At 41.5% G+C, this 116277-nt stretch overlaps 2 protein-coding genes and 1 long non-coding RNA gene across 8 annotated transcripts; 1 reads left to right on the forward strand and 2 right to left on the reverse strand.

Moving 5' to 3' along the window:
• Window positions 1-8070: 8070 nt before the first annotated feature.
• Window positions 8071-11942, forward strand: LOC310766723. Its single transcript, XR_014550388.1, has 2 exons — window positions 8071-11118; window positions 11484-11942. It is a non-coding gene; the product is annotated as an uncharacterized lncRNA (long non-coding RNA).
• Window positions 11943-12307: 365 nt separating this feature from the next.
• Window positions 12308-68406, reverse strand: FBLN5 (fibulin 5). 5 transcript variants are annotated; one of them, XM_083616636.1, is made up of 14 exons: window positions 68072-68406; window positions 66163-66424; window positions 63606-63679; window positions 60612-60666; window positions 54416-54466; window positions 50858-50909; window positions 46867-47115; window positions 23286-23408; window positions 20872-20988; window positions 19397-19516; window positions 16536-16655; window positions 14948-15074; window positions 12906-13098; window positions 12308-12814 (listed from the first exon to the last, which is right to left on the reverse strand). In XM_083616636.1, the coding sequence occupies exons 3-14, from the start codon at window positions 63620-63622 to the stop codon at window positions 12653-12655; spliced, it is 1386 nt and encodes a 461-aa protein (XP_083472762.1). In that variant the 5' UTR covers window positions 63623-63679; window positions 66163-66424; window positions 68072-68406; the 3' UTR covers window positions 12308-12652. The 5 variants fall into 5 exon arrangements, with proteins under 5 accessions (XP_083472762.1, XP_083472763.1, XP_083472760.1 ...); XM_083616637.1 differs by lacking the exon at window positions 66163-66424; XM_083616634.1 differs by lacking the exons at window positions 66163-66424; window positions 68072-68406 and having other exon boundaries at window positions 63606-64373.
• An 8760-nt stretch (window positions 68407-77166) lies between these two features.
• Window positions 77167-114707, reverse strand: TRIP11 (thyroid hormone receptor interactor 11). 2 transcript variants are annotated; one of them, XM_083609357.1, is made up of 20 exons: window positions 114217-114707; window positions 110925-111001; window positions 110661-110771; window positions 109225-109503; window positions 107654-107722; window positions 107098-107263; window positions 103911-104252; window positions 103317-103357; window positions 102359-102565; window positions 98834-101887; window positions 98142-98282; window positions 97647-97840; window positions 95176-95339; window positions 94871-94974; window positions 94103-94202; window positions 83494-83575; window positions 81871-81985; window positions 81297-81422; window positions 80885-81029; window positions 77167-79455 (listed from the first exon to the last, which is right to left on the reverse strand). In XM_083609357.1, exons 1-20 carry the CDS (start codon window positions 114359-114361, stop codon window positions 79235-79237), a joined length of 5883 nt encoding a protein of 1960 aa, XP_083465483.1. In that variant the 5' UTR covers window positions 114362-114707; the 3' UTR covers window positions 77167-79234. The 2 variants fall into 2 exon arrangements, with proteins under 2 accessions (XP_083465483.1, XP_083465484.1); XM_083609358.1 differs by having other exon boundaries at window positions 103911-105877; window positions 106649-107263; window positions 114217-114648.
• Window positions 114708-116277: the final 1570 nt, after the last annotated feature.

Below are 116277 nucleotides of genomic sequence, written 5' to 3' on the forward strand. Positions count from 1 at the left end.
GCTGTGGTCGACACAGTCAAAGGCTTTTGCATAGTCAATGAAGCAGAAGTAGATGTCTTTCTGGAACTCTCTAGCTTTCTCCATAATCCAGCGCATGTTTGCAATTTGGTCTCTGGTTCCTCTGCCTCTTCTAAATCCAGCTTGCACTTCTGGGAGTTCTCGGTCCACATACTGCTTAAGCCTGTCTTGTAGAATTTTAAGCATAACCTTGATAATGTGTGAAATGAGTGCAATTGTGCGGTAGTTGGAGCATTCTTTGGCACTGCCCTTCTTTGGGATTGGGATGTAGACTGATCTTCTTCAATCCTCTGGCCACTGCTGAGTTTTCCAAACTTGCTGGCATATTGAGTGTAGCACCTTAACAGCATCATCTTTTAAAATTTTAAATAGTTCAGCTGGAATACCATCACTTCCACTGGCCTTGTTATTTGCAGTGCTTTCTAAGGCCCATTTGACTTCACTCTCCAGGATGTCTGGTTCAAGGTCAGCAATCACACTGCCTGGGGTGTACGAGACATCCATATCTTTCTGGTATAATTCCTCTGTGTATTCTTGCCACCTCTTCTTGATGTCTTCTGCTCCTGTTAGGTCCTTACCACTTTTGTCCTTTATTATGGTAATCTTTGTACGAAATGTTCCTTTCATATTTCCGATTTTCTTGAACAGATCTCTGGTTCTTCCCATTCTGTTGTTTTCCTCTATTTCTTTGCATTGCTCGTTTAAGAAGGCCTTCTTGTCTCTCCTTGCTATTCTTTGGAAATCTGCATTCAATTTCCTGTATCTTTCACTATCTCCCTCGCATTTTGCTTGCCTTCTCTCCCCCGCTATTTGTAAGGCCTCGTTGGACAGCCACTTTGCTTTCTTGCATTTCTTTTTCATTGGGATGGTTTTAGTTGCTGCCTCCTGTATAATGTTGCGAGCCTCCACCCATAGTTCTTCAGGCACTCTGTCCAGCAAATCTAAATCCTTAAACCTGTTCCTCACTTCCACTGCGTATTCATAAGGGATTTGGTTTAGATTGTATCTTACCGGCCCAGTGGTTTTTCCTACTTTCTTCAGTTTAAGCTTGAATTTTGCTATAAGAAGCTGATGATCTGAGCCACAGTCAGCTCCAGGTCTTCTTTTTGCTGACTGTATAGAGCTTCTCCATCTTTGGCTGCAGAGAATATAATCAATCTGATTTCGATGTTGCCCATCTGGTGATGTCCATGTGTAGAGTCGTCTCTTGTGTTGTTGGAAAAGCGTGTTTGTGATGACCAGCTTGTTCTCTTGACAGAACTCTATTAGCCTTTGCCCTGCTTCGTTTTGATCTCCAAGGCCAAACTTGCCAGTTGTTCCTTTTATCTCTTTATTCCCTACTTTAGCATTCCAATCCCCTATAATGAGAAGAACATCCTTCTTTGGTGTCACTTCTATAAGGTCTTGTAAGTCTTCATAGAATTGGTCAATTTCAGTTTCTTCAGCACCAGTAGTTGGTGCATAAACTTGGATTACTGTGATGTTAAAAGGTCTGCCTTGGATTCGTATCGAGATCATTCTATCATTTTTGAGATTGCATCCCAGTACAGCTTTCGCCACTCTTTTGTTGACTATGAGGGCCACTCCATTTCTTTTACGGGTTTCTTGCCCACAGTAGTAGATATGATAGTCATCCGAACTGAATTCGCCCATTCCCGTCCATTTCAGTTCACTGATTCCCAGGATGTCAATATTTATTCTTGCCATCTCATTTTTTACCACATCCAACTTACCCAGATTCATGGTTCTTACATTCCAGGTTCCTATGCAATATTTTTCTTTACAGCATTGGACTTTCCTTTCGCTTCCATGCATATCCGCAACTGAGCGTCCTTTTGGCTTTGGCCCAGCCACTTCATCAGCTCTGGATCTACTTGTACTTGTCCTCCGCTCTTCCCCAGTAGCATGTTGGACGCCTTCCGACCTGAGGGGCTCATCTTCCAGCGTCATAACTTTTATATGCCTGTTGTCTTTGTCCATGGAGTTTTCTTGGCAGGGATACTGGAGTGGCTTGCCGGTTCCTCCTCCAGGTGGATCACATTTGGTCAAAACTCTCCACTATGACCTGTCCATCTTGGGTGCCCTGCTCGGCATAGTTCATAGCTTCTCTGAGTTATTCAAGCCCCTTCGCCACGGCAAGGCAGTGATCCATGAAGGGGAAATGCACACTAGCAACATGCTATAAAACAACTAGAAGCAACAGACAACATGGCAAACTCTCTTACCTTTTAGCCTTTGACTCAGCATAATCGTATTGTTTGTATGCTTAACGCACCACAAGTTTAGAAGGAAGACAGGGAGCCAATGAATTCCAGGGCCTATTGATGGTGAATCCAAGTGTGGAAATGTTTGTCTCAGAATAATAACAACAGGGAAATGGTGTATGGGTGGGGTGGGGATGGACTCCTGTTCAAGGACCGCTTTTGTTTTCCTTCATGTTAGACTTCAATACCCAGAAATGTGTGTGGGCTGCAGCCCAGCTATAGCTGCAGGCAACTTGCTGTATATAGCTGATGAGTGTTGGCGTAGCCCTGAATAAGTTTGGCAGCCAACCAGTTCATTAGGACCATCAGGATACGAAGGTGCATTCTGATGCCTACATTGAATTGACTACATGTGTGGAGATCTGCATCTGTTTGCAGATCCTCTTGGCTGACATAAGGACAATCCATAGCTGTTCTCTTTCTGTTCTCTTAGGTCTTGTCAGGTACTTGTTTTTGATGTTCTTGTCTCCCCTTGAAATTTGCCTTCTGGTATGTTCCACCAAACATGATGTACTCTTTCTTGCAAAACCAAACAAACAGAAACTGTCCCAGAGGAAAGGAGGGGGAAACTATTGGCGCATTACACTACCAATTTTGGAGGTATTAAATGCTGGAGTTCTTCAGCAGTAGCCACAATTTCCGTTTGAGGAGTGTGCGTGCAAGTCACCACTTGGATGAAAATTGTGATGCCAGAATAATTATGCCCTAATCTGCTCTGAATTCTATCTATTCCTAATAGTTTGCCTGCTCCCTATCTGTACAGACTTGCTGTTGGCATCCGTCTGTCTTGGGAGACCATGGAGGAGTGCACCTTTGGGGGTGAAATCAACCTGTTGGAAGGTAGTCCTGCCTAAATGCATCTCCCCGACCCCTGACCTCTCTAAAACAATTTCCAAAGAACTTAGTGAGCTCCTGACAATAAGATAGTTTCATAGATTTGGTGCAGACATCTCCCTCTACTTGCAGAAGGTTCCTTCCATTCAAAGATGGGACTCTGTTGTGTGCTGAAGGGTGAGCTGTTGTTTTTTGGCAATCCTCTCTGCCACATACACCATCTCCTCCCATGCTGTTCCATAGGGTTATTCAACCCTCCAGAGCAGATTTGGGGGAACGGCCATAGGGATGGGGTGAGACAGGGGTGCAGGGGAAAAGGGATGAGCTGTACATTTTCCTCCTCTCCCTTTCTACCTGGGGGTAGCATTCAACTGAAGATATGTCTGTATCCACCCTTATAATTTTTTGCCATAGGAACATAGGAAACTGCCTCATACTGAGTCAGTCTGTGGCTTTACACGAATGAGCAAATGTGCGGGCTCCCAAAGAAGGGATTGTGGCCACTTTCCCCCTCCCCAGTCAACCTGCTGGTGCTGCACTGCCAAACGGGACTCTGTACAAGCTCTGGCAATCAGCTTCAACATGCTGGGTATGGCATGGCTGCACCCATACAAAAAATGTAAGCAAAAATATGTCACCAGGACTGTCAGACTTGGACTGTGGGGAAGATAAGGATCTGGCACCTTGGCCAGATGAAGTTCCTGTCCTCTGATCCAGACAAACTACAAGCTCCAACCAAGGCTTGTCCATGGCTTAGTGCAGCAGAACTACCAGGAAGGAGCAAAGCAGTCACAATCTCCTCTCTGGGAGCCTTAAAGGAGGACTGGCCCCATGTGTCTTGCTGCATTTCTCAGTAGTAGTGCTTTATTGCAGAATGCTTTATGGCAGCACAACTAGAGCTGAAGCGGGTTTGCAGCACTTTTGCAGCACTCGAGTAGTTCAAGTTGCAGCATTTTAATTTACAACAATCAACATTTTTGGCCACGATCTTTCAGATAGTTTAAAGGAACAACAACAAATGAATAAGTTACCTGTTGAGCACAGAAGGATCTAGTTTATTTATACTATTCTCAAAACAGAATAGTATACTGTAGATAGTTGCAAAATTTAGAATTGTTAGAACCCAGTACTAAGAATTTGTCAAAAATGTACAACTTGCTGCTGAAATGGAATACACAAGACGAAACGGTTAAATCAGCTATGATTAAATGGGCTCAGGACATTGGTCATAATATTTTGTTTGCTGATTGGGAAAAGTTGTGGACCACCAGGATGAAATTTACGGCATGTAATGCTCTAAGAGAAAACATTATGAAAATGATATATAGGTGGTACACAACCCCAGTCAAGCTTGCAAAGATTTACCACTTGCCTGATAATAAATGTTGGAAATGTAAAGAAAAGGAGGGTACATTCTTTCACCTTTGGTGGACGTGCCCGAAGATTAAGGCATTCTGGGAAATGATCTATAATGAACTTAAAAAGGTATTTAAATATACTTTCCCTAAGAAACCAGAGGCCTTTCTCTTGGGCATTGTCGGACAGGGGGTGTTAAAGATGGATATAACCTTCTTTTTGTACGCTACAACAGCAGCTAGAATACTTATTGCGAAGCACTGGAAGACACAAGAACTACCCACACTGGAAGAATGGCAGATGAAGGTGATAGACTACATGGGCCTGGCAGAAATGACGAGCAGAATCCGAAACCAGGGAAGAGAAGCAGCGCAAGAAGAATGGAAAAAGTTTAAGGACTATTTAAAGAAATATTATAAAATTAACGAAAGTTAGAATGATGTTGGACTGGAAAGTAAACGGTTACTATTAGCAAGGGTTAAGACAAGGAGAATAAGGAAGATTAGATTAAATTAAAATTAAAATAAAGGAAGATTTGCTGAGTAATTGATAAGAATTTGGAATACAGAAAAGGGAGGCATGAGGAAGTCGGGGAAGAAAGGTATAAGAAATTAAGATATGAAATGGTACATGTTTTTTTTTTGTTTTGTTTTCGTTTTTGTCTGTTTATGTATTTGTTATATGTCTGTTATTGTTATAAAAACCTTGAATAAAAAATTATCAGAAAAAAAAGATAGTTGCAAAATTTATTCAGTTTGCAGAATTCAGTGTTTCGCTCTTCTGCGAAATTTTGAATTGTAATACAGCAAACTGTAAAAACCCTCAAACATAAAAATGAAGCTAAAGATATGATTGTTTTAAAATAACAGCAATAACTTAGCATTTGCATCATACATTAAGAGTATTCAAGGCCCACGTACATTGTCTCAGTAATTCTCCCAGCAACCCCGCAAGGCAGATCAGTATCATTCCCCACATTGCAAAAAAACTTGTCTAAGTCTACAGTTGCCAGGCAAGTTAATGGCAGAGGTGAAATCTGAATGGAAGATTTTCTGATTCACAGCTCAGCCTCTTAGCCACTACACCAGTTTACAGATTAACTACTTTCACCGAAGTTTAAAAGCACATTAAACATTCATGGAGCCTTTGATAACCATACCTATTTATAGAGCTGAAACTGACTTTACAGGTTTATCACCAGAGGCATTCAACTTTCAACCTTTTTTTGCCATGAGAATAAGTCAGTCGTCATATGTCCTGGAGGAGGCTAGTTAGAACATCTGGTTCTGCATCTCCTTGTCTTTATTAAGGCACCTTTCGGCAAGGGCCCGCTTCTGAATTAATCTGTTTGGTGTGCAGTACAGGGAAGTTCTGTGAAACATGGGTGGCACTTGAATCTTGCAACAGAGATGTTCATTTGTATTTGAAATGGCTAAAGATCCTTATCAGCGCTGTGAATAGCTTGTCAAGTCTAATGTGTCCCAATGAATGTCATGTTGGCAGGACATGTGTTACCACAGTCACGCATAAGAGTTAGCTGGGGAGTGGTTAAAAAAAACACAACGTGACGTATGAGCTGGTTTTGTTTAGTAGTCTGTGTGATTAAGACTATACAACATTCCAAATTTACTCTAGTAAACCTTCACAGGGGAGCATTCCATTGGAAAAGAATTCAGTGGTGAATCTGTCATGCAGACAGACTGGATTTTTTTCTTCCAGTATTTAGTACTGTGAGATCCAAGAAATTATGGAATTTGCCATTTTCACAGCTGCCGCATACTGACTTGTCCTCTCCATCAAGTTATCCAGTATGACTCCTGCATTTCATATATGGCCAGTCTCTACAAACCTCTTTAGTGTAAATGAGAAATTAGGATCCCCATTCCCCTAATGTGCAACACTTTACACTTGTTTACATGGTATTAAATAATCAGAATGATAAAAAAAAATGCAATTGCCATTTTATTGCTCACCCAGTTTGAAGAAATCCTTGTGAAGCTCCTTGCCATCTCTTTTGCTTTAACGACCCTGAACAATTTGGTATCATCAGCAAACTTGGCTACCTCTTTACCCCATCTCTAGATTGGGGGGGAGGGGAGATTTCCAACTGGTGGGCCAGATCCTTAGGTTTGCCCCAAGCCCCATGGGTCATTCTCACAGGTGGACATCGGGGGACATAAGCTGACATACTGTATTTTTCCTTGCCTGTGCAGTTTGAAATCAAACCTTGTGGGCACAGGCACAGAGCTTTGCAAGTGCCAACAGTCGGCTGACTCTTGGTGCTTGCAGAGCACTGTGCCTTTGCAGGCATTGACAGTCACGGTGGGCTTGCAAAGATACAGAGCTTTGCAGATCCACTTTGGTCAGGGAGCCCGTTCTTTACCTGCCCAACACTGAGAAATGCTCAGCTTGGCTAAAATGGCCAAATGGGGAGACCTCAGAGGTTCCCCACTGCTGCTGTAGATAAATTGCTTAGCAAGTTTAAAGGCGCAGGTTACAATAGAAAAGGGGATATGGGTTTGCATAATATTTGTGCATGCTCATTTATGTGTATGGAATCATATTTAGAAATAATTATTATAATTTAAATAGAAATGCAATACATCTCCTACTGAGGAAGGCTGTGACTGGGTGATTTGCATACCTGCTTAACTTTTATTTAGGTGCTAATTGTTGATGAGCAACTTCAAGCCCAACGCTTTTCTTGGGGTTGTCTTTAAACCACACTTGGACCCAATAGCCCTTCAACTATTACTATTACAATTTATTGCCTGCCCTTCACCCTGTGGCCCCAGGGTGGGTTACAACAATTAAAACAAAGCATTAATGTTAAAACACAGTATTACATGATATTAAAAACACCTTAAAACAACTTAAAATTAGAAATACAAAGTCAACCCCCCTAAAAAAAAAATGGACCTCAAGTGCCCAAAGCCAGAGCAAACAGGTGTGACTTCAGCAATAGAGGACTATCCTCTGTAAAGGAGGCTACATGGCCATCCTATTTAAGACATAACATGTTTGAGAATGAGTGTGCTTGAGTCTTGGATGCAAACACACACACACACACACACACACACACACACACACACACCGCTTCAGGTACAAGGGGAAGATGAAAGCATTCACTTCTTGGTTTATACTAACTGCAGTTTTCTGTTGCACCCAAGCTGGGACTGTGGTTAAAATTTGTACTTATGGTTTTATTTATTCATTGTGGTGCAAGACAAACAATCCAGTCCTTAACTCCATAGTGACGTTGCTCACCCTGAGCTCCTCCACGTCTTTCCCCATCTACAGCCCGTGGCTCGACGGGGGGCCTCAGGAGTCAAATGTTATTGGGCCCTTTGCTCTTGAATTCTAAGTGAGCGGCAAGTATGCAGGGATGGTGGTGCTTCTATGCTCTCCAAGGATGTCTCTGCTGGCAGTTCTTCCCCTCCCTCCTCCTCCTATAATACCTCATAACTTGGCAGCTCCTCGTTCTGCTGTGATTCAATCCTGTCTCCCTCTTCTCTTGAAACTACTGGAGAAGGGGAGGGGGGAAGCAGAGGAGAAGGAGGGGGCGATTCCCGCCCTTCTCTTCAGTCCAGTCCCTGACATTGGCCAAGATAGGGGTGTTATATGTGTGTACTGGACTGGTGCTGGAAGCTGGAGACAGAGGCATGATTTGCTCTCTGCTGACCCAGAGCTGTAGCTTGGAGTTTCCCTGGAACTGTAATGAAGAAGCAAGATCTATTGGGGGTGTTAATGCTGTGAGCCCCCCACCCTGTCCTATGCTCAGGTTGTGTATATGTGTAATATATATCCTATATATTACCTATACATATAAAAAAAACCCAGTCTCCATTAACCTTCATTCCAAGGAAACTGAACCCTGGGTAAGTTCTGGAACACCCTGGAGTCTCTTGGAAACTGGGGTGCACAGAACAATACTAAGAAATGCTAAAGTAATAAACCCCTGTGCATTATTGTAACTTCATTTTTTTTTAAAAAAAAGTAATAATGTTCACATCAAAAAAATCACTTATAATTTTATTGGAATTTTTTTTTTTGTACAAACACTTTAAAGAACATTTCCACATTGGCATATTCAATGCTGTGTTCATTCACAATCTTTAAAAAATAATGCAAGAATTTTTAATTATTTTTTTAAAAAAAGCTCGGTTCAGATACAAATTAGTAAGGATTTGTGTATGAATCAGAAACACCAAAGACATGTAGCGTAAATTACATTATCCTCTTTGTGTTGGAAAGTAGTTACATTGCAGTATCAAATGATGACCATCTGGATTATGAAGATGTATGTGTTGTTGGTGAGAATGGATTGTATTGACCCAGATAGGGCCCATGATAGGGCAATGCTGGGGAAAGAGGTTCTGATAGGAACAGGCTTCTCAACAGCTACGGGTCACTAGGAATGGGGAACAGCCTCCATGTCACCGGTGCCTCAAGGTCACCTCTTTCCTTTGTTGCATGTAAGTGAATAATCACCATTTCACCCCTGTGTTGGATAAAGTGCTATACTTGGGGACACCATTGTGGCAAAAACCCATCTGAAAAATACTTTTAAGAAGACTTCAAGCTTGTTCATTGCAATATTCAAGCTAGAGTATTAAATCATGTTTGTGTTATGTACCTATGTTTTCTTGGTGTGCTGGTCCCATGAAATAATTGTCAGTCTGTTGAAATGGTATATTCTATGAAACCATATTTAATCATTTAATGTAGAGGTTATTGAGAGTCCCAACCTAGATATGCAAACCATATTTTCTTTGGATCCGCACAACGTTGCTTGTTTCACAGAAGAATTTGTGGAGCTTAAAACACTGAAATTTAAACATGGAGATTGATCCTCTAATATTAACATGTTGCACAGCCTATAAGTTAAGCACAACTAGGCCCAGAACACAACTTCTAATGGTTTTGGAATACCATTCCAAAAAACTAACCAAGCATATAGATTCATTATAATTGACTTGAATTTTAAAATTTTGAACAATTTAATGTTTTAAATTCCTGAACAATCTGTTCCTCTCTCAAAAACCTTTGTGAAAACTAAGCAAGATACAGTAATAATATTAATAAATTTCATGACTATCTATTGTTACACAGATCTGTTGAAATTATTTAGAAGTGCACACGTTACACTAATGGTGCTAGAAATCAACCCTTCAAACAATATTGGAAGAAGAAAACATGTTTTATGAAAAAAACTAGGAGCCACATTCACAGTTGTATCCTAAATATAATTGGTTTCATTTTTTGCTCCCATAAATATCTTCTTGCTGTACCTCGCTGGGATTTTAGAAGAGCATTATTGTGTACAACCACAATAATCCCAGGTGAGGCACAGGCAATATCTTCGTATCTTAAATTTCCTGGCCCTGGCTGTCTTAGCTGCTGAGCTACCTTTGAAATTCAGAGCAAATGTGCTATTTGGGATGTGCATTTAAGAGAGCAGACTAAGGCTGCAATCGTCACCCCACTTGCCTAGGAGTACTCTGTTGGATTTAATAGGACTTATTTCTGAATAGATGTGGTTAGGATTGCTCTGTTAAGTCTTGTGTAACTAGTTCACATTAGCTAAATCCTATGTCAGCTCAACCTTGGAAGCAATCTAACAGAAGCAGAAGAGAGTGAAATAGTTCACATCTTGAAATGGTTAAGAATCAAGAAATAAAAAGTTCCCCAAAGCAAATAAATGCCATGCAACATAAAAATGGATATTTGGGGCATAAGCCACTGTGTGTAGTTCATACAGAGCTACAGGTTCTCTTTCCCCAAAGGGAAATGCTCTATCCCAAATGGTCTACAGTTGCTGCTGGTAGTAGCAGTCCATGGCATCAGACAGACATATTTCCTAGTCTGGTACCTGAGATCCTTTAATTGGAGAGCTATGAACTGGACTGGGATCTTGTGTGCGCTTAGGATGAGCGAACCTGTCAATTTCTATTTCTCTCTGTTTCTCATTTTCCAGCCTTAAATTCAGTTCTCTACGTTTCCACATCAGCCTGTGACTTTTTAAATAAAAAATACTCACGAAAATTCATCAGCATTTTTGTGCCAATTTCTCCAAATATACACATTTTTGTATGCTGTCTTCCCTAATATACACATTTTTGCAAGACACTTCTTCCTAAAACAATGCATTTAAGCACGTCATTTTCACTAATATATGCATTTTTCAGCATACACTGCGTGGCTGGAGAAGAGAATCGCAAAATTCAGAGTTGTGTGAACTGCATTGCAAAATTTGGAGAAGTGAGAATTTAGAAAGATGGCTGTGCTTTAGTCAGCATATTGTTTCACTAGGTACAATTTTGCAAGTTTTGCTTTTAAATGTGAACTGAACGGAATTTCTCCCTCTGCCCCCACGTGTATGCATTTTACCACTGAACTGTGCCACAACCCTAGGTATTGCTTTCCCTACTAACAGAAGAGAACAAAGAAGCCTCTTCTTGGTGTTCAGAATGCAGACTGTTTCTCAGAGCTACTGAAATGTGACCTGCATGTGTTTGATTTCATAGCGCAGCTCCTTATCTATGGCAGACTGTCTTGTGATTATAAATCACAAGACTTATAAACGGAGCCCAAATTGTAAATGGAGAACCAGGCCCTGTATATTTTACAATAAATATTTTAAACAGTAGGGACGCGGGTGGCGCTGTGGGTTAAATCACAGAGCCTAGGACTTGCCAATCAGAAGGTTGGTGGTTCGAATCCCCGCAACGGGGTGAGCTCCCGTTGTTCGGTCCCTGCTCCTGCCAACCTAGCAGTTCGAAAGCACGTCAAAGTGCAAGTAGATAAATAGGTACCGCTCTGGCGGGAAGGTAAACGGCGTTTCCGTGCGCTGCTCTGGTTTGCCAGAAGCAGCTTAGTCATGCTGGCCACATGACCTGGAAGCTGTACGCTGGCTCCCTCGGCCAATAAAGCGAGATGAGCGCTGCAACCCTAGAGTCGGTCACGACGACCTAATGGTCAGGGGTCCCTTTACTTTTTTATTTTAAACAGTACTAGTGATCTTTCCATCAAAACCCAGTGCCTGGTAGTGGCTGGGATCCAAAAAGATGCAACTTGTGAACCCAGTGGCTTGAGCATGTCCAGTGGGATTTTTCAGATTTCAGCATCAAATGTCTATGGCATGTTACAAGCACATGGCCCTGGATAGTGGGGGAGCTCTTCAAGAAGCATATAGGAAACGGAGTCAGGCCACTGGTCTACCTGGCTGAACATCGTCAACGCCAGCCTTTCTCAACCTTAGGCCCCCAGATGTTCTTGAGCCACAACTCCCATCATCTATGATCACTGGCCATGCTGGCTAGGAATGATGGAAGTTGCAGTCCAAAAACAGCTGGGGACCCAAGGTTGAGAAAGGCTAGTCTACACTAACTGGCAATGACTCCAGGGTTTTAGACAGGGCAGAGGGTATCCTTAACGCTACCTTGAGATGCTGGGGATTAAACCTGGGACCCTTTGCTTGCAAAACAGATGCTCCATCACTGAGCCACTGTCCTTTCCTTCAGTTTTCTTGGCCATGTGTGACTACATGATTCTTCCCAACATTTTAAGGCAGAAAAGAACCCAGGCTGAAAAGAAGGATTTTTTTTATGGGGGGGGGAAGGAAGATGAATGAGGGGCAGTTTCTATAGAGATACATAACAGGGTCAGAACTGATGATTCCACAGACCTTTTTGAGAAGGCGGTTGGTGGTTCCCTGATTCCACAAGTGTTAGCGGAAGAAAAAAGAGCAGAACAGCAAAAGCCAGCATTTCCCACGGTTTCTCTGGTTATTCTGCTAAACAGCATTGCCAGGATAAAGGGGGAGAACTTCACAGTTTCTTAAGCTTATAATCAAATGTATAAAAAGTTTTGGAAAGCAAGACAAAAGATTCTTAACAGCACATGACCACTGCAGGAAAAACACCTATGGAATCCATTGGCAATGTAATGCTCAGGTGGTTTCAAACCATGAGGAGGAGGTCTGGCCCATCATTGTAATATGAGCCATTATGGCAACTTTTATTGCTGATTTCATGTTGAGTTATTAGACGCACTGACTCCTGAGAAGAAAGTTCTGGCAGAAAAGGGATAATGCCCTTTTCAGCTGGGTGTGTGTGTGTGTGTGTGTGTGTGTGTGTGTGTGTGTGTGTTTTACAAAATAAAGCAATTAAACTCTTGGTTTAGAAGGGATACTGCGATACATATATCCTCAGCCGAATGACGGAGCTTCCTCTGAAGTTGACGACAGTGTTAACAGTAATCATCTCCAGGTCCAAGAGAATGTCACGTGGCCCCTTCAGAGGACGGGTCATCACTAGAGTGGCACTGATAGGTCCAGTTTGCTGTGTGGAAGACACAAAGAGAGCTTGAGGTTTTAAACAGTATTCAAAAGAAGAAGAAGAAATCTGCCATGCAAGATCCTGTCCCACTTACACGCATGTAGAATTCTCTTCCCTCGTTTCCTGATTTTATCTGGAAGATGTAATAAGCACCAGGGTAGCGGGACGTTGCTTGCATTTGAAATATATCAGACGGCACAGTGCGCCCTGAAACATCCATGTCTCTGTACAAAATGGTAAATGGCTGGTCTCTGCATCCAGGATTTTCAGCTGGGCACATACAGTGACTGGAAGAACAGAAATTGTTACTATTAGTAGTATTGCCACCAAAAACAACGGAGAGTCATGCAGTACTCTGAAAATTAACACATTTATAATGGCATATGTTTTCCTGAATGAGTTATTCACACTACTAATTATTATTGCTGCTGTGTCTGACATTGAGCAAATTTCCAAAGAGAATTTGTTTTGTGTTGCTTAGCAAGAAAGGATATCTAGTATCTGAATGCATAGCACAACCTCTGCATCCTCAACTTCAGTTTTCTCTATAACCTGTTTTATAATCTACACCCTGCTGTGTTACAAGTGTTTATCAACAAATTTGTGAAGTCAATCACCTGTTAGATTAACCAGTTTATAACAGTTAAATCAATCCGTTTATTGACCGATATTCCACAGTTTACAAGACCTACATTAATATGTACATACCATTTATACTTGGGTTCTTAAACCTTAAATGCATTGTTTTGCATCAAGAGAGGCAAACAATGTACCGTCAACATCCTCTATGGAATAGACAGCTCAACTTTGAATGACTAATAAGACCTGCTCTTATTTCTTCATAAGCATACAGTATTTCTAGCTTAACTAGAAATACAGTTGAGTCTTTTGCCATCTAGTGGCCTGACAAGGGATTTTATATTTTATGCCCGTTACTGTTAAAAGAAGCTAAGAAGCAGTTCTTATAACATCGTCTTGGGGGCAGACAAGGCAATACACTGGCTCTGTTAAGGTCTGTTACCTTAAGTGCAGGCTTTGCCCACACAAATTGCAAGCAAGGGGGCCTGATGCAGAATGGGACCAATATTGCCTTTTCCCTGCTCATTGCATCTATCATCTGATGAGTGGGAAGGAGCAATCTGCATCTCCATCAGGGGCTAGGCAGAAATGATGGACTCAAGAGTGCAGATAGAAAAAGGACTAATGTGGGATCAAGGAGAAGCAGAACCTATTGCTGCTGAAAACTCTTGTGTGTAAACCACGCTGTGACTAAAACAAACTGGGAAAGGGACATCAGTTTTAGAACATCTGCTTTGCATGCAGAAGGTCCCAGATTAAATCCCTGGCATCTCCAGATATGGCTGGGAGACCCCAAAGAGCGGCTATCAGTAATTCAGAAGCAGCTCACTGGCTGGGGTGAAGATGCTCTGCTAGATTCCTGGCAGGTTGCTTGCTGTTGCTTGCTGGGAGGTGGCTGGTGTGGTGCAGATTCACTTGTAGGAGCACTGGAAGCCATGCCAACTTCCCTGTCACCTCACCTGTCCAGGTAAACAACCATAACCCACCAGTGTGAGAAAGCTAGTGCAGTGGCTGCACTCAACAAAGCACTTCTGCAGCAATGCCGACCTAGCTGGACCTATGGCCTGACTCTGCATAAAAGGCAGTTTCATATGTTTCTATGTAGAAGGGAGCGGACTTGAAGTGAGTCTGATGAGATATGTAGACTGAATAAAGAATGCCAGGAGGTCAGGGAAGGTCTACAACTCATTTCATCCTCACAAGGATTCTGCATATTGAATGTCTTATTATAGGAGGGGATACATGCCGTTAAGAGTTAGATTTTTATTTAAGCTAAGGGCCAGATACACAGCAATAGACCTGGGTTTGGCACTGAGTATGCACTCAACAATGAGCTACAGGTAGTTCTAGCTTCTTGATGAGCATAGCCATATGAAATCAATTTTTCCAGTTTTCTGTCAGTTGCATTCTCACTTCATGCATACACCTAAAGAGGAATCAGAGAAAGATCCCTAAAATCTGAATTGTGTAACGCAAAGCTAGCAGCAGAAAGTCCAAACAGCACATGCCTCTTGAAGAAGATAAATATCCTCCTATTTCTATGAGGATATTACTCACTTTTCACTGATCAGGATATAAGGCTCCTCACACCTTATTGGGTCTAGGCATTTGAATCCTCCTTGGACATTAAAACACGTTTGTTGCAAGGTACAAGTGTGGTTCCCAACGTCACATTCGTTAATATCTAAAATGCAAAAAATAGAAGTAAATATTGGTATATTTTAATAAGTGTTTTAACCCCATAGCACTTGTGGCACACAATACTATTTAACTAAAACACATCTGAAAGAGTCTTGCAAGATGCTACGCATGTATAATGTCCAGTAGGATGTACTGTAGTGTTTAGAGTGTTTTCAGGGACTGAATCTCCACCCACAAAGCTCACTAAGTGACTTTAGTCATATTTTCTCAGCCTAATCTATCTCACAGGGTTGTTCTGAGTGTGTGTGTGCGTGTGACATGTCTGAATGTACCCAAAGAAGAGGAGGACGAAGGAACAGCAAATAAATATTGGCTCAGCTTCTTGCAAATGTGAGATCATACAATTCACTGCGGATCATATCAAAACTCTCAAACCCTAAACACAGGGCAACAAAACAAGCACGTAATTAAAACTCATTGTGATGTCTCCTCAAGGAGTTATAGAATTATGAGATAAAGCTATGTTGGGTGGTGTGTGATCTAGCAAAAATTGAAGGGAATTAGGGGGTTTGACCAGGAGGTTTCATTATGGCCCCCAACTACCTTTTCTCCTTTAAGTGGGGCAACAGTGACCTAGCCATGTAATTCAACTGGCCATACTCCATATTTGTTTCCCCACCAATGTAATCAGTGTGCTGAAGGAGAATGTTGATGTGAGCTAAGGCACTGTGATGACTGGTTCATACTTGATAAGGCTTCTTCATAACTGCTTCATTCTGTGTTATCAAAGAAGCATATACGCAACTGTGTTGGAGAATTATTTTAGCATGAACCAGGATGTACCTGTGGGACCCAGCAACATCCTCTCTGACTGATGCTGCACTTTCCATTACATTATTTACACTGACTGACCGTTCACCATCTGGGCCTGTAACTCAGGCACAGTCGATTGTCTGGAGGACTTAAGCTAACTGCATTTCTGCACAGGTTGAGAGGAAAACTTGCTGAGCTTAACTCTTGCTATGTTGGATCCAGTGCAAACAACACTTTCCAATTATGCTTGGTAGAGGGGGGAATGCTATATACACCCAGAAGAACTGGTTGCTTGGTAAGGTATTTTAATGAGTTCACTGCTGTCCACAATACAGTAGTAAACAAGCATGTTTAGTATGGAGTCAACTCTCTCTATTAAGGTCATTGGGAGATTTGACGTTTTCTTCACAGTTGGAGCAGAAAAAACGGAATAGCATGGGACCTGTTATGTAATCCTTAACTGCACTGGAGAATGCTTGCTTAGGCCAAGAACCTTGTGAACTGTAATGACACCACACACATAGTTATGTGTTCAGCAGCATTGCACAATAGCTCCCAACATGCATTTCTAATTGCTTAGACCTTATGTTCATCCTTTGCTTCATTAACTATTATTTCGAGAAAAAGGTTAATGTTTTTTCTTGTGTTGGTTTTTTAATTAAAAAAAACCCAGCTGGCAAAATGTTCTTACCCTGGCATCGGATATCATCCAGAAGAACGTAGCCAGCAGGGCAGAAGCAGTAGTAACTACCTGGCTGGTTGACACATTCATGCTGACAAAGAAATTCCGAGAAGCTGCATTCATCCATATCTGTAAATTTGGGATTATGAAGAGTTAGCAGTTCATTAGTGATAGGTTCAGACCATTACTTGCCAATATGAGTAAGTGGTTCAACCTATGTTTCTCAACCCATTTTCTATAACACTAGTTTTATGGTGCTTACTGACCCTCTTAAGTTGCCCTTGAGTTTCATTGGAGGCCGCAACCATGGACCATCTCATGACCTGAATTCCACCTAAACAAACAGAGGGCAGCCCATCTCCCATCACCCTCACATCATATTCCCTGCCATATATCACTTCCTGAACCAGTCCTGTGCGGCAAGCCAAGCTGACTTTATCCACTATGTAGCTTATGAGACAAAGGAGCTCTCCACCTATGTACCATTCATGTTTTGTATGCCCACCCCTGCCACTCTGGGCCCACATTGGGAAGCTGCCTATCTAAAACTGTCCTTTCCTAGATAAGGTATTCTGATGCTGCCCTGCCCCTTGTAAAGCTGCTGGATTGTGTAAATTGTGTTATATAATCTACAGCCATTAACCAATTTTAGAATCATTACAGATGTGCCAGACTAGGCCAGCAAAGGGTTTCACAATACTAGGATGACTAAGCAAACTTCCAAAACGTTGATTGAAACCAGATTTGATTTGGTATATTTGGGGAGATGTGCACGAACTTTAGATTCAGAAGAAGCCCACAGGATTAAAGCAATTCCAACGCTGAGCCAAAGTGAAGAAAAGCCAAGCTGATTTATTCCCTTTTGACACTAATGGGAGAGGAGGTCAAAGGAATCTATGGGCAACACCAGCACTATTTTTGTACAGGACCTTGCAATTTTAGGTACAATAACAACACCAAACAAAATAATATTTGGGGATTTGGGTTTGACAACTACGATATCTAATCCCAGAACTGGCATGCTGTATCTCTTAGGGAAATCATCGGGTTTTGGGTTTTTCCTTCCTGTGATGTCTGCAAATAACAAATGCAGGCATATGGTGAAAAAAGGAGCATGTCTAGTAGCAATATGCCAAATTAAGAACTGATCCTCAAAAGTACCAAAATTAAGTGTTTAGCATGGAGTGTACTAATTCTTTAGCAAGTACATCATGATGTTGAAAAAGCTCTACTGTAGGCAGAAATACCAGCTCAAATGCTGTGTCTGGAGTACTGTTTTCCCTTTAAAATGAAATCTTGCCCAGATGAATTACCTAAGGCAGAAGAGGCCATGGTGGCTGGTGCTCACTGGACAGGTGAGGTGGATGGCAGAGAGGCCACCAGGAAGTGAAGCCAGAGCAAATGACAGGCAGATCCGACTTAAGTCTAGATTTGCCCCATCCTGCTCCCTACAAGAGGCAACCTTGGACTAAGGAGGAAGATGTTGACAGGCAGTGCCACTGCCTGGGTTAGGTGTAAGTAAGAAGGCAGGCAGGTGGGAACTGGATGGGGACAGAGTGAGGTCAGGGGGCAGTGCCCCGTTCTCCCTATTGAACCAGTCTCCACAGAAGGAAGGGGAACCTTTTTCAGCCCAGCAGCTGCATCCCTTCTAGGCATGGCCTAGGCAGAGGGAGTGTGACTTGGGGAGAGTTTTGAGGGTCAGTTGGAGAGGCCTGGAGGGCCACACTCATCCCCCTGGGCCTGAGTTTCCTCACCCCTAGCCAAAGAGGTCCCCTGTCTGCACAAACGGAGGGTGGTCTTCAGCTAGACTTAACTCAGAGCAGGCCCACTGAAATGAATGAACATGACTCAGCTAGGTACGTTAATTTCAATAGGTCTCCTCTGAGTAAGACCCACCCGAGTGTTCTTTTTACTGTAAGCCAGGCAGCGTTGCATCTACTTATGGTAAATGGGGGGGGGGAGAATTTTTCGGAGATGTGTTTTTCCCAGAGCTTGACTCATGTAACTAGGCACAGGAGACCATTTCAGAACACAAACAGGCTTAACTAATCATTTTCAAATTAAACCAAGTGTATAATAAGTGTTCCATAACTGAAACAAGTATGAAAGCACAAGAAACAGCCGTATAATCCTTGTTGCAGTCATATGCTTAAATTCATTGACTTCAGTGATTTAAGGTCACTGCCAACACACTTGGGGCAAGAACATGTGTACTGTAAATGCTTCTTTAGTTCACCTGCAGGAGGCCAAGCAAGGTGTAGTCTAAGGTTCTACAGTTAAGAGGCACTGATTCAACAAAATACATATACCCACACAATCCTGAGCACCTTTACTTGAGAGTATGCTCCATTGAAACCAATGGAAATAACTGCTCAGAGTCCTACATTTTGTGGGATTAGATGTTCCTGTTAATCCTTCCTAGTTTCATCACTCTAACCTTCCATGTATACTTGAAGGAGCATCTCCACTTCCCCTCACCCAGCCTGGATATGGAGGTCCACCTCCAAGGGACTTCTGGTGTTTCCCTCATTGTAAGAAGTGAAGTTACAGGGAACCAGGCAGAAGGCCTTGTCAGTAGTTGTGCCCTCCCTGTGGAACGCCCTCCCGTCAGATGTCACACAGATAAACAATCTTATGACTTTCCATAGACATCTGAACGCATCCCTGTTTCAGGAAGCTTTTAATGTTTGATGTTTCATTGTGTACCTTTATATTTTGTCGGAAGCCACCCAGAGTGGCTAAGGCACCCCAGTCAGATGGGTGGGGTACAATTTGTTGTTGCTGCTGTTCTTAAAACAATGTAAGTACATGTGGAAAAAACATTCTTTCCCTTAAAAGCCAAGATAATAATGCCCACAATTTTTACTTACCAGTACAACTAATACCATCAGCCTCTAATTCATAGCCAGGGTCACAGCGGCAAAGGAATGAGCCGTAGGTGTTGACACAGTTTTGCACACAAGGATTGTTGGTTGTACATTCATTCACATCTGTGGGAAAGCGGCATCAATCACTTTTTTCAAGGCTCTAGTTTATTTAAGGCTTACAGCAATGAAAAAGAACTTCTTAAAATTAAAACCTACTGAGATGATTTTGGCTACAAAAGAGAGAGAAAAGTAATTGGAGTATCTTCTTCCCTTGAGGCAGGGATGGGGACTTCCAGATGTTGTTTGACTACAACTCCCATTAGCCACAACCACCATAGCTTGTGGTCAGGAATGGTGGCAGCTGTAGCACAATTACGTGTGAAGGTCCATAAATTGCTCATCCCTTCCATGACATTGAACACACAGCCCACAGAAAAAATAAATAAAACATAGCTGATCTTTTGTCTCTGAGAGATGTTCTAAAGGTCATTTCTGGGAGATGTACAAATCACCACTTTAGAGAGAAAGCGGTGACAGATGTGTGAGTTAGTTGCTCATTCTCTTTGTGGAACTACTTTATGGCAAGTAAGAATTACTCCTAGTTTGCCCAAACTGTCTCTGTACATGAGGCCAGAGGGAGCTACTGTGCCAAGGGAACCACTATACTCAGTGGGCAACATGGGGTAGTACACATCGGACGCTGACATGCAAACAAAGCTACAGTGCTGGAAAAGTTCAATTTACCACTGTGACATCTTGAAAAGATTCTGCATAGTCTGTTTGGGTTCAGACCAATATGGGAAACAAAACTGAAGTGTATCCTGCAGGTGCTTCCTTGTTTATCTACAAGTTTTAAGACTCTGACTGCTTCAATCATAACAAAACCTGGCCAAAAGCAGCAGGATGAAACAAGGGGGAAAGGGCAATGGATGAAGGCGTGTCTGTGACTGTAACAAACTGTAGCCTTAACTCTTAAGATTACTTTTTATGGGCATGTTGCTAGGAGATTTCTCCCACCCCACACTCAGGACCAGAGAGCTTTGATGATTTTGCAGCTGAAGGAGAACAAGGACTTTCATAAAAGAAAATTGCAAGAACCACCATGCATTAAACTTCATAAATGTGTTTAAGGCTGTGGGTAAATTGATATTTTGCTTAGTGATCTGCATTGGCTGCCTGTTGCTGCTCCCAAGCCGAACTCATGGAAACCCTAAACAGCATGGGACCAGGCTACATAGCAGAATATCCCCCCTGCTGAAAGCCACATTGGACTTTGTGTCCCTCATAGGAGACTCTGCTGGCCATAACATAGCCAATGGATTGTCGTCTGAAAACACCATGGAAACAGGCCTTTTCAGTTGTTATACCAACCCTCTGGAATACCCTCCCAAAGAGATTCGGAAAGCTCTATCAGTTGAATGTTTTGCTTAAAAAGTACTGTGCTCTCTGGTCTTCTCTCTCTCATGCACAAACGGTACCTTGGCATGATCTTCCATCTTCATTCAAGATAAATCCTGGATTGCATGTACAGGAGTAGGAGCCTGGTACATTGGCACATAGCTGCTGACAGTAACCATAGCGACATTCATCTATGTCTGCAAAGAAAAATGTGAACAACAAACAAGACTATTAGTTGCACCTGTCACACAGTAAAATTTATAACCGCATGCACCCCGAACAACCATTTGCTAAGAGATCTCATTATTTCAGTGTGATCAAAGGTTGTATTGTTCAGGCCCATTACTTTGCACACAAAATCTTCTTTCATTGAACCCTGTAATCTCCCTTCGCCATTGGTCTGTCCATGCCTGCCTTGAGTCCACAGATGCTGTTGGATTACAACACCCATCATCTCTGACCATTGGCTAAACTGGCTGGAGATGATGTAGCCCAACATCTGGGGGTCTGAGTTTGAAGAACTGAAGATTATGCAACTCATTGAAGGCCAACTCATACCAACACTCTCCTCATGATGCCTTTTGCTTTTAGTCCAGATCACTGCATGCACGCACAGTGGTCAGAAACCCTGTATACCAGAAGCACAAACCATTTTTTTAATATACCATCATAAACCTTCTAATGGTGGGCTGAGCAAGCAAAATCTCTTGCATGGAACAAGCTGTACAAAAAAACGAGGCACTCGATTACATGAACTAGCACATTGGTTCTAATCTAAGCCTGTTCAACAGGGACTATGTTTGCTAATAGCTTCTAGCAGACTAGTGTGTTGTTGGAGATCAGTACAATTAATAAACATGGCAGCTGTAATATAGAAATAAAGCTGCTCACTGTTCATACACCGTCAAAAAATCTTTGGTCTTAATTTGTATTTCTCAAGCTCGTAATGTTCCAGTGTGGTATTAGAAAGAAGCAGAGCAGAAAATATCACACTGTGAGCACGTCTGCAAAAATTATGTTGCAACAGAGGAAGCTCGACAACTGAGCAGCGACTTTCCCCCAGCTGTAAAAAAAAAAAAAAAGTTACATTTAAAAGAACGCTGCACTGACTTGCATGGTAATCAAAATCTTTGCTGGTGTGAAAGCAGCAGCAGCACTGAGGCTTCTTCACCACCTCTGGACTCTGAGAATGGGCCAAAAGTGTCCTCCTTCAGAGGCAGCATTCAGAACAAAGTGGTCAGGAGAACAGCTGCAAGTCTACCAGATTGTTGTGCTGGCTAAAAACACTTTTTCATAATAATAATAATAATAATAATAATAATAATAATAATAATAATAGGAAGAAGCTTAAACAAATCTTAGTTTAAAAGGCATTTCCAGATCTTCAGTATGATATTATATTTCTTACCTGCCCTTCTCCGTGAGGTCCTAGGATGGGTTACAACAATTTAAAAATGCAATATCAAAATGTAGTGGGTAAAATGTTGGGATTTAGACTGGATAGACCAAGATTCCAAGGCCAGGAAATGAAAATGGCAAAATAAAGGCAAGTTTTATTACCATGCATGTAGGAAAAGGCCAATGACCAGATGGAACCTTACTCTAGTATCTCTAAAGAAAGAATGTGTTCAATTTCAGAAAATCTTTTCGTGAGTTGAAGGAACACAAATTCATAATGGCTGATAGCATGTGTTTTACATTTGGTTCACTTATTGAAAAGATGTCATACTGGAGCTCAAGGAATAGGAAGAAACATCAAAATGATGGTTTCTCAAACACCTTGTGCATCTGGCCAGCCCAAATGATACACTCACTTATGCTTTAGAGATATGATTGACTCATAGCAAACCCAATACTTTGTTTGGATGCAAGACACTGTTTGCTATGTAGGTAAAGGTAAAGGACCCCTGGACGGTTAAGTCCAATCAAAGGTGACTATGGGGTGCAGCACTCATCTCGCTTTCAGGCCGAGGTAGCCGGCATTTGGCCACAGACAGCTCTCCGGGTCATGTGACCAGCATAACTAAACCGCTACTGACGCACAGAGGACCGTGAGAGAAACCAGAGCACACAGAAACGCCATTTACCTTCCTGCCACAGCGGTACCTATTTATCTACTTGCACTGGTATGCTTTCAAACTGCTAGGTTGGCAGAAGCTGGGACAGAGCAGCAGGAACTCACCCCATTGCACAGATTCGAACTGCCGGCTTTCCGATTGGCAAGCCCAAGAGGCTCAGTGTTTCAGACCACAGTGCCACCCATGTCCCTTTGCTGAAATGTGTAGAGGTGTCTTGCATTAAAACATTGCATTGGGTCAGACATGATTGCTTAACACCTCATAGGACACTCTCCAAGATCTGCCATCCCTTTGAATAATAGCATCCTTAGTCCCCTTTATTTATGTGGTCTAGACATACATTTCCCCTCAATCCATCATGCAGAAATGACAAACTATTTTGTTTTAAAGACACTTCCTCCCAAAGTATTACATACCTAAACATTGGCCTTCTAAAAGCCAGTATCCTTCTGTGCAGGAGCAAGTATATCCTCCCTCAGTGTTGATGCAGATTTGGGTGGGGTTGCACTGGTGTGATTCAGACGCACATTCATCAACATCTGCAATTCAGAGAATAATCAAGCATTACATGATTATTCAGATACAAAAGCATTTGTCACAACTGCAGAGTCCCATTCCTATAATCAAATATATAAAAATCCATCTGAGAAAGCAAGGAAGAAGAATGCCAAATACATTTGGAGCAGTTTTAACCACAGTCTCTGAGGCACTGAAGAAAATTCAGTATTGTACTCTCTATGCCAAGGTACTGAGTGCAGGAGAATCATTGACAGTTCGTGAGAAACATGTCCGCCCAACAGATGCTCTGTCTCTTATAGGGCTGATTCAATGACAAAAGTTATTTCCAGTTTCTTTGATATCATGCTACATCTACTAGTTGCTTTCCTGGTAAATAACATTTCTGAACACAGACCAATTGGGAATTTGTAACCCGTAATAAAAATGCCTTCTTCAATCAGACCTTTTGTTTGCCTGATCTCCAGAGCACTAGGGCTGTATTCCTAAGCATACTTGCAGCATGATGTAGCAGGTTTCTTAGAAGTAAGTCCTCAGAGTTCAATGGGACTGACAGCACTGTCTTACACATGCCTACAAACAATTCCCATTGTGTTCAGCGGAGTTTACAGCCAGGTAACTGCTGAAACCTAAGGGTGCTTCCAGACTGTTCTTTTGTGGGTGGGATGGTACACTAGAAAATTCAGGTTTGGCAATTAGAGTGGATTTGGCACAACAAACTGCCTCCCCCCATTTGATACAGACACCACACAGAATAAATGCTCAATAAGATTACAATTAGGGATGAGGGAGAAATTTGATTCTGCTTACATTTAAGGGCAAATCCACTGAATTTTCAGAAAGCCACTCCCGACATACGGAGGGGGGGGTTGCGGGCTCACGCCCCATTCACACCCTCGCGGGGCTGGCTGCAGCCCTGCGGGACTTGGGGAATCCCGGGATTCATTAGCATTCAACATTCACTGCACCAGCCAATCGGCTGGCGCCGGGGGCGGGACTAGTAGGGGCCATTTAAGGTCGGGGCAGCCCATGCTCGCCCCTTTCTTTTCTTTCAGCAGCTGACTTCTGAGTTTAGCAGCACAGTTCTTCAACCAAGTAACATTTACAAAAATGCATACATTGGGGAAATGGGCATAAAATGCAAAAATGAGTGAGAATAACTTCAAAAAATGCATGAAATGAGAGAAAACTGATTGCAAAAAAAATTGTATATTAGGCAAAATTGCATCCTATGGGTAGAATTTAATGTTGCACTGTGGTGAATGATCCCTTAGTGCAAGCATTTCTGCTAGTCAGATGGAACCAGCTTCCCTCCTGCCACTGTATGCTGTTTTGGGGCTTCTTCTGACCTTCCAGAGTCAATTGGGAGGGGCACGTGGGCAGGGGAGAGGAAGAAACGCCCTATTGTGTTAGTAAGATTCATTGTGCTGGCTTCCACAAGCGTAACTCTTTTTTGAATGCCATTCAAAGATGTATATATTAGGAGATATTTGCATTATAATGTTGACAAATTTTCTTGAGGTCTTAAGGTTTTGCAAACTGATGTGGAAATGTGGAGAACTCAACCTAAGACTGGAAAAATGAGAAACCAAAATCGACACATTCATCCAGCCTTAATTTCACATCCTATACACTCGTTGGGGTCAAAACACGTTACTTCAAATGCCCTGCCTTTCTTCTCCCTTTTAAAACTAAAGGTAGCTTTGCACGTCCTGATCTGGATTAGGACTGCAATGCAGAAGGGGGGGGGGGTTAACACATTTCCTTTTGTTGCTTCCCTGCTGAAAATCCACCCCACACCCCCTGCAGTTTGCAGCAAATGGCAGTGCATAGCAAACTTTCTGTGGAGGGTGAATCTTCACTGGGGAAATTAATGTCACTTTCCTCCTTGGTGCAGGGACATGTTCTTTCCCCCCTTTTTTTCTTGTTCATGTTACTCCTTTAGATTCTCTAATCTTACCTAAATGGCTGACTGCTCCCATATAAACCTGCCCATTCACATCTATAATCTTTCAACATCCTTCTCTGAGTGCCCCTGCAAGGTTAGGACAACAAAACAGGGCCTCTTCTGTAATGGTGCCTTATTTGTGGAACCCCTTGCCTGCCTGGCACCCGCACTTTGGTGGTTTTGGGTGCCTGTCCAAAATGGTTTAATTCAGCTAAGCTTTGAGTGACAGACTGCTGGGGTCCCACGTGCAAACACTTATGTGTAACTCAAGATCTATACATACAAGTGCTCCAAGGACATTCTTTGGCACCTTTTTGTTCCTTGGAAACTTGCAAGCAAGAGCAAATGGAACAGAGGGCATTGTGCAAACATCACTTCCCCACTCTCTTGCACATTACGTTATATAAATATGGGAATAAACTGCTTAGTTTTGTGCAACTCACTGATTTCCTGCCAGGTCCTTTTGCTGTGAACACCACTGAAATATAAGGCAGAAACAATTCTTAACAAGTCTCTACTGCTTTTCACCTCCAGTGTCATTTAAAAGGACTAATGAACGGGCTGTGGTGAAGTGCCAATGGTGCTGCACACATAAGAACTGGTGAGCCAATTTCATCATTGGCGGTATGTAAGTCCTGCACAGGTAAGTTTCTTTTCCTTCTCCAGTATCACTCTAGAATCAGGCCTTACAGAATAGATCTTGAGTTACACGTAAGTGTTTGCATGTGGGACCCCAGCAGTGAATCTATGATCAGGAATAAGAGCTTCCAGAATCCAGTGGGATATAGAGAAGACGGTATAATCTCCTTTTGGAAATCACCCCACACCCCACCAAAGAACAAAAAGTTGACATCCTGACTTGGTCTCTGATAAAAAATCCTTGAAAATGGACATTTTAAGTCTCCCCTTGATAACTTTGTTTTTGCTAAGAATTTTGTCTTCTAAATTTCTGCCTACATCTCTTTGGCTACAACTGGAATCAACTGGTGTTTTTGTTTTGTTTTTTTGCAGGTGCTAAATTCATTCTCTTTTACATAGTCAGCCTTTCTGATATACTAAAATTGTCATCCCGCTTGCCATTAAAATATTAACCTGTGTCTTTCAATACTGTGCCTCATTTTAGCATGCAAATAGACATGATCCTGTCAGAGTTAAGGTATACACTTGGAAGTCACACTGATTTCAATTACAGAATTAAGCACATTAATATACAGTATGCAGTGTTTTTTTCCCTTTGAAAAGAAAACCACCATTTTATAGTTCAAATTGGGAAAAATAAATACAGTAAATGGACAAAAGTACAGTGGTACCTCGGGTTACATACGCTTCAGGTTACAGACTCCGCTAACCGAGAAATAGTGCTTCAGGTTAAGAACTTTGCTTCAGGATAAGAACAGAAATTGTGCTCCAGCGGCGCGGCAGCAGCAGGAGGCCCCATTAGCTAAAGTGGTGAGTCAGGTTAAGAACAGTTTCAGGTTGAAAACGGACCTCCGGAACGAATTAAGTTCTTAACCCGAGGTACCACTGTACAAAGTTTCACAAAATGTTTAGGGGTGCGCATACCCCTGCATCCCCCCAGAAAAAAAGGACTGAATATATGCATATCAATCTGTTGAACCTAAGAATTTGGACACTGAAATTTGCCTTTAAACAGGTGTTGAGAGAGTTGGTCTTGGATGGTTCCCAACCTATCAGGCTGTCCTTGAAAAAATAACACTGCCCAAACACAGCAGTGATTTGCATTTTGGCTGTGGTTTGTACTTTAGGAATGTAGCATTGTTAAGCACTCCTTCTTACCAAATGCAATTATCTTGAGAGGAAGGAGGGGGGACTCAGAGAAAATGTGTTATTTCACTGCAGAAAAATCTACAAGAAAGAACTTTATTTTGTCAGTGTCCCAAAATATAGTGGCAAAAGGGTTTTGAGAGAACTTCATATCAGATACGAGATTCTGAACCATTTTTAGAATCATCATTTTAAAGTAATATGAGCTACTTTTTCTTTTTCACCAAACATTATAAATTAAATAGGCAGATGAGAGCAAAACTTTAAAAACTGCCTCCTTAATGGGGGATCAAACTAATTTGTGGATAATATTAACCTAATCATGCATATTAGGAAGACTGTTGATTTTTTCCCCATTAGTAAGCTTCCCCAGGGGCACCTGGCAAACCACTGGAGACATAGATTACTAGACTGGATAGGTCCTTGGTTTGACCCAGCAAGGCTCTTATCATCATTATGTTCTATATATGTTGCTATACTTCTTTGGGAAACTTGGAGAAATGAGAAGAGGGGAACTGAGCTAGTAGATTTCGCCAAAGAGTGATTAGTTTACATTCCCACTAATGCGTGAACTTCTTGACGGTACAGTTGAACTGAGTCATTAATGCTTTCGCTCCAAGGCTTTTCGGAAGGCCAGCAAAATATTGGATGCAGCTGAGGGCGCTTCAAAATTGTTTCCACTGCTCTTAAAATCTTGCACCTCTCTTCATCCTTATGATGATGCTTTTTAAGGTTGCTTTGCTCTGCCGATCCATTATTCAGAGTTAAACCCTCAGATCACTGAAGCTTGTTTCAGAGGAATGAACTGTGTCAATGAAGCAAAGAAAACCACGCCGAGCATTTCACAACAGGAGCAAAAACATGGCTTGTTGGAGAATGTCACACAAAGCTTTCTGAGAATAAGAATCACAAATATGCTGATGACACACAGTGCTGCTTCTCCATTACATCTGCAGGTGTGGCAGTGGATGCGCTGGACCATTGTCTTGCCTCAGTGATGGACCGGATGAGTTCCAACAAACTGAAGCTAAATCCACACAAGACTGAGGCACGGTTAGTGGGTGGTTCCCTAGACTGGATGGATGGGAGGTTAAGTTTATCCTCCCTCTGAAGGAGGAGGTACATAACTTGAGGGTACTTCTGGATCCTTTGCTGTTGCTTGAGTTTCAGGTGGCCTCAGTGGCAAAGAGAGCCTTCCATCAGCTTTGGCTGCTGGCCCAGTTGTACCCCTGTCTGGACAAGGATAACATATTTCTGTTGTCTATGCTTTGGAAACCTCTAGGTTAGACTACTGCAACATGTTATATGTAGGGCTGCCTCTGAAGACGGTTCAGCCACTCCAGCAGGTGTTGGCTGGCATGGGGGAATTTCCACTACTTCTCGACAATTTCACCACTTCATCTCCATGACATTGTCACACTGGCCATGATTGGTGGGTACTGGCTGTGTTGCCACGGCCTCCGGGATGCTGCCATGTTATTATTGCTGTAGTTGATGTTTTTCAGCTGGATGTGTGTAGCATATAGTATGCACTGTGCTGGTGCATCAGAGTACGCCCTTAAAAAAAACACCCTTTAAAATCCTTAAACACTCAAGGGTACTCTAACCAACCACAGAAAAATACACACATTTTTTTTAAAAAGGGAGCTGCTTGAATTGATGTTCCTAACATGTTTCCATGGTATCTTTACTACAAGGGATTGTACATAAAGCTCCCTTCATGAGGAATCTGCTCTATGAAGTGGGGGTTTCAGTGACCTTAAGTAAACCAGTCTATTAAACTTACTGATAAACATATCATCAAAACACATTAACAACAATCCTAGCACCAGTTTCTATTTTTTTTTAAAGTGCCACAGCCCCATTATAATGTTTGTCCCTTTCTGCATCTTTTCCAGATCTGCAATATTCTTTTTGATAAGATTGGTTCTGAATACCAGTTGCTGGAAACTGCAGGTTAGGAGAGTGCTCTTGTGTCGAATCCTGATCCATCAGGCTCTTCTCCCGATAAACTCACTCATATTGTAAGCTCTTGGCTCACAGTCTATCTATCTATCTATCTATCTATCTATCTATCTATCTATCTATCATCTATCTATCTATCTATCTATCTATCTATCATCTATATCACCTATCTATCTATCATCAGCTATCAGCTATCAATCTTTGAGCACCTAATACACTCTTACCTCTTAATATTAAATGATAGAATATTGGCCTTTGGCATCTGGCTAACACATGATCCTCAGACATTGTCAGTAACTCTGTCCTAGCCTGAAAACAATGGAAATTGGGAAGAGCTTTGTTTGAAAGGGTAAATTTCTCAGTGACATCTGTAATCCACCAATTTTGCCACCTCCCTCTGGGGAAGTCTTGATGGGCTCTGAGAAAAAAGAAGACTGCCTATTCTTGCCTGGCCAAAGCATTGCGATCTTTGGCCTTCTGGAAGCTAGATGACTTATCCAGGAGAAAATAAATTGCTTTTAAAATTTCATTCAATTTTGGGGTCTGTTCGTCAGCCAGATGTGCTCCTAGTGAAATCTCCATAAAGCTAAGGTAATTCTTCTCTAAGCAATGTGGCTTTGGGGCTTCTTTTTAAACAAATAAGTTGTAGTGGATGAAAGCCAGTCCTGGAGAAAAAATCTTTGAGAATTATTGGCTTAAAGAATGTAACAGCTGTGTCCTCATTACCATTAATGCACCAAAGCGATGCAGTATTCCTTTCTAACTTACACATCACAAAGCCTTCTTATTCTTTTTTTTTTGGCATGTTCCAAGTAGTATTGCCAACTGGAAATGCATTTAATCCCAGCTCAAATAATGTTTTAAACTCCAATTTAGCATTTATTCCCCAGTGCCTTCTGAGCTGAACATTGTGATCAGGGAGAGAGACCTGTAAGTGGGAGTGGCAAAAAGGACAGTGATATAGATTAGGGTCCTCTCAGTGGTGGCACCCTGTTTACTGAACTCCCACCCACCCAGTGAAATCAGTCAGCCTCCCATTTTGGCCATGTTCAAGGGGAATGTTAAGATTTACCTATTTGTCCCCGTCTTTGGGGCATAATTATGCATGAGGTTTCTGCATTGAAGGGATTAATTGCTGTTCCTTTCAGTCTGATCGATGTTTATAATGTGTTTATGGGTCTTTGGACCGCAATAAAGATTTATTATTATAATGTGTCAATGTTTTATTGTGTTATCTTACATTTTTAGCTGCTCCAAGATCCCTTTGGGATGAAGGGTGGGATTTAAAAAAATTGAACAAAAGTTTTTTTTTGGGGGGGGTGGAAACACTGGGAAATGTGTCAGCTTGAAACTCTTAACCACTATATGCCAAGTAGGATATAAAAATAAATGAAAAAAATATGTAAGAGAGCCCAATGGCATATGATGTTGAGTTGCTTGCCCCTGGTGTTGTTGCTTTTACTTTGATGAAATGCACAGAGGCTGCAAAGTAAAGAGAAAAACCAGCATGTGTGCAAAAGAGGGGGTTCTGAACCCTTTCCATTAGAGTAGCCAGGGCCTCTTTTCAGTGGGAACTCACCAGAACTGAGTTCTGGCACCTCTCAGGTGGGAGCCATTGCCATTATAAGAGAACAAGGGAGATGTTAATGGTGAGTTCTGGCACCTCTTTTTCTAGAAAAATAGCACCGAGAGTAGCCATGTTAACCTTTTGCTGAGAGAGTGCAAAATACCATGTGGCGGCAGCATGGGCTTCAACTGATTTCGGGGTTTGCCAATGCTGACAGTCAGATGATCGGCAGCACTCCCAAAGGCACAGAGCTTTGCAGGTGCCATTTTCTTCCTCTGATCATTCTCACCTCTCTCTTCAGCAATTTTCAGATTGCAAGTTCCTCAGGGAAGATGGGAGCAATCCAGCTTCTTGGTAACGGCCTAAGTATGTTAAGGCAACAAAGGAAGTGGCTCTGTGCCAGAGAGCAGATAGGGGCCCTCCCCTCTCCTTCAACTGGCTGGTTGTTAGAAAGACTAAAGTCAGAGATGAATGCTAGAGAGAGAGCTGGGCTTGAGGCAGGCTGCAGGCAGAAGCCTGAAAGGGAGAAAATGCTTGATTTCTGTTTGAATCCAAGGCTGTGGCTATAGGATAAGCAAGACTTTCTTGGGGTACAGTGGCACCTTGGGTTAAGTACTTAATTTGTTCCGGAGGTCCGTACTTAACCTGAAACTGTTCTTAACCTGAAGCACCACTTTAGCTAATGGGGCCTCCTGCTGCCTCTGCGCTGCCGGAGCACGATTTCTGTTCTCATCCCGAAGCAAAGTTCTTAACCTGAAGCACTATTTCTGGGTTAGCGGAGTGTGTAACCTGAAGCGTATGTAACCTGAAGCGTATGTAACCCGAGGTACCACTGTATTAATACTGTGAGCCCCTCTATCATAGGCTCAGGTTGTATGCATGTGTAAATAAACCATATATTCCGAACACACCAAAGTCTCCACTGTCCCTTATTCCAAGCAAACCAAAAACCCTGTGTAAGCGCCCGTAACCCCTGCAATCTCACACTGCTCAGAGATTGAGGTGATGTGCAGCAATATTGATATGAGTGAACAACGACAAAATCCTTTGACCTTCATGGGTTAATCATACAGAATGTTCTGAAGCAAGAGAGAAAATGCAATTAGGTTTTGGGTCACAGCTAATCCACATAATGATGGGAAATGTAGCCAGGGGGAAATGTCAAGCTGCCTTCGGGTGAGTCAGAAAACAACTTTTTGCATAAACAATTTCAACACTAATATGATCCCATCAACAAGTACTTCAGAGTCAATAAAGCATCAAATACTTGACCGTCAAACATGGGGAGAGGAGGGCAGATCTCATCGATGTGTGTACATGCCAGTTACAAATGATCACACTGGAGGGAGATTCCAAAGGAAGGTTTACTAAACTCTTTTAGAAGCTCTGCCTCCCATTTTCAGAACTTGCACCACTGTCAGTCTTCTATGGATTCTTCTTCACAGCTCATATGGAAAACACATTTGATCCATCATCATCTGTCATTAATCATCAAAGCTTTGGAGTAAATTATAAAACAAAGATCTTGGATATTAGCTATAAATGTACTCATTTATTTATAACACATGCATATTGCCCCCCACCCCTTCAGCTAAAACCATAGCGGTTCACAGCATGAAAGTTAAGATATAAAACACAATATAGAAGCATAAGAGCCTGCTGGATCAGACCAGTGGCTCATCTAGTCCAGCATCCTGTTCCCACAGTGGCCAACCAGAAGCATAAAAGCAGGACCTGAGTTCAGCAGCATCTTCCCTAATTGTGATTTGCAGCAACTGGACCCACATCTGCATAGTAGCTGTGGACAACTGTGTCCTGCGTCATCCAACATAGGATGTCCTTGAGTTCTGGTTTTATGAGAGAGAGAATAACAGTGCATAGTTATCAACTATGAACTTGTTCCCACAGGGGGCAGTGATGACCACCAGTCTGGTTGGCTTTAAAACAGGACGAGACAATTTCATGGAGGACAATGCTATGATGACTATGTTCTACCTCCACTATCAGAGGCAGTGTGCTGGGAATTGCAGGTGGAAACAGGGCTGTTGCACTCATGTCCTGCTTGCCGACTTCCCACAGGCATCTGGCTAGCTCCAAGAGAACAGGATGCTGGATTAGATTAGCCTTTACCCTGATCCACCATGCTCTCCTTATGTTCTTCTTTTGTGCAAAGAGGTTCAATCACAGGCATCTCCAAGAAGGGCTGGGAAAGAGCCTCTGTTTCAAACCCCGAAGAGCCACTGCTACGCTGAGCTAGACAGGCCAATAGTCTGAGTCAGTACAAGACAGCTTCCTATGGCTCTAATATAGGATAAAACAGCTAAAAGCATCTACAATATCACAACAATACACAATGCAGTAATAACAAAACCAATAATCTCTTTTAGCAAACAATCCAGCACAAAGACTAAAACAGACCACTAAAAACACCGATCTACCCCCTCAATTAAAACCAATCCGGGAGGGGGGAAAAACGTTTTCAAGGCATAACAAGGGTAGGATCTAGACACATACAAAAACCGTTCTGAAAATGCTTTTTAAAAAAGCCTTTTAAAAAAATAGATTGAATTTTCCAGAAGGGTCACCATCGTCATCTTGTGTCAAATTGTATATTACACTTAAAAGACAATTAAAACGTTTTATTTGAGGCTGTATAGTTGAGTCCAAGGATGGCACCAATTGTATTTCCTGAGGGAGGTCCACCATTTTGAAGCAACCACTTAAACATAACACCATTCTAAAGGGCATTACTTTTACCAGTTGCAGAGAAGTCCTCCATTCACAAACTTCCCTCATCAAGGAGTTTCACAAAGCTGACCACACTCATGAAAAGGACATGATCCTAACCCCCATAATTGAAATTTTTTCTTCTTCCTGTGTGATACTACAGGTTTTGGCACCGTGACCTGTGGGGTTTCATGAGGGGATATAGCTTATGAGCCACCCAGCTCATAAATCCATTTGGGGTAAGTAAACTGCCAAGAAATCAGCCACCCCAACCAAGGAAATCTTTTTGCCTCAATAGACCAGTACCAGTCAGCTGATGATATGGCATGACCCCTGTAATGCTTCATTGGTCTGACCAAGAAAGAGACTGGTTATTAACCTCAGAAGGCAAGATTGCCAACCGGCAGTTCTGTCTAGTCTGGCAGTTCAACTTCAGACGCTGTCTAAGAGAAGACGCTGCTGCTTCTGGATCAGTTAAAAACAAAAACCAAACCTATATTGCTGGGCGTCATCAGCATAGTAATAACACCACATTCCAAATGTTCAAATGATCTTTCTCAGCTGTTTTGATACAGATGTTGAATGCTGAGAGAATAAAATGAACACCTGTGGCACTCTGCAAGACAAAGCCCTTGGGGGAGGGGGGCGCTGGTTTAAAATTCCTCATCCAAATTCTCCAAGAATGCCTGGAAAGGACAAAGTGCAGCCCGTCAATGCTAGTCCCATTGTTCCTACCATTTCCTGAAGATGACCCAGAAAAAAGTCATGATCTATTATACTGTAGCAGAAGCAGCAGAGGTGTCCAAAACAAATCAATCAACAGAGAAGTAGTTCTTCTACCCACCACCACATGCAGATAACTCACCAGGCCCTTTAAAAGCATTTTCAGGATACAAATACAAGTCACATTAGTGAGAGTTAAGTATTGGATTTTGTAATGTGTGTTTGGTGTTCTTTGACATGTCAGAGGACTGTTCTTACCCTTCTAGCTTGCACTACCACATTCCTCATCAGTGATGTGCATGAAGTGTTAGCTGGAGGTGGGGAGACAGGTTCCTTCTTTTTACAGCTGTTCACTTCAGTTCTAAAATATAATGGCCCATTGAGCCTTGCAGCTGGGGCTTGCATGGGTAGGTCCATCTGTGCAGGAATCACTTTGCTATTTACTGGACAGTGCCTGAACACATTGCATTTTCAACCTACTGCATATTCTTAACACAATCCAACAAACTGTGTTTACTACAAGGCATGCTTCTCAAAAACACTTTTCTAATCCAGCCAACAGCATGTGTAAAACTGGATTTTATACACATATCAATGCAGTTACACAATCAGTGATGCTCACAGTAAACACTGATGAGCACATCCTAAACCGGCTGTGTACTTGCTTCCTTCAAACTTGTGGTCCAGCTGAAAGGTGGGCTGGAATTGATAAAAGATTTTTTGTATCATCTTGGAATGCCTGAACATGTCCAGCCATTCTTATCATGCTGTCAAAGGATGGTAAATGGGACACAGGACAATAGTTGGTCCAATAGTAGTCACTAACCAGCAAGGACAAAGATCAGGAGCCCAAGCAAATCCACTAAACCAACTGATGACACTTCTAATTTAGTCTCTGTACTAATTGCACAGTATCCAAGTCACAAAGAGCTCAGCAATTTTACCTACAAACGTCTAACAATATTATTATTGCAATTATTAATTAAAATTGTTAGTTGCTTTGTTTTGCCCAAGGCAACCCAGAGCAATTTACAACCAAACAACAACAAAAACCCACATAAAACCATGGAGGTGGGGCATACATTTAAACACCCCATCAACTTCTAAAAGGCCACAGGCAGTTAAAGGCCAAATTGTCACAGTAGACTTGATTTGGTTCAGCGACTGCACTCAGGGCACTCCTGTTTGGTCCATGATTTCCAGGCATGGGTCAGACAGGTTCAACACTTTCCCTGGGAACTCCCACAATTTACTGTTGAATCAGAGCAAATATCAATTGAGTTTTCTGCAGATTGATGTTTGTCCTGATTAAGAAGTAAACAGAGGGTTTTCCTGGGGGGAGCAGTGGAGCAAAAGAAAAACCTTTCGGACCCATGGCTAGAAGTAACGAATCAAATGAAAGAAATAACCAGAAGACATCTGGAACAGAGCATCTGATGCCTGGCCAATGAACTAGTGTTTCTTGAAATGTTTCTTGACTTCTTTCCAAGACGGGGAAGAGTGGCAGCAAAGGAAAATGGACAAGTCAATCCTAATCTAGTTTGAGGACCAGTCTAGTCAAAATATATTACCAATATATGGAGGGGGGAATCCTAGGACAGGGAAAATTTGACAATTCCATATATCTGTATGCACAAGCAAACCGTGTGTGTGTGTGTATATATGCTGAAATTCAATGCTAACCATAAAATCCAGTTTTCTTGCTTAGCCAAGCCATCAAAAGTCATCTCTAATGAAAATGACATAAAGCATCTAATACTTAGACTGTGAGGATACTCCAGGAAAGTATGAATTAGGAGACAGGAGACATTTTGACTGTTGACTCCTATATGAAGTGCTGATGGACTATTAAGAATCACTATTCTTATGTAGCTCCACTTTGTCTTCTCACAAGGTTCTGTAAAATTCACTGAATAAACCAGCATTTCACACATTACATAGTGACAACCTGGGTTTGCTGCTGAGCGTGACAAGAAGTCGAAGGCAATCCTGACTCTCTAATAGGCAGCATTTATGCTTCTGAAATGCAGAACTAATAATTTATCTGTTCTAGCGACAAGACACAGAGAACAGCATCAACCTCAAACTTGTCTCTGCCTATGGAGTCTGGCAATGCACTCAAATTATCTGGCCAATGTACAAATGTTGAAGAGCCAATTCATATTTTCTATATATTTTGGCCAAACATCTTGATTATGGCATGGAGCTGCAGCCAGTTTTAGGTTTGGAACCAAAACGAAGAGAAACAAACAAAGCTGAACCAAGAAATATAAGGCAGGAGCCAAGAATAGCAATCAATTTTATGTGTCAGTGTGAACGCTGCCATCTCTAGACGCTACACAGAACCTGCAGGCAACACAGTTTTCCAGAAATCTGAGGGCTGCTTTGACATTTAAACAGCACTATGGAACCCAGCTGAAACATGTTTCACATTGATGGCTGCTCTGGGCTGCAGTTCTAATGGTAGAGTGGCTTGCCACATGGATCCCCTACATAATACAGTATGGTGAGACTCTGTGACGCTACCAGACACAAACATGCTATATTTTATACTTGCCATGCTGAACAACTGCAACACCATAACAGTTTCCTCCATGGGAGGCCAATGGAACATGTAGACCAGTAATGCATGAACAGGACAGATCGTGAAGCTGAGGCTCCAATACTTTGGCCACCTCATGAGAAGAGAAGACTCCCTGGAAAAGACCCTGATGTTGGGAAAGATGGAGGGCACAAGGAGAAGGGGATCACAGAGGACGAGATGGTTGGACAGTGTTCTCGAAGCTACAAACATGAGTCTGACCAAACTGCGGGAGGCAGTGGAAGACAGGAGTGCCTGGCGTGCTGGAGGTCCGTTCTTAACCTGAAACTGTTCTTAACCTGAGGTACCACTGTATTTTGTTCATGCATTGTTGTTGTTGTTTAGTCGTGTCCAACTCTTCGTGACCCCATGGACCAGAGCACGCCAGGCACTCCTGTCTTCCACTGCCTCCCGCAGTTTGGTCAGACTCATGTTTGTAGCTTCGAGAACACTGTCCAACCATCTCGTCCTCAGTTGTCCCCTTCTCCTTGTGCCCTCCATCTTTCCCAACATCAGGGTCTTTTCCAGGGAGTCTTCTCTTCTCATGAGGTGGCCAAAGTATTGGAGCCTCAGCTTCACGATCTGTCCTGTTCATGCATTACTGGTCTACATGTTCCATTGGCCTCCCATGGAGGAAACTTTAGCTAATGGGGCCTCCCGCTGCCGCTGCACGATTTCTGTTCTCATCCTGAAGCAAAGTTCTTAACCCGAGGTACCACTGTAAAGGATTTTGGCCTGGGAAGAAAAAGCGCTTAGCATGAGATGCTGAGGAAGAGAACCAGGCCTCATATAAGGGCTTAACTGGTAAAGAAACTGAAGCACAGGCTTCTCTTTAAATATCTTTAGGTTGCAAGCCTGAGGGCAGGAACCGTCTCATTACTGATCATTGCAAGCTGCTCTGGGAGTCATTTCAGCTGAAGAATGGGGTAAATAAATAAATATGTAAATAAAGGTAATTCCAGCACAGCTTGTTCATGTGACCACAAGAGTGGGCTGCTTCAATTGTTCTGATCACCAGAGAACATGGCTATAATTAAACTGAAGAAAGAGAGAAAACTCAGATTTATCCCAACAAGACAAACTCAGGTGGGGAAGTTGTGACTCTCTAGACTCTAACTCCCATCAGCCCCAGCCCACATCGCCTTTGATGTAAGCGATGATGGGAGCAGCAACTTGTGGAGGGCCCCCACTCCGCCCCTCTCCACTTTACACCATGGATGGGAGGGAGACAGAATTGTGCACTCGTGTTCTTCAAACCTGTGTACATAATAAAGCATTTCAGTACTTTCTTGAATGTCCATCCATATGCTCTGTAAGCTAATGATTATTTAGGATTGTGCAAATACACTGCCACATGTAATAAGAATAATAACTTTATTATTTGTACCCAGCCCATCTGACTGGGTTGCCCCAGCCACTCTGGGCACCACTTTTCTACCAGTGGAAAGTGCAAAAATCTGTGAGAAAATGGCCATTACCCTAATGTACAACTACCCATGTTTCCCAAGGCAATTAAGTACATGTGCAGATGCCCTCTGTGGAATAGAGAGATCCCCCCCTAATCATTTAGTGACTTGTAAAGAAAACTTGCTAATGGGCCAAGATCATTTGTTCATTCCTTGCATTCTTTTACCCAGCATGTAAAATGGTTCCCATGCTATGTTAAATTACTATCAGAACAGACTGAACTAACAGACACATGCTGAATTTAATGGACTTGGCAATGCTGAAATTAGGAGAAAAAGAAAAGCTTGAACAGAAGGAAAGCAAGGACAGTGAACAGTATGGAGAATAAGCAACTAATAAAGAAAGCTGGTCAGACACAGTGATGAACTATGTTTTAGTGTTATATGAATTTCTCTTGGTTTTGTGGGCTCCACCCTCCCTTCTGGCACAAATGCAAGCAGAAGACTGAAAGCTTTGGCTTTCAATTCTAACTAACCATGTTTACTCATTATATCTGCACCCAGACAAACTGTAATTTGTCTTAACTATGGTTTAGCAAAACATGCTGTGCACACACACACACACACACACACACACGAGCCCAAGTGTTGTAACTACATCCAGCAAACCAGATCAATGATATATACTGTACTGTACAGTACCGGACAGATTCAGATATCTGAAATCAAATCTCCACTTAGCCACGTCTCTGTCTAATATAACTCTCAGGGTTCTTAAGAAGTTAATATGAGTGAGAGAGACACTCTGTACACTCCCTGACCTCCCTGAAGGAAGGTCTGGATAAAAATGCAATAAATAATTCAACTCTGCAAACCAAAACAGTGTGAGCAAAATCTTCCAATCTGGCCCTGGTCCATACAATCCATGGCTCTCTGGCCAATACTCTTGATAGCTATTTTCTTACTAGACCCACCGCTTGAGGGGATATGGGACACAGTTTTGCCTCATGGAATTTAGAAGTCCCTTTGTTCACGTAGTCAGACTCTGCCTGTCTTCCAAATGTAGTGTGGATTTTGCCTGGCAAGGAGGAGGCTGGGAGCCAATTGTATCAAGACAAGCGCATGGAAACATGAAAGAATGAAAGCTGCTCTCTCCTTCGTTGTTTTCATGACCAAACAGCTGTCCGCACAAACCAAAATTGGACTCCAAAGTATTTTATCTGGTTCCTAGGTAAAACTGTTACCCACAATTTATGTGGTAAGGAGAATAAATTTATTTTCAAAAGTTATGAGAGATGTATCAAGATATTCCATACTGAAACAAATCATTTCTATTTGGGGTTTTTATTTTTTATTTTTAGGGGGTTACATACACTGGCTGAAGAGAGACAATATGAAGCCACGTACACGCACACACACACACACACACACACACACACACACACACACACTTGTGCTGCTGCTTTATGTATGCCCCTAAAAGTCAAAGGATTTCTACCAATCTGTTCTTTAAAAAAAAAAAAAAACTTTTTAAGAGCAAAAAGACCTCTGTAGAACAAGGAATAGCTACATTTTTTGGAAACAAAATATTGCAAACCTATTCTAAGAAACATAGGCTGAGCACAGATAAACAAGCAAACAACAAAAATAATTTCATCATAACTTATTCCAAGAGACACCAGCCAAAACAGATTTACAAACCTATTCCAAGGAACAGGAGCCAAAGAGGGAGAGCGAAGGAAAGAATATTGTTTTAATATGACCTTGGGGGAATATCTATATATTTATTTATATTCTCTCTAGCACCACTTTTCTGCCTATATCATTATTCCAATATAAAATAAAATCTTCCCATCTACTTGATATGTTTTTCCCCTAGCCAATGAAACATCCCAATTTTATTTTATTTGTACTTTGAAATAAATAGCAATATAAAAAAAAATTATGAAGATCAAAAGTTTTGGCCTGCTAATTTACTGGAGAGCTTCATAATGCCAAAAATGGAATTGAAAAATTAAAGTTTTTTTGCCTGGGAAAAGACATAAGGAGAATGCACTTAGTATGAGATGCAGAATGCTGATAAGGATGAGTTTCGGTCTCCTGTTTCTACAACTTTCCCATCTCCCTAAATTTAAAACTGTACTGCTGCTCCATTTCTTATTTTCCATTTCCCTGCACTCAGACCTTCCCAAAGGAAATAACAATAGAAGGGTTATAGCTGCTACCTTTTTACATATGGGGAAATAGTTGCATGGCAGACAGATGTTCAGCAGGTGAAACATTTTCCATAAGTGCTGTTTCATGCCAGGAGATACTATGCCAGTTCCATTTCTGTCTCACATGGAATTCTGAAAGGCACAGAACTCTTCTTCCCGAAATGTGGCAAGTATGGGAACTTAATGAGTTGCCTTATACCAAATTAGGCTATTGATCCATTTAGCTCAGCACTGTTTACACTGACCAGCAGTGCTTCTCCAGGGTTTCAAACGGGATATTCCCAGCCATATCTGAAGATGCTAGAGAATAAACCAGGGATCTCCTTCATGCAAAAGCGGATGTTTTACCACTGAGCTACAGCCCTTCCCCAGCAATGCATACCTTGGAATCCCTCACTGCTGGGAGATGAAACAACCACAGCATCATCTGCTCATTAATATCCAATGACCACTGCCTTAAGGGCTGCCTTAAGATGTCTTCTGAATGTCAGGCAGTTGTTTATCTCTTTGACATCTGATGGGAGGGCGTTCCACAGGGCGGGCGCCACTACCGAGAAGGCCCTCTGTCTGGTTCCCTGTAGCCTCACTTCTCGCAATGAGGGAACCACCAGAAGGCCCTTGGCGCTGGATCTCAGTGTCCGGGCTGAATGATGGGGGTGGAGACACTCCTTCAGGTATACAGGACCGAGGCCGTTTAGGGCTTTAAAGGTCAGCACCAACACTTTGAATCATGCTCGGAAACAGTCTGGGAGCCAATGCAGATCTCTCAGAACTGGTGTTATGTGGTCTCGGCGGCCACTCCCAGTCACCAGTCTAGCTGCCGCATTCTGGATTAATTGCAGTTTCCAGGTCACCTTCAAAGGTAGCCCCACGTAGAGCGCATTGCAGTAGTCCAAGCTGTCCCATATGGAGGTCGAACCTGCAGCCTTGGGGTTATCAGCTATCGAAATGATTCTCCCTAGCAAGCAGAGGGGCCCCGTGGGCTCCTAGGGTATGTTGCTGCTTTTGGAAACCAATGCAGATTTGAAACTAGACTGTTTCTCTGGGTGCACATACATGCATCTCTAGGCTCATGCTTTGAATTTGCAAATAAAAAAGTATTACAAAAATACAGTCGTCTCTGCTGACAAGGAAGCAAATCCCATAGAAGGCTACAGTCTGAACTTCCTACCAGTTGAGAAAGAGGAGAGCATGGGATTTTCTCTTTGTTTTCCTTTTATCACTGTTCCTATGTTTCCCCTTCTGTTACAAATGATTTCCCCCCCTTTCCTTACCCATTTCCATGTTTTCATATCTTTGCTTTTTCATGCAGCCACTCTGCATTAAACATTTTAGCAGGAAAGCTGCTTCTTCTTTTTTAAAAAAGTCTACCCATTGCGTTTCTTTCTAACAATTCTGAACGAGGATTACGAAAATCATTGTGAAGCAGGAAATGGCAGGGGTGGGGTGAAGGGAAATTGGAAGCGACTTTCAGCTTAGCTTATGAATGTGTAATGAAAGAACGTGAGGCTTTGCTTCAGTCACGGTGTGCCAAGGAGGGATACTGAACAAAAGGGTCATTATTATGGCTGAGCATTCTAAGAGCTTACAAGAAAAACAGTCAGAAATGGAATAAGTTAAAAGGGGTCACAGCCAGATCAAAAACGTTGGCCTAGATTTAATGCTTTATGCTTTGCTTCAGGAATGCAATTTACTCCCACCTGGATCCAAGCAACTTCATAGCAGTTGTGTCTATGATGGTATTCCCCCGTACACGTAGATATGTCTAGCTTGCTTGCTTGGGCTGCAATGCCCTAATCCATGTTGTTTAAGCTTTTTTTATCCTTCATTCATGTTTCAAACATGGCAAACATGCAAATGGCAGAGCTCCTCTTGGTAACATGATTCATGTCAATTCAACACTTGTATAAACCATGTGAGTTACTCCAAAGTATGGGGCATACGGGGTGTATGGGGAGGGGCACTATCTCTGCTGGGGGAAATGTCATGCTCCTTCTGGGGTAGTTCAGCCACCACTGGTCCCCACTCTGCACTCAGCTCTTGTTTGTTGCTCCTAGAAGCTGCCAGTATGTGACAGTGGCCACACCCTGGGCAACAGCTTTGACTGGTTGGCTAAACCAGGTGAGGGTAGCCAATAGGTCATAAACCCTTGCTGAGTCTTGTCTATCTCCTGCATGTGAAGACAAGTTCTGGCAGATTGAGCGAACAAGACCAATAGTGGGTCCCATGGTCAAGAAGGCAGTTTCTGCATGTGTTGTTGAAGGAAATGAAGGGCAGATGGGGCTCAGGAACCTGGGAAGGTAGCCCATCTAGGAGTTGGGTCATTTCCACAGAATGAAAGATAGCAGGATCCCCAAGGATGTGCTCTATGGAGAGCTGGATTCAGGCACCGGGCCCATTGGCAGACCAACTCTAAGATGTCTGCAAACGAGACATGATGGCTGGCAACATCAACCCTGCTGTGTGGGAATCCCATGCAGATGACCATAGTGCCTGGAGACAGACGGACAGGTTGTGTATCCACAGCAGTGACCGGAAGAGGAATAACCTCTGGAATGAGCTCAAAGAGAAGAAACGGCATGGTGCACCTGCATCAGCACAACTGGACACCTTCATCTGCCCCAGCTGCAGTAAAGCATATCTCTCCCATATTGGTCTCTACAGCCACAGCAGGTGCTGTAACTCTCCAATGGCTTGACTATACTCATTCATTGTCTCCCGAGATAGACAGATGCCAACAACTCCAAAATTGCTGCTGCTGCTAGATTAGATACACCATTTGCCTCCTCTAGCAAGGCAATAATTTAATTATTAAATGCATATAGTGGTCTCTCTAAGCCAGTACTGGAACTGCAATGCAAGAGTCACAGCTAAATTGTTGAAGATCCCCTTCAGTTCTTTCGCACTAAGAAACCAGAAGTTCAGTGTGTAGCAATCGCAACTTTCTAATCAGATGAGAAGTCAGTCAGTAGTATGCTACATGGCTGCTTCCCCAAGTTTAGGGATAAAAGCAGAAAGGTGGTGCACAATTGCATATTGGGAGCATAGTCAGCACTAGAATCCTATAATCACAGGACAAGAAAGAAAGCTTTCCAGTTCACAACTCTAAGGCAACAACCCTAAGGCATGCCAGAAACGTCTGCCAAATGTAGGAATACTTAGAACAATCTTGATGGCTTCAGCAAATTGGGCAAATCATAATCTACAGTGGAAGAGACACACGCCCTTGGTCACTAGCCAATCTGATAAGTGAAAACCCCTTCTCAGTCTCAAATAAGCAATTTAGCTTGAGAACTAAATGTGAAGAAATGCCTACCCTACAAGCCTGCAGCCATGGCCATTTCAGATGACCCCAGAATAAATGGATTTCAAGATGCAGAGTTGGGAATAACCACTGCCTGGATCTCGGGGAGTCCTTGCTGTGAATAGTGAACAGTACTGGGGCAGATGGACTGAGGCTGAGACTCAATATAAGGCAGTTTCATATGTCCGTGAGTGCAGAGGAGGGATGGAGCAGAAATTTGGTACAGTGCACATTTTAATGTGGACTTTTCTAATTCACTGTTCCCAATAGAATATGTGGACCAAAATGCACCTATCCTTCAGAATTCACACTTCCATGAATTCTGTAATGCAGTTTCTTCAATCACTGTGTACAAAAAACAAAAACAAAATAACAACACGCTGACAAACTTAAAATTTACAAACCAATGTAGAAATGTTACAAACTGAATTTAAAATTTGCAAACCAATGTAGAAATGTTACAAATTGAGCTTAAAATAAAAAGGAGAAACTGAGAGAAAGCCAAATTGACTGGTTTTGTGAACCCCTAGGTAAAGGTAAAAGGATCCCTGACCATTAGATCCAGTTGTGGCCGACTCTGGGGTTGCGGCGCTCATCTTGCTTTATTGGCTGAGAGAGCCGGCGTACAGCTTCCGGGTCATGTGGACAGCATGACTAAGCCGTTTCTGGCAAACCAGAGCAGCACACGGAAACGCTGTTTACCTTCCCGCTGGAGCGGTACCTATTTATCTACTTGCACTTTGACGTGCTTTTGAACTGCTAGGTTGGCAGAAGCTGAGACCGAGCAACTGGAGCTCAACCTGTCGCAGGGATTTGAACCGCCGACCTTCTGATCGGCAAGTCCTAAGCTCTGTGGTTTAACCCACAGCGCCACCCGTGTCCCTTGTCAACCCCTAGTTCTCAGTAAATGAAGAACCTTCACAATGCAGGAAGAACGTAGGGTTCCCAGGTCCTATCCTGGAGACTTTGCTTGTTACTTTAAGAGCTCAGAGCCAATGAGGGAGTATGTGTTGGGGGTAGTGAACTCCTGCCCTTCTGCTCCAACAGACCTCTTGATCACCTTTATTTGCCACATTCAGTGGGACGTAAGCTGAAGAGAATGGTGAGTGAATGAATCATATGGAATAGCAGGGCAGGAAGTGGGCTACGGCATCCTTGCTCACTCTGTCAACCTCTTAAATCAATGGACAGTCTTCCCACTAAGCCACATTCCCACAACGAATACATTAAATGCTTTTGTGAATACAATGCACCACATTGTTAACATGCAATGTACTAGACACTAGCCCATAAAATGTTTTAATAAAAATGAGTTTTTGAAAGCCCTCCAAAGATATCGTATTAAATTAGATACCTCATATGAGCTGAAGGGGGGGGGAATCTCACCATCAATTAATATGAAATGATGGAACATAAATAGAACGGACAAGGCATAATGTCTGTTGTGTGTTTCATCTGACAATCTAGATTCGTCTTCACCAACCTGCTGCCCCACTCCAGATGTTTTGAAGAGCAACTGTCATCAGCCCCAACCAGCAGAGCTGATGGGAACTGTAAACCAAAACATCTGCAGGGCATCAGGTTGGCAAAGGCAGCAGACAAATACGTTTGGACCATTGTACATAGAGGATGATGATGGACTGAATTACTGAAAGTAGCTGGCATGAGACAAAAACAGAGTTTCCAAAAAAACAGCGCAGCCAGGCTTTTGCTCTCACTCTGATCCCCTGGAATCCTATTAGTTTAACAACTTTTGATTCCATGTATACTAATGGGATGACCCCAGTGTGACGTCCTTATCCAAACAGACTGAACTTCACCAGGAATTACTTTTAACTTAAACCTTATGGGTTGATGCTTGGACAAAATAAGGAAGCATCCTGTTGGGAAAAGACCTCCATACTGGTATATTATCATGACCTGTGCCGGCACTGCAAGTGGATGTAAAGATGATCAGAGCTGTATTTGTTGTTGTTCTAGTCCCTGGGAACAGCTGCTACTGCCAAGCACACAGCTGCTTAGCTATAACAAGAGATGGTGCGTAACATGGATCATAACAGAAATGTTGTATGTTCATCACCTAGACTTTTCAGGCTCTACTCGGCTATGAGTGATCGCCAAAGAAGAAGAAGAAGCACTACAAACCTACACACCTAATATTTGGGGTAGGGTTTTTTAATATAAAAAATAGCTTCACTGTGATCCGTTTGACCTTAAAATGCATGAGTGTTGGCAAAATAAAGGAGGCCTCCACAAGGTTATACATGGAAGAAGGATGGTCTTTTCATTATCTGCCACTCTGAATATCTTCTCAACCGCACATACACTGAGGATTTGGGCCTCTTAAAAAACAAAACAGACTAGCTTCTGACTTAATACATGGACTTTTACATCAGTATATTCTTAGCTCACGCTTTTAGGAGCTACCCTAGTCTCTCGATTGTAAATCTTTTTAATTGATTTACCTTTTATGGTAAAGGGTAGGTAAGAAATCTAATAAATAATAACAGCGCTTGATAAATAAATAGACATGACAGAAAAACTGAGATAAAATGATTAACTGTAATGAACTAGCATAAATACATTTGGTAGGTATATAAACACAGAGACAGATAAATGATAATTAAAAGCTCTCTCCTTATTCCATTTGGATTTACAGTGGTACCTCGGGTTAAGTACTTAATTCATTCCGAAGGTCTGTTCTTAATCTGAAACTGTTCTTAACCTGAAGCACCACTTTAGCTAATGGGGCCTCCTGCTGCTGCTGCGGCGCCAGAGCACGATTTCTGTTCTCATCCTGAAGCAAAGTTCTTAACCTGAGGTACTATTTCTGGGTTAGTGGAGTCTGTAACCTGAAGCAAATGTAACCTGAAGCGTATGTAACCTGAGGTACCACTGTGTTTATTTTTTGCTTTTGAAGTAGATGTATAGGTTTTTTTAATAATTGCCATTAGATTTCATAAAATTATTTTTATATAAGCGGTCTATTTATGTCAGTTTGTAACAGTTAATTTTTTTATCTCTATATTTTTTATTATCATATCTTCAATTTGTCAGGATTTAATCTCTTTTTTGCCCAGATAGATAGATAGATAGATAGATAGATAAAATGTGAATAAACTGGGATAAAACTGGTGCAATAATAAAAATAGCAGGACAAATATTTCAGATTATAATAATAACACAGCCATCCATTAAAATAAAATAATAAAATAAAATAAATATTATGCAGGGATCTATAAGACATTTTGCTACTTACCCACACACTGGTTGCCTTCGCTCATTTGGTAACCAAACCGGCAAATGACTGGAGCTCGTGCAGCAGTTGGATAATTGGGAGCAGGAGCTGGGGCTGGAGGTGGTGGAGGATACGCATTAGGGTAAGGATTCAGATATGGCGATCGATAAATGGGATTTGTTCGTGGTATACAGAGATAGCCACCATTCTGGTTAACGCACACCATATCTCCTCTACAGGCCTCGACAATAGTCCGACATTCATCAACATCTGAAAGGATGCAGAAGGGAAAAAACAATGTATCTCTCTGCCAGTTAAAGGTTTATTTAGCAAATCAATCATTTGCTATTTAGATCAGTCAACAATTAAGGTCTGTACATTTAATCCATTCATCATTCATCATTTATATGCATTTATAAACATTTCAATATAAGTGCCTTTTTTGTTACAGAAATGCAGGAAAACTCAATAATACTAGTATTATTTTTTAAATTAAGCCACCGCTAACTTTGGGGGGGGGTAGAAAGGCATTTTTAATACTTTCCCCCTATTACAGGAGAGAAATGTGCTGCTGCTACACACTAGCAGAACATCAGCCACATCCACTGTGTGCTCAACCCAGGAGTGACCCTAGAAACCTCCAGGACTATGTTGATGACAACGCCCACTGCCGCCCACACAGAGGGAGCCAATGGTTTTGTGAAAGTGACATGACAGGCACCCAGCACCTTCATATACACACCACAGGCAATATTATCCCATAGTGCCTCCCATCCCATCAGCTGCAGAGGCAGAGCTTGCAACAGCCCCACCATGGCCAGTCCTCAGGCATTCCTCTAGAACTCCATTAGGCTCCACAAAAAGGTAGAAGGAACCTTCACTTGGAATGGGCTCTGCGCAGTCCTCCTGGGTTCAAAGGTTCAAGACCAACCATGAGTGGGAAAGAACCTTTTGTGTGGAAAGTTGGAGTCCCCCCAACCCCAGGCGACCCCCGAGCATAATAATGACTCAAGACAACGTGCTATGGGATTAAAGTTGGCCACAACTTTATTAAGTTTTGGATGTAGGGAGACCTTGGCTCAGGCATTGGGCGTTTATCCTTCCCAGTCCCCAACTGGGGATCTGGGAGACATCAGGGTTATCCAGAATGTGTGGGGATTGGGCTGGCTCTGGAGAACATATGTCTCTGGAGAACATAGCAGCGCCTGCATACCTGTGGAGAAGAGGTTAACCTGCAAAAGAAGACTTTACTGAGGGAGGGGAGGGTGGGAGAAGCTCTGGAGCCGACTGCCGCTTCACAGGTAAGATTCACCTTCTGTTGTGTGGGCAGGACAGTCCCCCCCTTACCTGTCCAATCCCCTGGCAATGCCTCCCCAGGCAGGACTGGGCGACTGGCTGAGGTAGACAGAGACCTCCAGGTATCCAGCCTGGGGAGGATGAAGCCAGCCTGAACTACCAGGAGTCGTGCTGGGGTGCTGGGGGCTGCACACAACCACGCAAAAGGCGCCCCCCATTTGATGAGGGGAGCAGTCATTGTTAAGCAGCCAAGGGGCAGGGCAGGTCACAAGAAGGGCAGCCACCGCACCATACTGACAGCAACAGCAACAGCATCCATTGGCCAACTGCATGAGGCATGGATCTGGCAAGCAGGAGATGGGAGTTCAAGCTGCACCGGGGGGAAGAGGATATGTGTCCTCACAAGCTTTCAGAATGTCATCCCCCCCCCGAAAACCTCTCATGTGCTCGTGCTTGAGCCCACACTAAAAACACCACAGATGTCATGGATTGGTTGGCTGCAGAGGAATGGTGGGAGGAACCAGGTGGGGAGCCACCAAGGGAAGATGGCTCAGAGCCCAGGAAGTGCTAGTGGTCAGAGGGAGAAGACTGGGAAGAGGAGGTGTCAGAAGCTGAGGAGGTAACATGGTTTGGTGAGCTCGGAGTCTGTGGCAAAGAGAAGCCCAAAATCAGAGGCAGAGGCTGAAGCAGTAGAGTGGAACGACAGAGGCCAAGAGCAGAAATGAGTCAGGCTGGTGAAGAGTCAGGTGTGGCTCACCCTCCTGCTGCAACAGGTTCCTCTCTTCCCTGATCTCGCAGAACCAGAAGAGGCATGAACAGGGCAGAGGAGATGTTATCTTCATGCAAGCACAGTATCAGATTGCTTGGGGAAAACCCTGGAGAGGAGAGGACTTAGGCAGCTGTGGGGAGGCTGTGGGAACCTTCAGTCTCAGCAACTGCTTCATGGGGGCAAAACCTACCAGAGACGAGTCGCTATGCGTTCATTAGACCTGACACTCTTTTGCAGGTTGTGGCTTTGCTAATAAAGAGTTAACTCCAACTTGCACTGTGTGATTTATTGCTGGCTCACGGCTAACAACAGAGCAGTTCCACAGCAGCGGGGAATTGAACATTATGGGGAAAGCTGCCCAGAAGAGGGGGCTGCAGAGGGTAATGGGCCAAAAGATGCCTCCCCATATGTTCTCAAGTGGGAGCCTCCACTGGATCTCAGTCCTGGAAGGGTCCCTTCTCTTCACTAAAGGGCACTCTGGAAACAACTCAACATACATACATACATACATACATACATACATACATTTCATTAACTAAAACAATGGAAGGCTCATTGATATTACCTTGGTCTTGCCATGTCATGCAGATTGATAATCGTTTGTGCAGAAGGTGAAGCAGTAATGCAATTTCCCAGATCCCCATTTTTAACATCCCGTCACACAGCTGCTAAGAACCATCTAATGGTGCAATAAAATGTAGACCTGCATTGGCAAGATCAACACAGGCCAACAGGGAGGTCTGGCATAAACTAGACTACTCAAAAAGCCTCATCTAACCCACATGATTTTATCTTATCCTACTCTTACGTTTCTAGTGAAAATGTAAAAGATCCCATTCTTATTGCCTTCTCTACTACGGTTTCATTGCTAATTGCAAACTCCTGTAGCCTTTTTCCACTAACACATTTGTAAAAGAACATTGGGATGCAAATTTCAGGCTTGTGGTTCCCCACCACCACCCCCGACACTGATGGTTTGATTTGGCAGCTGTGAAACTTGGCTCTTAATCTGGAACTGCAAGCTTCTTTTACACTCTTGCTTGCATAAACATGGTTACAGGATATTAAACTCTGAGGATTTGTTTCAGATCTCCTCTTAGCTCTCACCAACATTTGAAAGTTATTTCATGTGTCGTAATGAATTGACTTCAGACAGATACAAACTGATTAATAAGATTAGACTGCAGACACCATTTTGGAGACTCTCTTCCTGTTTTGTCTCCTCTGCCAGAGAGCTAACAAATGAATGAATTTTGGGGAGGGTTCAGTGGGAGAGCATCTATTTTGCATGCAAAAGGTCCCTAGTCCAATCTCCACCATCTCTAGCTAGAGTTGGGAAGGCTCCCTGTCTGAAAACCGCTGCCAATCAGTGTGGACAATATGGACTAGTGATTTGACTCAGTATATAACAGTTTCCTATGTTCCTAACTAAAGATTTGGTGGTCATACTAAATACCACCAAATGAATACATGGATTCAACTGGCAAGTATGGATTTGAACCTAGATTATACGTTCAAAATCCAGCAGCCTGGCTATTGTCACCACGTATTAATGACATCATCCCTAACTATAGCCATTTAGAATCATAAAGTTGGTAGTGACTCTGAAGGTCATTTAGTTTAACCCCCTGCTAATGCAGGAAATCTGATGTTAAAGTATCCTGATAGGTGGCCATCCAGCCTTTGCTTAAACACCTCTAACAAAGGAAAACAGGTCATGCCACCAATAAGTTATTCCTAACATTTAGTTGAAATCCCTTTGTAATTTAACCCATTGGTTTGGGTCCTACCCTCTGGAGGAACAGAAAGTAGCAGATGCAGTTAACACCCTGAAGCAGACATACAGAAGGACAGAACCATAACCAATATGCTACGATCAGACAAAGGCACTGTACATAATGAGTAGTCGAGTCCTAGTTCAAAGGAATTGGTGCAATAAAATCCTACCTAAGCACTGGCCCGAGGTACGGTCCATCTCAAACCCATTTGAGCATTGTTGCTAAAAAGAGAAAAGAAAAGGACACTCAGTCAATGGAAACCTGGATAAACACAGATCAGAATGAATTAGGATTCTCCCTTCCACACTTTGGTGCTGAGTTGCGAAATTTGCAGCAGACACACAAATTCAGGTACCACTATAAGATACCGCAGGTGAATGAAAGAACCCACAAGTGCCATGTTTAAACTCCTAGTTGGCTGTGATCCTAAACCCAAAGCATTCTACCACTAGAGAATGTGCACAATAGAGATAATATCACAGTTCCATTCTTTTGGGTCAGGGCTAGATTTACTCTTGTCATTAAATGTGCAATTATTAAACTAAGGGCTCATCCACACTGCCATGTGGCCTGCCGCTTTCACCCAAGAAAACACACAGCTGAACAGTGAATTGAACCAAATGGCAATCAGGTTTTGCGTGGCTTGCCATTTGTCCCCATTCAGTGGTAAAGTGTGTGTTTTCTCCAGGAAAGCTGTGGGACAAATTTTTTTTAAAAAATAAATAATAAATAATAAATAAATGCACAGGACAAGTGAAGTGTGGAAGAGCCCTAAATATAAAACTACTGCAAAATTATCACACCATATCCTTAAAGGACACTCAAAGCATACCCACCCATAATCCTCAGAGCTGTAGTTTACCCCTCACAGAACTACAATTCCCAGCACCCATAACAAACAACAGTTGAAGTTTCTTGCCGGGGGGGGGTGCTTTAAAGGTATAGTACATACACAGTTGTATTTTGTACCTATGTCCCCCAGCCCATCCCATTGCACAAGCTGGATTTTGAAGTTTTCAATATTCTGATATTCTTTTCAAAGAGAGAAAGAGACAAGGAAGGAAAGAAAAGCAACAACAAATTTAAATACATTTTTAAAGGTTTCTTTAAAAAAAAAACTAAAAATGAGTTTGGTAAAAACTACTGTAGTTCAAAAGACCAGGTGGCTCAACTAAATCATTGGCTTTAGTTTCTCCAAATTCCATCATGCATCTTCTGGCAGACCATTAGAGGATCTTGCTGGGTGAACACGAGGTCTTCAGGAAACTACCCTCTCTCCCATCACTCTCCCACATCGTTCCAATGTTTGCCACTAGCAGCGTTCAACTCTCTATAAATATAGCAATCTGCCATTCAGGATGCAAGCTTGTTTAAAGCACATGAAACTTAATAATTCCATTGTCTGGAAGCATAAATGCATTCGTTTCGTGGAAGGGACTTGCAAGGATACATAGCCAACCTATCAAAAAGAATTAAAATTGCAGCGTTTTTATTTACTGTACATCTCTCTTTTGTTGACTACAGTGGTACCTCAGGTTACATACGCTTCAGGTTACATATGCTTCAGGTTACAGACTCCACTAACCCAGAAATAGTGCTTCAGGTTAAGAACTTTGCTTCAGGATGAGAACAGAAATTGTGCTTCGGCGGTGCAGCAGCAGCACGAGGCCCCATTAGCTAAAGTGGCGCTTCAGGTTAAGAATAGTTTCAGGTTAAGAACAGACCTCCGGAACGAATTAAGTACTTAACCCAAGGGACCACTGTATAGCCAGGGGAGCCATTTAGAAAGGATGGGAGAAGTTGCCCACCTTTCCCTTGTTTTTCAGACATAATGTAATGTAAATATTCTTTGGTAATGTTTGTATCTTTAGTAATGGAGCAGGATAAAACAAAGCAAAAATGATGCACTTAACCCAACCTAGGTGGTGGTGCTTTTCTTGCAATTTAAACATGACTGTTGTCTAGAAACAAGCCTTTGAACTTTACTGTGCATCTTTCCCCTTCATTTTTAAATATCCCAAATGCCTGAAGAAGTATCCCCCCCCAAAAAACCTATAACATTGAACTCTCAACTTATCCCTCGGCTTTATGGCAAGGTACAGAAGTTATATGAGATACCTGTCATCTATATCTATGGATATAAACCTTATAGAAGACACTCTGGGAATGTGAGTGGAGTCAGAAGAATTAGGTGCATTTTATTCTTATTCTTAAAGTGAGCCTTGCTTCCTCCTGGCCTCACAACTGAAGATAAACCCTCAGGTTTCCTCTTCCCTACGGGCTTCAGGTGGGCTGCTTGCCTTTTTTAGTTAACAAAACACTGCACAAACATTCATGAATTCATCAGTTCATTAGTGTGCTTGTACTATTAGTGCTCTCCACTAGTAAAACCAATTGTATTTAATTGCAGGATTGCTCTGAGAAATAGAGAGGGGGATTATTGATGGGGGCTATATATCAGCATCAGCTTCTGCTTCAGACTTGCAAGGGTTTTTAGAGCATAACCTTAGAGAGGGGGCGGGGGACTAAGCTTGATGATGGAATACTTTGAGGTTGTTTCATAGAATTGTAGAGTTGGAAGGGAAGCCAGGGGGTCATTTAGTCCAACCCCCCGAAATGCAGGAAACTCAGCTAAAGCATCCATGACAGATGGCCATCCAACTTCTGCTTAAAAACCTCCACGGAAGGAGAGTTTCCAGAGTGGACTCACTGCTCTAAACTTGTTGGGTGTGTCTTCACCCTTAAGGGAAAGAGGAAAGGGAACGTCAGCAGATACACGTGTTATGAGCCCCTTGTTTACATCCTGGAGAGGCTGGACCACTTGGGATGAGCAGTGGGAGGAGTTCAAAATGGTGCCTGACAATGATTCTGGGGAGGGAACCCGGTTAGGACAGACTGTGGCCTGGCCCCTGACTCCCATCTGTGCATTGTGGGGAAGAGTCTACAGGTGAGGGATCTCAGCAGGTTGCCACCTAGCTCATAAGTACCAGCCTCAACTACTCTGCCACCAGCATTGCCCCTGGTGCCACCAGAGCTTCAGCCTGCATCAGCCTCTACTGATATGCCCCTGCCCACTGAGGAGGTGGCTAATGCCCAGTCTGATTCTTAGGTGGCCCTGTTGCCTCCTCTGTCACCTAGGGCACAGAGATGCTAGCACTGGCACAGACAGACAACTCAGGTACAGTTCCTCAGGCGTTTGCTTGCTCAGTCCAGAGCTGCATCCCGCTTGCTATGCTAAAGCCATGCATGCCCTGCTCCTTTAAAACAGTGGTCCTTGCTTCCAGAACATACTGGTCTGAGTAATGAAATCTATAGTAGGAAATGAGATCTGAGTCCAAGTCCCACATCCAGGACAGTTTGATCCAACCCACACCTTCTCAAGGTGCTCAGATGAATGAAGGTGCTGGGAGTGGGCAGGCAGCTGCAATAATCCATGTCCACTGAGCCCTCCATCCTTGGCCCATGAGATTGCCACCCTGAGAAGACAGCTTATGCAAGCAGCTCAGCCAGCTGCCCCACCAGTCAAGACTTGTCTGCCCACTGGTCAAGTTCCAAGGAAACTGGGATCAGTTCATAGCATGATCCATTCATGTGTGTGAGGGCAGCAGAGCCCACCAAATACTCAGCTGACAGAGGTGTGTTCTGCAAAAAAGAGGAGTATCAGCTCCCATCTCATTGCCCCTGTTACGGTACCATTGAAGCACTGGGAGAATTCATTGATACCAACCTCAAGTGAGGATCCATCCTGTCTTCCATATCTCCTGCTGGAACCCCGATCCTGTTCGAAGAAGAAATCAGGAGTAACAACTGCTGTGCGCTAAACAGGATTACCATCCCTAATCACTACCTCTGTTCACTGATCAAAGGCCATGCACCATCAATATCTTCTCTAAGCTGGATCACAGAGTGGGCTCCAAACTAGTAAGAGTCCAAGAAGGGGATGAATGGAAGACTGCTTTACAAACCCAATATGGCCATTATGAATATACTGTCATCCCATTTGGCTACTGCAATGCCCTTGCTATCTTCTAACACCTCATGAGCGACATATTCAGATACTTTCTTGACAGGTTTGTGGTGGTTTAACCAGCCAAAATTCTTATCTGCTTGGAGTCACCCCAGCTCCAGTGGTTAACAACAGGAAAATCTCCATGTCAAGCTGGAAAAGTGCAAGTTTGACCTCTCCAGCATCAACTTCCTTGGATACCTGTACCTCCCACCAAGGGGTAGAGATGGACCCATACCAAACACATGGCATGCTAACCTGGCAGTCCCCCAAAGCCAAACAAAAACTTGCAAAGCTTCCTTGGCTTTGCTAATGATTACTGGAGGTTTGAAAACCACCACCGCACTCACAGACTGTCTTAAGGGAAAGAAGTCATTTCAGTGGACAGCAGACACACAAAAAGCCTTTGAACACCTAAAGGAACCTTTTGTTTCTGAACTGATCGTATACCACTCAGATCTGTCCCATACCTTTGCTGTGGAACCTGATGCCTCTGGTGTGGCTACCAGGGTGATTCTGCTGCAGGCTGAAGAGATGGGAGGAGGAGCTTGTCCCTACATGTACTAATCCCCAAAATTAACCCTGCCCAAACAGAACACACCATCTGGTGCAAAGACACTTTTAAGGTGCAGCAACACACTATAGAGATCCAGATGGACCACCACATCTTAGGGATTGCCTGGCCACTAAATCAGCGACAGTTCCACAGGTCACAGTTTTTCACCTGGTTCCATTTCAAGATGGCCAACATACTCAGCACTCAAAGTTGATGAGAGGATGCCTTCTCCTGCAAGCTGGAATACAACAGCACCAGAGCAGAGTGGGAGCCTGAACTGAACCCTTCATCCAGAGCAATTGATAGTGGACAACTCCTGCCAACCTAGCAGTTCAAAAGCACGCCAAAAAGTGCAAGTAGATAAATAGGTACTGCTCCAGCGGGAAGGTAAATGGCGTTTCTGTGCGCTGCTCTGGTTTTGCCAGAAGCAGCTTAGTCATGCTGTCCACATGACCCAGAAAAACTGTCTGCGGACAAACGTCGGCTCCCTCGGCCAGTAAAGTGAGATGAGCGCCGCAACCCCAGACTGGACTTAACTGTCAGGGGTCCTTAAAGGAGCAACAAAGATCCCTTTGTTGGGGGGGGGGGAATGCAAGAATTAACTTCCCCTAATGCTGACAGCTCCACCGGCTACTCTGTTCAGGGTGGACTATTCTTTCATCCTAAAGCAATCTATGTGCCACCATGAGAACTTAGAGCCCAAATGCTCAAGCAATACCATGATAATCCCACTACAGGACACTTCAGACAACATAAAATCCTGCACACAGTTGCTCGAGAATTCTGGTGGCCAAAAATAAACCACCATGTAAAAAAATATGTGCAATGATGTACAAAAATTGTGTGACACCTGCTAGTGGGCCGGCCTGCCACCTGTAACTACCCTCTACACCCACTGGACCATGGGAAATGGTTTCTATGGACTTCATCACTGAACTACCCAAACCTCAGCACCACATTACAATTTTAGTGGTGGTCGACACCTTTAGCAAAATGGCTCATTTTGATCCCTTGCACTGGACTCCCAAATTTGTATACAACTGCTTCTAGAACTCTACACAATAGACTCCATTCCTTACCAGCTATGGATTCCACCCATGCACCTTTCACTCATACTTTATTGGTTGCTTCAGCTACTGACTTTGTCCAAGAATTGCAAGCTATACAACAGCTGCTACAAGAACTCGAGCCAAGGCCAGCTGCTACAAGAAGGAGCCAAGGCCACTTACATGAAACCTGCTGATGTGCACTAACCACCTGGAAAAGACCACCTGACTGTGAAGCCACAAGTTAGAAGGCCTCAGATTTGGGTCCTATGTCGTTGAAGAACAAATCAACCTAGTCACATTCTGGTTACTTCTCTGGCTCTCCATGAAACTCCACCCTTATTATCCCTGCCCCCTCCACCACACCCATACCGATCTGACAGCAGCTCCCTCCCCCCAGTGAACATCAAGTTGGAAGAATAACTTGAAGTGCAACACATCTTAGACTTTAGATAGCACCACGGCTGCCTGCAATACCTGATCACTAGAAGGCCTGTGTCCCTGATGATTGGTCCTCGAAAGTTGATGTTCAGGCCCCTGAACTGATTGCTTTCCACATAAGCCCAAATCCGCAGGCTGAGAGGGGGTGAAGGGGGATAATGTCATCAGCCCCATGGTGACATCATGGAGAGGCTGGGCTCACTGGGGTGAACAATGTGAGGAGTTCAATATGATGCTTGATGATGATCTTAGAGAGGAACCCAGATGGTAGGGCCAGATCGCAGCCAGGCTCTGAGTGCCATCTGTGTAGTCCAGGGGAGAAGTCCATGGGTTAGGAATCCAATACCATGGAAGGACCCAGTGTATTGCTGAGCTAATGCCACGCCTGCTCTGCTCCTTTGCAACAGGAATACAAGAGGCGTGTCTACGGCTGGATCAACATCTTAGGTTGCCATGCCATGCACCAGTGATCCTTGCCTTGCTTCCATAACATACTGAACTGAGCAATAAAGTCTATAGTAGAAAATGGAATCCAAGCCCCACATCCAGGACAGTTTGATCCAACCCACACCTTCTCAAGGTGCCAGAATGGATGAAGGTGCTGGGGGGCGGCGGGAGCAGCTGCGATCATCGGTGTCTACTGAGCCCTCCAAGCCTTTGCCCAGGAGATTGCCACCCTGAGAGGACAGCTTGTGCAAGCAGCTCAGCCAGCTGTCCCACCGGTCAAGACTCTTCAGCCTGCCTGCCAAGTTCCAAGGAAACTGGGTTCACAGCGTTCATGGGCCAGAGTGATCCATGAATACGTGTGAGAATTTCCTGACAATGCAAGGAAGGTTGTGTTCATCAACACCCTGCTTGATGAGGATAACAAGGGTGTGTTAAGTGTTGGCCCAGCATCTTAGCTTGCTTAGCTGTGCCATGCACATGTGGTTTTTTGTGGGGTTTTTTGAGGGACTATCAAGAGGACAGTGCTCTGTTGCTGCCCTAGGGATCTTTAGGAGATGGGCAGCATATATATTTAATAATACTGGAAGACATCATATATACGTTTCCGAGCACAATTCAAAGTGTTGGTGCTGACCTTTAAAGCCCTAAACGGCCTCGGCCCAGTATATCTGAAGGAGCGTCTCCACCCCCCATCGTTCTGCCCGGACGCTGAGGTCCAGCGCTGAGGGCCTTCTGGCAGTTCCCTCACTGTGAGAAGCAAAGCTACACGGAACCAGGCAGAGGGCCTTCTTGGTAGTGGCGCCCGCCCTGTGGAACGCCCTCCCATCAGATGTCAAAGACTACCTGACATTTAGAAGACATCTGAAGGCAGCCCTGTTCAGGGAAGTTTTTAATGTGTGACATTTTAATGTATTTTTTATCTTTGTTGGAAGCCGCCCAGAGTGGCTGGGGAGACCCAGCCAGATGAGTGGGGTCCAAATAATTTATTATTATTATTATTATTATTATTATTATTATTATTATTATTATTATATTTGATGTCCAAGGCTGATAATGTACCGTACATTTAAAGCACATGATTTCCCCCAAATAATCCTAGGAACCCCTCACAGAGCTACATTTCCTAGCACCCCTAAGAAACTAGTCCAGCCCTCTGCAATGCAGGCATCTTTCACCCAATGTGGGGCTCAAACCCACAACCCTGGGATTATGAGTCTCATGCTTTACCAACTGAGCTGCAGACATATGCACATCAGATGCATTTCTAATTAAACTGCAGCAATTATTTCTAAATTTTCATCTTATACATATAAAGTAGCATGTGGAATGTTTATGAAAACATGTGTCCTATTTTATCCTAATTTTTTTGCTATGTGTAAATGTCCACCATAGGTAGGTGAAGCAACTAGTGAGCAAATTATTTAAATTGAAAGGCAACAGCTAGAATTTAACAGGAAGGAGAAAAGAGGTGAGGGATGAAGAGGAACAGCTCGGGCAAGAATACAATTTTTAAAACGCTTCTAAGCAACAGAATAAAAGCAGAGTCCAGCATTCAGAATCTCACAAACTTATTGCTAGCTTTAGGGCTAGGCCTCAAATTCTGTCACACACCTTGGCCTTGGAGCTTCTATGTGATGGCAAAAGGCATAAACTGTTGCTACTGTTTCTGCCAATATGGATCCTTTATTCCCTCTCTGTAATCTCCTCAGTCTCTCTGTCCTGTTTACAGTTCTCCTCAGAATCTCCATCTCTACCCCCATCTCCTCAGTTTCATATTGCAGTTCCTCAGAGCCAAAAAGAGAGAGACTGTGCTCCTAGCATCCCAGAGACAGCTATGCTACCAGGGTTCTATTATTATTATTATTATTATTATTATTATTATTATTATTATTACCCTGCAGTTCCTCTGAGAGGAGCCCAGGGCAGCAAACAACAAAGCGGCAAAACAATACAGTTGAAAATAAAGGGTTGTAGCAATAGAAAGTCCCCTTGCTATTATCCCCCCTATGCCTCCCCAAACTATTCTGGGGACCAACCTCCAACGCTGCCACATAGGGGGGCACATAGGCAGATGAGAGGGAAGGGGACTTCTGTCATACAAGTGGACCTCCTTGTGCTAATAGGCCAATGTCACTGACTGGAGACAAACCATCGCACATAAAAACATTTTAAAATATTATTAACAGCTAAAAAAAAATAAGACCATCTTAAAAATAAATAAATAAAAGCAGTCACATATTATTGTTTTTCATTCTCATCAAATGGTAGGCCTCTGGGCCTGGACCTCCTTTCATTTTTTTAAAAAAACAACAAACTCTCTACTGTTTGGGTTTCACTGCACACCTTAGAATTCTGGCCTAAAGTGTGTTTTCCTATATATTTTAAAGCTAAATTAAACAATGGCCATTTGCTTCTGCCTTCTGTATTCTAGGGACAATAGTTTTATCAAGAATTTCTCTGTCAACGTATGTCTCTTGTCACAGCTCATGTTGCAGGGAATTCTGTCCTGAAGATGCGCCTGTAGGAAATACATTTGCCGCCATCTGGCAAAAGTGGAAAAGAGCAGCTGAAACTCCCTTGTCTACAAAACTGTTTAGGTGCCAGAATCCTGCCCTCTTTTTCACCTGATCACCATATCTGGTAGAAGTATATATTACTTCTGCCCTAACTACATTGCCTATTAGGTGATTGCCTTTAGGGCACGATTCTTATGAATCTGTTATGAACCTGGTTAGGATTTGGGTAGGCTGACATAAGGAACTGATTACACCAGATCAAACTATTGGTCTATCAAATCCAAGATTTTGTACTTGAAGGGTGGGGAACTTGTGGCCCTCCAGATGTTGATGGACTACAGCTCCCACAATCCCTCATCACTGACCATGTTAGCTGGGGATGATGGGAGTTGGAGTCCAAGAGCCTGTAAAGGGCCACAGTCTACCACCACTGGTCTACTCTGGCTGACAGCAGTTCTCCATGGTCCCAGAAAGAGTGAGGCCTATCCCATGAGCCACTTCCTGGTCCTTTAACCTGGAGATGTGTTCAATCACTGATCTATAAGGGTGTGGAGAAGATGTTGAGCTGAAGTCAAGTTCTGCATAGCAGTGCTGGGTTCTTACTAGTTTTTACATGGTTTTTCTAAGTCAGTTTACCATAACTTCTACTTATTGATGCAGCTATTGATTTTTGTTCTTACAAAGGCCACTGTAATTATTATTATTAATTATTATTATTATTATACGCACCACCACCAAGCTGAATGAGAGAATAAGTCTAATGCAAATGTCAGGCTCTGGTTCTGTCTTGACCCAAGCCAACAGTGTAACACAAATCCAATATTGCACTGTGTCCTGGTCTTCCTCTTTGGCAGTTCACGGTCATGAAATCTCTTTGTATAAAACGTTGAAATATTTGTGACATATCTTACCTGCGTCTTCCCACGACCTAAGAGGCAGGCAGCCACCATGAAAATGGTAATTATCCTGCAATAGGAACATAAACCTCATGATTATGCAGGACAGTGATATGTGTAACCCACCTGTTTTCTGATATGACCCCACTGCACTTAGCCACTATTGCATCCAGAGGAGATCACTTTGTTGACTTTAATATGTGGCAAACCAGTCCTGCTGCATTTGAGGCTGCTCTCCGCTGAACGAGACTCTGGGCTTTTGCCTACAAGGGTCTGTCCTGACCGTAATGTCCACTTCCTCTGAGGGTAAGTAATGCTGTCTTTCTCTGCATCAGGTGTGATTGCACAACACAGCAAAATTGGCCACTCTGGCTAAATTACCCACTTCCAACAGAAGAATAGCAGAGCAGGGCAGTGAAACATTCACTGAGTCAAGTAATACACAGCCGCCTATGAAAGAAACATTCAGGAGGAGCCTGTGGCCTATTGAACAGTTCTTTAAAATAGAGTTGCTGTATCTTTAAGGGTCATCTCCTGGTTGTTGGGTCTAGGCAGAAACTGTGGGGAAACTGTGGCCCTACAAGACATTGTTGGACTCCAGCTCCCGTTAGCCCCAGATAGTATGGGATGATGGGGAATGTACTACAAAACCACCCACAGGGGCTACAGGTTGCCCATCTGTAGAGAATTTGAGCTGTGTGATCCCGCAGCTAGCAGGGAGTTGCTGTCCTCTGTTTGTTGTTTTGTCTTTTTGGTCTTCCAGTAGAGCTAGTGAGACCTCATGCTGCCTTTCATGTGAAGTCTATACTTAAAAGAACCCCTAATTTTATAGCACACTTTCAGATGGCACACAGTTTGAAAATCGCCGGGTTAATATCTGTCCTGTGTTGGGTGCCAACTCTTCAAAGGTACAGCTCATTATTACAATTGATCATTAGGGTGCTGGGAATTGTAACTCTGTAAGGGCTCTCCTAACATTTCTCAGCACTCTTAACAGGCTGCAGTCCCCAGGATTCTTTGGAAGAAGCCATGACTTTTAAAGTGGTATAAGAGTGCTGACTATTTTTGAATACTTAGGGTTAAAATACAGCTTTCCCTATGCCTTGGAAATCACATGTTTAAAATGTGAGCATTATATTTCTGTAGATTTGCTGCCATATAATCACTCAGTCTCTCAACATAAGTTTCTTGAACTTTAGTTCATACCGTATTTGTGTGATCTACTTTCCAGGAAAGCAACTTGATTACATTAGCTGACACAATCCATCATAATTTTTAGTACAAGCCATTGAAATTTGATGTGTGAGAGAGTGTGGTAGTTTAATGGAGCTTGTGCAAAACAACTTTTTGGTTGATTGCACCTTTATTAATATATAGCTTCTATGTCTGTTTAACTGTTTGTGGGGGATTTGATTTAAAATATTTTCTAGGAAGGCCAGTGCTTCAAAGAAAACTTTCTTCATTGCCGCTCCCAGAGTTTTCAACTCCCAAAGCACAAGTGGATGCTAACAGCATATTTTGTTCTCTCTGCATATTACAGAGGAGGCAAACAATGTTGTTTTTAATTCTGACAGCAACTTCTCAAGCCCTTCAGAACATGATTCAGAAACAAAGCACACAAAAAACAAGCAAATCCCTCCATTGGTAATCCTGTGCAGGCAGATGTTTGCTTGCTTGGCAGCCCTTTCAGTCATAGAAAACTAGAATTGTTCTCCAGAGACACTGCCTAGTGTTGTGTCATCTGTCATTCAATGCTGAACTTTGTCTACGGAGCTCCTGGAAGCTTTCCAGAGAGGTAGTCCAACTTCAAAAATGCACACCCAAGTGCAGATTCATTCTGTAGCACAAGTAGAAGGAAATCAAGCTGTTGCTCATATTACATAGCAGCAAATCTGGGTTTGCCAATGAGAGTGTACAATAACTGGGCAATCCTGGATCCCTGATGAATATACTAGTACATGGCACACCTGTTTGTGACCACATGTTGGTTACATCCACACATTAGAACAAGCACACTTGCAAATATAACATAGGAAGATGACTGCTGGGTCAGACACAAGTTCCATCTAGCCCAGTTTGCCACCATGGCCGACCAGATGCACCCATGGAACCTGCAAGCAGCGCATGAAGGCAAAAGCCCTCCTTTGCTGGTGCAACTGGTATTCAGAGTTAGACCTTTCCTGCTTAAATGGCCCTGAAGGAGCTCTGTTCCTCTGTACTGAAAGTGCTACACATAAAGCTGTGCTCATCGACACTTTTGAGGGTGGAGGAAGAAAGAGGTTTCAGGGTCACCAGTCAACAGCAAGATTAAGGATTTGGCTTAATTCCTAGCTGCATGTAACTGACCTTGTAGATATTATTCACCTATTGCTTTCCTCTTCCTCCCTCTGTCATTTTTCCTCATTCAAAATTTACATTGCAAGCTCTTTGGGGTAGAGACCTGGCTTTTTTTTTGTTTGGCCTCCTCTGTAAAGCACCATTTACAGGGAGAGTGATACAATCTTCTTCATCAACAACAAATCCCTGAATTTCTGTATATCTCTTCAGTGTCATGTTTCCAGGTTTACTTTTGTAAGAGTTCTATTTACAATCCCTATCACTTCTTCCAGACAGCTATTCTCAAGAGATCTGTCACATTTATCAGCTGGAGAGGCTGGCTTAGCCACCAGATGCAATAGCAGTTAAATAATAGTGAACGATGAAATCAATAATTTTTTTATACATGTTTGCACAGGGGGGAAACCCCCTTTAAGATCCACACTTTCTATGAGTTACTGCAGCTATCAAGGGCAAAAAGAGAAAAGAGTGCAAAGGAAATTGGTAGATGCTACGTATACATCATGCTACAGAATAGTCTGTTTCCCCGCTCTCCCTCCTGTTAGTTTACATACAGTTTTAGCAAATGTGATAGGAGAAGAGACATCAGCTATTAAGCAAGGTTTGCATTCAGTAAACACTAAGAGAGGGAGAGAGGGAGAGAGGGAGAGAGAGAGAGTGCATAGGACCTACCTTTTTAATCCTGTCATGTCCAAAACTGAAGGAAAAAGTTTAGCGGGGAAAATAACGTGTGCACAGCTGAATAGCTGAAAAATAGTTTTGCACATTAAACCTTTTGTCAGAACGTTAGTCCTGCCATCATTTATATTCCACAGAATGAAAGACCCAAAATCATAGAGAAGCAGGAGAGAGAGAGAGAGAGAGAGAAAGAGGGAAGGAAGGAAGGAGGAGGAGGGAGGGAGGGAAGGAAGGAGGGGAGAAGAGTGAAGGGAGAAGGAGAGATCTGCTCCTCCTTAGACACTGGAGAGAATACAGCAAAAGCACCTGGTTTTGCTTAGTTCTCTTCTATAATTCAGCATTAAACCAATTGGAGGAGGAATGTTAAAAATGAACACTTCATTTTCTAAGTATGTTAAACAATGCAAATGGGAGGCCTCAGTCTGGGGACAGCTGTTTTAGATTAGAGAGCTCACCAACTGGCTAGACTCCTCACAACACTCCTGAGGAGCCTGCCAGGATTAAAAAAAAAACCGCTCACAGTTTGAAGGGAAGCCTTTCCCGCTGCAAATGTTACTGAGGAGCGTGCCACAGGAGGAACAGCAGTACTGGGATAGGGCAGATAGAAAGACGTCCTCAAGAACTAATCTTGCTTATGTCTCATTATCTTATCCCTTCCTAAACAATTTGTTGCCCACCAAATATACCAAAGAGAGCTTCAACCATCTGATGGGCAAAGAATTAATTCCTTCCTTGAGTTCCTTGGAGGAAAGGTAGAATTAAAATGTAATAGCAAAATATAGTAAATAAATACAAATAAATTCTTCTTCTTCTTCTTCTTCTTCTTCTTCTTCTTCTTCTTCTTCTTCTTCTTCTTCTTCTTCTGCGATCACTCATAGCTGAGTAATATTGTCTTCCATAAATATGCTTTTAAAAGTGAGTCCGTAAGTGACTGTAGAGGCCAATTCTGGATCCATACGTTCTTCCACAGTGGGGACATTGGTTTCTGGGCGGGAGTTGATCATGGTGAGGGTTTGCCAAGTGTGCCTTCCTCTTAGCATGTTTCTCCCTTGTGTTCTGAGTTTGAGCGTCTTCAAAGCCCACGACACCTTTGGTAAAGGCTGTTCTCCAATTGGAGCGCTCGCAGGCCAGTGTTTCCCAGTTGTTGGTGTTTATACTACATTTTTAAAGATTTGCCTTGAGAGTCTTTAAACCTCTTTTGTTGACCACCGCCATTACAATTTCCATTTTAAAGCTCAGAATAGAGTAGTTGCTTTGGAAGACAATAATTAGGCATCCGAACAACATGACCAGTCCAACGAAGTTGATATTGAAGAATCATTGCTTCGACACTGGTGATCTTTGCTTCTTCCAGTACACTGGCATTCGTTTCCTGTCTTCCCAAGTGATGTGTAAATTTTTTTGGAGACACTGTTGATGGAATCTTTCGAGGAGTTGGAGATGGCGTTTATAAGTGGTCCATGTTTCACAAGGTATATAGGCAATACTGCACTAGACAGACAGTATATGGCTGCTTTCTATGTATTGTTGCATGCCATCCCAGCCTCTGAGGGGTTCCAGACACTTTCCCAGGGTTTGGTTTCCTTGGAATGATATATAGTTGTGATATATAGTTTATCTACACAAATATACAACTTGTGCCTAAGATTTGGGGTGGGGGGGCTCACAGCATTAACATCCGGACCTAGAAGGTCTTGCCTCTCCCAGAGTCACAGCCTTGGAATCAAGCAGAAATGGCTCTGTCTTTAGCTCCTGCTTGCTTCTAGCACTGCCTATTGCCTTTCTAAGTAGTAGCTTGTTAGAGGGCAAAAGTTCCACTCATTTGCCCAGAGGGCACCGTCGCTTCTCTTTTTAGACTAATGGTGGTCCTTAGGTGGCCATTGTCTCATAAACTTGCCTGACTAGTTTAACTATTAATAAACCTTTACCTGCATTCAAGAAACATGTAAATACTTAAAAAAAACAAAACAGGCTTTGGGCCAATAATTTTATGATATTTCTACATTGTTTGTTTTAACTGCTGTCTGCAGTATGATATAGTGTTGTTTTAAATCACTATTTGGTGTGGTTTTTTTATTGTTTATCGTAATGTTGGCAATGTACCCATATCCTTTTAAAATTCATTATTCCAGAAACTACATGAAGTTCAGAGATAAGTGCAAACTGAATGGATTTTCAGATAAGAGACTATACTGACTCCACATAAATGGCAAGCCAAGTCCCGTTCGCGTTCGTAGTCTGACTGATTAACTTTAAACGCTTCTAGTCCAACCTATGCTGAAGGTTTATAGCTAATATTAGGTATACAATATCAAATTAATCCACTGTTCCCACACTGGTTGAACTTTGACTGCTAAAATGCAATCCAAATTCTGTTTTGCAGTATTTTTTGTAAGATACAGATTCTCACCACTTCTTTGCTTGCTCTATGATACCTATCCGGGGTGTATGGGATATCAGGGGAGGGGTAGTACCACTGGTGAGCGACACACTATGCACCTTCTGGGATGGTTTGTTCACCTTTGGCCCCCACCCTGCATGGAGCTCTCACCTGTGGCTCCTAGAAGCATGCGATAGCGGCCACATCTCGGGAAATGGCGTTCAGTGGCCAGCTAAAGCAGGTGAAGTGAGCCAATGGTTCTCAAACCCTCTGTGACTTAGAGAGTTCCCCTGCATGCGATGAAGACAGGCTTCTGCAGATTGAGTGGACGAGACCAATAGTGGGTTCCATGGTCAAGAAGGTGGGTTCTGCATGTGATGTAGAGGGAAATGAGGGGCAGGATGTGGCTCACCAACCTGCAAAGCTAGTCCATCTAGGCGAAGGAAAGCTGATCTTAAAACTCCGCTGCCTTGTGGGAGAAGAAAAGGCTAAGGAGTAAACCCTACACAAATCTGGAGTGGATTCAAAAGGACTGGAGCAAATTTATATTTTGTATGAAAGAAAATTGTAAACATTTGAAAAGGTTTGTAGGTCTGAGTTGAAATGTTTGGTAATGTGAAAATAAGGAGCTGTTTTACATACAAGGAGGCAAACGTCAAAAGTAGATATAAGGTAAAAAAGTGGCTATAGAAATGCGAAGAATTGGTAAAGATGTTTGAAAGTCAGAAAGAGGGTGGGAAGGAGGCCGATGCTCTGTGTGAGCAATGTTTTAAGTTATGGATTTGTGTAATGAAATTGTAATGAAATATGGAAAACTCAATAAAAATTATGTTAAAAATCAAACAAATCTGGAGTGGAGTACCTAAGATGGTTAGGTGGTTCCTTGTCTTGTACGCCTCCTTCTGGCAACTCCTGCAGCTAAGCAGGTGCTTGGACTACAACAGCGTTTTTGCCTTTTGGAGAGTGTATGTGCACCTTGCATAAGCTTGTGCATGAAAGCTGCTAGATATTAAATCTGGGAAGAGAACAGATACATAGTGTCTCTAATCTATATATGCATAAATGCACAGCCATTAAGCCTAAGGTTGGAATCTTAAAACGATCTATCTGGGCCCCACTGAACTTAATGGGGCTTACATCTGAGTAGAAAGGAAAAAAGGATTGTGTTGTCGAGGCACAAGAAGAAGAAGAGTTTGGATTAGATATCCCGCCTTTCACTCCCTTTAAGGAGTCTCAAAGTGGCTAACATTCTCCTTTCCCTTCCTCCCCCACAACAAACACTCTGTGAGGTGAGTGGGGCTGAGAGACTTCAAAGAAGTGTGACTGGCCCAAGGTCACCCAGCAGCTGCATGTGGAGGAGCGGAGCCGCGAACCCGGTTCCCGAGATTACAAGGCTACCGCTCTTAACCACTACACCACACTGGCACCAAGTAGTGCACAGACTATAATTTCTTATGCTACAACTCGTGAGGTTTATTTTGGTATAGATATCATAGGACAGGAATGCACTTCCGCTTTTACCACAGCTGCAACAGTGTGAGCTCTGACTGCAGTAAGCAGGTCGGGGCGTACACCGGTACTGTGAGGGGCAACGTTTGGCTAAACGACCCCTGAAAAGGCTTGGAAGGAAGCTCAAGCCAAAGGAACTTCAGCAGTGTCTTTTTGGAGTCCCGGCACCCCTCGCCAAAAGAAAAAAACGGCTGAGGTGGGGGGGGGGGAGAATCCAGGCACAGAGAAGAACATCAAACAGACCGGTGAAAAGCCTCACATCACTGAAGCAGCGACAAGATGGTAAAATCTCTATTTCTATATTAAAATAAACGTAAAGTGGTAGCAGCAGCAATAAAACCTAAAAGGAAATAAGACAAGGGGGGAAAAGGGAACTCGGGGGGGGGGGAATCCCTCACGGAGCAAGTAAACCCAAAACAAGATAAAGAGTAAAAATAGCGGAGGAGAAGTAATGCTACCACAAAAGTAAAGGGAAGACAGAAGAACAGAAAAAAATATGGAGAGAGTGTAAAGAAATCACTCAGATGGCAATTAAACTATTTGAAAAGCACACTATCTGAAACGGACTTACTACAAAGTGCAAAGCGGTGCAGGCTGCCTGTTGTTGGAGCTGGGCGGAGTAAAGCAGCTGCTTTGAAGCTGAATGTCCTTGAAGGAAAGATAAGGACAAAGGAATAAGGAACGCTGTGGGGGAAAGGATGGGAATTTAACAGATAAGATAAGATGGCGTTGAGGGTCTTAAGACGCTGAGTAATCATCAAGAAGGAGGAAGAAGGAAGAAGGAAGAAGGAGGAAGTGACGAAGACAAAATAGTGAAAGAGAGGATTAAAGGAGGGCAGAAGCTGGCAAGCTGAGTAAATAAGAACACAGTGACACCCAGTGGACAAAGTAGGAAAAGCAGTAATAAAGGAAAATTGAAACAATAGGAGGACATCTGGTGGTTGAAAAAGGGAACGCAATTAAGAAGAAACTCAGGCCTTGAAGAAATGGATTTGAGGGAGCTTATTATTAGTTTGAAATTGGACGTGGGAGGATTGAGAAGAGAGTTGGAAGAAAAAATCAATACAATTGATGGGAAATTTGAAAAATTAGAAAACACAATGAAAAAAAATGAAAAAGAAAATGAAGAAATAAAGGAAAAATTAACAGAAGTCTTAGAAGGAATGAAGGAGACAGATAAGAAAGTACAAGAAATTAAGAATAAAAATCAACAAAAGGAAGAGATGGTGAAGAAAATTAGCAAAGAACAAAGGGAACAAAGAAAAGAAATGGACAAATTGAAAAAGGAGATGGAGGAACAAAAAGCAATCCAGGAAGCTACTGGGGATGCGCCAGCAATGATACAGATGCAGATTAAAGGGAAGACCTTGAGATTCAGAAATGTTCCAGAAGAGAAGGAAGATATTTGGAAGATGACTGAAACCTTAGCAAAGTGGCTACATCTACAGGAAAAAGACATAATAGAACAGACAGAGAAAATCTTCAGAGTGAACTCAAGGAAAGTAAAAATGAAAAAATGGCCGGCAGACTGCATCATTGTATTCACATCGAATTGGATGAAAGATAAAATCCTCCAAGCAAAGAGTAAGAACAAATTAACTATAGATGGAAAGGAAATAATAATTTTACAGGAGGTCCCACCCAGGCTGATAAAAAAGAGACAGCAATTCCAATTTCTAACAAAAGCACTAAAGGCCAAATCAATATCCTTCAGATGGGAATACCCAGTGGGGATTTCCTTCAACTTCAAAGGAAAAAGAAGACGATTTGAGACATTTGAGGAAGCAGATATGTTTTGGAGGAAGTATCGAGGAGAATTAGGAGGAGGACAAAGTGAAGTAAGAAATGAGGAAGGAAGAAAGGGAGAGCTATCGGATGAGGCGGAAGAAGAAGAAAGAGCTCAGCAAAGGGTGGAAGGATAAAGAACTATGCCAGTGGTAAATAATCAGACCAATAACTATTACAAAACCCTTCTCCTTTACCACTGCAGATAATTTAAACTCTTTCCACTAACTTTATAAGTTTTTAACTAATAAAGAATGAAATTTTTCGCTCTATAAGACGCACCAGACCACAAGATGTGCCTAGTTTTTGGAGGAGGAAAACAAGAAAAAAAATATTCTGAATCTCAGAAGCCAGAACAGCAAGAGGGATCGCTGTGCAGTGAAAGCAGCAATCCCTCTTGCTGTTCTGGCTTCTGGGATAGCTGCGCAGCCAGCATTCACTCCATAAGACGCACACACATTTCCCCTTACTTTTTAGGAGGGAAAAAGTGAGTCTTATAGAGCAAAAAATACGGTAAATTGTTATCTTGGAACGTAAATGGTGTAAATAATAGGAGGAAGAGGCAGAAAATAGAACGTATCTTAGAGAGGCGGAAGTGGGACCTTGCTTGTTTACAAGAAACCCACATCAATACTAAGCATAAAAGACTATTGGTAAAACCAAAGTTAGGGGAAGAATTCATCGCATCTGATGTAAGAAAAAAGAGGGGGGTTTTAATGTATGTTAAAAGCTAATATGAACCAGAATTGTTATATGAAGATAAAAAGGGGAGGATTGTAATAGTCAAAATATCACTAGAGGGGGAACCAATTGTGGTAGCGGGAATCTATGGATCAAATAAAAGAAAATCAGAATTCTATGTTAAAGTAAGATCATTATTAATGGAATATATAGATATGAGAATTATTGTGTTAGGGGATTTAAATGGAGTAATGGAACCAGAACTGGATAGATCGCAGAAGAAGAGGGAGGGAAATGAAGGGAAGCTGCCAAAAAGCTTTGTGGAAATGGTAAAGATTTTTGATTTAGTGGATATATGGAGATATAAATATCCTGTCGAAAAGGAGTTCACATATTTCTCAGAACCAAAAAATTCGTATAGTCGAATCGACAGTATATGGATTACTAAGGATATGACAATTGAAGCAGAGAATGCCGAAATATTACCAAAAACACTTACAGATCATAATCCAGTATCATTAACTCTTAAAGGAAGAGAGGAGAAAGGGGGGGGGAGTTGGAGAATGAATGTTTTCTTATTAAAAAACCAAAAAGTAATACAAGGAGCCAGAAAGTTGATGAAGGAATATTTTGAAAATAATTGGAGGAAAGTGACAGATGTTAAAACAGTGTAGGATGCTGGGAAGGCAGTTGTTAGGGGATATTTCATACAACAAAACTCAATAGCATATAAGAATAAAGAAAAAAAGAAAAGGGAGCTTTTAGAAGAAATTAAAAGGAAGGAAAAATTGGCCTATGCAAGCAAAAATAAAGAGAGATTAAATCAAGAAATTAAATTACCGAGAGTAGAATATAATAAAATTATAGAACAGGAGGTAGAACAACAAATCAAATTTTGGAAATATAAAAATTTTGAATGGGCAAATAAACCAGGCAAGATCCTTGCCTGGCAATTAAAGAAACAAAGAAATGAAAAATTAATAAATAAAATAAAAGTAGAAGAGAGGACAATAAGGGATATGACAGAAATTTTTTAAAAAATTGAAAAATATTACAAAAAATTATATCAAAAAGATGAAGTGCCAATAGAAGAAATAGAGGAATATATAAAGAAAAATAAATTAATAGAGATAGCAGAAGAAGACCATAAATTATTAAATGAACCAATATCAACCGTAGAAATTAAGGAATCAATTCAAAAATTAAAAGTAGGGAAATCCACAGGTCCAGACAGCATACCAGCAGAATACTACAAAGAAATGTTAAATGAATTAATCGACCCACTAAAAGAAGTAATAGAGGAAGCAGTAGAGAAGGGGAATATTCCAGACTCTTGGACTCAAGCGTATATAACGCTCCTGCCAAAACAAGGTACGGATTTGGAATCTGTCTCAAATTATAGACCCATTTTATTGTTAAATTCGGATTATAAAATTTATGCAGGATTATTGGCTAACAGGTTGAAAAAAAATATATGAAAAATAGTACATAAAAATCAGGCTGGATTTGTGGAAGGTAGACAAATAAAGGATAATATTAGAAATATAATAGACATAATGGAATATCTACAAGTAAGAAGAGATAAACAAGCAGCCCTGATTTCAATCGATGCGGAGAAGGCTTTCGATAAAATCTCATGGGAATTTATGAAAAAACTATTAAAAGAATTGTGTCTAGGTGAAAAATTCCAAAAAGATATAAATGCAATATATAACCAACAGAAAGCAAAAAATATTATTAATGGAGAGTTTGGAGAAGAAATCAACATCTTTAAAGGTACAAGACAAGGATGCCCCCTATCCCCAATGTTATTTATAATAGTATTAGAGGTTCTATTAAAGAATATAAGGCAGGACAACCAAATAAGAGGAATAGCAGTTGGTGAAAAAAGATACAAGTTAAGAGCCTTTGCAGATGATGTTGTGATCACAACAGAAAATCCCCTACAATGTACACCTAGAATATTGGAATGCATAAACGAATATGGCAGATTAGCAGGATTCAAATTAAACTATGGGAAAACCAAAATATTAGTGAAAAATATGGAAGAAAAAGATAAAGTGAAATTACAAGAAATTACAGGATTGGAAATTAAAAAGAAAATAAGGTATCTTGGAATAAATTTAACAACAAACACTATAGATTTAAGTAATGAGAACTATGGGAAAACATGGAATGAAATAAAAAATGATTTGCAAGTATGGGGGAAATTAAATCTTTCCTTACTAGGGAAAATATCGGTAATAAAGATGAACATATTCCTGTCAGTATATGGAAACATCACAGCTGCAGACAGCCAGATTGTTGACATCTCATGATGCGCCTATCTGTGAGAAAGAAGAATTTCCCAGGAAATTCACAGGCTGGATAAGTCTCTGTGAAGAGTGTAATTTGAAACCTTCTGTGTGCGCATGTACAGGAAGTTTGTCAGATGTGCTAGAAGAACTGAACTGAAAGGACGTGTTTTCCTTTAGTGCTGTAATGTCAGAAATAAACATCATGTAAATAGATTTCTGACTACTTTTCTTTCCCCTGCAGAAGAAGCAGGAGGAGGGGGTGTGCATTTCCCCACGCCTGGGAAAATGTCGCCTGTCAAAATCTCCCTGGTCTGTCCGGGATGTCAGCCAGTGGAGGTTACCGGTAAGCAAGCTCCGAGGACAGTGAGAGGGGCCAGCCTCTGTGGAGGGGGCTTGCAAATCGACAATTACCAAGGATGATTTTTTTATTTCAAAGTATCCCAATACTAGGAGGAGATAAATGTTTTAATAATTGGAAAAGAGATTTGGCTAAATTCATATGGTCAGGGGAAAAGCCAAGAATAAAACACAAAATAATGATAGATAAGAAGGAGAGAGGAGGATTTGGTCTCCCTGACATGGAGTTATATCATGATGCGGTGGGTCTGACCTGGCTAAAGGAATGGATCAAATTAGATGACTCGGATGTATTGGATTTAGAGGGAGTAGAGACGAGATTTGGATGGCATGCCTATCTAATAGATGAAAAAGTCAAAGTACATAAAGGCTTCCTAGGGCATATAGTCAGAAAGTCTATATATAAAATATGGGAGAAATATAAAAGACTCCTAGAACCGAAAACTCCCTGGTGGGCATCACCGGCAGAAATTGTCGCAGTGAAAAAATTAAATATGAAAGAAAATTGGGCTACCTATAAAATTGTATTAAAGGAAGAAAACGGAGAATTGGAATTAAAGGATTATACAGAAATTAAAGCTCATATTAGTGATTGATTCCAATATATTCAAATTAAGTATAGATTAGCGAAAGACAAAAAGTTAGGATTTGAAAAAGAAATATCAAAATTCGATAAATACTTAATACAAGAAAAATCAAAAAATATATCTAAATTGTATAATCTGATCTTAGAGTGGGAAACAAAGGATGAATTGGTTAAAGCATCCATGATTAAATGAGCGCAAAATATTGGGAAAAATATTATGTTTGAACAATGGGAAAAATTGTGGAAAGAAGATATGAAATTCACTATGTGTTATATATTGAAAGAAAATTACCTCAAAATAAAACATAGATGGTATTTAACACCTGAAAGAATAGCAAAAATGAATAAAAATTGTAGCGATGTTTGCTGGTGATGCAACACTGGAAAAGCTACTATGATACATATATGGTGGAATTGTTTAAACATCAAACAATTTTGGGAAACAATATATAACGAAATGAAAAAAATGTTCAGATATTCATTTAGGAAAACACCAGAAGGTTTTCTATTGGGAATAGTACCAGGAAGCCTAAAGGAAGAAGACAAGACCTTATATTTATACGCAACAGTAGCCGCAAAGCTATTGATTGTGAAAAATTGGAAACGTGGTATTGTACCGACAAAAATAGAGTGGCTAGCCAAATTATTGGAGTACTACAATATATCCAAAACAATAGGAGAAATTGGAAGGATCTCAAAAGAGAAGATAGACTGGAAGGTATTTACAAGATACTTGCAAAACCATTATCGAAAAATCAGAACTCCTATTAGAATAAACAAGTTCCGTTTCAAATACTGAAATACTAAATAAGATGGATAACAATGTGTAATAGAAAAAGAAGTATGAAATTAGGTTAAAGGTGTGTGAAAGAAAGTAATAAAAGTGGAAAGAAATTGCAAATGAGTAGATTGGAAATCCAACACCAAGGTGGGGTGAGGGTGGTGGATGGTGATGGGAAAAGGAATTATTTGTGGGATTGAGTGCAGGTATGTTTGAACACTTTTAAGGATTGTATGAAATGTATGTTTGTATGCTTGTATATTTGTAATATATGTGTATTAATGATGAATTATCTTAACAATAAAAACTTATTTTGTGTTTTTTTAAAAGGAATGCTTTTTGTACCAGATGCCCTCTGCTTTTAAATCAGGGGAGCTACTGCAGAGTGCAGTATGCAACATGCAACATGCAGAATGCAACATGCAGCAGATAGACAGGTACAATCATCAGTGTGGGAACAGGGGTGTTGAAAATACACAAGGAATTCATATTTTTATCTGTGAAAGATTGGGATGATAGGCAATTCACAACCACCTTTTGTTCCTCTTGAGCCCTCCAGTCCAGAACTGTGTTGCTGAAGAGGTTTTACTACACTAAAGAGCACCTAGTTTTTTAACAATTTGGGTGGATGAAAATCTTAACACTGTTCGACTTCATAGCCACTGTTTGGCCCTTTGTTGAAGCCACCTTCTTCATTTTCATGATTTTTCAAATAGGTATTTTTTAAAAATAATTCCTTTGCAAATTACATTATAATGCAACAAGAGGATGCCTGCTTTGAACAAGGCAAATATAATTCTGTATCTGTTGGTCAACAGTTATGTCCCAAACTCATCTTCTATTCCCCCAACCCCTTTATCTTTCCCTCCTGCTATCAAGTACCAACTGACCTCTTTCCCTGTCCCTTTAGTTTATCACTAAACATGCATATTATTTAATAAAATTCACAAAGTGACTAGAATAAGACCAGCCCTTTTACCATTCTGCCAGAGGTTTATAGCCTTTGTGCACTCCTTCAGTTGAAAGGAATGAAAAGGAATCATGACACATTTTTAATATTTTAGGCAGGAGAGAAATAGGAGTTTGTGAACTTTCTCTACGGAATCAACTTCAATAATCTTATCCGCAGTTTTAGAGCCTTGAAACCATTTTGGATTCATGTGCATTTTTAGAATGCTGCTGCCTGGCACATAATTTGGTACACCCCTAGATTTGAGGGTCTTTCTCTCCATCCTTCATACACAGCAGTTTTGTGAACTGGTACCTGCATAAGCCATTGAGTAATGAAACTGAACAATGACTTGTGGATGGAAGACTAGCTCCAGCAATCACTATGTAAACACAATGAAGCGAAGAGAAAAAGTGTTCCCCAAACTTCCACTTAGAACAGTATTAATTTGCAACAGTACCAGGGAAATACTTTTCACAAGCAATTGCAACCTAGTTTATACAGCTAAACAGTTTATCAATGCCAGTGGCAAAATAAGAATGTGCAATTACTTTCACTGCACTACTTCATCTGCATGGCATGCATATGAGACAAACATTTTTAAGGACTTTGTAGCAAGTTACTAAACTCACGTTCTGATTAGCCTAATTCACTAAGGCCATTTCGAACTAAGTATGTGTGGCTTTGCCTTTAAATTATAATTTATACAGTATGTAGACCAAGAAATTGCAAAATTCAGCTCATGCTGATGTAGTCCTAGATATGACCTTACCATATCTTCAAGATGATCAATCTGATATTAACAGTTGGGGTGCTTTTACTGACATTTTTACTGCATAAGGCTGTGTTACCTTTCAGTTTCTGCCAAGTCTGCAGATACTTAATGCAAAAATCTACCATTCATTGGTAACTATTACTACAATATTCACCCATTGATCTTGAAATGAGGCCACATCAAAGTTGGCTCAGATATACAACCTGATCCAGCTCCTGTTGTTCATAATTATTTGCGATTACTTGTGGCAAAGGGACGCGGGTGGTGCTGTGGGTAAAACCTCAGCGCCTAGGGCTTGCTGATCGCATGGTCAGCGGTTCGAATCCCCGCGGCAGGGTGAGCTCCTGTCTTTCGGTCCCAGCTCCTGCCCACCTAGCAGTTCGAAAGCACCCCTAAGTGCAAGTAGATAAATAGGTACCGCTTTATAGCAGGAAGGTAAACGGCGTTTCTGTGTGCTGCGCTGGTGCTGGCTCGCCAGAGCAGCTTCTTCACGCTGGCCATGTGACCCGGAAGTGTCTCCGGACAGCGCTGGCCCCCGGCCTCTTAAGTGAGATGGGCGCACAACCCTAGAGTCGGACACGACCGGCCCGTACGGGCAGGGGTACCTTTACCTCTACCTTTATTTGTGGCAAACTATGGATGTGCCTAATGCACAGTTGACAGGTTGTGAAAAAGTGTCTGCATACTGATTCAAATGTGTATCCAACTGACACCCATGACCATGTATCCACGTGCAATAAGTTATTGATCTGTACTGCTTCACTCTTAATCGGATGTGCATTTCTGATATGCACCCACATTCTAGCACAAATAGCCATGTGCACAAGACAAAAATATTTTATCAAACTACTTGAGCCAAGGCAGTTGCACGGTTTTCAGGTTTTCTTCAGGCAAGAATAAAAGAAGTTTTCTTTACGAAATTTCACTTATCTCCTACATTCTTATTGGAAGTATTCTAATAGGACAGGGTATTTTGCATGCTATAATGCACTCTATGCTGGAGCGGGGAGAGGAATGGGGTGGAGGCATCTAAATCCTATGTCAAAGAACAGTGGTTTTCCCAACCTGCATAAATTATGAAACTTCCATTATAATACATTCTGATTCGTTTAATAATTGAGGAGAAAAATCCCACATTCTCATCACATTCTGAGCTATTGTCTGGTTTTGTAATGATGACAAAAAACTTAATAAAAAGGAAAGCTGACATTACCAAAATGTTGAATTTTGTGCCCAATTCAGTACATTGCACTGCATGAACATGAAATCACACAACCATGGCAAGAAGTACTGACATACAAATGCAAAATCCACCGTGATGTGAAACTTCCTCTCTTCTTATGTCTGCTTAGTTTCATTTGTTGCATCATTAACGGTAGGCAATTTTAAGAACTGTATGCTAAAGCAACCACACAGATATAAAACGTATGCGACAGAAAGAAGGCACACAACACATATTTTAAGTTTTCTTTATAGTCCATTGGAAAAATTATAGCCATTCTATAAAGTTGGTTTTTCAAGGAAAGCAATGTTTCAAGTGGCCTATAAACTCAACATTAAGATGTGTGAAGAAACCATTTGGAAGTTTATAGATTAAAAGTTCATACACTTCCAATCCCTAACCTATGTTTGCCTTATTTGCAAAAACCCCAATCTACAAAAACAGAGTCAATGAAGAATGCTGGGGATATGAAATGCCAAAATGTAACACTTCATTATGAATATAAACTCATGAAACCTTGCCAGAGATTCACCTATATGGATTTAGAATGCTATCAATAAATATAAACAAAAGGCTTTGTAATTCATTGATTTGGCAGCTTCCAGGCAACTACATATCCGTGATTCAGTCTATACTTACAGTTCAAACTGCAGGGCAAAAACTAAGATACACAGGAGAAAAGGCTGTGAGTTCTAATATAGAACTTACACAAAATACCTTTCAATACCAATTATATTATTAATAATGGCAGAAAACTCAAGTTTTATAGAAAAAAAACCCGACACTTTAAACAGATGTTGTGTCTCAACTTATTTTTCCAAGGTGGCAGGAACCCCTTTCATTACATGTGTCAATACACTGACACACTCAATATAAACTGTGCAAGACTGTGCAGCAAAATTTACAGAATTCTACTAGTTCTTACGTAGACCTATTTACACATATTTGGAATAAGCATCTTCCTTTTAAGCTTTATACATACGTTCATACTTGGAATCTTCAATCAATTCTGTAAGTATAAGCAAGCATTTCTTAAATATACATTTTGAACCATTAAAGTATTGCATATTTCAACCACACACACACATAGGGAAAATCAGGTTGCTTATTAGTGGTCAGTCACTAAATGTTGATATGGAACAAAAAATAAAGGAAAAATGTCCACAAACTCCTTATTGCTGGTTAGTTTTGAGTTTTCATTGTTCCATGTAGCTACTAGGAGCTAAGAAACTCCAACTGAGGTGTTACCCATTAATAACATTTATGGGGTGTTAATGTTCTTGCACACAAAACAAAAACCTGCAACTATGAATTCTCAGAGAACTTTAACAGAAGCAACTTCTTTCACAGATACCAGCCCATCCTTCATATTCAAATAAATTGGCTTTGGATTATGCTGAATATTTGGTCAACACAATTATGATCCTGTTATCTCCAGCATTCCTAAAAAATTGACTTGGTCAGCTGATGCCATTTATTTTGGAAACCTGCTACTTGTACTTTATCCTTTCAGAAGATCGTGTTGCAGTACAACCCATTCTGGCTCAAGAGAGGATACTTGACCACATGAACACATTCTAGATCAATACAACACTGGATAATTCAAAGCAAGTTTCCTCCTGCTTTATGAAGGGAAGGCTTTTCCAGACTGAAATGCCACGACTGGGCTCAGTATCTGAACATCAGTTCAAGGACTGGGAACATATGGCCCCAGGCTCCCTCAAAACAAACAGCAGATTGCATTTGTTTCCCCATCATTCCAGGCTCCAGAAGGCGTTGGCTGGAATCAGCGAAGTGATACTTAAATGGACCAGATGCATCCTGGATGCTGTCTGCATCCTGACACCGAGCTGGATTCCTAATGTGCTTGCAGCCCTTTCTAGAGAAGTTGTGTCCTTTTTATATAAAGGCACTCTATGTAACACCTCATTTGTCAAAGAAAGAAACAGCATACATGGTTGGAAAGCCTTAAACTGATTTGTTAAGTTCTCCAATGCTAACCTGTTATTTCACATGTAGATCAGCTTTTTCAATTTGAAAATTAACTCGGCAAACTAATATAGGAAGGGCTGTTTTTCCTGTGATGGTTACAACATCCAAATATTGCTGGATTAGTTCCAAACTTCACTTTTTAAGGGGCAAAGAGAAAGACACACAAAGCAACTTACAAGCAATTGAAAATGAACAAACAAACAACTTTTTACAAAAGGCCTCTTTGCGGTATATTATATAAACTCAGGGTTTTTTTTTCCTTTCTCCTTAAAGTGCTTCTATCGTTGCCATCCTTGGACCCAGAATTCTCTATTGCTTTAGCAGGTCTTTTAGTACTGCCCCAGCACTAGCATCAGGTGCTACTGGCAAAGGTGTGAAAGTAGGCAGAGCATCAGAAATGGGTTTCATAAGCAGATGTCCTGATCCGCCAGTTCCAAGATTCGTTGGGGTGATGAGAGGGACTGCTGCTGACCGGGGTGCAAGGAATGGATTTGCATCTGGTCTTCTGGTGGTTCCTGAGCCTGTTGGATCTGATAGAAAGTGCAGTAGAAAAATTATTATTATTATTATTATTATTATTATTATTATTATTATTATTATTACTACTACTACTACTATTATTAGAAAATCATTCTTACAGGAAAGTCATGGCCTAAAAAGTGTCATTCTTAGAAAAAAACCCTAACATAATGAGACCATACCCCCATCCATCTCCAAATGCAGGTCATCCACCTGGGTGACCAAGGCTGTGTTCCAATCCCAAAAGTAGATCTGACCTAATGAATTATTTTCCCCTTCCCTCTTTCCAGGGCCCTCTCACCACAGCCTCTTTCAAAGCCAGGAGGACCACTTCTTTCCCCAGGGGAGCCGATTACTGCTGCCACCGAACAAGCTATTAGTTACAACCAAAGGCTATCCTCTTTCCTTTGCACTTTGAACACTGCAGACACACCCTAGTGAAAATCACGCAAATAGTAAGTGCAATGGTCTCTGGAAAAGCAACCCCCACCAAAAGATAAATAAATTATCAGTTGTGTAGTGAATAATCAGATCAGTGTAGCAAGATTCTGCACACACAAAGATTTCCACCTGGAGAATTCACAGCGCAGTTGCAAGACCATTTTGTGTGAATGAGACCTTGTAAAGATTTAACTACAAGCCTGTGAACAGAAATGTAGTTTTTCTTCTAAAAGAAGAATTGAAAAAAGTCTGTCAGGAGTTAACGTCAAGGTCACAGATAAATCTTTTGCTCACTGAGTGAAACCTTGAAAGAATGTATTTATGTCTGATAGCCTATTCTTAATATATAAAAGAAATCTTAAAAACCCAAACAATTCAGGGATATAGAATGGGTGTCTGCTTCTATAGGACAATAATCCTGTTCCTGTGTGGACAAAGTCCCTGTGAACATTTCGTCCAGACAAGAAAACTGGGTGACTGCCAAACCAAATATGGCACCTTCAAGCAACGAGGACAAAAGGCATATAAAACATAAATTTATTTAAAAATGTAAACTTTCAAAGATAAGCTTTCAGACTGGAAATTCTCCAGCTTTACTGCAACAATCTGAAACCAAACATTCACAACGACTAAAGTTTAGTTTCAAAGTTATATCAAAAACCATATTCTGCAAGACCTATTTAACTCATCCATCAGCATCATACAGTATTTATTTGTTGCTACATTGCAACCTGGCCTGGAAATCCAGGTTAAAATTCATGGCCTTGCAGTAAAAAAAAATGGTAAGAGAACAGTGGCTTTCAGGTCACACAATGGTTATCGCTTTGCTGTCCCCAGCTGGAACCTTGGCAAGGAGAAAATTCTTCTAATTTTATTTGTCACCCTCCTTACACTGTGCATCCATCCAAATAAATATAAACTTGGAAAGACAACAATCAACAAGTCAACACTCAGATTCAACATAACATTTTGTGTATTAGGAATATAAAAATACAATACCTGCAATGTTGCTAGAAGGACTAACAGTGGCTTTGCTGATTCCTGTTGATGCTAAAGGTTTCATGTCATGAACAGAGAGTTTTGGTGGGGGAAGAGTTGGACGGGATTCAGTCTCAAGGAACTTCACAAATAGCTCTGAGAAAGACTGAACGGGTGGAGACAAATTAACCCAATACAAATAACATTTCTGGAGATAAATGATATATACCTGGCTCATCTGTTCAAGATGGCGCACAACTATCCTAGTAGCAGTATGGTTCTAATTTTAACACAATCAAGTTATTTGACACTGGTTTTAAAATGCAAACACCTTCAGTAATTCTGAAAGTGTAACAATGACCTAGGTTGACAGCAGTTATAATATGGAAGTCCTGCATTTTCTATACAAAAGCAGACAATGGAAAATACTTACACTGTTGAAAATGGAGTGATGGGTTGGTCTCAGAGGTGTGTTGGGGACACTCTTTGATCCAGCGCCTCCTCCACCAAACCACCCAGTCACCCATCGAGTAACACCTTTTTGATCTTCTGACAGCAACTAGAGAGCAAATTAAAACAAAAAGAAAAGGTTACAATCCACACCTACTTCTAACACTTAGAATCAAACAGAATCTTTACTTCAATTTTATTAAAGAATAAACCAACCAAAGTTTGTTTATAAAATTTATCAGCCAGAACAAAAACTATACACACCGAGAAAGCTAGTTTCAAACAGACAATCTGGATACGTATGTAAGAATTTAAGCCACTCCATCAACATCAATAGATGTAGTCCTTTGGTGAACATTTACGTGTTTGCATGGATTTTATATTATTAAAATAATGGTAAACACCGTAACATGTTTAGAAAATATACAGCTTGTTCCATTCCAGAATGGTAGATGACTGGCTGTCCCTTGTGCCTAGCCCAGCAAAAGAAGAAAGCATGCTGGTGTATTGATATTGCAGGAGAGGAGGAAAATAGCAATGAGACATATCAGAACTACCTGTTCTAATTCTTCCTTTTTTATTCCCAGGATACTTCCCATCAGCCTTAGCACTTCATGACGTTTATTCTTTGGGGTGTGGAAATGTCCAACGAAGAGATTCCTCATCAAGACTCTACCAAAGGGGACACAAAAGCAGTCAAAATATTGCTTGGTATTGCTAGTAACAGAGAAAAGTGAGGGTGGAGCACCTTTTGCACTCCAAAGCTTTGCTTTGCACACTTTGCTTTGCACACTATCATCCTGATGATTCATCTGTACAAAGAACATGAGGGGAGCCCAGTTGAAGAATCATCTCAGCCCCAGTGACAAAGGAAAAGGTAAAGGCATGAAGCGGACAGGTAAGTTAAACACCTGTGCGAAAAGATAAGTCAAGTTATGCATGTGTGTGAGGAAAAGGTAAGTACTGCCCAGATATTTAATTCATTAATCATCAGGTGAAGTTGAAATGAGGCCATCTTGTGCTAGGAGCTAAATCCCAAGGGAATTTATAGGTCAGGAACCTTATGGGATATAGTTCCGTAGAAACAGTTTTCACAAACTGCAGTGGCAGGGAATCCTTGTGTGACTGTAGTAAACATCAACCAGAAACCTAGATTAAAACCTTTATTTTGGAAAGGGGGTGAAAACTAATATATAGTCCTATGCTGACCATATGGCACAAGGCTGAACTGAATATCTCTCTTTATTCTCAGGCGTGTACTTAGGGTTGGTTAGGTTGGGCCCCACCAAGGGTGTAGGCCAGGTGTGTGTGTGTGTATGCAGGCCAGGTGTGTGTGTGCAAAGCTCATGTCTCTCAACTCTGGTTCCGTGTGGCTAGGCACCCACCCACTATCTGTGCCTTCCAAGGTCAATCCTCCGCTGCTCTGGGTGGCTGGACAAGGCATGCATTCTCCTCTGGGTGCCCTGGTGGAGGAATCTGGTCACTGACATGGGACGCCGCAACAGCCCTGCAGGGACCCCCTCCCCAATTAGCCAGGTGTTGCTTTTAGAAGTGTGAGTGGAGTGTTCAGCAGGGCTCAGAGGGAAGAAAGATGGAGAGCCAGGGAGAGCTGCAGGAGAAAGAAAAAGGGAGGGAGGGAGGGAGGGAGGGAAGGAGGAGGCAGAAGAGAAAGCAGTGAGCAGAGGGAGGCAGGCAGGAATATGGGACTGACGAAGGAAGGAGGAAGGGAGCTGGAGCAGAGCAGACCCGACTCCAATGGCCACTGAGGCAATGTGTGAGAGGCAACAAAAAGCAAACTTTTTGAGTTTCTGGTTCATGGTCTCTCCCGGCTTCAGAAGCACTGATACAGCTCCTTGCCAATTGAGGACCTTTTAAAAAATAATCTGAATGATCTTTAATCAATTATTCAGTAATAAGTCAATAGAATGTCACAGCCTTAATAAAAAGGGGGTAACATTAAACTAACTTTTACTCACATTAGAGCCACTGAACTTAAGGAACTGAGCTTAGTCATGTTCATTAACTTCAGTGAGTCTACTCTAAGTAAAACTTAACTGAATAACCACCCAGCCTGTTTTAAACCATATCAGATGCCACCACAGCCATTATTTTACTGTGCCAAGCTTGTACTTCTCCAAATAACTTAACTTTCAAATTAAAAACACTTAAAAATCACTCACTTGTCCACTTTTCCTTCTGTGCTGTTTATGAGGTTCATTAGCTTATTCTGTGCATCCTCTAACATTTCTTGTTTGAGTTCACCTACAAGGGGAAAAAACCTTTGCTATAATAATTTTATAAACAAAACTGATGTACTCATTAGGGGTCCTAGCGGAAGAGTTTTTCAAAAATATGTGCTGTGCAAATATGAGTTTAGCTTCCCTTTTATCCATTCTGCTGAAAAATCATGGGTCACAACTCTATCCTATTTTTCCATCCTAAAATGGCAAAAACTGAGATTTTACAATGGATCATGTTCCCTAGCTTTTGCTGATACAATAAAAGCAAGGCAAGGATTATAATGATGCCTTTTTGCTTTTTACAGTTTGAAGCAATCTGTCCAAATTTCTACCCAATGAAAAGGATTATAAATTGGCACAGAGCAAACACTACGCAAGAGTTGTTTCAGAGAAGGGCGATACATGTGGAAAAAGCTTTACTTTTCAACTTGTGTTAAAATACCTGTCACATTACCCTGACATAGGCTGTGTTTGCAAGTCACTTCAAACGATTTTAACTATGGCTTAATGCAAAATGAGCAGTGTGCTGGGACACACTACTCAAAAGCTTCTACTCTGCTGCTCCCTGGCTCTTGGCCATGCTAACAACAAACCAAGGTTTGGGAGTTGTTGCTCACAGGGCAGCATGGCCAGGAATGGGGAAAAGCGAAGTAGGAGTTCTGAACATCAGCATGTTGCCTGTCCATTTTAACCCACAGTTAGACACTCACTGTGATTTAATGCAACATGCGAACTGAGCCACTGAGTGGAAGAAGTCAGGGGCAGCAGGACAAATCTAAAACACATGGCTAAGGACACATTCCATGCAACCTTATTTTATTTATTTCACAAAATTTATACACTGTTCGATTTTTTAAAAACAACAACCCTCAAAGCAGTTTACAGAGAGTGTTAAGTTAGATAAATCTGGGCTTAATAAACCAGTATATATTTGAGCTCCACGCACAGCCCCTTTGTTCCTCTATTCATACAAGCAAGGAAATAAGCCAGGAAGCCACATTTAACAATAGCTTCACATTAAGTCCAAACTGGGAACTATGGCTAATGGCGTCTAAACAAGCTACAGTGGTACCTCGCAAGACGAATGCCTCGCAAGACGAAAAACATGCAAGACGAAAGAGTTTTCCGTTTTTTGAGTTGTTCCGCAAGACGAATTTCCCTATGGGCTTGCTTCGCAAGACGAAACGTCTTGCGAATTCTTGCGAGTTTGTTTCCTTTGTTCCTTTGTTTCCTTGTTTTCTTAAAGCCGCTAGGCCGTTAATAGCCGCTAAGCCGTTAATAGCCGCTAAGCCGCTAATAGCCGTGCTTCGCAAGACGAAAAAACCGCAAGACGAAGAGACTCGCGGAACGGATTAATTTCGTCTTGCGAGGCACCACTGTAGTGTACAAAACCATGGTTTAAAATTGACTTCTGCAAATTGGTTTAACATAGCTCCCATATCGGATTGCATGAGAAGCTGCAGAGAACTGTAGCTTCCTGCCTAGCTTCCCTCTCACCCAACGGGACTGTGCGTGACTGTGCGTGGATGCACAGAAATTTTGCATACCCTGGTTGAATAAGCTAGGATTTGATAATCCAAACAGCCATTGTGAGTACATGTTGAATTTTTGTTTAAATAGGTCTGGTGGACATTTACACCTATGATTCAAGATTTACCATTTGAGAAGATAAAAGATTATAAGGATCAACAACCATTTGGTAGTGTTTAATAAACTCTTTGGGCAACTATATAAGAATGAAGCTTTAAAATGAAATGAGTGGTGTCCCAACTAATTCACCCCAACAATTTCTGCTTGCGCAATGGAACTCCCCCACCTCCACATGTAACCTGTATCCTCCCCAAACCAGCTCTGGAGGGTTGTCAGAAACCCCAGAACAGTTTTAGGGAGCATGCGGGGGAAGTTCTGTTACACAAGTGGAAATTGGCAAGGCCAATTTTAGCTAATGTTAGGATAGTCAGATTGAAATGAAGTATTCAATCACCCCGTCTTTTCTTTGATATAAATACAACTACAAAAGTAAAACCAGACTAGTGTATCAGACTAGGACTGTGGAGATTCAAGTTTAAATCTCTATTTGGCTATGAAGATCTCACTGAATGACCTGGGACCACCTACTCTCTTTCAGCCCAACCTACATCACAGGGATGCTGCAACAATAAAAGAAGGCGGGAGAATCATGCCCAGTACCTCAAGCTGTTTGGAAGTAAGGATGAATATAAATGAAACAAAAAAAGAAAGATAAAGATGTCTTGATAAATTATTGCTTTTATAAATGATGTAATACAGTATTCAGTTTGATATTATACATCTACAATTAATTGCTAGGCTGAATCCCCGCCTTAGCTGTGAAATCCAAGCACCTTTTCTTCACTACTGGCTAATTTTGCCATAATATCTGTTTCTGAATATAATATGATGCAGGACAGAATAGAGCCAACTTTCAGCGTGGGCTTCTGTAGACGAGATATTTACAGTGTTCTCCTGTAATCTGTTAACCATTTATGGAAATTCAAAAACCTGCATCTGGTCTTTCTTATGTTTTTCCATTAATATAATTTGTCCTGCCAAAACAATCCATTTAAAAAGCCTTCAGCAGCTTGGGCCAACAAATCTGTGTCTGGGAATGTATCTGGCCACTGTTCAACAGGACATTATATGTTTTCTTGTATAAATAAGATCTTTTGAATTCAGTCTCCTTTTTTTTATACTAGCATTCGTCATGTCTGATGGTTGTGGGGAGGGAAGGAGAGCTCCAATCCCATCCCCAACCCAACTCAATACGCACCACCACCCTGATTTCATACTATTAGTGTGCATTAGAGCAGGGGTAGGCAGACTTTAGGCCTGTAAAATATCCCCTCTCTTTTTTAACAGAAACTCAAGATCTAGCAGGCAAAGCCAGGTACAAGAGACACAGAGTTAGAACAGAGTGCCCCCAAGAACATTCTGAGCATAGGAATTTGTTTTCGGTACCCAGACTGAACTGAGCTCATAGTCCTTCCTTTCGCATAAAAGTCTGCTCCTGGTTACCCCTCGTTTTCTTCATTTCAGCATTGTTATTTAAAGAGGGAAATGTGCCTGCTGTTCCCAACTGCTAAACAACTGAGAGTCAGAAATCCTTGCTAATCCATCAAATCACTCAGAGATCTATCAAGAGATCCCAATCTGCTTTGTTCTCCATCCTTCCTTCTGCAGACATTCTCTCTTGTCTGTATGACTCTCCTTGTGGCACAATTCCCAAAATGTTGACTATTACTGCTAAGCTAGCTACCCAGGAAAATTTTCTTCAACCCTCCCCAATCCTTACCCCCCTTCATTCCACAAATGGTAAAGATGGTCTCAACCTGCAATTTCTTCTACCTACTACATTGACAGCCATTAAAAAAAGAAAGAATGCTAGAGTGAAAAGTAAGAGATGCAGAATTCTTCTATCCCCAGCCCTCTCATCCATCTGAAGCCACTGCTACAAGCATAGTCAAACCTAGTTCTAGCTCCTGTTCAACTCAAACTGACCATGAGTGCTAAGAAGGATAGAAGCGTCCAAATAAATAATGCTCTTCTCTTCTGGCAGATGGCAGCTGCTGACAGGCAGATTAGGAAGAGAATTTCCCCTTCCCCTATTGCTGTGCTGTCTTCTTCCATCATCACTGGGGTAGTTTTGCCCCTGCCCAATGAAGTGCTTTACTTTTCTCTGGAAGGAACAAATTTACAAAGAACGAAACATTTACTTATCTGGTATAAGGTCATGGCATACGCTCAAGTACGCCACTGGGTAATCTCAGATTCTTTGCCTCCCTTTAGACTGAAGACCTTTTACTTTCTTACAGAACGCAGTAGCACCACTGAGAATCCTCAGTGCTTATCTGCATAACCCTTCCCAGTGTCCTATTTCTCATTCACAGTAGGGTAATGGAAGGTGCTGACAAAAGAATGATAAAGACAGGAGATGCTGGGAACTAGTTATTATACACATAGTTATTCAGCCTCCAAGGTTAATGGGTGACACTTTTCTTGTGGCTTTTGAATTCTAAACTTAAATTAACAGTAGTCTCCTCCTACCATATGGGTACAGAACAGCACCTGGATACTGGACTGATCAAAAGATTTGGTTCATTGCTCAGGGAGATAATGTTTAAAACTTTTAAGTTTATCATCACAAATAAGTGTTTAAGTTTATCATCACAAATAAGTGTTTAACCAGCTTCTAAGAAGGGTGCTAAAATTACCCAGGTGTGTAAGCAATACTGCTATACGTCTGGAACTAAATGTTACATCTCTAGAAACCACATTATGGAAATGCATCCTTTGTTACTGGTTGGCATTATGGCATAAACTTCCAAATCTCCTCTTGATACAGTGTCTCTGGAGAGATGACTTCCCTAGGCCCTGGGCAAAAATATTACATGGGAAACTTGTGTCCCTAGGACTATCTCCATCTGAACTATTAAAATTGGATTTAATTTCTGCCAAGAGAATTATAACTCACAAATTAGAGGAGATGGATTTACAATTTAATATTGCGACAGGTGGTGGCACCTGTTCGCCGATAAACCTTGGCTTAACACCTCCTACGAAACTTCCATCTTATTTAACTACCTTATCTGTGGTGACGCACAGGTATGCCTTTATAAAGGCTAGATTCAATGTTTTCCCATCAAACGTGTTGGGTAACAGACTCTCCAAAGGACAGATCTCACTCCTCTGTGACTGTAAAAGTGGATCTATAGAATCGTTATACCATATAATCTTCTGTTGTCCATTACATTCGGCTTCACGGTCCAAGTTTTTGGCCCCATATTTATCGAGAATAGCTGATAGACCTGAAGCCCAAATAATATACTTATTAAACGACGAAGATACAAGTAGATCCCTTGCAGTCGCTAGATACCTGATTAATGTTTTATTTCAAAAGAGGAGAAATGGATCTCTGTATGACTCTGACAGCTTAGCTAAACTTAAGTACCATCAATAAGTGCCAGAACCAAGACGCATACCCCCCAAAATCTGATGGATTTGAATTGCAGTTTACATAGAGGGAGCTTATTGTGTATAGTGTTTACTTAACTGAAGTAAAATTGGTTTTATATGGGTGTTTTAATTTTGGAACTGTTTAAATTGTATTGTTTATGGATAAATTTTGATGTATTGTTTCTGATATGGGCCAATGGCCGCAATAAATCTATCTATCTATCTATCTATCTGTTTTAGCTTCCCCCGACTCTCCATAATTTAATGACTTGCTTGGAGAAGGACTTGGTTTATTTTAATTCAAACGATACTTTCAGTTCTTTCAAAAGCTACTCAATCTATTCCTTGTAGATCCCTGCAGTAAGATGGAGTGATGTGTAGTACTAGGCAGCAACTTTTACCATGGGTGACTCTTTGGGTTCCTGTTGGAAGATGCCTGCTGGTATATAGCAAATGGGCCATAGGAACTGTTTTGCCAGTATTTGCCCCCAGTTGCTGCAGGGCTAGGGCACTGGTAATCTTCATTCCTGCCCTTGTTAACAAACGGCATCATAATGGTATAAAAAAAGCTGCTACCGACAAAGTTATTTCACTGAATATTTGACCAGCCAGCCAATTTAGTTCACTATCTGATTACAGCAAGAAGTTGTGTCTGCCAATTCCAACAGGGCATTTCAAAAGGTAAAAAGGGGGAATAAACATGTAGCACTTTCATACTTGGTTGCAGGATACAGTGTGTGCTTTACGTGACATTATCCTACTTCAGCTATAAAAATCCAGACTGCAGTCACACAGCTGGAATTTAGGGCAATGTTTATATAATCAAGGGGTAAATATAATAGTTTTATTGCAATGTGGCTGCTGATTTGCCATGGCCAAATTTCTTTACACCCTCAATAGATGAGGAAGGTGAAGTCTTTTAGTCTGTTAAAAAACAACAACTTGAAACGTAAGAGGAATCCTCTAAGAGCTTTTATATCTTTTGAGATTCCCTGCCTAACTGGGAAGCATGATTTTAAAAAGTCTTTAAAAATTACAGTTACATTTTTCTCCCAGCCCCCCCCCCCAACAAAGAACAAAGAAAACAACCAGACAATGCAGCAAAGAGAAGACTGGTGTGACCTGGAGGATATTCTCTCCTGAAGACATTCCAAATTCAGCATCTTAACCATCTCAACACTGATTAAAAATATAAAATTTGGAGCATCTGTAGAGGTCATGAGCCCTGAGCCATCAAGAATAAGGTAGGCTAAAAACTGAAACAAAGATCAATTGCTTAACACTCTCACCCAGCTTAACAGATACTGCAGCAGCATTTTTGCACAGCCTAGCTCACAGGACTGATGTGATTTGCGTGGGGACTACCTTGCGTGAACCAGTCTCCAGAAATGTGCACAAGTGCTACTACCCTTAAGTCATGCCTAGTTACTCAGAGACATTCAAAAGAGCAGGCCACAGGGACCTGGCAGAACTCCAAGGACTATTTTTGCAAATCCAATGGTTAATGGAGCATCACATTAAAATAAAAAAGTAACTCCCCATAACATGAAAGCATCAGAGGCCATAAGGGAGACACAATTATAGATTTGCATGATGAAGGATCCATAGGGTTTGGCAGTATGTTTGGATTGGCTGATTATATTCTCCAGCACCTATTATGAGAAGGGTCTATTAAGGCACGACTAAGTTATAAATAATTTTCCCACAAAAAGAGCCTTAATTATGTTTTGCTAAAAAAGAAGCCCCTATTAATACCATTGGGCTGTCCTATCAAGAAACCATTAATCTTAAACTGGCTTATATTTCATTTCAAATTCTGTCACAAGGCAAAAACAATTACCGCTTTCTTTGTTAAAAAAGAAAGAAAAAAGGTTTCTCCTGGCAAATCCTTCTGCTGTCTGGCCAAGCTGAGTGTTAAAGAAAATACATTACAAAAGCATTTAATCAAAACTTTGGAGTGCTCCCCGCCCAGCCCCCCCCAAGCCAAGGAAGCTTACATTGTAAGCAAACCCAACATGAGATTCTGTAGATTGGATTTATGCGTACAAGGCACAGCCGGGAAGGAGGGCACCTTAATTTTACAATTTACATTATTGTTGGCACGTGAGTGAATTTGTAAGCAAATCAGAGAATCTAATTGTTTTTGGAAAAGCGAATTTGTGAGCCCTCTCCGGGGAAAAACAGCATTTAACTTCACTGTGGCTCCACACTACTTAGTAACATAGCACACACATACACATACACACAACTAAACGACTAAACAACAACAAAACACACATATATAGCTTATATGCCAAAATGGCTTCTGTTGTTGTTGTTTAGTGGTGTCCGACTCTTTGTGACCCCATGGACTAGAACACTCCAGGCACTCCTGTCTTCCACTGCCTCCTGCAGTTTGGTCAAACTCATGCTGGTAGCTTCGAGAACACTGTCCAACCATCTCATTCTCTGTCATCCCCTTCTCCTTGTGCCCTCCATCTTTCCCAACATCAGGGTCTTTTCCAGGGAGTCTTCTCTTCTCATGAGGTGGCCAAAGTATTGGAGCCTCAGCTTCAGGATCTGTCCTTCCATTGAGCACCCAGGGCTGATTTCCTTCAGAATGGATAGGTTTGATCTTCTTGCAGTCCATGAGACTCTCAAGAGTCTCCTCCAGCACCACAATTCAAAAACATCAATTCTTCGGCGATCAGCCTTCTTTATGGTCCAGTTCTCACTTCCACACATCACTACTGGGAAAACCATAGCTTTAACTATACAGACTTTTGTCGGCAAGGTGATGTCTCTGCTTTTTAAGATGCTGTCTAGGTTTGTCATTGCTTTTCTCCCAAGAAGCAGGCGTCTTTTAATTTCGTGGCTGCTGTCACCATCTGCAGTGATCACGGAGCCCAAGAAAGTAAAATCTCTCACTGCTTCCATTTCTTTCCCTTCTATTTGCCAGGAGGTGATGGGACCAGTGGCCATGATCTTAGTTTTTTTGATGTTGAGCTTCAGACCATATTTTGCGCTCTCCTCTTTCACCCTCATTAAAAGATTCTTTAACTCCTCCTCACTTTCTGCCATCAAGGTTGTGTCATCAGCATATCTGAGGTTGTTGATATTTCTTCCGGCAATCTTAATTCTGGCTTGGGATTCATCCAGCCCAGCCTTTCGCATGATGAATTCTGCATAAACGTTAAATAAACAGGGAGACAATATACAGCCTTGCCGTACTCCTTTCCCAATTTTGAACCAATCAGTTGTTCCATATCCAGTTCTAACTGCAGCTTCTTGTCCCACATAGAGATTTCTCAGGAGACAGATGAGGTGATCAGGCACCCCCGTTTCTTTAAGAACTTGCCATAGTTTGCTGTGGTCGACACAGTCAAAGGCTTTTGCATAGTCAATGAAGCAGAAGTAGATGTTTTTCTGGAACTCTCTAGCTTTCTCCATAATCCAGCGCATATTTGCAATTTGGTCTCTGGTTCCTCTGCCCTTTCGAAATCCAGCCTGCACTTCTGGGTGTTCTTGGTCTACATACTGCTTAAGCCTGCCTTGTAGAATTTTAAGCATAACCTTGCTAGCGTGTGAAATGAGTGCAACTGTGTGGTAGTTGGAGCATTCTTTGGCACTGCCCTTCTTTGGCAAGGCAGTGATCCATGAAATGGCTTCTACATTAGGTTTTAAGATGCTGAAAACATTTTTGTGCATATTAGCTCAGTAATCTTTGCAACTCTGTAAGGTAGGCCATTTATTATTATCCCCATAGATCTCCCATTTCGATTCTGCTGATAGTTCGTTCAAAAAAAGGCCCATGGTATTCCACTGCTGTTTAGCTGTGGAGGGGGGCTACAGCCAATACAAGTATAACATCTCTGGAATATAGTCCACTGTTGTTATCAGGGACTGCACATGTTCAAGTGAATACAGCTAAGGAAATATATAATAATAATAATTTATTATTTATACCCCGCCCATCCAGGGAAACTGGAAAAATGAGAGCCAAACCAGAGACCACAAATCAGGTGACATCATGGCAGGTCGTCAGTCTCTCTTCTCTGTTCACACACGCAACACAGTATGTGAATACCCCAAGGCAGCAGCTCACCATTCCTTCTCTACAATTACACATTGCTTCAGTATGCTCATTCTGACAAGGGCACTTTTCTCTCTCAGGGAATGTTGGTCCCATTGGGGAACCTTCCACCTTCCAGGCAGGTATTAGTTGAACCACTTGCAATTTAGTTAAATGACTGATTTAAAAGTGGGAACTTTGAAATCTCTTAACATGAGGAATATAGGATAATAGAGATCCAAAGCCTTGTGTGATTGGAAAGGCGGAAAGGCACTGCCTTTGTGCAGTGTTCTCCATGCTGCCTACCATTCCAACTCCTGGGGTCTCAATCCCATGTCATTTCAGAGGCACCCTTGGCCTGCAAAAGCAGATGTCTAGGGGGCACAGGAGGCTGCAGTGGAAGACTGGAACTCCACTGGTGTTTTCCTAGATTGAATCACCAACTAGCTAAAAGTTCACCCTTGCAATATCATTGAATTTCTGGCAAACTTTTCTGTTGAGTAGTTCAGAGTAACATTTATGTTCGGGTGCATACAAAAATGGCTACATACGTATATGTATATTTATATGTATAAGTATATGTGTATGTATATGTATATAGTTACAGGTAGGTAGCCGTGTTGGTCTGCCGTAGTCGAAACAAAATAAAATTTTTGTTTTTGTTTTGTTTTTGTTTGTTTTTTGTGTGCATGCACACGAAAGCTCATACCAATAACAAACATAGTTGGTCTCTAAGGTGCTACTGGAAGGATTTTTTTATTATTATGTATATGTATATCTATATGATATAGAGCTGCATTTGGAACTCCAACTGCTGGGTAAACCTACTCAATCTGGCTTCTGTTGTCCCCCAGCCCCCCACCATCTAGTACACCACCAAAAATTGATCTACTTTTGCCTAGCTTGTATTTGTTCTTTCTCCCACTTGCCCAGGAACCTGTGTGTTTTACCTTATGACGTAGAGACACCCGGTAAGCAGCTGGCTTTAGTATCTCCAGAGATGCAGAATTAAAACTGGTGGGGGGGGGGGGTGAAACCACTTGTCTGCATTGGGCAAAAGTCTAAGGGCTGCATCCAATCCTGCACCAGTGGGGTTCCACTGGTACAAGATAGACATTTCCTTTCCTCCCACCCCGAATCTGCTCCAGAGGGTCCCCTAACCCTCTAGAGCTGATTTTTGAGGGTGCAAGGGATGTTGAAGGGGACAAAAGATGAAGAAGCTCCATTGCATGCAGCACAGTCCAATGCACCGGTGGAGCTACAGTGTTAATGGAATGTGAGAGAAGGAAGCAGACATTCAAATGCGGCTCTGTTGGTGTTATGCAGGCTTCAGTTTTCACCAAGGCCTCCTGTTTACAATCTAGTCTGATGAAGATTTTTGGAGGTCTCGAAAGCTTGCACACTGTTTTGTGACATTTTTGTCAGCTTAGTAAAAGGCACTGCTACCAAAATGGATTTTATAATTTTTTCTTATAGGCCAACACAGATATCTTCCGGTTTTGGTGCATTGCTACCAAGATCTGTTACCTTGTTTTTTAAGGTCCTCAATTTGATCCTCTTTAAGATCCAGCTGCTCTGCTAGCCTTGATGCAGATTCTAATGCTGCGTTTGCTTCCTCCAGGTTTTCCTGTAAGATGAGGTAGATCATCCATAGCAACCATATACTGCGATAACTATGCTATCAATACAGCACGACAGAGTTTAAAATCAGGCTAGCCAAATGGATTAAACACATACATACCAGTATAACTTAGGTCAAACTTTTTAAAGTTTCCTTTAAGCATTATATTCCTTGAGCGATGCCACCAAAATGGGTGAATTCTTACCATATGTGATTAATAGAGCGGAACGTAATTTCCGGCATCTTACTAAGGACTCTGGATATTGTATTCTACACCTGCTGGGATGATCTTAAATAGTTCACTTCACCTCACTGCATGGCAGGGCTGACCCTTGATTTATATAAAATTGTGACTGCAGTTTGATTTACTGCAGGTCTACCACCTATTTGCAAACTCTCAAGGCATACACCATTCCAAAAATTATGTTCCTCACCTATGGGAAGAATTTTGGTGGGTCTTGGCTTGCAGGAAATATTTAACGACATGATCAGGCAGATTCTATTCCTCTCTCAAATCCTTTCCCCCAATATTTCCTCATACCTTTCTACAGCAATAATCTAGTATCTTATTTCTGCTGCCTTCCACCCTTTCCCATCTGTCCACTGCTGCTGTGGTTGTTTGCCATGCCAGTTAAAAGAAATGAGGCTGCATTATAGAACCATTTCAACATTACCTGCAACGAAACTACTTTATCTTCTAGTTGCTCTACTTTTTTCTTCCATTCTTCAGTCTGCCTTTGGTGTTTCTGTAGCTCGGCTGAATACATAGCTTTCTCTTCTAAAAATAAAATATGTACACTTTTACTTTTGTGTGTGTATATATATGTGCGTGTGTGTGTGTGTTTTAAAAAACAGAAACCTAATTATGAAGAGCAGTTATCTGGGAGAATATCTCAGTTTTATCAACAAAATACTATTAAGTATATCTTTTAAATAAGCTAGTATGAATGCACTCTTATTTCTGGAGGAGTTAACTTACCTTGCTGAAACTGCTCTAGCACCATCTGCAGGTTGGCCAGGGACACAGCATACTGTTTCACTTGGTCCTGGGAAATTGTTAGCTGCATGACAGTTTCATCTCTCTGCCTGGTAACAAAGTTCAGCTGTTCTTGCAAGGATTCCACCTGCATGCTAGCCTGGTGGCTTGAAGTAAAATATGTAAAATCAACCAGGTTATTTTAAAAACACACACAAAAAACCTTAACTTCTGCTGCCCTTGGATCTTTCAAGGGTCTGGATATTTGGCAGCTGTCACCTCGGCTTCAAAATATAAACATGAAATCAGTTCCTGCAGATATTCTTTGCAGGAAGAAGAGTTTACACTTTTCTTCTTTCTTTCAAAAAAGGTTTTAAAAAGTTAATCAAATTTTGTTGAAACTACTCTCTTCTGGAAGCAATTCTAGTTATATATAGGTATTTCATTCTCTTCAGACTTAATATAACCCAGGGGAAAAGAGGGATTAAAGTGACACACTCAACAGAAATGCCAGTTTTTATAGGCAGATATTAAATAAATGATGGGACGCGGGTGGCGCTGTGGGTTAAACCACAGAGCCTAGGACTTGCCGATCAGAAGGTTGGCAGTTTGAATCCCTGCGACGAAGTGAGCTCCCGTTGCTCGGTCCCTGCTCCTGCCAACCTAGCAGTTCGAAAGCACGTCAAAGTGCAAGTAGATAAATAGGTACCACTCTGGCGGGAAGGTAAACGGCGTTTCCGTGTGCTGCTCTGGTTTGCCAGAAGTGGCTTAGTCATGCTGGCCACATGACCCAGAAGCTGTACGCCGGCTCCCTCGGCCAATAAAGCAAGATGAGCGCCACAACCCCAGAGTCGGCCATGACTGGACCTAATGGTCAGGGGTCCCTTTACCTTTTATTAAATAAATTATACGAGATACTAAGCTGGCCTCTAAAGAAGAAAGTGTATTGTCAGTTAGATTTTTTTTCTTTTCTTGGATTGTTTTGATTGTAAACTTTATGGAAAATACAAATAAAGGTACAAAAATTTTAAAGGGCCAGTGAGAAAGCAACTGCTTCCCCACTTGTATGTTTCTGCCATTTGAACGAGGAAGTTGAGAAGTCTGTAACAGCTCAGCTGCATCAAACCAAGAGGGACATTAAAGGCTAGCATCCTGCCTCTTTCAGTGGCCAGCTGAGAACTTCCAGGTATGGGGACAACGCTCCTCAACAAGCGGCAGTCAGACGCAATTCACCTCTTAAGATGGAGGTTCCATTTAGCTCTTTTTCAAATCATCTAGCCAGTGACCATCGGCAAGTACAGTGGTACCTCGGGTTACATACGCTTCAGGTTACAGACTCCGCTAACCCAGAAATAGTGCTTCGGGTTAAGAACTTTGCTTCAGGATGAGAAAAGAAATCGTGCTCCGGCGGCGCGGCAGCAGTGGGAGGCCCCAATAGCTAAAGTGGTGCTTCAGGTTAAGAACAGTTTCAAGTTAAGAACGGACCTCCGGAACGAATTAAGTTCTTAACCCGAGGTACCACTGTATTCCATAAATGAGATCTGTTGCTTTCTTTGATCCAGCCTGATCCATCAGCCAATCACTTTCATTGTCAGGCCGCAAGTTCCAGTGTTATGAAGGAAAATCCCCTTTTGCTCTGTATTTTCTTGACACCATTTTATAGAACCTCTTTCATGTTCTCTGTCTAATCTGAAAGCCTCCAGCACTTAAAGCCTTTCTTGTGCTTTACCGCATGTATAGATCAAACAAGGCCCTTCAGCTCCCACCCTAAAGAATAAAACACCTCTCTCTACCATGCGTTAAGGTATGAATTATCCTATTATTGATGCACTATCTAGTTCAGGGGTTGTCAACCTGGTCCCTACCGCCCACTAGTGGGCGTTTTAGGAATCTAGGTGGGTGGGAGGGGGTTCTAGGGCACAAGCTGAATCCTCCTTCCATCGAACACTGGTGGGCGGTAAGAAAATTTTACCATCAAGAAAGATGCATTAGTGGGTGGTAGGGCTACCCCTGATCTAGTTGAAAATTTCAGGACTTTCACCCAACCCTGGTTCAAATTCCCTTGCAAACCACACCACCCCCCCTTTCAGGCATGAACCTAATTATAACTTATTCTCGGCAGGTTAAACAAGTGAAACCACCAGCATTCCCTTTTGCCTTTAGAGAAGGAGGGAAGGCAGGCAGGCAGGCAGAAAGGAGGGAACAGTAAGAATGATAAAAATGCACGAGCGGGCCCTGTGTTGCAGTTAAAAGTCTGAGCATGATGGCTGTAGTATACTGACACTTTAATTACTTTCTGAAAGAGAGCAAAGAAAGAGACACAAGTGCCATCAGGACTTCTGGACAAAACCATACAAGGGTGCTCTCACATCATCGCCCATCTCAATAGGATGTCTGGACAAAACATTTCAACAAAACTAGCTGCTGACTAGGATTCTGGGTACCGATAAGGCTAAATTAAGCAAAGTTATTACCTGGCATTCTCCACTGCAGTTGATGAAAACTGCAGCTTTTCTTCCAAAAGCTGGACTTTCTTTTTAAGCTTAGATTCCCGATCCTCAGCTGCTAAAGCTTCCCGTGTGGAAGTGTCTTCCCTTTCTAAAAGGTGATTGCGCAATCTCTCCAATTCTTGATTCAGACGCTGCTCCTTATCACGTAAATGCTGTATCTGTATAATTAATTGAGGGCACATTGCTTCAGCTTTTCTTATTCACCCTCAGCTACCCACTCTTTCATTCACTCAATTTTCATCCTTCGATGGTGCCACATGTTTCTACAGAGACTTTCCCTGGTACCCAGAGCCCCCTGCCTCCCCACCCCCAATTAACCCTGCAAGGAGCATTATATTGCAACCTACAGACCAGGTTGCTGTGTGTACTTGGATTAGGGGTGGGTGTGACATCCCTGAGAGTTTGTTCAGTTTGCAAATATGCCCACAAAGCCCCCAAAGGCTGGTAACTCTTGCATACCTCATTCTGTAGGGCACTAGTCTCCATTTGTTTCTGCTTCAGTGCTAACATGACTTTATCCCTCTCTTGCTGAAAAGCAACAGCCTTCTCCTGCATTGATTTTGCTTCATTTAACAGCTGGTTCAGCTCTCCTGCTTTCCCCTTCCAAAAATAAAAATAAAGAGAGGTTATTGCATTTTAAAGATCTATCTTCTTTTAATGTTAAAGGTGCAGCACTGTGCCAGGGGACTTGAAAGGATATAAATGTGGGTGTACAGTAATAAATTTGAGAATTAAACTAAGGCTGGGAACCCCACAAATACTTATCTATGCACAAGCCCCTACTGAACACTGCTGACTTACATCTGAGTACACTTGCATAAGATTGCATTGCAAATCAGATGTTGACTAGAATTTGCATCTTCCTCATTTACAAACTTTACATTCTAAAATATATGGACATTTAAAAACTGATACTGGTGTTTTCCTCAGGAGACCTGAACATGTTCCTTAGTTTTCAGCCTCTGCAAAAGTATAGACATTTCTCAAGCGAGAATGTCTAGAAACCTATTGACATCCTTCCTGGAATTCTGCATATGCAATTGGGACCCTGCGCCAGATAACAAAAATAAGCATTGCTTGACTTAATAGCAATCACACCTTTCTCCCTTTGACCTTGAACAAAATAAGCAAAAATTCAACTCATCACATACCTGCTCTTTCTCTTTCAACAGTTTTTCAAACGTAAAAGCCTTCTCCTTCATGGAACTAGACTCAAATTCCTTCTCCTTCAGCATCATTGAGAACTGCAGGTTAGTCTCCTGTAGCGCTCTGAACTCGGTTTCTTTCTCCTTGCATTTTGCCACTATTCTATCATTTTCTTCTTTCAATTTACGGATGTCCATTTCTAAAATCAGAGTTCTCTCCTTTAGGTTAGTTATACCTTGCTTCAGCAGTTCATTTTCGTTCTCTTTATTACTAAGGTTTTCGCTGAGAGAAAGCAACTGATCACTTTTTGATTTTATTAGCAGGTCTTTTTCCCTAAGTGACTTCTGCAGGACATCACACTTCTCCTTTAAGTGCTTTATCTCAAATTCAGACCCCTCTTGACCCTTTCTTTCCATCTCCGATGATGCAGCCATAGAATCAGACAGCCTCTGATTATTCTCCTGCAGAATTCGGATAGTTGAATCTTTTTCTTCCAGTGCTTTACTCATGCGCTCCAGTTCCTCATTTAGTGGTTTGGAGTCACTAGTAAACATCTGAGAAGCAGCACTGCTGGAAGTCTCCGATGACTGTGAAGCAGTGGTAGACTTTACTGGCAGAGGAGGTGTTACCATATCAAGTTTCCCCAGAATAAAATCCCTGGTGTTGTTCAGCTCTCCTATGCTATGCTGAACTTGTGCTAATTCTTGACTAAATGTTTTCAGCTTTCTCTCATTTTGTTCATAGCCTTGAATCAAGCCATTATACTCTATCTGCAGCTGAGAATTGTTCTCACTATCCATGGAGATCTGTGTTTGAAGCCTTTGCAGTTCTTCTTGGAGATGAGCAGACTCATGTTGCATATTTTGGACAGTGGTCATTACTTGTTTCTTCCACTCTTCCATTTTCTTCACTTGCTGTTTCAAATTATCACGTTCCTGTAAAAGCTCCTCGAACTGATTGCTGTTAATCCCTCCTAACTCATTGCCTCCATCCATGCTGGATGTCTGGAGGACGGTCAATAAAGTTTGGCATTTTTGACTTAAAGCATCAATCTCAATATCTTTCTCTCGAATGATCCGGGACAAGTTCTTAATAGTTTCTCGGGACATATCTTGGCTGCTGTTTTCAAATTCATTGGCTAGTTTTTGATTTTCTTCCTGAAGCTTTTTCAGAGCTGCTTCCTTAGCTGCTACAATGTCCATCATCTTGTGATATTCTGTTCTTAACTGACTGTTTTCCCTAGTCTTTTCACTAAGAACTGCCAGCACTTGCTCCCTTTCCATGGCATAGGCCTGTAATTGCTGCTGAAGGTAAATAATATCCTGCCCATAAGATGGAGCTGAAACCCTTGCATGGAGAGCTTGTATCTCTAAGTTTTTCTCTTGGATGATTTGTGTGAGCTTGCCAACTTCATCTTTGGACAGCTGATCAATTTGTCTACTTAGCAAGACATTCTTTTCATTCAGAAGTTTGATCTCCATTTCTCTCTCCTTGATGCCTTTCACCAGCCTTTCAATTTCAGCTTTAGATAAGTCATGCTTCTCATTTCCATTTTCACCATTAAGTGTCTGCACTTTGGTTTCTTGAAAGAGATCAGGAGGATCTGGCTGAATGACTGTTCTCTGATGATGCAACTGGTTTTTAATTTGTTCTATTGTCCGCTGCAAGCTTTTGATTTCCTCATCCTTTTCCAAGCACACCTGTTTGTGTGTGATGCTCATTTGTTCACACTGAAATTTGGACTCCTCAGTCTCCTTTTTGTACTCCTGCAGCGAATGCTGAAGTTGGGCCATTTTCTGATTCTGATCCTCAACCGTTCTTTTGTTAAGTTTTACCTCGTCTTCAAGATTATTTTTATGCACAGTTAATTGTGTTACTTCTGCTTCAAGTTCAGTGATAATATCTAGGGTTTTGGGCTCAGCCAAAGAGGACGACCTACTCTGCTGGTCTTTCACTCGTTCAATTTCTTCTTTCAAATGATTGTTCTCTTCTTTCATGGTTGAAAGGCTTTTCTCCTTTTCTTCTAAACTTTGTTTTAAAATGTCAAATCTTTTGGAGTCCTTAATATAATCTTCAAGCTGCTGCTCTAGTTCAGAAGCCCTGGTTTTAAATTTTTCAACAAACACTTCTTTCTCTTTTATGAGCTCTGTCAGTTGTTTTTGCCCGGCTAAGCTAGTCGTTAACATCTCTTTGGTTTCCTCATGGTCAGCTTCCATCTGTTCAATGCTCCTCTTGAGTTCTGCTATCTCAAAGTCTCTCTCTTGGTTAAGTTTAACTAAGCGCTCGTGTTCAAACTGTAACACCGTGGTATTCATGTTACGTGCATTAGACAGCTCCTCAATGGTTTGCTCATATTTATGAGCCTGTTCCACCAATTGGCTTTCAGTTTGGCTTAGTTCATTTTCTAGCCGCCTTTTTTCTAGTTTCAAAGCTTCCACCGTGGTATCTTTTTCAAAAGCGATCTTACTCTTCTCACTACTAGCTTCCTGTAACTGCTGTTTCAGTTCTTCACAAGTCATCTGAAGCTTTTCGTTTTCCATTTGAAGCTTTGAAATACATTTCTCCAAGTCTGTATTTATTAGTTTATTTTCTGAAATTTGCTCATTCAGCTTGGAAATTTCTGCTTCCCTTTCTTTGGCTGATTGGACGTGAAAACCACTGTTAAATTCTTGACTTCCACTGTTAGATTCTGGACTTATCTTGCTTAACTTATTTTGGAGTACAGAAATTTCTTCTTCTCTTTGTGTTAGATTTTTCTTTAATTCTACTATTTCCTGCTTATTTTTGGAGCTACAGTGCTGGGATGTTTTTAGCTGTTCTTTTAGCTCTTTTATTTTGTTTTCCAAGTGTTGTTTAGTCATGTGCAAATCATTAAGTGCAAATGTACACTGATCCAATTTCTCTCTCTGGCCTTCTAGCTCCTTGCTCATTTCCAGCTTCTCAGCTTCTAGCTTCGATGTTTTTCTTTTTTCAGACTCTGTGTCCATTTTTAGCTGGTTGACAGTATTAGCAGTTTCTGCATTCTGCTTGGCTAGCTGCTCTTTTAAAATAATCATATGCTAAAATAAAAACACAAACAAATGTTAAAAAAGTAGAGAAAGCCCATACATGGTAAATAAACAGACCCGTAAAGCACCCTGAAGAGTGGAAAAATCACCATCATTTCATCATTAGTTTTTCAAAATACTAGAGAAATTATGTTACTGAATTAAACATTAATGTCAACACCAGTTAGGGTTGTATTCAACTAACTTTTACTCAAGAGTAGATCCGCTGAAATGAATGAACCTAAGTTAGTCATGACCATTAATTTTAATGGGCCTACTCTGATCATGTTAACAGGAAATGTTAACATTTTGAATATATTCCATCCAACATTCTCTGAAAACCTGCATTATTTCTCTTCACAACAAAGCAAATTCACTGATGAGCAATACTGATAAAAGTGATTCAGCCAATAGTTTTAGATTTCAGTACAGATAATAAATATCCTTACCCACCCAACCCCTTTAGTTTATTCAATATATTACCTGGGTAGCTTCTTGGTTCTGCTTGTCCAATTCTTCTAGTTCTGCTATTAATGTTTCTTTTTCAGCAATACTTTCATTAAATTCATGTTCTTTCCTTTCCAAGTCTTTTCTTAACTGATTTAACTCTATGTTCTGTCCTTGAGTTGATACATACACATCACTTTCACACGTTGGTTGTAAGCTTTCCAGTTTTGTTTGAAGCCCTTCCTTAATTTAGACAGAAAAAAGACCCTACATTTAATAGGATAAAATCAATTTGGGAATATTCATGAGTATCAATCAGTTGGGTTTTTTGTCTTTGTTAAGAGGCTTTAAAATTATTTATGGAAAACACAAAATTCACTTTAATGACTGAAAGTACTAAATTAGCCAAATGGGAAGACAAAGCTATTCAACTGAAAGGAGAGGGCACCATTTATGTTATTCCTGTCCAGTTTGTAACAGAAGCTTAGGAAACAACCCCATGCCTGGGCACAAATTTCATATTGCATAAACCACTTTTATAACATTAAAAGATATAAGTATATTTGCAATTCATACACTGCTTTAGGAAATAAACATATTTCTGAATTTATGGAATTGCAAAAATCACAACATTCTGGAAGCACGAGATGCCCTTTTTTAAGGGGATGCAAATGTTAAATCAGGGAAGGCATGAACATAAATGCTTACTAACTTGCCTTGTCCGGTCAATTTATTGTTTGGTAAGATCTGAAGATACTGTGCTATTGTGCTCCTTCCATCAGTATACCATTGAGGACATAGTATACTATTATCTGCTGACAGAGATGGGAGAAACTGCAGCAACCTCCTGGTATTCACATAAATTTGGGTTCACATTTACCTGTTTCTCAGTGGCATTATAACAGAAGTGAGCAACAAGGGGCATGTGTGGCTGTTGGAGCACTTACTATGCAAGGTTATTTGTAAAAGCATGAGAATTTAGTAATTTGTTTACCTGATCTGACATTTTTAGTCTTGTTATTTCATTTTCCGCATCTGTAAAAACAATTAAAAAAAACACCTATTATTTTTAGAGGAAAGTATACAAGAATACAAAGGCAACACCTGAGGTTATAATCACAAAGATACAATTTTGGAATTTTACATACTACCAAGTTAAAACAAAAAAAGCTAGCATTAAAAATAATTGTGTAATTACTGTTTATTTATCTTCTATCACTCATCATTTCTGTGACAGCCACTCAGAAATAAGCTAGAAACCAAGGCAGCCAAATGAATTTCAGTATAACAACATACACATCTCTAAAATGCATATTCTTAGAGGCATTCATTTTCATACGCTTAGGCCAGGAACCAGACTCCTCAGCTTTCCTTCCCAGGCAGCAGCCTTATTTCTGAAGGTCAAGGGGAATTCTGGAGTAAGCATTAAATGAGAGGACACTACTGGAAGAGAAAATGGCCAAATCCCACCCCCATCCTCACATAAAGAAGCACTTTCTTCATATGTCTCTTTGAAGTGCATTTCAAGATTGTCCTAAAACTATATGTACATGATAAAATTAGACACAACATTACAGTGGCTTCATACCAAGAAGTGCTTGCTGTAGTCGGAGCACTTCTGCTTGCAGTGATTCTACTGCAGACTTAGGGACTTCCACCTGTGTTTTTAAATCAGTCTGTTCTTCAAGAAGAGATGCCTGGAATTTATGGGAATCAGATTTGAGTCTTTCATATTCCTGCATTAGTTGACTCTTCTCCATTTTCACCAATTCAAGTTCTTTCAAGAGACTATTTTTCTCTTCTGCTGCTGATGACAGTTGTTGACTTAAACTTTTGACTTTATCCTGCAAGTCCTTCAGCTGCGATGCTGTCGATTCAGCCACAATGTTCTGTGGGTCGCATTCAGAAGAAGTGTCAGCAGCTGCACCAACTATAAAGTAGAAAAAAACGCAACTGTAACATCTCCCAGAAATAGGGCATTTTCCCATAGCAGTCACAAGATCTAAGTGCCAAAGATATGTAATAATGGGTTGGGTCCAGAGTCAAAACATGCATAATGGGGCTGACAAAAGTCAGCTTGTCTGCCTTTCTTTTTTTTCCTTTTTCTTTTTTTGGCACATCCTTTATTATTTTATTCACATAATATACATTCTTTACAACAAACAACTCCAAAATAAACAGACAACTCCGAAATAAAATCATATGTAACAAAACCAATTAATTAAAACTTAATAAAGAGTGGGACTGCATTAAGGAATACATTAAAAAAGTCGGTGCTGGAGCTTAAAAATTAATATGCAAAAGTTTAAAAGGTGCAAGGAGATAGGATAATAATATATTAAGGATGGAATAACAAATAAAGTGAATAATGCAACAATAACAAAAATAATAGTAGGTAAAGAAGATCGCACACGGATGGAGGGAAGTACTGGGCTGTGGGGGAGGGAGGTGAAGGGATTAATTGAAATTGTTAAAGATTGGTATAGGATTTAAGAGATTTAATTTTTTATAAAGATTCTATAAGGAAAGCAGCAAGCAGCAAGAAATATCAAGTAAAGGTATCGGAGAGGAGATCAGTGTTAATGAAAACATGAAACTTGTCTGCCTTTCTTTCCCACACCACCAGGCACCAGAAAATGATTCATCAAGGACTGGAGGGGCCATGCAGAAAGAGGTAAGCTGTGGTCTAGGGGGCTTGGGAAAACCCAATAACCCACTGACCATTAGTGGAACAATTTCAGGGGGCTGCTGTGGAGAGAGGGGGGCAGGGAAGACTCCTTCCATGAGCCCCATTACATATATGTAAGTCTGGATCCAACACAAAAAATTTGGAATAGCAAGTATTTTCAGCCTGTGAAAAATCAGTTTTTACTCCAGCAGATATGTTGTCAAAAATCAATTATAAAAATCAAATATTTAATTAACGCTGTTTGGCATTCATAGTTCAATTACAAGTAAGCAGTTACTCTGATTCCTAAAAGATCTATTTCTCACAAGTGCAGAATTCATATTATGTGGCACCTATAGCAGTACCAGCTCTACATATGGAAGCAGTCGAGTTAGTCCCAAGTTGTTGGCTTCATGTATGAATAGTAAAAATTGGCGCTGACGCTGACAGGCAAAGCATAAAACAATGACAAGGTTCTTATTAAATCACTTTTAAAAAGACTGAGAAGCTTCTGCTTTACCAACATGTTAGATCAAGTCCCTAAAGATGGCTGAAACAGGAATTTCCAGGATCTACTTCCAACGCTTTTGGAGCCTGCTAGGTAGAAAGGGTGTGTTTGTTCAAAGGGTGCGTTTATAGATGAACTGCACTGTGTCTGTGAAACCAGTCATTATGTGAATTCTGTGGCTGCTGAATGTACAGATTTGGATGTAGGTAACTTTAAAAATGACTTTTTCCTAATACAGATGCTAAAAAGCATGTGTGTATAAAAATGGTATTTAGCTAGTACAGATGCTGAACTTATTCCATCCTGTCATGCGTATATTATTGTATGGTTGGAATCTAAGACAGTAAGCCAAGGCATGCTGATGGAGGAGTAAACCACACTAAACTTTAGTTACAGATAGGTAGCCGTGTTGGTCTGCCATAGTCAAAACAAAAAAAATTTTTTCCTTCCAGTAGCACCTTAAAGACCAACTAAGTTAGTTCTTGGTATGAGCTTTCGTGTGCATGCACACTTCTTCAGATACACTGAAACAGAAGTTGCCAGATCCTTCTATATAGTGAGAAGGTGGGGAGGGGTATTACTCAGAAGGGTGGTGGGAATGGGTGATTGGCAGATAGCTGTGATGAGCCTGTTGACTCTTAACGACTGCAATAGGTCTTACAGGAAAAAGCAAGGGGTGAGAAGGTGAAAAATGGCTTTGTCATGTATAATGAGATAAGAATCCAATGTCTTTGTTCAGACCAGGTCTCTCCATGGTTTTAAGTTTGGTAATGAGTTGCAATTCAGCAGCTTCTCTTTCCAGTCTATTTCTGAAATTCCTTTTTTTCCTTCCAGTAGCACCTTAAAGACCAACTAAGTTAGTTCTTGGTATGAGCTTTCGTGTGCATGCACACTTCTTCAGATACACATGTGTATCTGAAGAAGTGTGCATGCACACGAAAGCTCATACCAAGAACTAACTTAGTTGGTCTTTAAGGTGCTACTGGAAGGAAAATTTTTTGTTTTGTTTTGACTATGGCAGACCAACACGGCTACCTATCTGTAACTGAAATTCCTTTGTAGTAATACAGCTACTTTGAGATCTTGTATAGAATGTCCTGGGAGATTGAAGTGTTCTCCTACTGGTTTCTCTGTCTTGTGATTCTAACACTAAACTTTGTGGGACTTACTTCCAAGTAAACATGAATAGAATCAGGCTGCACATTATTGTTTTATCTTACATTCTCTATGGCCAGCATCACGCCCAGCTGCATCCAGAGTTAAATGTCACATTGAATAAGGAGTGTGTGAGAACAAGTTTTCCACCTCTCGGCAAAACTGATCCCTAAACCATCACAGACTTGGTTAGGTATCTAGACAGAAAAGTCAGTGTAGGATACCTAGGAAGTCATCATTATAATTTCTTCTGAACTTTTGATTGGTTCTTACAACCTATTTAAATGCACCAAGGTCAATAACTGTGCAAATTGTCATACACAGTGCAACCATAAAGAGTATTCTTGAATGCTATACATATTTGGTTCTCTAAAGAGCTGGAATCAATGACAATAGATTATCAACAATTCATTTTAAAACTCCCAACAAACCAATAAACAAGACCTTTCTGTAATTGATCCTCAAGTTCTTCTATTCGTTCCTCGTATTCACCCAGTTCTTCTCGATGACGTCGGCTTATTTCTGCTAATTTATGACGATGTGCATCTTGTAATACTGAAAGCTCATGTTGATGCTCATCTATTTCTTGACTCAAGTTCTGTTTTAGCTCCTAAAATGTGCATTTTAAAGAAAGTTATATCATCTGTCTAAGATATAGGATGCAGATTATGTCTTGTATTTTTAATGTGAGCAATAGTTCATGCAAGACTTCTGAAGACTTGGGCATGGTACACATTTTATATCTATATTGTTATCTATATATACAATATAACAACACAGTTTACTTGTAAAAAACACCACAACATCTTGTTTTAATTCACTCAGATAATTTCTCCACCACAAACCTATCAGTATTTATAGTGATCCTCACCTTTAATGGTATTTTGTCCATAGTTAAGGATGTGAATATCTTGTTTTATGTGAATTTTTACAAACTGAAAGAGGATTAACAGAAAATGTAAAGCAAGAGGAAAACTAATTTATTAAAACATAGTCTTACCTTGATAATATTTTGCAGCTTGCCGATTTCATTCTGATCTGTATTATTTGCTCCTTCTGGTTTGGAAAACTAAATAACAAGGAGAAAACTTTTAGTTTTGAAAATGCTGAAAGATGTTCAACTAGAATGTATGGGATCTGCAGCAGATTTTGGGAGAATGTGGGAGGCTGCATATGGAGAATGGGGACCCACTAAATGTTTGAAATGGGAAATCCCATTTGTGTAAGCCCACACTGTGGAATGCCCTCAGATGTCAGGGAAATAAACAACTACCTCACTTTTAGAAGACATCTGAAGGCAGCCCTGTTTAGGGAAGTTTTTAATGTTTTAATGTCTTTTTTTTTGTATTTTTAATATTTTGTTGGAAGCCACCCAGAGTAGCTGGACGGGTATAAATATATTATTATTATTATTATTATTATTATTATTATTATTATTATTATTAATCCCACCAGGCACATAGAGGGCTCCATGGAGTAGGAGAGGGAAGGAAAGTGTCATTTGTACAAGAGGGAGTCCATTGTGCAAGAAGAATGTTACCAACGGATACCACCTACTAAATGTCTGAAAAATTGCATGTTGTAGAAGCAGCACAGAAATCAGTCATAAGTTTATTAGATTTTAAAATTTTAGAGTTTAGAGTTTAGCCGTCCATTGATTTAAATGGGTCTAATGCTGGATGGCCATCTGTCATGGATGCTTTAGCTGAGATTCATGCATTGCAAGGGGTTGAACCAGGTGACCTTTGGGGTCCCTTCCAACTCTATCATTCTATGATAATCAGAGTATGACTGAGCTGAATTAAACCCAACCATAAGATTAAGAAATAGGGTAATTCTATAATTCAATGTAATCCAGTGAACAGAATGCCAAAAGAATCTACATTCAAATCATAGCTTAGTCTATTATGTATCAGCTTAAATGTTAACATCTCTCAGCCAATAATATACCACATATTTCTAAGGAAGAGAGGTAAGATCAGAAAAAAGCACTGATATTCGAAAGCAATACATACTAAAACAACATTATACTTTTGAGAAAATATAGATATTCATATTTATATTTCTTTTAAAAAATGTATCCAATAAATACATATAACTGATCTGCTTTGGATCCCTTTTGTCAAAAGAACAAAGATGCATACATAGGATTCAAAGTTGACATACAGTACATCTCTATCCACTTTGACATGTCACAAACATCAAACCACAACACCTGAGAGCTTGAATCAAGCAAGTGTGTGCTTTTCAGAGCTTCACAACCCAAGAATTCAGGGCCAAATGTAGTTCTGCCACAATCTTGCAGAGCTTTGCACTCCATGGTTTGTAAGAGAAAGTTGGACACTGTCACCACACTTATGCCATTCATGTTATAATATATATTAATAAGGATTACCCAGTTTTAGAAATAAGGAAGTCAACAATTTCTCATTTAATGGAAAAGCCCAGAATAGTTATCTAAATCCTGACAAATCTTCCATCCCAGTAGAGACTGCAGCATGGGTTTTATTACCAGTTAACTCAAAAAGTGTTATAAATTCAGAACACTTGTAACACAGGAAAGCGATCCACCTGCGCAATCTGTTTCCAATGGTCCACTTCCGATTCAAGCCTAGAAACTTCATTTGATAGTCTGTTTATTTCTTGTTGGGACCAGATTACATCTCCGAAGTCCATGTCATCTCCTTGAAAACCAGAAGAACTATGTCTAACCATAGGGACAAAGGAAGCTGATGGAGTGGTTGATGGAGAGGCAGCAGCTCCTAACTGTGCTGACTGAGCAGCTGACTGCACCTTCCGCAGTTGCTCCTGTAGTGTATTCTGCCTGGCTTTAAGATGGCTGATCTCCACCTAAATAGACAGGACACAGTTACAAGTAAGATTCAGTACGAAGGAACAAATAATCTCAGAATTTACCTATCACCTGATAAAAGTATTCCCATCTGAGTGGAAGACTTCAGAGATTGTACATGTAATAAAGTAGGAAATAACTTTCTCATGTAACTCAGTGGTTACAAGTGGTATCAAATTGGTCATACAAAGTATTTCTTGACCAGAAGCTCTACACTGCGGCTTTCAAGCACAGTCATACCTCGGGTTACGAACGCTGCGGGTTGCGCGTCTTTGGGCTGTGGACCGCACCGAACCCGGAAGTACCGGAATTACTTCCGGGTTTCGGAGCTCATGCATGCGCAGAAACACAAAATGATGCCATGTGCATGCGCAGAAGCGCCGAATCACATCACACATGTGCGCAGGCGCAGCGCTGCGGGTTGCAAATGTGCCTCCTGCATGGATCACCTTCGCAACCCAAGGTATGACTGTAATTAATTCTGGAATTTTCTACTTGATATACTACAGGTATTGCACAAGCACGTTTTTCACACAGATCTTGTTCAGATGCTTATCTGGACAGCAATCTTGTATCTGTGGGGGAGGAACAGAAGGATTCATCCCCATCCATCATGCTCATAACACAATGCATCCATGTGGATGGCTGTAGAATGAAGGGTAATTCTTCCGCCTTAAAAGAGAGAATGTGTGTTTACATATATATCTGCTATCGTGGGAACAGCATTCTGGATTAAGATAAGGGTTTATGCTATGCTACTGTCTCCTGGAGAAGGAAAACCACTCTGGGATTTGGGCAAATATAAAATGACATTCATAACGTATTTCTGTGTTTTAGTCCTTCATTGAAATTCCACCAACCACACTGAAACAATTCAAGAAGTATATGAAGAGCTGAATCAACAATTATCCCTATTTGTTTAGTGACAAAAATTTGACTGGGTAAAGCAAACTGTGGGTAGCCAGTGCAGCTTAACTCAGACAAAAAGCCATTGATATTATAGTTCAATAAAAGAAACAGTAGTGTGCACATACACACAAAATCCTTGAATCAACTGTCACCAACCCTTAGGGTGAAAACTTATAAATCTAATCAGTCAATCAATCAATCAATGAACACACCCTTGCTGAACAACAATTTCTGTGTCACTTTATACCTCTTTCTGCTGTAGCTGATTCCGGTATTCTATGGACTGTTGCTTTATTTGAAGCTCTGCTGCTTCATGCTTTTCTTCCAGATCATTATAAGCCTTCTTCAGCCTCTCATTCTAGAGGGGAAAACAAGTAAACTGAATCGTCAAAGAAAAGAATCCTAAATCCAATTAAACCAACATTCTACTGCACTGAAAATATGTCAAGAAGTCCAAGCTTAAGAACAGGTGTTATTTTTTTCAGTGTGCTTTTACAGATTAATTTTTTACCTCTGATCTCAGTGTTCCATGAATATTTTCTACATCCCGCAGACTGGAGCTGGATACAGGAAAGTCTGCTGCAGAACCTGAAAGGAATGGAGAAGGGAATACAAATGAAATCAATTATCACAACAGTATATGTATGTGGATAGGTTTAGTGGCAATATATTAAAAAGTGTCAATTGAAGGTAGATTATTTAAAAGGATTTCTTAGATTGAACTACTACTACTTCAGTACTGTATTAGTCCCTGAGAGTCAATTAAAACGAATAACACAACATTTTAGAATTCATGTGTGTTGGATTTAAAATAGAAACAAACATATAATGGACCAACCATATCTGGATATTTCACCACTTTTTAAAAAAACAACACACAACAATACCACAGGAAGGTTGACGCCACTATAATTGTTTCTTACCTACATAAAACTCACGAGATTATGCGTAAACCATATTCTCCTCAGAATATGAAATTCTGATCCTTAGAAAAGATTTTGCTTCCCTTATGATATAGTGACTGTTTGTGTATAATAAAACATAATGCAAGTAGGGATAGTGCTGGAATATTTTATTGGTGCATTTAGTAAATACGTTCTCAACCTCTAAACTTCTATGTCACTGGCAGGTGAAAAGGACATAGATACAGATGCTTGAAAACTTACTTAAAAACTTGATATTCAATAAAGTCACTACATGTTTTAAATTCAAATGTATCTTCCGGAAACTACAAATATTATGTTCTAAAAGTTCTAGGCAACTGAAATACTTTGCTTTTTTCACAACACCCTGTTGGAATAATGGATAATCTCTGGAATCCCACTATTATTGGATACTTGATAGAACAGTCACAGTATATAGACCTTTAACACGACGGCTGAACTTTGCCTTCTGAGTGTACACAGTGAAAAATGTCTTATGTGACATCATCTTTCTTTTGCAATTGAGTGTATATGCATTTCTAACAACAGAAAGATAGACATAAACATAACGATGTGCAATAGTTATTAGACCAAAATTATTTTTGCTGTCCTCCTTTCTCATATGCCACCTGTTCTCCAAAGCTCTTGACAATTTAAATTGCTTAGTTGTGGAATGAAAAAAGTTGCTAAAATTTTCTAAAACACACTATTCTAAATGAAACAAAGCCAACTGGAGATTAAATCAACCAACAAAGAAAACTACACTCAAGTTGCATGTAACTAACGATCACAATATAAAAAATTGGTACAAACATTTTATGGAAAGCATGTTTGTATTACATGTTTGTAATTCATAATATACCTTCCTATGAAGTTTATATTAGTGGTGTGCTTTCTAAGATTGTCCAGGTACAGCAATATATACAGAACGAACAATTGAAAACCAAATACTAAAAGGGACAAAGCTCTGCCAGAAATACAGAATTTTTTTTTGCCAGTGACATATACATTATCCTCACTTGATCCACAAATTCCACCTGTCATTAAAAATGTAATTTGCCTTAGGCAGTTGTCAAGTGTGAACTCAAAACAGTGGTAAATCTTAATCATGGTTTAGTACAGAAAGCCTTCCAGATGATCCACTGTTTCCCCACTACTCCCACAACCCATGCTGGCTGGGATGATGGCAGCTGGAGACCAGAAGTACCTGGAAGGTTACGGATTCCCCATCCCTGATCTACAGGTAGCCCATTTTACACTTGATGTTTTTAGAAAAGAAACTACCGCAATTTAGATCTTTAAAGCCCAGTACACCAGCAAACAGCACAATATCCAAGGCATTTCTTATTGTTTTCTGCCAGGTGTCCCACACTGTTCCTTCCTTTATGATCTCCATGGTTGACTGCTGTTTTGTGATGTTCTTCATGAACGGTCCCTGTTTTAAAAGTTTTTTGAAATATCCTCATTGTATTTTTGACCAATACTGTCCTCCCCTATCACAATAATGCCATTTCTCCCAACCCCCAATATCTAACCTGTTGGGTGCAAGTTCGTGTTTCTGTGGAGGTGCCAAAACAGTGCAACATCATCCCAAAAGAACTTCGCCAGGTCCCATTCTTGTGTGCTTTCTGGTGAGCAGTCAAGACTTTTCCTTTCAATATACTGTTTTATGAAAATTGATTCTTCTGCTACTTTTTGTCCAAAGTATGCTTTTTTTTAAAGAAAAGGCACTTTTAACAGTTTGCTTGTTTTGTATTTGTTATTGTTTCAATTTGTTTACATTGTTTGTTGCCTTGTGTATTTTTGGATGGGATGGGCAAGATACTTTATTTCAACATTTGTAGCTCCAACTCAAAACAATCCTCCCTGCCCTTTCATAAGCTCTCGGTCTGACTCTGCTACCTTGCTTCCACATGAGAAAAGCCCTGATGAATCAGTCCAAAGGCCCATCTAGTCTAGCATTCTGTTCTCAAACAGGCCAACCAGATACCCGTGGGAAACCCGAAAGTGGGAACTGAGCATGGCAGCACTCTTCCCTAAATGTGAATCCCAGGAACTGTCATCTAACCTTAACTGTCATTTTTTTTAAAAAAATGTTTTTTGACAAAGTAATACTAATAAATAAAATAAAAATAAAGATGTGCACTCCACCCCTGAGACCATTCCACTATCCAACCTCCCAGAATTTCAACACCACTTGCGATGGTCTGACCCCTTTCCGTTTTAACAGTACAAAACCTACAAACACCTTCCACAACTCCTCGAAATCATTTCTCCTGCACATTCCCCATCTTACCTTAATAGCACCTGTCAATTTACCATTAATAGCTATATCCCACACCTCTTTATACCATTCTTCCATTTTACACTCACCTTGCCCCTTCCTATCGACAGTAACCCAGGCAGCTGTCAACAAATTTGTGAGCAAGTCCTTCCTGGCCTGCGAACCTTCCACCCCCTGGTAAATCAATTGACAATACTACCTCTGGACTTTCGGTCAGCTTTAACCCAGTGATTTCTCCTTAAACACCCTTTGCCAAAAAATAAATAAAAATAAAGTACATATTTATACCCTTAACTCTGTCATTCTGCTGTGGATGCTTTAACTGAGATTCCTGCATTGCAGTGGGTCGCACCAGATGACTTGGGGGGGGGGCTTTCCAACTCTACGATTCTAGGATTTTAACTCCACCCTTCCCCATCCCAAAAGCACATCTGGCATTTATAGACAACTCCCAGCATCAGAGCTACTCCTCTCCGGTATTCGGGACACTTTTGATCCCCTCCCCCTCCGTGTCTTTCCTTTGTCTTCTCTATGCTGAGGACCCCTGAGTGCTGCCACCTTCCCCTCCCTCCCTCCCACCCACCCACTTTCCTTACCTCCCACCTCCTCCGCGCCTCCTTCCAGCAGCATATCCTTGGTGAAGCTGGAGATCTGACCGGTCAGGGTGGACAGGCTGCCTCCCACCTGGCCCACCAGGGACTGCCCCAGTCCCGCTCCCAGGCCGCCCAGCCACGACGCCATCACCGCTGCCGCTCAGCTGTCGAAGGGGAAAAACAAGGCGCCGCCAAGAGCAGCTGCCACCGCCGGTTCCCCTCCGCGCCGCTTCCCCACGCCCGCCTGCCTCGGGGAGCAGCCCAGAGAAGGGAAGCCAGCTGCTGGGCCTCCCTCAGAGCTCCGGGGCCGCCATGAAGCACCTCGCGCTTCCCCTCCAGCCCGGGCTCCTTTCTTCAGTCAGCCGTGGGGCCTCCAGGTTGGGCTGCCACCTCGACGGCCGCCATGACACCTCCCAGCTGCACCATAGAGCGGCAGCCGCTAGCGCGCCCCTCCGGACGCCCAGGGACGTGGCCCGGAGAGCAAGGCCAGCCGGGATACGGGAGGATAAAGCGGCGGCGCCCTCAAGCCGCGAGCGGGAGAAGCGCAGGCAGCCCGGGTTTCGCCGAGCTCCAGTGGGTTCGGAGGGTGGCAAGGCAAGGGCGGGAGGCGGGGTAACCGATCCGGGGCACGTTTACTCCGAAAGGTGTGCTGATTCAGTGTCAAATGAAGTTTATTTCACTCCAAAATTCTATGCCCTAATCTTATTCAGACAATGTTAATGCAAGATTTCTTTCCCAGTCCTGGGCTCAGCATCCAATATTTAGTATTTTTCCAACCAGGACCATCAGCTGCGTCATCTCAAAGGAGATAAAGGTAAAGGACCCCTGGACGGAGAAGTCCAGTGAAAGGAGACTTTGGTGTGTGGCGCTCATCTTGCTTCAGGCCAAGGAAGCTGGCGTTTGTCCACAGACAGCTTTCCGGGTCATGTAGTCAGCATGACTAAACCGCTTCTGGCGCAACAGAACACTGTGACAGAAGTCAGAGCGCACAGAAACCCTGTTTATCTTCCCACTGAAGCGGTACCTATTTATCTACTTGCACTGGTGTGCTTTCGAACTATAGTGGTACCTCTGGTTGCAGATGCTTCAGGTTACAGACTCCGCTAACCCAGAAATAGTACATTGGCTTAAGAACATTGCTTCAGGGTGAGATCAGAAATCGTGCAGTGGCGGCAGCAGGAGGCCCCATTAGCTAAAGTGGTGCTTCAGGTTAAGAACAGTTTCAGGTTAAGAATGGACCTCCAGAACGACTTAAGTTCTTAACCCGAGGTACCACTGTACTAGGTTGGCAGAAGCTGAGGCAGGGCAACAGCAGCTCACCACTGGCGCGAGGATTCAAACTGCGGATCTTCTGATCTGATCGGCAAGCCCAAGAGGCTCTGTGCTTTAGACCACAGTGACACCTGCTCTCTCTCTCTCAAAATAGCACTGTCTTCAACAGGGTTGTTGAGGAGCGCTGCACACATAATCAACTTTAGTTACAGAAGTTGCATACGCACACCCCAACACACACTCTGCTGACATAATTCTGGTTTTGAAAATAATGGATGTGCTGGTGGGTGAAGTATACCTCTGCTGTGTGCTCAACAGGATTAAGAGAAAAGATGGCTGAATCAAAAAGCCTAGTAAAGTTAACGCAGAACCTGGCTAGAATGTGAAGACAAGTATCCAATACATATCAGCTTAACATTAGAAGCTTTGAAAGAAATCTGTTTACGTTCCCGCCAGAACTGGATTCTACATTTCCCTAATATGGAAATTAGGCTATGAAATGAACAGAAGATACATTCAACGTTTCCCATGCTTCAGGTAGTTCTGACACTGACATTACTGGACAACAGGTTTTGTTCATAAACTGCAGTCCAAAATCATGGAGAGAGTTCATGTAAGATTTTTAAACTAAAATGAACAAGGCTCAAGGCTTTCCATTAACATAACCCTTAGGAGCAGCATATCAAGGTTAGGGGCTGCTACCATGCCTTTCAAAAGCATTTTAAAGCTAGTTTTTGGAAGTCTTTTTTCCATATAAAGAAGTCTTGTGTTTCAAAATAACTAAAGGCTACA

This window comes from Podarcis filfolensis (assembly GCF_964270895.1).
Source record: "Podarcis filfolensis genome assembly, chromosome: 1".
In the NCBI taxonomy this organism is placed as follows: domain Eukaryota; kingdom Metazoa; phylum Chordata; class Lepidosauria; order Squamata; family Lacertidae; genus Podarcis; species Podarcis filfolensis.

Excerpts from the sequence above, each read along its gene's own strand:
- FBLN5 (XM_083616634.1), bottom strand. The coding sequence starts at position 63,700 with ATGTGCAAAACTATTTTTCAGCTATTCAGCTGTGCACACGTTATTTTC. Across the intron at positions 60,667-63,605 it reads GACATGACAGGATTAAAAAG|GATAATTACCATTTTCATGG; the intron begins GTAGGTCCTATG and ends TTCCTATTGCAG. Across the intron at positions 15,075-16,535 it reads GGATGATATCCGATGCCAGG|ATATTAACGAATGTGACGTT; the intron begins GTAAGAACATTT and ends TTTGCATTTTAG.
- TRIP11 (XM_083609357.1), bottom strand. The coding sequence starts at position 114,361 with ATGGCGTCGTGGCTGGGCGGCCTGGGAGCGGGACTGGGGCAGTCCCTG. Across the intron at positions 97,841-98,141 it reads CTAGTGCCCTACAGAATGAG|ATACAGCATTTACGTGATAA; the intron begins GTATGCAAGAGT and ends TTAATTATACAG. Across the intron at positions 81,423-81,870 it reads AAAAGGAAGAATTAGAACAG|TTGCTGTCAGAAGATCAAAA; the intron begins GTAGTTCTGATA and ends TTTGCTCTCTAG.